Source organism: Euleptes europaea, chromosome 5, assembly GCF_029931775.1.
Source record: "Euleptes europaea isolate rEulEur1 chromosome 5, rEulEur1.hap1, whole genome shotgun sequence".
Lineage (NCBI taxonomy): Eukaryota > Metazoa > Chordata > Lepidosauria > Squamata > Sphaerodactylidae > Euleptes > Euleptes europaea.
In genome coordinates this window covers 8,356,523-8,493,687 of record NC_079316.1, presented here as the reverse complement: position 1 = coordinate 8,493,687, position 137,165 = coordinate 8,356,523, and the positions used below count along the sequence as shown (strand labels likewise).

Here is a 137,165-nt window from a genome sequence, read left to right as displayed (position 1 = left end):
TTTAACTTTTAAAAATCGAAGGAGCTGGGATGCTCAGTGCTACCTGGCACAATATGCTCAGTGCTACCTGGCACAATATGCTCAGTGCTACCTGGCACAATATGCTCAGTGCTACCTGGCACAAAGCTCTGTGCTCACCTCAAGGCCCTGCAGATTTGGGGTGGTGGACCATGAGTACGGCGGGTTTAGGGAGGCGAGGGACTTCCGCGGGGTATAGGGCCGTAGACGGCGTCCTCCAAAGCAGCCCTTTTCTCCAGGGGAACCGATCTCTATCGTCTGGAGATCAGTTATAATTCGGGGAGCTCTCCAGTCCCTACCTGGAGGTTGCCCCCCCCCCAACCGGGCAGTCAAAAAACACCGAAAACGAGATCATCGCACGCTTGCGTGCCGTGAAAACACCCTCCATACATCCAGCCAGCTTCGAAACTAGGCCACAAACGCAGCGCCCCATTGACAGGAGGTTATTAAATGCCCTCGGGAAAGAAAAGAACCGGCTTGCGACGCTGCTCCTCCCCTGAAACTGGGGGGGGGGGGGTTTGCCAGGGACCGCAGACCCATCCTGCACACACTTCCCCCCCCCCTTCTGCCGCTGACAATGCCATTGTATCGCAGAGCCCTTAATTATAGCCGCTTCTGGGGCCGATCAAAGGACCGTAATTGCAGAGGGCAGAGGGGACCGCGGCGGCTGGCACTAGCGTGGGGGCAAAGGGGAAGATGAAAGAGCCCGGCACGCTGATGCCACTTGGCTGTTGTGTCGCACGCACACGCACACTTCCAGGGGATGCCAGCTCCCCTGGAGAAAATGGATGCTCCTGAACACATGAACACATGAAGCTGCCTTCTACTGAATCAGACCCTTGGTCCATCAAAGTATTGTCTACTCAGACTGGCAGCCGCTCTCCAGGGTCTCAGGCAGGGGTCTTTCACGTCACCTACTTGCCTGGTTCCTCTAACTGGAGATGCCGGGGATTGAACCTGGGACCTTCTGCATGCCCAGCAGAGGCTCTACCACTGAGCCACAGCCCCTCCCCTCCTGAGGGTGGACTCTCTGGCATTTTGCCCCACTGAGGTTCCTGTCCTCCCCAAGCTCCATCCCCAACTCTCCAGGAGTTTCCCGAACTGGATCTGTCAATCATAACCCCCCTGGTGGCAACTGTTGCCAAGCTCCAGGTAGTAATTGGAGATCTCCCGCTATTATAGGGTTGCCAACCTCCAGGTATTACCTGGAGATCTCCTGCTATTACAACGGATCTCCACCTGATAGAGATCAGTTGCCCTGGAGAAAATGGCTGCTTTAGCAATTGGACTCCATGGCACTGAAGCACCTCCCCTCCCCAAACCCCATCCTCCTCAGGCTCCGCCCCAAAAATCTCCAGGTACTTCTCAATCCAGAGCTGGCAACCCTACCACTGGTGAGGGGACCTGGCAACCCTAATTTCCCCAGAATGCCAACTAGTGTCCAGCCTGGGATAGAGGTTGGCAACCCCAGTTACAACTGATCTCTAAGGATTCGATGGCATTATACCCCATTGGGGTCCCTCCCCTCCCCAAACCCTGCTCAAAGCATCCACCTCCCGATCTCCAAGGAATTTGCCCCCCCCCCGAGCTAACAACCCTAAAAAACTGCCCTTCTGGTCCCTCTCCATTCCCAGACCCTGCCCTGAAATCCCCCTCCCCGATTCCCTGCAGAAGACCCTTTGCAATCCCGCCTGCCGCACCCGCCACGGCGCCCCTCTCCATTCCCCTAATTGGCAAGTTTCTCAGCCTCTTTGGCCTGGGCCCTTTGGGTGAGATCATGCCGCCCGAGCGGATCCCACACCCTCTCTGTCGTGCCCGGCTGGGCCACCCCGTGTCCCGGCGGGGCTCCCGGTCACAGTTCAAGGGAGAAGGTGGGCTCCATGGGGCCCCAGCTGCGTCCCGAAGGCTGAGCTGCGTCATCGTTCATTGTCTGGTAATTGGCGTGAGCGGCAGGGCCGGGCAGTGGCCGGCCAACCCTGGGAACAGCGGCGATCAGAAGGACAATGCACACAGAGAGACAGAGACAATGGCAGCAGGTTCTGGAAAACACCAGCCCACAACAATAGGGCCTTGGGGGGCAGCCGGCGGCATCTCAGGCTTCAAAGGGGAGAAGGGGGTGGGGGGCAACTGGGACCCGAGAGGCTGAGCAGCTATCTAATCCTACATGGACCCCGGCCAGAAACGTGGAGGCTGCCAGCCAGGCTGAAGACCAGAAGGATTTAGCTGCCCCCTACTAAGGACATCCGCCCCTTACACTGTGGGCATTTACGCAGGGTCGATTCTGCTCCTCGCTCGATGCTGATTTTTAAAATCCGACCTTTAAAATGACTATTCACGGTCCCAATGCAAGAGGAGAAAGTCAAACAAATCCCACCCCCCCACACACTCGCCTGCTCCTTCGTTTGCATAGCCATTAGCAGTAGTCGTTTGCATAGCTAAGCTGCGGCTGTGATTCTCCATGCTTCCTTCAGTAAATGCTTTGATGCGGGCGTGGAGGAAATACAGAAGGTCACGTTAAAGGGGCTCTTAAGAATTGCGAAGCAGGTATGCGCCGGCTTCCCAATGACATCTGGAATGATGGTTCAGCATGAAATTAAAAAAAATATATGTGGGGCACTTCAGCCTGGAACGTGCTGCTAATTCCCAAGCATAAACAGCCTGTGTGTGTGTGTGTGTGTATGTGTGTGTGTGTGTAAAGTGTTGTCCATTCGCAGGGGACTTACTGTGACCCTGTAAGGTTTTCGAGGCAAGAGATGAAGAGAGGTGTTTTGCCATTGCCTGCCTCTGCGCAGTAACCCTGGCCTGACTGCCTTGGTGTATCTCCCATCCAAATACTAACTGGGGCTGGCCCTGCTTAGCTTCCAAGATCTGATGACATCCCACTAGCCTGGGCCTAGGGTTGCCAACCTCCAGGCACTAGTTAGAGATAATAGGCAGCACCACGGCTCACTTAATAATATGAACAAGAATAATATTAGTACAATTTTGAAGATTGATTTAAAATAAATTATATTCAAATGCAAAAAAACAATATCATACACTTATGTAATACACAGAAAAAACTCAATCAAGAACCATTGAGCAGAGTCCAAACAAGGACCATTGAGCAGAGTCCAAACATAAACAGGTTATTTTCACCAAAAAGATGAGCACAAAAGTTTTTCCAACATAAAATAAGTCCCAAAACTTAGAAGTCAGTCATGGAAAATCCAGGAAATATTGAAGAACAAAACGCCACATCCGGAGTTTGTGTACGTTTCGCAGGTATGCTTCATCAGTTGTATATTTTGAAAGCACTTTTCCTTAAATATAGGAATCTCACTAGCTGGGGATCTCCTGCTATTACAACTGATCTCCATAGGGTTGCCAACCTCCAGGTACTAGCTGGAGATCTCCTGCTATTACAACCGATCGCCAGCCAATAGAGATCAGTTCCCCTGGAGAAAATGGCAGCTCTGGCAATTGGAATCTATGGCGTTGAAGTCCCTCCCCTCCCCAAACCTCACCCTGATCAGGCTGCACCCCAAAAACCTCCTGCTGGTGGCAAAGAGGGACCTGGCAACCCTACGTGGGCCATCCAGGACAAGGCCTAATAATTGTGCACCATCAAGCTGCAGCAGACTTATGTCATCCCCATCGGGTTTTCAGGGCAAGAGACGTTCAGAGGCAGTTTGCCGTTGCCTGCCTCTGTGCAGTGACTGTGGACTTCTTCGGTGGTCTCCCATCCAAGTACTAACAAGGACCGACCCTGCTTAGTTTCCAAGATCTGACAAGATCAGGCTAGCCTGGGCCATCCAGGTCAGAGCAACATTTACGCTACCAATTCGTGATAATCATTGTGTGCTATTAACTCACAACCAACTCCTGGCGACCCGTAGAGTTGCCAACCTCCAGGTGGTAGCTGGAGATCTCCCGCTATTACAACTGATCTCCAGCTGATAGAGATCAGTTCCCCTGGATAAAAGGGCCGCTTTGGCAATTGGACTCTATGGCATTGAAGTCCCTCCCCTCCCCAAACCCTCCTCAGGCTCTGCCCCCAAAATCTACATCTCAAAAGTCGTCTGTAGTGGGGAGAGGAAGGGAAGGGGATTGTAAGCGGCTTTGAGACGCCTTAAAAGATAGAGAAACTCGGCGTATAAAAACCAACTCTTCTTCTAATTCTTGGAGATTTCCAGGCCCTGCCTGGAGGTTGGCATCCCTAAGGTTCTCATATCCACTCCATGGCTGCCCTGCAATTGTGGAACAAACTTCCTCTGTAGGCCAAAGAGTGCCCCCTGCTGTTGGCTTTTAGAAGGGCTGTGATCCCCTGCTCCCTTAAATCTCAGAAAGGATTGATCTGACTGATTTCTTCCGCAGAACAAAGGTTGCTTGAGCCGATGGTCATTTGAGTCACATTTTAGTAATACGGTTTTGATGGAATCATCCTTGGGCTCTGATGAGGAAAGATGGCTGGGGAATGTTTTAAAATATGAATACAATGCGCTGAGGTCGTTCAAAGACTCCACATGCAAGGAAAACTAATGATAGAGTTTAAGCAATTAAAAAGTATTATTAGATATGAAAATAGAAGTGGAATATAGAAGAGCGCTAGTTAGAGAAGGTAATAATTAAATTGTAATTATAAAATTAGTTCCAACATAACGTAATAATTTGTTTGTTTATGCTTGTATGTCTGTGTGTCTAGTTTGGAAAAGAAAACCGTTCTTACTCTTTCCTATGTCTGATCATTTCACCCAGAAAATTTGAACACATGAAGTTGCCTTATATTGAATCAGACCCTCGGTCCATCAAAGTCAGTATCGTCGTTTCGGACCGGCAGCGGCTCTCCAGGGTCTCAGGCAAGGGTCTTTCCCATCACCGGCTTGCCTGGTCCCTTTAACCGGAGATGCCGGGGATTGAACCTGGGACCTTCGGCATGCCAAGAAGGTGCTCTTCCACTGAGCCACAGACCCTCCCCTAAAAAATAAGTGTCACATGAACACATAAAGCTGTCTTCTACTGAATCAGACCCCGGGTCCATCAAAGTCAGTATTGTCTACTCAGACGGGCAGCGGCTCTCCAGGGTCTCAGCCAGAGGTCTTTCCCATCACCTACTTGCCCGGTCCCTTTAACCGGAGATGGCAGGGATTGAGCCTGGGACCTTCTGCATGCCAAGCAGATGCTCTTCCACTGAGCCACGGCCCTTCCCCTAAAGTCATCAGCGCTCACATGGTCACACATGAAGCTGCCTTATACTGAATCAGACCATCAAGGTCCATCAAAGTCAATATTGTCTACTCAGACCGGCAGTGGCTCTCCAGGGTCTCAGCCAGAGGTCTTTCCCATCACCGACTTGCCTAGTCCCTTTAACCGGAGATGCCAGGGATTGAACCTGGGACTTTCTGCATGCCAAGCAGATGCTCTGCCACTGAGCCATGGCCCCTTCCCAAGGGTATTTTTCTCTCAGGTGGGCATCTTGTAGTTTTTGGAACCCTGTTGAAGGAAGAAGGGTTATAAAAGGTGCAGAATAAGGAAACTATGCCGGGTATAATCAGCAGGTGGGGGAAAACTGATTCTTCCTATCCCCCTATGGTCTCATGTAAACTTTATTTATTTTTATTTATCGGACGAAGGGAGCTTCGACTCTCGACAGCTCACATGCCAAAATTCTTGTTGGTGTGTAAGGTGCTCCCGGACCCGAATCTGGCCGTTCTACAGCAGACCAACAAGGATCTGAAGTTGGGTTTATTTAATTATTTTCCTTTCAAGCCCGCTTTTCTCACGGGGACTCAGGGCGGACTGCGAGGACGAAAGAACTGTTCAGTCAATCAGTCAAGCCGATCGCAAAATAACAGCCTGTGAATTATGGCAACCTTTGAGTCTAACAGCAGAGTTTCCTATTCCGACTGCCTTCAAAAGTAATTCGCATTATGAGGCAAAGACAGGTTTGGGAATGTCTGCTTGGAAAGGTGTAATTCTGCCCTGAGCCACGAAGTGGCCTTTAGAAAATCCCCATCTACCTCACCTATCTGAGGATAAAAAAAGAGAGAGCCCCCTCCCAAAATTAATAAAACCCTCCACACGGATAAAAAGCCTCTCTATTGAATATTAGTTTGTTTTCCATGGGTCATGAAGGTGTTTGTTTGTCTTTTGAGAGAGAGCCAGCATGGTGTAGTGGTTAGGAGCAGCGTGGTGTAGTGGTTAGGAGCAGTGGACTGTAATCTGGAGAACTGGGTTCGATTCCCCACTCTTCCACATGAAACCTGCTGGGTGACCTTGGGCTAGTCACACATGAACACATGAAGCTGCCTTATACCGAATCAGACTGTTGGTCCATCAAAGTCAGTATCGTCTACTCAGACCGGCAGCATCTCTCCAGGGTCTCAGGCAGAGGTCTTTCGCATCACCTACTTGCCTAGTTCCTTTAACTGGAGATGCCGGGGATTGAACCTGGGACTTTCTGCATGCCAAGCAGATGCTCTGCCACTGAGCCACAGCCTCTCCCCATATTACAGTTCTCTCTGAACTCTCTAAGCCCCACCTACTTCACAAGGTGTCTTTTGTGGGGAGGGGAGGGGAAAGTGATTGTAAGTTAGTTTGAAACTCCTTAAAGATAGAGATAATCGGGGTATAACAAACAACTTCTTCTTGGTGGGGAGAATATTGAAATTTGTGACTAGCCCAAGGTCACCCAGCTGGCTTCATGTGCAGGAGTGGGGGAACCAACCACACGGTTCACCAAGTTACAATGTGCCGCTCACGTGGAGGAGTGGGGCATCAAACCCGGTTCTCCAGAGCAGAGCCCACCGCTCCAAACCACCGCTCTTAACCACTACACAACTCTGGCTCTCAATCTGGGTCTGATCCCGGTCAGGGCTGTTCATTACGGAGCCATCCAGCTGAACCGTAGACGTTGCACCTGGACAGGTAACAAACCCTCAAGAGCGTTTTTTGTTCAAGAAGAGGCAATGCCAAGTCAACCCCCTAGGTGGAGCCCTGTACCTGCCTTGGTCGCAGCCCTCTGTTCAGCAGGGAGAATCCACCCAGCACCCGTCTCCCACTAAGAGAGTTCTCAGCACAGTTTTGGGGTGGGGATATTACTACCCAACAGCAGTCAGCATTTTATGCTCCTGGAAGGCATCAATGAGGAGGGAGGAATAAGGCTAAAGTTGTTCCAAGAGGCATATCGCCGTAGTATGTTCTCCCAACCAAGGCTGCGTATATTCTCATAAGGACATCAGAACATAAGAAAGGCCCTGCTGGATCAGGCCAAGGCCCATCAAGTCCAGCAGTCTGTTCACACAGTGGCCAACCAGGTGCCTCTAGGAAGCCCACAAACGACTGCAGCAGCATCCTGCCTGCCTGGTGTAGTGGTTAAGAGCGGTGGTTAGGAGCGTCGGACTCTGATCCGGTGAACCGGGTTGGTTTCCCCACTGCTCTACATGGAGCCAGCTGGGTGACCTTGGGCTAGTTGCAGAGCTCTCTCAGCCTCACCTACCTCACAGGGTGTCTGTTGTGGGGAGGGGAAGGGGATTGAAAGCCGGTTTGGTTCTTCCTTAAGAGGTGGAGCAAGTCAACATATAAAAAGCAACTCTTCTTCTTTTTCTTGATTGAGCAGGCAGAAAATGTTGTGGTGGATCCAGAGGAGTGAGTGCGAGGAAGACTCCCTCCCCCTTTTTTGGCCATTACTGGTATCATCTACATTTGCAGTGCTTTTTAAACCCACTTCCAGATCTTGATGCGCAATGCCCAAGAGTCCTGGCACAGAGCCATCCTAATAAAAGCATTGCATTAAAAGGATGTCCAACTAATTACCACAATTAAATAGGTGATGTCATTGGACATTGGATGGTGATGGGGGGGTGAGTGAACTAGTTAACCATTGCATGGTCATATGCTAATTTAAAGCATCCAGAAACTAGTAGCCATGGGCTAATTTATCGAAACAGACAGGAGGTAGAGTGGTGTAGTGGTTAGAATGTTGGACTAGGATTTGGGAGACCCAGGTGCAAATCCCCACTCTGCCATGGAAATTTGCAGGGAAACCTTGGGCTAGTCAGTTACGAGAGCTAGCGTGGTGTAGTGGTTAAGAGAGGTGATCTGGAGAACTGGGTTTGATTCCCCACTCCTCCTCTCTTAATCACTACACTATGCCGGATTGGGATCATGAAGGAAAAGAAGAAAGGTAGATGACAAAGATGTCAGAATTTATCATTTAGAGACATGCCCTGCAGTGTTAGGTAGCTGGTAGAATCACAGAATCATAAAGCTGGGACCACCAAGGTCATCTAGTCCAACCTTCTGAACAATGCAGGAAATTCACAACTATCTCCCCCCAACACCCCCAGTGACCCCTACTCCATGCCCAGAAGATGGCAAAAAAAAAAAATCCTTCTAGGATCCCTCACCAATCTGGCCTGGAGGAAAATTCCTTCCTGACCCTAAAGTGGCAATCGGCGCTACACTGGGCATGTCAGAAAGGGCCACAAGAGGTAAACACTGGCGCAACCCTTCCTGCCCTCCCTCTCATGATCTGTCCAAGTTTGCTTTGTTTGGTAGTTTGAAGACTTACCCTAACATGACCTCAGTTACTTCGACAACAAGACTTTAGAGACTGCTTGAGAAGTAGAGTCATTACTCATTCTGGTAGCCTCTACTTGCGAACTCAGAAATATTACATTGGGGCTAGGTCTAGGGAGGGGGGAGGAATCCTACGCATACCTCTTCAGCAGCCAAAGCCTATGTTAGCAGAAGACAACTTCCCTGCCCACCACCACCACCTTCTCTGGTGCCCAAAATCATGCTTATGTGGGTCAGTGGCCCTGAAGAAACAGTTGGGGTGGATAGGGTTGCCAGCTACAGCTGGGGAAATACCTGGAGATTTTGGAGGTGGAGGCTGAGGAGGGCAGGGTTTGGGGAGAGGAGGGACTTCAATGCCATAGAGTCCAGTTGCCAAAGCGGCCATATTCTCCAGGGGAACTGATGTCTATCACCTGGAGATCAGTTGTGATAGCGGGACAGCTTCAGCAACCACCTGGAGGTTGAATCAACACAAAGTTAGCCTGTTGTCACATAGGTAGTGAGTAAGAAACAACAGAATGGCCAAACAACAAATGATATGCAAGGGTGAGCTTGTTATAAATATATCAAGAGAGTGTAACAAGGTGCATAAGCATATGACAAAATACAGCTTATATACAAAATACAAAAGTACAAAAATGTCCAAGAAATATAGTCCTTTTAGTTCACAATGTGAACCTAGTTAAGGTGCCTCCAAGGCAATTCATCTGTTTGCTTTATAGCATAAGTTCTTGGACATAAAGAGCTGTTGTAGAGTTCCCTTGAACTGTATCAAGAGTGTAGGAATACAGGGATCCGGTAATCTTCCTGTTTCGATGATTAATCTTCCTCAGAATAGGATGCGGACTGCTGAGCTAGCCATTGAGCAGTCCGCGTCCTATTCTGAGGAAGATTAATCATCGAAACAGGAAGATTACCGGATCCCTGTATCCCTACACCCTTGATACAGTTCAAGGGAACTCTACAACAGCTCTTTATGTCCAAGAACTTATGCTATAAAGCAAACGGATGAATTGCCTTGGAGGCACCTTAACTAGGTTCACATTGTGAACTAAAAGGACTATATTTCTTGGACAGTTTTGTACTTTTGTATTTTGTATATAAGCTGTATTTTGTCATATGCTTATGCACCTTGTTACACTCTCTTGATATACTTATAACAACGCTCACCCTTGCATATCATTTGTTGTTTGGCCATTCTGTTGTTTCTTACTCACCACCTGGAGGTTGGCAACCCTCGGGGGGGGGTAGGCAAATTGAGAGTCTGCAGCAAGAAGGGAGATTGGCAAAAAACCACCTTCCAAAAAGCTATTCTGGCCAATGATAATAACACAGTGGAGAGACCACAAAGCAAAGGGCCAAGACAGAAGGCATCAGGGATAAGAGAGTGATAGGGTTGCCACCTCCAGGTTGGGAAATTCCTTAAGATTTGGGGGTGGCCCCTGAGGAGGGCAGGGTTTGGGGAGGGCAGGGAGCTCAGCATAGCATAATGCCCCAGAGTCCGCCTTCCAAAGCAGCCATTTTCTCCAGGGGAGCTGATCTCTGTCATCTGGATATCAGTGGAAACTCCAGGGGGTCTCCAGGCCCCAACTGGAGGTTGGCAGCCCTTGCAGGGCGAACATGTTGCTGTTCCTACCCGGGAGTCACCTAGGTTCCCAATAACACGGAGGTGGGAAATGTCCTGTCTCTTTAATGGGGTCTTAATGGGATGTTATTTGCCAGCTCCCTGCCATGAAAAGATCCCACTGCCCATTTCCACACAGACAGCCTCTCTTAAAGGGGTAAGGCATTTCCCTCCAGTCCCCTGGCAATACCTACCTACCGAGAGCTCACAGTTTGAACCCTCTCTAGAACACTATTGGGTATTTCCTGGGAAAGGGTCCTTTTAGGGTTGCCAACCTCCAGGTGGGGCCTGGAGATTTCAGAGAATTTCAACTGATCTCCAGATCAGTTCCCATAGAGGGAAATGGCTGCTTTGGAAGGTGGACTCTGGGGCATCATGAACACATGAAGCTGCCTTCTACTGGATTGGACCCTTGGTCCATCAAAGTCAATATTGTCTACTCCGACGGGCAGCGGCTCTCCAGGGTCTCAGGCTGAGGTCTTTCACATCACCTACTTGCCTAGTCCCTTTAAATGGAGATGCCAGGGATTGAACTTGGGACCTTCTGCATGCCAGGCAGATGGTCTACCACTAAGCAACAGCCCCTCCCCTGAAGTCCCCTCCCCAAGCCCTCCCCATGGTTCAGATCTCCAGGAATTTCCCAACCTGGATTTGGCAACCCTACCAGCATGGCGTAGTGGCTAAGAGTGGTGGACTCTAAACTGGGGAGCTGGGTTGGTTTCCCCACTCCTACACATGAAGCCAGCTAGGGGACCTTGGGCTAGTCACAGTTCTCTCAGGACTCTCCGCTCCACCTACCTCACAAGGTGTCGGTTGTGGGGAGAGGAAAGGAAGGTGATTGTAAGCTGGTTTGAGACTCCTTAACGGCAGAGAAAAGCAGGGTATAAAAACCAACTCTTCTCCTTCTGCCTTCCCTCTCAGAGCTTTGGAGGTCAGGAATCCAGGATTGTCCTTACTGACAGACAGCCTTCCCAACTGCAGTAACTCCTCTCCAACCAGGATGGACCAGTTTAACAGAGATATAAACTCAGGGATCATTTATTAGTATTTTTATTTTATTGCAAACCTTTGCAGGCCCCGCCTGGAGGTTGGCAACCCTTTCTCTTTCCCACCCCATGCCCCACACCATTCGGCTGCTCCCTTCACCCCTCTCGTCTCCCCATCCTAGAATGCCGCTTGCTTCTCAGACTCCCCCCCCTTGAAAAGCATAGTCGATCATCCCCACACAAACGCGCACACATGTATTGCATGCCATCTGCAGAATTGCCTATTCTCACAGACAGGGATTTGTCTGAATGGGTTGCCAGGGGAAAAGATGTGCGAAAGACGTTCCCCTAATCAACCTCCTTTTTTGCAGTGATTGCAGTGATGTCATTTTAACGGATCTGAACACTTCCCCAAACAGCAACGGCTGTTGAGACACTTTAATAACTAACAGATTTACCGCGGCATAATCTTCCACAGACTAGAGAGTGCGCTTCATCAGATGCAGGAAGCGTTACCACGGCTGGCGGGGGTGTTTGTGTGTGTGCCTGGTAAGGTTGTATACCTGCACATAAGAGGAGGAGGAGGAGGAGGAGGAGGAGGAGGAGGAGGAGAAGAAGAAGAAGAAGAAGAAGAAGAAGAAGAAGAAGAAGAAGAAGAAGAGGAGGAGGAGGAGGAGGAGGAGGAGGAGGAGGAGGAGGAGGAGGAGAAGAAGAAGAAGAAGAAGAAGAAGAAGAAGAAGAGGAGGAGGAGGAGGAGGAGGAGGAGGAGGAGGAGAAGGAGGAGGAGAAGAAGAAGAAGAAGAAGAAGAAGAAGAAGAAGAGGAGGAGGAGGAGGAGGAGGAGGAGGAGAAGAAGAAGAAGAAGAAGAAGAAGAAGAAGAAGAAGAAGAGGAGGAGGAGGAGGAGGAGGAGGAGGAGGAGGAGGAGGAGGAGAAGAAGAAGAAGAAGAAGAAGAAGAAGAAGAAGAGGAGGAGGAGGAGGAGGAGAAGGAGAAGGAGAAGAAGAAGAAGAAGAAGAAGAAGAAGAAGAAGAAGAAGGAGGAGGAGGAGGAGGAGGAGGAGGAGGAAGAGGTTTTTATATGCCGACTTTCTCTACCACTTAAGGGAGACTCAAACCGGCTTACGATCGCCTTCCCTTCCCCTCTCCACAACAGACACCCTGTGAGGTAGGTGGAGCTGAGAGAGCTCTAAGAGAGCTGTGACTAGCCCAAGGTCACCCACCTGGCTTCATGTGGAGGGGTGGGGAAACCAACCTGGTTCACCAGATTAGAGTCCACCGCTCATGTGGAGGAGCGAGGAATTGAACCAGGTTTTCCAAATTAGAGTCTGCTGTTCATATGGCGGAATGGGGAATCGAACCCGGTTCTCCAGATTAGAGTCCGCTGTTCATATGGCGGAATGGGGAATCGAACCCGGTTCTCCAGATTAGAGTCCGCTGCTCATGTGGAGGAATGGGGAATAGGACTCAGGTCTCCAGATTAGAGTCCGCTGCTCCTGTGGAGGAGTGGGGAATTGAACCTGGTTCTCCAGATTAGAGTCTGCCACTCATGTGGAAGAGGGGGGAATCGAACCCGGTTCTCCAGAGTAGAGTCCACCGCTCCAAACGACCAGTCTTAACCACTACACCATGCTGGCTCTCCCTGCTTTTCTCACAGAAGGCAGATCAAAACCGTGCAGCCACAATGGACCAAGCCAACACTCAGAGAACACCACAGTAAAAAAGCAGTATAATACAAACTATAAAGCAGGATTACAAGACTGGAGAACAAGGAGTTGAAACTGTGTCTTACTGATGGGACGATAAAGCTGGTTTACAAAATGCAATAAAAACAGTATAATTATATAGTGAGCAGTGCAATGAAAACGGCCTTAAATTTCACGGAAATCTCAGTCAATTAACTGACAAATTTACCAGGGATCAGTTTACTGAATTGACTCTGCAGAAATGTGCCTGGGCTGGGAAAAGCTGTGAAGAGGAAGAGGGAGGGCTGGACATTTGGAAGGACTTCTTGACAGAGCGGTTCCTGAGTGGAACAGGCTTCCTCGGGAGGTGGTGGGCTCTCCTTCTTTGGAGGATTTTAAAGCAGAAGCTAGATGGCCATCTGTCAGCAAGGCTGATTCTGTGAACTTAGGTAGATCATGAGAGGGAGGGCAGGAAGGGTTGCGTCAGTGTTTAGCTTTTGTGGCCCTTTCTGACAGGCCCAGGGATTGGGAAATGCCCATTGCCACGTTGGGATCAGGAAGCAATTTTACACCAGGCCAGATTGGCCAGGGATCTTGGAGGTTTTTTGCAGTCCTCTGGGCATAGAATAGCGGTCACTGGGAGAGTGGGGGTGGAGGCAGTTGTGAATGCCCTGCGTTGTGCACGGGGTTGGACTAGATGACCCTTGAGATCCCTTCCAGCTCTACATTCCTATGTCTTTACACAATGTGTGCTCTTGCTGTGACAGGCACCACATTGAACAGACAGTCTCTCTGAGTTGCCAATTCTGGGTTGGGAAATGTCTGGCGATTTGGGGTTAGAATATGGGGAGGGCAGGGTTTGGGGAGGGGAGGGACCTCAGCGGGGTTTAATACCATAGCGTCCATCCTCTGAATGCTGCCATTTTCTCCAGGGAAACTAATTGTTGTCATTTGGAGATCAGTTGTAATGCCAGGGAAACTCCAGGCCCTACCTGGAGGTTGGCTACCGAAGAAGAAGAAGAAGAAGAAGAAGAAGAAGAAGAAGAAGAAGAAGAAGAAGAAGAAGAGGAGGAGGAGGAGGAGGAGGAGGAGGAGGAGGAGGAGGAGGAAGAAGTGTTGATTTTTATATGCCAACTTTCTCTGTCATTTAAGGGAGAATCAAACCGGCTTACAATCACCTTCCCTTCCCCTCTCCATAACAGACACCCTGTGAGGTAGGTGGGGCTGAGAGAGCTCTAAGAGAGCTGTGACTAGCCCAAGGTCACCCAGCTGGCTTTGTGTGTAGGAGTGGGGAAACCAACCCAGTTCACCAGATTAGCCTCCGCCGCTCATGTGGAGGAGTGGGGAATCAAACCCGGTTCTCCGGATTAGAGTCCACCGCTCCAAACCACCGCTCTTAACCACTATAACACGCTGGCTCTCACCACGCTGGCCCTAGAGGGAAACACTTTCTCTGAGACGGCGCCCCCCTCTTGAGCCCTTGGCAAACACTTATCTTATGAATAATGTACACGTTTTTACAAAGCCTGGTGCCCTTTGCTGAACTGGGAAAGCTTCCCAGTCAATCTACAGGTTTCCGGTCAGCTCATCCGTCCGATCAAGCGAGTAAACCGGCAGATCTCTGCATGCTCTCCTGACCTGGCACCGGTAGGCTGACTGGGGGCCGTCGCCAAGGACGCGCTGTCCTGTTTTGATCTCGCACCCGTCTCTGAAATTTGGAGCTCCTTTGTAAGGTACAAAGAGAACCCAGAGAAGGCTGGGCCAGGGTTTGTCCTTCTGTCGCCTTAAGGAGTATCGGAAAGAGAGAAAAAAATCCCGAATCCCTTATTTCCTGCTGGACCCAAAGAAGGATTTACAAGTCCTGAGTCTATATGGTCACAAATAATTCACCTTCTAGGGCTGGGCTACGCTCAGGCCAAGGCAATGATTAAACAGCGTATAGCTGACCCAGAACGACAAATAGACCTAGCCAAAACTCCCAACTTTATTATCAGTGAATCCAGCAGGTATTTTACTACTCCTAAGGAGTATCTGAGGAGCCCCGTGGCGCAGAGTGTTAAGCTGCAGTATTGCAGTCCAAAGCTTTGCTCACGACCTGAGTTCGATCCCGACGGAAACTGGTTTCAGGTAGCCGGCTCGAGGTTGACTCCGCCTTCCATCCTTCCCAGGTCGGTGAAATGAGTACCCAGCTTGCAGGGGGTAAAGGGAAGATGACTGGGGAAGGCACTGGCAAACCACCCCGCAAACAAAGCCTGCCTTGGAAACGTCGGGATGTGACGTCACCCCATGGGTCAGGAGTGACCCGGTGCTTGCACAGGGGACCTTTACCTTTTTTATGGAGTATCTGACCAATCTTGAAATGAGTACCCACCTTGCTGGGGGTAAAGGGAAGATGACTGGGGAAGGCACTGGCACACCACCCCGCAAACAAAGTCTGCCTTGGAAACGTCGCGATGTGACGTCCCCCCATGGGTCAGGAGTGACCCGGTGCTTGCACAGGGGACCTTTACCTTTTTTATGGAGTATCTGACCAATCTTGAAATGAGTACCCACCTTGCTGGGGGTAAAGGGAAGATGACTGGGGAAGGCACTGGCACACCACCCCGCAAACAAAGTCTGCCTTGGAAACGTCGGGTTGTGACGTCACCCCATGGGTCAGGAATGACCCGGTGCTTGCACAGGGGACCTTTACCTTTTTTATGGCGCATCTGACCAATCTTGAAATCCCAAAACACCGAAGAGCCTTTACCTTGGCCGGATGCCATGCCCTCCCCATAGCCATTCAGGAAGGCCGGTTCAGGAAGATACCATATGAGGAGAGAAAATGTCCCTGTGGTTCTGGATCCATCGAAACATTTGAACACGTTCGGCTCTACGGTCAATACGATGCAGCTCTCCGAGAAAGGCTCATCTCGCCATTAATTTACAAATTCTCTGGTCATATGGGACATCACCATATTCCGTCTCTGTTACAAGACGCAAACTCCGATACAACATATTCAGTGGCTAGATTTGGTGCTGCTGCAATTGATTTACGACGGAGGAGGGTTTGCGCTGATCAACAGTCCTGAAAAGGAGGGGCGACGGTTCTAATGATCTGTGTTCCCCTCTTTCTGGAAGTGATTTTATCTATGCCAACAAATAAGCCAGCATGTTTTATTCGGATGTGTAGTTTATTGTATACTTGTGTAAATCGGTGCTTTTTTATGTCTACCTGTGCTGGTCATTGACTGTAATAAAGATCTGATCTAATCTAATCACCTTCTAGGGCTAGAGGTAGGGTTGCCAGCCTCCAGGTGAGGCCTGGAGATGTCCTAGACTTACAACCCTTGTAAACAGCTGTTTACTGTTGAAACAGCTTGAGTACATATTTTTGTATATATTTGTACATAATTGTCACACTGTAACTGTACCTAATAGTAGTTTCTGCACTTTATGTAATGTTAAATATACACCTTTGATATTTCTGACTTCTTTGAGCTTGCCCTGTTTAGTGCTTACAATATTGTATTAACAGTGGAATTGAGTTTTTTTTGCTAGCCTCCAGGTGAGGCCTGGGGATGTCCTAGAATTACAACTGATCTCCAGACGACAGAGATCATTTCCCCTGGATAAAATGGCAGCTTTGGATGGTGGATTCGGTGGCATTATATCCTACTGAGGTCCCTCCCCTCCCCAAACCTTGCCCTCCCTAGGCTCCATCCCCAAATCTCCAGGAATTCCCCAACCTGGAGCTGGCAACCCTACCCATAGGTGTAGCCTACCATCCTGATGGGCCTTTTCATTTTGCCTGGCCTTTTGTAGTAGGGTTGCCAACCTCCAGGTACCAACTGGAGTTCTCCTGCTATTACAACCGATCTCCAGCCGATAGAGATCGGTTCACCTGGCCGCTTTGGCAATTGGACTCTATGGCATTGAAATCCCTCCCCAAACCCCGCCCTTCTCAGGCTCTGCCCCAAAAACCTCCAGATATTTCCCAACCGGGAGCTGGCAACCCTAGCCAGTTCAGCTCTAGAGGTGGAGCTAGTGTTGCCAAGCTCCAAGGGGGACCTAGAGATCACCCAGAATTACAACTCATCCCCAGATCAGAGAGGGCAGTTCTCCTGGGGAAAAGGGATGCTTTGGAGGATGAACTGTATGCCATTATAACGTACAAAGGTCCCTTCCCTTCCCAAACCCTGCTCTCCCCAGACTCCATCCCCAAATCTCCAGGACTTTCCCAAGCAAGCCTAGGTGGGGCTAGGGGGAATTGTGACACAGCGTGGTGGGGGCAGTCACAATGCCACAGAGTCCACTTGCCAAAGGGGCCATTTTCTCCAGGGGAACTGAGCTCTATCGGCTGGAGCTCAGTTGTAGTAGCAGATCTCCAGCTAGTACCTGGAGGTTGGCAACCTTAACCCTGCCCTAGATTGCTGTCACGTCCCTCACTCCTACCAGGTCTGCAGAGGGCAAGCAGTGATGCCGCCGGTAGGCCCTGGCAATGTAGCAGCCTGACCAATGAAGACAAGACTTCAAGGGGACTGGACCCTTGCAGCAGGCTGAGTTCGAGAGAAGAGCGTGGGGAACGGAGCGCAGAGATTTACAGCCCTGCCCTGCCAGCCAGCACTTTGTGTCTCACTTCTGAAGTATGTCCACGTAGAGCCCTGGAGCGGCCAAAACACCGAAGTCAGCAGAAAAAGCAATTAATGACATGCAAAGTGCAAACCAGTCTACCGAGGATTTGTGTGAAGGATGGACAGGTGGCTGAAGAGGGCGGCCTGGCTGCATTTCTGTGCCTTTAAGAACAGCCAGGCGTACAGACAGCGAATGGGCAAAAGTTCCCCATACATCGCTTTATGTCCATGCTGAATAGGGTTGCCAACCTCCAGGTAATTTGGAAATCAATTCAGAAGCAAAAAACACATATAGGTGCAAAGAATGTTTATATGCTACTGTGTCTAATATAATACGCACTCATAAATACACAAAATGAACCACACATACAAATATACCATGCACAAACATACAGAACCATCTAAAGGATGGTAGTAACCAGGAACAGTTCAATTCAAAAGTGCAATGTCTCTCAAAGTATACACATCATTCTTCTGTATTCATCTCATGCAGGTAAGTTAGCAATTATTACAGATATTAAATATTCAAGGAGGAATAACTTCATGAATTGAACTGTTCCTGGTTACTACCATCCTTTAGATCTGTGGTTCCCAACCTTTTTTTGACCAGGGACCACTAAGGACTTTTTTGTTCAGTGCAGGGTTCAGTGCAAGGTTCAAAATAAAAATTCCAAGAATTTGAAAATAAACTTTAATCATAACTGTTAGTTAAACATTAAGCTTAGAATAATATTTGAATATATATATATTTTATAATAGAGAACTTTTAATTGAAAATATTAATTTATTATGGGTTTATAACTTTGTTTCGCGGACCTTAATTTAGTTCTCGTGGACCCCTGGGGGTCCATGGACCCCTGGTTGGGAACCAGTGCTTTAGATGGTTCTATATGTTTGTGCATGGTATATTTGTATGTGTGGTTCATTTTGTGTATTTATGAGTGCGTATTATATTAGACACAGTAGCATATAAACATTCTTTGCACCTATATGTGTTTTTCACTCGTGTACTGATTTCCTAATCTCCCGATACTAGTACAGTGGTGTCTATTTTCTCCCCCAACCTCCAGGTAATAGCTGGAGGTCTCCTGCTATTACAACTGGTCTCCAGCCAATAGAGGTCAGTTCCCCTGGAGAAAAATGGTCACTTTGGCTATTGGAGTCTACGGCATTGAAGTCCCTCCCTTCTCCAAGCCCCATCCTCCTCAGGCTCCGCCCCAAAATCTCCCGCCGGGGGCTAAGAGGGACCTGGCAACCCTAATGCCAAAAGGAGGGGGGGAGTTTCACCGGCTACCCTTGCGGCTCGCTTGGCTGTTAAAAGCACAAGATCAGAGCCCGTAACCAACAAACATGAAGCTGCTTTCGGCTGAGTCAGACCATTGGTCGAACAAGGCCAAGATTGTCTACTCTGACTGGCAGCCGCTCTCCAGGTTTTTCAGATCGCCTATAATTGGATCCTTTTAACTGGAGACTGCAGGGATTGAATTTAGGACCTACTGCATGCCAAGCAGATGCTCTACCGGTGAGCCGTGGTCCAAACAAGAATTGCAGCTCTTGAGAAAAGCAGAGTATAAATGAAGTAAATAACATAAATAAAATTTAAAAACAAAAAATGACTAAATTGCCATTTTAATAAGAGAGAGAATTCATTTATTTGTTTAGCCATAGGCCGTTACAAAATATCCTTACATATGTCCATTTTAATAATGAAATGGGGCCTCTTTAACTTGCCCTTCTTTGGGGCCTCTGCATGTCTTAATTTGGCCTGAGGTCTTTTGGCGTTCCTGAAGATGTCCCACTTCCTAATTCAAAGAACCTGCTGGTGGGGAAAGCAGCATCACCCCCCCATGCCCTCCCCCAAACCCCATCCTCACATGTTCCAGCCGCAGGAACGGGAAGTGACCAAGATTGTATGTGGCCTGGCTAGGGAAATTGCATCACAACCCCACTGGGCACACTTCCATATTCCTCCTTTGGCAATTGTTTTTTGTATATTGTCGAAGGCTTTCACGGTCAGAGTTCATTGGTTCTTGTAGGTTATCCGGGCTGTGTGACCGTGGTCTTGGTATTTTCTTTCCTGACGTTTCGCCAGCAGCTGTGGCCGGCATCTTCAGAGGAGTAACACTGAAAGACAGTGTCTCTCAGTGTCAAGTGTGTAGGAAGAGTAATATATAGTCAGAAAGGGGTTGGGTTTGAGCTGAGTACTGTCCTGCAAAAGTAATGTGCTAATCATTGTCCTGTAAGTATCAAGATAATGTGCTGATGAGGGTGTGGTGTGTTCATATGGAACCATTGTATCCTGAAGTGACCTGTTAATGTGTGAAATCCAAAGCTAATCTGCATGGCTATTGTGGACTGTAGTCTTTGTTAGTCTGGAGGTTTTTCAGGGCAGGAAGCCAAGCCTTATTCATTCTTAAACTCTCCTCTTTTCTGTTAAAGTTGTGCTGATGTTTATGAATTTCAATGGCTTCTCTGTGCAATCTGACAAAATAGTTGGTAGAATTGTCCAGTCTTTCAGTGTCTTGGAATAAGACCCTGTGTCCTGTTTGGGTCAGTCCATGTTCAGCCACTGCTGATTTCTCAGGTTGGCCAAGTCTGCAGTATCTTTCATGTTCTTTTATCCTTGTTTGTATGCTGCGTTTTGTGGTCCCAATGTAAACTTCTCCATAGCTGCAAGGTATACGATATACTCCTGCAGAGGTGAGGGGGTCTCTTTTGTCTTTTGCTGATCGTAGCATTTGTTGTATTTTCTTGGTGGGTTTAAACACTGTTTGTAGGTTATGTTTTTTCAAAAGTTTCTCCATCCTATCAGTGACTCCTTTGACTGACTATATATTACTCTTCCTACACACTTAACACTGAGAGACGCTGTCCTTCAGTGTTACTCCTCTGAAGATGCCGGCCACAGTTGCTGGCGAAACGTCAGGAAAGAAAATTCCAAGACCACGGTCACACAGCCCGGATAACCTACAAGAACCAATGTTTTTTGTATTTTTTATAATTTTTAATTAATTTTTATAACATAAAACAAAACAAACAAATACAATAATAATAATATAAAATACAAAAGAGTATCTATATATACTTATTGGTACATTTGTGGTTACAAAATTATAAGATCCAAAAAAATACCCCTTCGACCCTCCACCCACCTTAAAAAAAGTGACCCATCACCTGACTTCCGAAGAAGTGTCTTAACAGTTTTAAAAATATCTATTAACAGTAAAATATAAGAATGTTAAAACTAGTTTCTATAACTCACTAATTAAAGTAGTAAAATCCATTTTTGCCAGTTTATCCCAATATGTGACGGCCTTTGCCCAAGTTTTTTTTAATTCTTCCATATCTTTCCCATGTAGGAATTCAGTTCCTCCTTTGGCAATTAGACTCTATGGCATTGAAGTCCCTCCCTTCCCCCCCTCCTCAGGCTCCGCCCCCAAAACCTCCAGAGAGCCAGCGTGGTGTAGTGGTTAACAGCGGTGGTTTACGGCGGTGGAGTTTGATCTGGAGAACCGGGTTCGATTCCCCGCTCCTCCACGTGAGCGGCGGAGGCTAATCTGGTGAACTGGATTTGTTTCCCCGCTCCTACGAAGCCAGCTGGGTGACCTTGGGCTAGACACAGCTCTCTCAGCCCCACCTACCTCACAGGGTGTCTGTTGTGTGGGGGGTAGGGAGGGTGATTGTAATCCAGTTTGATTCTCCCTTAAGTGGTAGAGAAAGTCGGCATATACAAACCAACTCTTTTTCTTCTTCTTCAGTGCCATACAGTCCAATGGCCAAAGCGGCCATTTTCTCCGGGCGAACTGATTATCGGCTGGAGATCAGTCGAAATAGCAGGAGATCTCCAGCTGCTACCTGGAGGTTGGCAACCCTATGTGCCCCCAGCCCCGGCATTCTGTGCCAGCTAGCCTGCATCACACGACCACCATAATCTGGTACTCAGTTCTTGTGTGTTTTAACCGCTGCACGGCTGGAAAGTGTCCAAAGGGGACAAACAGGCTACATTTCCCTGTTGCCAACATGGAAAAACCCGTTGAAATCCAGATGTGCAGCGGTTCAAAGTACAAAGCCCCTCTGCCAGTAGGCAGAGGCTAAAGTTTGGGGGAAGCCAAACTCCTGAAGCATAAACAATAGAAAGCCATGTGGATTTTCCTCTCAGGCAGGCTGGTGCATTTCAGGCTGCAGAGAGGAGCGGGATCGATCTCCCACCGAGGGCTGCAGAGTGAGCAGCTGTTAGTGGAGCAGTGCAAAGGTGGGCAGCCGATATCACCTGCCAGAGCACAATCGCTGTACCCAAAAACTACATTTTAGGATGCCTGCAACCCAGGGTGGATAAAAATCAATGTTTTTTTTTTTTAAATCAATTTTTAAAATTTAAATTGGATATTTTTTAAATAAAATGCTTTTTGAGGGAAAAAATCTATCTGAAGATTTATTTTGGATACATTATAGTCCAATGGTTATTCATAAAATAATGATTAGTTTTAATTAGAAGAAGAGGAGGAGTTGGTTTTTATATGCCGACTTTCTCTACCACTTAAGGGAGACTCAACCCGGCTTACAATCACCTTCCCTTCCCCTCCCCACCACAGACACCCTGAGAGGTATGTGGGACTGAGAGAGTGTGACTAGCCCAAGGTCATCCAGCTGGCGCCATGTAGAGGAGTGGGGAAACAAATCCAGTTCTCCAGATTAGCCTCCGCAGCTCATGTGGAGGAGTGGGGGAATCCAACCCGGTTCTCCAGATCAGAGCCCACCGCTCCAAACCACTGCTCTTAACCACTACACCACGCTGGCTCATGTAGCGTGAGTCTGTATATTCATGCAATGTTTAAATTTTTTGGTAAATGAAGTCCATTAATCCATTCACAATGTCATTCTCCTCCAAAGGTTTCTGTAAGATAATTTGGGGCAATTTTTCTGTCTAGAAGATATTATGCTTGGTTTTGCAGTTCTCAAAACTGTGAATTTGTGTCTCCGGAGACAACATGCCTCTTCTTCACAGGAAAAACTTTATAAAATAACCATACAGAGTTGAGAAAAAGACCTTAATCCTATTGTTGCTTTGCAAATCTATGAACACAGAATCAACCCCTTACCCCTAAAGTTTCAAAAAGTTCAATGAATAGAACATTGTTTGGAGTGGACTAGATCTGCACAAGGAGCTAAGTGTGAGGAGGGAGGGGCAAGCAGGAAAAATGAATATGAAACTTTTTGATCAGAATGCTCCACAAGTCTTTATGTAGAAAACCATTATTTAAATCTAGTCTTACTGACTAGTGATTTAAATCGATTTGATTTAAATCAAATCCACCCTGCTGCAAACTATTTTTTATTATGCAAGAACCAGAAAATGATGGGAGACTGACTTCCAGGTGATCCTCGTTGTGCTTGTACTGACACCATGGGTATAGAGAGACAGTGTGGTGTAGTGGTTAAGAGAGGTGGTTCGGAGCGGTGGACTCTGATCTGGAGAACCGGGTTCGATTCCTCTCTCCTCCACGTGAGCGGCGGAGGCTAATCTGGTGAACTGGATTTGTTTCCCCACTCCGGCACATGAAGACAGCTGGGTGACCTCGGGCTAGTCACAGCTCTCTTAGAGCTCTCTCAGCCCCACCTACCTCACCGGGTGCCTGTTGCGGGGAGGGGGAGGGAAGGCGATTGCAAGCCGGTTTGATTCTTCCTTCGGTGGTCGAGAAAGCCGGCACATAAAAACCGACTCCCTTCTTCTTCTAGGTTGGATTTAAAATGTGGCCCACTCTTCCACGCTTATATAATGAAACTTTCCTAAAAGGGCATTGTTCCAGAAGCAGAGAACTCAAGGTTGATCCCCCTTTTTTCCGGACACAATTCCTGTAATAAAGTCCATCCCCTTCTCTGTAGAAAGAAAGAAGCTTTTGATCTGGCTTTGAACTGCCCTTTCATCCCCAGCAATTAGCAGGTGATTATGTTTGAGCGCCATGTCTCAAAAAGCTTCACCTGCTGATTTCTGCATATCAAATGACTGCTGTTTTTTTTTTTTTTTTTAAAGGAGACCGCTTTTTCTTTCTTTCTGGCCAACAACCTGTTCCCATTTTACATATTTCTGCCTGTAATTCGGTACTATTCCAAGCAAGATGATATATGTTCGCTGAAGTCAATGGGCGTAGGAAAGCATAACTCTGCTTAGAAGGGTACCGATGGTTATTTTTATATATTTATGTATGTTTACCGTTTTCTCCTTAATGGGGGCCCAAAGGGGCTTACAACATCTTTCTCCCCTCTTCCATCGTATGCCTTAGCCAGGTGTGTGTTTTTTTAGTTGTTTTCTAATTCTGTAATCCTTAGGGTTGCCAACTTCCAGGTGGTAGCAAGAAGACAACAGTGCAGGCAAATGTATCAAAAACATATATTCGTGAAAAAGTGCAAGACATCAAAAAAACAAGTGTTAAATACATAAAGACCATCACAGGAATACAATTATATACAGAGCTATTCACAATGAGAAAGCAATATTGAGTAAAGCACAATGGCTTTGTATATAATTATATTCTTGTGATAGTCTTCGTGTATTTAGCACTTGTTTTTTGATGTCTTGCACTTTTTCATGAATACATGTTTTTGATACATTTGCCTGCACTGTTTTCTTCTTGCTATTATTAATTAACAGTGGAATTGAGTTGTTCTTTGGTTGTAACTTCCAGGTGGTGGCTGGAAATCTCCCACTATTACAACTGATCTCCAGCCAACATAGATCACTTTCCCTGGAGAAAATGGCTGCTTTGGCAACTGGAGCTTGGGGCTAGGTGAGGTACTCCCCACCTACCTACTCTGTGAGGTAGGTGGGGCTGAGAGAGCTCTAAGAGAACTGTGACTAGTCACAGGTCTCTTAGAACTCTCTCAGCTCCACCTACCTCACAGGGTGCCTGTTGTGGGGAAGGGAAAGGAAGGTGAGCGTAAGCTGGTTTGATTCTCAAGTGGTCGAGAAAGTAGGCATATAAAAACCAACTCTTCTTCTTTGGGGAAAGCTGCCTCAGTTTCTCCTCCTGTAAAATGGAATCACAGCGACCTTTGAGTCATCCGATTACTGTTTGAAGAAGGGGATGGTTCGGTTTTCCTTGGCCGCACAGGAAGGTCAGTAACAATAATAGGAAACTCGCCCAAACTCCCTATTGACCAAAGCCCAATGCTGGGTCCGCCTCTCCTCCGTAGGTATGCAGAGTTGTCACGAACACATTTCCCAGCTCTTAAAAGACGACTCCCTTCTGAACCAGGAAGAGCCGGCCGCCGTCTGAGTCACGCGTCCAAGCAGCTTGCCACGATTCTGCCCGTGTGCCACGCACGATGGACTGTGGGTGTTGTGCTAAGGCGCACCGTTCACACCCCGCGCGGCCTTGTTTTGTCCCTGCCCGATGACTCACAGTTTGCAGTGATGTGTAAGCTGCATTCCCTTCGCATTAGTTCCCTATCTGGGGTGTTGTTGTGAAATGGTGGAAAGTAAAAAAAAAAACACACACACACAAACTCGCACCTCTGCAGTTGGAAGAGGAAAACTGCTTGCTCTGAAAGGTGGGCCTTGCCGGTCCACATCCAGATAACTGCGGGTGGAGAGCCGCTGAAGTCATGCAAAGAACTGGGAGCTGGGAAGCAAACTGAACAGAAGTTCGTCTATTCAATAGAATAGACCACCAATGTCAGCCATACTATCTCAGGTTCATATTCCTGCTCATCCTCTAATGTGATTTATGCCATCACATGCCAGCAATGCCCTTCCACAATCACATTGGACAAACAGGTCAGTCTCTTAGACAAAGATTAAATGGACATAAGTCTGACATCAGAAACCACAATATTCAAAAACCAGTGGGAGAACATTTCAACCTTCTGTTGCAGATTTAAGAGCAGCAGTTCTCTTACAAAGGAATTTTAAAGGGAGATTGGAAAGAGAAACTGCTGAATTACAGTTGATATTCAAACTAAAGTCAATGCATTTACCTGGGCTGAATAAAGACCTTGCATTCATGGCCCATTACCAATGCTGATTTCTCCACACCCATCTCTCCCCTGGACATCACAGACTCTTCTGCATATCACACCTAATCCCATCAAGCCTGCTATTCACATTTACATACTGTTCCTCTACTTAAAGACCGATGGATTCACATTCTAGCTGTATCTGAAGAAGTGAGCTGTGGCTCACGAAAGCTCATACCCTACCAGAAAATATTTTTGTTAGTCTTTAAGGTGCTACTGGACTCTTGCCCTTTTTGACTACTGCAAACAGACTAACACGGCTACCCACTGTGAATTATATTCAATAGAAGTTCATCTACTTCATCTATTCAATAGAAGTTCGTCTATTCAACGGCTGTTCATCAGCACTGCAAAAGAGAACCTCCTGACTCAGAGGCAGTGTAGCTTTGAATACCAATTTTGGGAGGGGGGCAAAGACAGCAGGAAGGCAGTTGCCTTTGTTCCCTGCTCGGGGGTTTCCCGGGAGCATCTCCTGGGAAGAGGATCTTAGGCTAAAGATGGTAGGGTTGCCAGGTCCCTCTTCGCCACCGGCGGGAGGTTTTTGGGGCGGAGCCTGAGGAGGGCGTAGTTTGAGGAGGGGAGGGACTTCAATGCCATAGAGTCCAATTGCCAAAGCGGCCACTTTCTCCAGGGGAACTGATCTCTGACGGCTGGAGATCAGTTGTAATAGCAGGAGATCTCCAGCCACCACATGGAGGTTGGCAACCCTACTAGGGGGTCCCTCCTCTACTCTTGTGAACGGAGTTGGCAACCCTACAAAAAAGTGGGGTTTTATGCTGCCATATTCTTCCCCCACCCCAGGGATTTGAGGCTATAACATAAGCAGAGATCAGGCCTGGGGAAAGCGGCCCCGTTAGCACTGCGGCTTCCAGGAAATTTGATTGCCGGGAACAGAGATTTCTGTACGCCCCTTTTCCATTTCCTACCCCCCTCCTTGCGCTGAGAGCCTGCCAAGCCAGGCAGGCCTCCGGAGAAGGATTTACGGGGAGTGATTAAAGATCAGCAGGCGGCCTGTTCGGTTTGATTTTACCTGGGCCGCCAAAAGCCTGCGAGAAAACCCAACGGTTGTGAATTCAAAGTAATTAAACAGGTGAAAAGGAAAAGGCACAGCTTGAAGCCTGGGATCGGAGTGGAAGGTAGCCGTGGCAGCTGCAGGAGGGTAGGGGGGCTTAGATTCAATTGAAACCTCTTTCCATATGTATGTGTGTCTCCGCTTGACTTTCCCTTCCTTTGAATCAACTGGCTGGAGCAGGTTAGAACGTACAAGGACAGAAGAAAAGCCCTGCTGGATCAGACCAAGGTCCATGAGTCCAGCAGTCCGTTCCCACAGTGGCCAACCAGGTGCCTCCTGGAAGCCCACAAACAAGACAAAAGGAAGTATTTTTTTTATAGATAAAAGGAAGTATTTTTTCACCCAACACATAGTTAAATCGTGGAACTCCCTGCCCCAGGATGTGGTGATGCTGCCAGCTTGGAGGGCTTTAAGAGGGGAGTGGACATATTCATGGAGGAGAGGGGTATTCATGGCTATTAGTTAGAATGGATACTGGTCATGCTGCATACCTATTCTCTCTAGTATCCGAGGAGCACGCCTATTATCTTGGGTGCTGTGGAGCACAGGCAGGGTGGTGCTGCTGCAGTTGTCTTGTTAGTGGCTTCCTAGAGGCACCTGGTTTGGCCACTGTGTGAACAGATTGCTGGACTTGATGGGCCTGGGTCTGATCCAGCAGGGCCTTTCTTATGTTCTTAAGACGATTGCAGCAGCATTGTCCTGCCTTTGCTCCCCAGCACCTAATATAATAGGCCTGCTTAAGAACATAAGAAAAGCCCTGCTGGATCAGACCAAGGTCCATCGAGTCAAGCAGTCCGTTCCCACAGTGGCCAACCAGGTGCCTCCTGGAAGCCCACAAACAAGATAAAAGGAAGTATTTTTTAATAGATAAAAGTAAGTATTTTTTCACCCAACACATAGTTAAATTGTGGAACTCCCTGCCCCAGGATGTGGTGATGGCTGCCAGCTTGGAGGGCTTTAAGAGGGGAGTGGACATATTCATGGAGGAGAAGGGTATTCATGGCTATTAGTTAGAATGGATACTGGTCATGCTGCATACTTATTCTCTCCAGGATCAGAGGAGCATGCCTATTATATTAGGTGCTGTGGAGCACAGGTAGGTTGGTGCTGCAGCAGTCGTCTTGTTAGTGGCTTCCTAGAGGCACCTGGTTGGCCACTGTGTGTGCCTACTGCTGGACTTGATGGGCCTGGGTCTGATCCAGCAGGGCCTTTCTTATGTTCTTAAGACGATTGCAGCAGCACTGTCCTGCCTTTGCTCCCCAGCACCTAATGTAATAGGCCTGGTCATAAGAACATAAGAAAGCCCTGCTGGATCAGACCAAGGTCCATCGAGTCAAGCAGCCCGTTCCCACAGACTGCTGTGGGCCTGTGTTCCAAAGCACCGAATATAATGGGCATGCTCCTCTGATACTGGGGAGAAAAGGCATGAATGTAAGGACATAAGAAAGACCTGCTGGATCAGACGTAGGCCCATCAAGTCCAGCAGTCAGACCCAGGCAGCAGTCTGTTCCCCCAGTGGCCAACCAGGTGCCTCTAGGGCACTGGTTCCCAACCGGGGGTCTGTGGACCCCCAGGAGTTCGCGAGAACTAAATTAAGGTCTGCGAAACAAAGTTATAAACCCATAATAAATTAATATTTTCAATTAAAAGTTCTCTATTATAAAAATATATATTCAAATATTATTCTAAGTTTAATGTTTAACTAACAGTTATGATTAAAGTTTATTTTCAAATTCTCTGAATTTTTATTTTGAACCTTGGGGTCCCTGCACCGAACAAAAAGGTCCTGGTCAAAAAAAGGTTGGGAACCACTGCTCTAGGGCCATTCATGTATGGGAGGTTTTGCCTTGGATTTACCGCTCTCTAGATGCACATTTTCCCCATCAGAATTCTCAAACCTGAATATGGGGGGTTATTTTTGAGTTTTGAGAATTTGGATGGGGATAGCGTGCATCTAGAAAGTGGAGAATCCAAGGCAAAACCTCCTGTGCATAAAGGGCCCAGGAAGCCCACGAACAAGATGGCTGCAGCAGCATTGTCCTGCCTGTGCTCCACAGCACCTAATAGGACAGGCCTGCTCATAAGAACATAAGAAAGGCCCTGCTGGATCAGACCCAGGCCCATCAAGTCCAGCAGTCCGTTCCCACAGTGGCCAAGCCGGTGCCTCTAGGAAGCCCCCAAGCAAGGCGGCTGCAGCAGCACCATCCTGCCTCAGTTTAGCTTCTAGGGACTGTTGTGAGCTGCCTTCCATCCCCCCTCATCTCTCCCTCTTTTTAGATAGATGATAGATAGATAGATGATAGATAGATGATAGATAGATAGATGATAGATAGATGATAGATAGATGATAGATAGATAGATAGATAGATAGGTAGATAGGTAGATAGGTAGATAGGTAGATAGATGATAGATAGATGATAGATAGATGATAGATGATAGATGATAGATAGATGATAGATAGATGATAGATGATAGATAGATGATAGATAGATAGATGATAGATGATAGATGATAGATAGATGATAGATGATAGATGATAGATAGATGATAGATGATAGATAGATAGATGATAGATAGATAGATGATAGATAGATGATAGATAGATGATAGATAGATGATAGATAGATGATAGATAGATAGATGCTAGATAGATAGATAGATATTATATATCTTGAGCGACTGTCAGCTCAGCCTCGGTGCTCAGAGAGCAGCCATTTCCCACGCGCTGCAGGCCTCAAGCCTGAACCCAAGTTTTGAGTTGGAACAAGAGGCTACGAAGCCGCCTAGTCCAGCGTCAGACCTAAGGCCCGATGGCCGGCGCTGGCCCCTTGAGCGCTCTGATCCGGCCTGCGAGCCAGCTGGGGCCTCCGATCCCCCCACGAGCGGCGGAGGCTAATCTGGTGAACCGGGTTCGATTCCCCGCTCCTCCACACGCAGCCTGCTGGGTGACCTTGGGCTAGCGTGGGATCGTGAACCCAGGACGCATCAGCTTTGCTTCACTTAAGAAGAGTTTTGTTTAAGTGCTTTGGCCTGTCTCGCTTTCCGCTTGGCCTTCTCTCAGTCAGCCTCTCCATTAGCTGCCTCGGCCATTGTCAGGCCTTTGCCTGTTTGCTGGAGCAAAGGCTTTTGACACGAGGTCAAGTCCTTGGTTCTCATGCCTCTGAACGTCTGTGTACATTGGTTCTTGTAGGTTATCCGGGCAGTGTGACCGTGGTCTTGGTATTTTCTTTCCTGACGTTTCCCCAGCAGCCGTGGCAGGTATCTTCAGAGGAGTCACACTGTCTGTGTACAGTTTCGCTCATCCTGTTTTCTGCAGCGGTGATCATGTTTAGTCTGCCTTCCTGGGAACTGCTTACCTCGGGGACGCTCAGCAATGTCGGCCTTTTCAGTTCGTAGCGTCTTAAGCATGTATTCAGCATGACTCGCCTCCCCTGCGTGGAGGCAGTCAGTTCTTTAATCTGTCTTTTTGCTCCTAATAAAGCATTACTGCTTCAGAGCTCCCTGCCTGGATGAGTTTGCTTATGGGATGCTAGGGACAGACGCCTGATCTGGACAGCCACCCTCTAACTCAGTGGTTCCCAACCTTTTTTTGACCAGGGACCACTAGGACTTTTTTGTTCAGTGCAGGGACCCCAAGGTTCAAAATAAAAATTCTGAGAATTTGAAAATAAACTTTAATCATAACTGTTAGTTAAACATTAAACTTAGAATAATATTTGAATATATATATTTTATAATAGAGAACTTTTAATTGAAAATATTAATTTATTATGGGTTTATAACTTTGTTTCGCGGACCTTAATTTAGTTCTCGCGGACCCCTGGGGGTCCATGGACCCCTGGTTGGGAACCAGTGCTCTAACTACAGGAGCCACCCAGGGCCAAAACTCACAAACATGCAAATCAGAACTCGCCCCCCGAGAGGTTCCTTATATACATTACAACATTCTCCCCCCATTAAATTTTAACTGAACTCCCCAAACCAGACTATAACAACAACAATAGCAACGGGCAAAGAAGAACTTTATACAACATAATCTTTCTTTTTTATATATATATATTTTATTTTTATAACATAAACATATAAAACAAAACAAACAAATGCAATAATAAAAAGAAAATACAAAAGAATATCAATTCTATAATCCACTTAATACATTCAAAATGGAAAAGTTACAAAATTCAAAATATCCTTTTGACCCACCAAAAAAGTGACCCATCACCGGACTTCCGGAGAAGTGTCTGAACAGTTTAAAAATTACACTACTGATCACAGAATACAAAAAAATTAGACTTATTTCTATAACTCATTAACTAAAATAGTAAACATGAAGAACTTTATACAACATAATCTTTCAAATGAGTTGGCGTAAATCCCTGCCGTGTAGAACGACATAGTGGCAACTCTACCGGTGGTGGTGTTTAACAGCTAGTCACAGCTCTCTCAGCCCCACCTCCCTCTGTGTCTGTTGCGGAGGGGAGGGAAGGGGGTTGTAAGCCGGCTTGATCCTGAAGTGCCCTGGTTGTCTTATGGAGTCCAATGAAGACAACTAGGAGGAGGTTAAAAAGAGCAACAGTTCGTTATTTAGCTGAACACAGACCCTGGGGGTGAAATGACCCACAAATAAGATGCAGAGTTACTCACCCCAGAAACAAAGGAAAGTTTCCTTTGTTTCGCATGGGGCAGGCCCATGGCTGCTGACAAGCAGACTGATACACAAAAGCACCAATGCACATTAGGTGTCTACTCCACTCTAGTTAGCATAGCCATAGATATTGGCCATAGATATTGCACTTAGCGAGTGCCTGATCTTGTGAGCTCGGTAACCAGAAACCACATTCCTGACGATGAACGTAATTCAGAGCTCTCTACTGGTGAGAGGCCGTACCAGGCACAGAGAGCATGCTTTGTTGGTTCATGGCTCCTGGATGCCAACTTCCCCAAAGCTTCCACGTGTGTGCGTATGAATACATAGTGTTCTCAACCAGCCCTTATATCTGGGCATTACAATCCTCCGTTGAGTGGTAGAGAAGGCGGGCACGGAAAAACCCAACGCTCCTCCTTCCTCCTCTTCTTTTTTTATAACATTTTTAATTGCTTTTTTATATTACCGTAGTTTCCATCATCCATTAAGATAATTATATGATATAAACAATATTTCTCTATTCTACAAAACTAATTAATTCATATATTTATGTTGACTTCCCCTCCCTCCTTCTCTATCTTTTGATAACTTTATTGTCACCTTCGCACTTAATTTCTGCTTCAACACAACACTTCGTATATAAATCAGGTTGCGATTCTTAAAATCTAAATCCGTAATCTCAACAGTATTTTGACCTTAATCCATTGAATCAGAACAAAACACAGCCTTCAATACTTCCCAATTTAAATTCATTTTTTATTGTGTATTTTTTATTATTTCATTAACAAGTAGATATAAAAAGGGGGGGGGAAAAACAGGGAAAGGGAAAATAATATTATTGACCTATCATTTTGTTGGCATCTAACAATCTCTACCCCTCTTTACAATACCGTCTTCCATATTTCCTTAACACAGTAGTAATTTGATTGGATGAGCTCTTTTGTCTGCTGCTTTTAATACCAATTTTAAATTCACTTTGACAATCTATTGCCCATGCCTCCCCTTCGCCCACAAATTCTGTATTCTCCCGGCCTCCTCTTCTAACCATTGCTCCGCACTTCCCCTCGCCCACCGATTCGGCGAGTTTTTGGGGGGTAAGGAGGCGTGGAGAACTTATTGTGAAAACCACTTTCTGACGGATCAACTTAAAGGATAAATTTTGATTTAATCCCATGTATGTGTGTTGTATAATGGCTAACTAGGACACCATATGATTTGTATTAGATAAAACAGGAAAAGGATAAATTTCTTACATAGATGGGGATGACACCGTTAGCAAAAGCCCTTACAATTTATTTTCAGACGGGAGAAAGGGAAGGGGGAGTCATTTTTATTTGTATTAGGCATTCTATTAGACTTTAATTTACGTCGACTATTTTTTTTAAACACTCAGTAGTGATGTAGGCATGAGAAAATAATAAAATAATAATAATAATAATAATAATAAAAAACAATAATAAAAATAATAATAAAATAATAAAATAATAATAATAATAATAATAAATAATAATAATAATAAATAATAATAATAAATAATAATAATTTTTTTTGAAAAATCAATTGAATTAGAACAAAACACAGTTTTCAACACTCCCCAATTTAAATTCATTTGGGCAAGATGTTGCCCGTGCCTCCCCTTCTCCCACAAATGCTGTATGCTTCCTGCCTCCTCTTCTAACCCTCGCGCCGCACCGCCCCAAATTCGGCGGCTCTGCATGAAAACGTCGCGGCCGGCGGAACTCGCGGCGACTGGAGCCCGGCCCCGACAGAGGGCGCGCGCGCGCGGGGTGGCGCCGGGGCGGGAGGCGGGGAGCGGGGCGGCGCCTCCGCGGCTGGGACGGCCGGGCGGGGGACAGCCGTCGGGGCGGCGCGCTCTGCCTGCCTGCCAGTCCCGTCCCGTCCCGCGCGGCTTGCCCCGGGTCCGGGCGGCGCCGCGATGCCGAGCCGGCGGGGGAGAGGCGGCGTCCCGGCGTCGGAGCGCAGCCCGCTGCTGACCTACCGCCTGTGCAGCAGCGCCTCGGTGGACGGGGAGGCGGCGGCGGCGGCGGCGGGGGGGCCCGGGGCGCGCAAGCTGCCCACCTTCCTGGGCGTCGTCGTGCCCACCCTGCTGTCCATGTTCAGCGTGGTGCTCTTCCTGCGCCTGGGTGAGTGCCCCCCCCTCTCCCTCTCTCCCCCCCCCAGCGCCTAGCCCTCCCTGCGCCCCCCCCGAGCCTCCTGCTTGGAAACTTCCTCCCCCCCCCAAAAAAATCCCCCTTAAGTCATTGATACAAAAGAGTATCCATTATATACTCTAATCAATCAGTTATATGCTCTGGTTAATACATTCATTAATACACCCCCGGCCTCCTGCTTGGAAACTTCCTCCCCCCCCCCCCCAAAAAAATCCCCCTTAAGTCATTGATACAAAAAAGAATCCATTATATACTCTAATCAATCAGTTATATGCTTAAAAACTTAAGTTCGAACTCTCTTTTATATAATTTTCTCTCTTATAACATAAAACAAAACAAATACAATAATAAAAAAAATGCGAAAGAGTATCAATTATGTGCTCTAATCAATCCGTTATATGTTCTGATTAATACATTCATCAATACACCCCCGGCCTCCTGCTTGGAAACTTCCTCTCCCCCCCCAAAAAAAAATCCCCCTTAAGTCATTGATACAAAAAAGTATCCATTATATACTCTAATCAATCAGTTATATGCTCTGATTAATACATTCATTAATACACCCCCAGCCTCCTGCTTGGAAACTCCCCCCCCCCAAAAAAAAATCCCCCTTAAGTCATTGATACAAAAAAGTATCAATTATATACTCTAATCAATCAGTTATATGCTCTGATTAACACATTCATTAATATACCCCCGGCCTCCTGCTTGGAAACTTCCTCTCCCCCCCCCAAAAAAAAATCCCCCTTAAGTCATTGATACAAAAAAGTATCAATTATATACTCTAATCAATCAGTTATATGCTTAAAAACTTAAGTTCGAACTCTCTTTTTTTAATATAATTTTTTCTCTCTTTATAACAAAACAAAACAAATACAATAATAAAAAGAAAATGCGAAAGAGTATCAATTATGTGCTCTAATCAATCAGTTATATGTTCTGATTAATACATTCATTAATACACCCCCAGCCTCCTGCTTGGAAGCTTCCTCTCTCCCCTCCCCCAAAAAAAAAATTAAGTTCGAACTCTTTTTTTTATATATTTTTTTATCTTTATAATATAAAACAAAACAAATACAATAATACAAAGAAAATGCGAAAGAGTATCAATTATGTGCTCTAATCAATCAGTTATATGTTCTGATTAATACATTCATTAATACACCCCCAGCCTCCTGCTTGGAAACTTCCTCTCTCCCCCCCGCCAAAAAAAAACTTAAGTTCGAACTCTCTTTTTTTTATATAATTTTTTTCCCTTTATAACATAAAACAGAACAAATACAATAATACAAAGAAAATGCAAAAGAGTATACATTATGTGCTCTAATTAATCAGTTATATGCTCTGATTAATACATTCATAGTTACAAGGTTCTAAAGTTCAAAAAACAAAAATACCATTTCTCGAGGGGGAAATGCACTCTGGACGTGCTCAGGGGGGAAATCGGGAGAGCTAGAAGCCCCTGGGTCTCTCGGCCGTGAACTCCAGCCAACATCTCTTCGACGCTCTCTTTCTCTCTCACTGTTTCTTAAGGGGGGTGTCAATGCACTCTTGACACGCGCAGGGGGAAATTTGGAAAGTTGTAAGCTCCTTGGTGTTAGTAGCATAAGCTAACTTTTCTCTGGCATGAGCTGCAGCCAGCATCTCTCACGCGCTCTCTCTGTTTCTTAAGGGAGTAAATGCACTCTGTATATGCTCAATGGAAAGTCTGGAGAGCAAATAAGAATCCCCAGTGTTTGTGGTATAAACTGTTTCCTCTGGCTTGAGCTCCAGCCATCATTTCTCAGACTCTCTCTCTCTCTCTGTGTGTGTGTGTTTCTTAAGGGGGAAGGTGATGAATGCACTTTGGACATGCTCAGGCGAAAATCTGGAGAGCTGTAAACTCTCTTGGTGTTTGTGGCATAAGCTCAGTTTCCTATGGCATGAGCTCTGGCCAACATCTCTCAGACTCTTTCTCTTGTCTCTTTCTTAAGGGGGGAGGGGGTAAGTGCACTCTGGACATGCTCAGGGGACAATCTGGAAAGCTGTAAGCCCCTTGGTATTAGTGGCATAAGCTCAGTTTCCTCTGGCATGAGCTCCAGCCAACATCTCTCCGACTCTCTCTCTCCGTGTTTCTTAAGGGGGTAAATGCACTCTGTATATGCTCAATGGAAAGTCTGGAGAGTGATTAAGTATCCCCGGTGTTTGTGGCATAAACTCAGTTTGCTCTGGCATGAGCTCCAGCCAGTATCTTTTAGACTTTCTCTCTCTGTTTCTTAAAGGAGGAGAGGGTAAATGCACTCTGGACATGCTCGGGGGACAATCTGGAGAGCTGTAAGCCCCTCGGTGGTTGTGGCATAAGCTCCAGTTCCTCTGGCATGAGCTCCAGTCAACATCTCTCAGACTCTCTCTCCCCTCTTTCTCTCTCTCTCGCCTCCCCACCCTGGCTTGAAACGCTACTGCCGTACCTCGCAGGCTTGTTGTAAACGTTGCGGATGTGCCTTGCGAGAGCCGTATAAATACAAAGCGTGCTTGCTAATTAAGACGGCCGCACATCCGTATTCCAGTGCTGAACCCACGCACAAAGAAGGAGACACGCCTTAGGAGCCCAGTCCGTAGGCTGCGGATGTTTTCCTTAAGGCCTGCCCAGCCAGCTTCTTGCCATGCTAGTTTTCTACATGCGAGGAATGCCTTGCGCTGAGGTAGCTCCTTCAAATCTTGTGAGACCTGCAGTGTTGACTTTGGTATGGCTTAGGGGTTGTGGCTCAGTGGTAGAGCATCTGCTTGGTTCACAGAAGGTCCCCGGCAGGGTGGATAAAAATCAGTGGTTTTTTTAAATTAAAAAAAAAATCAGATTTTTAACAATTCAAATCAGATTTTTAAAAATTCAAATCAGATTTTTAAAAATTCAAATCAGATTTTTAAAAATTTAAATCGGATTTTAAACAAATGAAATGGTTTTTGAGGAAAAATCTATCCACAGATAAGTTTTCTGTTTACGATGCATTACAGTCCAAAGGTTATTCATAATGAAATAAGGGTTAGTTTTTAATTATGTAGCACGAGGCTGTGTATTCATGCATCGTTTAAATTCTTTGGTAAATGAATTCCATTAATCCATTCACAATGTCATGCTCCTCCAGCGGTTTCTGTAAGATTATTTTGGGCAGTTTTTCTATCTAGAAGATATTATCACAAATGCTTGGTTTTGCAGTTCTCAAAACTGTGAATCTGTATCTAAAGAGATAGCCAGCCTCTTCTTCACAACACAAATGTTATGAAATAAACATAGCTCTTGAGAAACTTAAGTGCTAAATTTCATTGAACTTCTTGAAACTTAGCACATATATTTTCAAAGGAACAATGGGATTAAGGTATTTTAATCCCATTGTTCCTTTGCAAATATATGTGCTATATATTTTCAAATATTTTCAAAGGAACAATGGGAGTAAGGTATTTTAATCCCATTGTTCCTTTGCAAATATATGTGCTATATATTTTCAAATATTTTCAAAGGAACAATGGGAGTAAGGTATTTTAATCCCATTGTTCCTTTGCAAATATATGTGCTATATATTTTCAGATATTTTCAAAGGAACAATGGGATTAAGGTATTTTAATCCCATTGTTCCTTTGCAAATATATGTGCTATATATTTTCAGATATTTTCAAAGGAACAATGGGATTAAGGTATTTTAATCCCATTGTTCCTTTGCAAATATATGTGCTATATATTTTCAAATATTTTCAAAGGAACAATGGGATTAAGGTATTTTAATCCCATTGTTCCTTTGCAAATATATGTGCTAAATTTCAAGATGTTCAATGAATAGAAGATTGTTTGCAGTGGACTAGATCTGCACAAGGGGCTAAGTGTGAGGAGGGAGGGGCCAGCAGTAAAAATGAAAGTGAAACCATTTGAGCAGAATATTCGACAAGTCTTTATGTTGAAAACCATGATTTAGAAGAAGAAGAGTTGGTTTTTATATGCCGACTTTCTCTACCACTTAAGGAAGACTCAAACCGGCTTACGATCACCTTCTCTTCTCCCCAACAAAACGCCCTGTGAGGTAGGTGGGGCTGAGAGAGTTCTAAGAGAGCTGGGACTAGCCGAAGGTCACCCAGCTGGCTTTGTGTGTCGGAGCGGGGAAACAAATCCAGTTCACCAGACTAGCCTCCGCTGTTCATATGGAGGAGTGGGGAATCGAACCCAGTTCTCCAGATCAGAGTCCACCGCTCCAAACCACCGCTCTTAACCACTATACCACGCTGGCTCTTACAGACCATGGTCCCAGGTTCAATCGCCAGCATCTCCAATTAAAAAGCATCAGGTACCGTAGTGGGAGATGTGAAATACCTCTACCTGGGACCCTGCAGAGCTGCTGCCAGGCAAGGTTGACCTTGGTGAACCAAGTCGCTGATTCAGTATAAGGCAGCTTCATGGTGGAGCATCTGCTTGGCAGATGGGGAAGGGCCGTGGCTCAGGGTAGAGCATCTGCTTGGCATGCAGAAGGTCCCAGGTTCAATCCCCGGCATCTCCAGTTAAAGGGACGAGGCAAGTAGGTGATGTGAAAGACCTCAGCCTGAGATCCCGGAGAGCCACTGCCTGTCTGAATAGACCATACTGACTTCGATGGTGCAAAGGTCTGATTCAGTATAAGGCAGCTTCGTGTGTTCATGTACGAGGTCCCAGGTTCAATCCCTGGCGTCTCCAGGTAAAAGGACTGGGTAGGAGATGATATCAAAGGTCTCTGCCTGAGACCCTGGAGAGCCGCTGCCAGTCTGAGTAGACAATGCTGACCTTGATGGACCAGGGGTCTGATTATGTATAAGGCAGTTTCATGTGCATTTGGGGAAGGGCTGCGCATCTGTGGTAGAGCCTCTGCTTGGCATGCAGAAGGTCCCAGGTTGAATTCCTTGCTTAAAAGGATCTGATGGTAGGTGATGTGAAAGATCTCTGCCTGAGTCATTGGAGAGCTGCTGCCTGTTTGAGTAGGACACTGGACTTTTATGGGCCAAGGTTCTGATTCAGTATAAGGCAGCTTTGTGTGGGTTGATGCAGGAATGCAACCTGTGACCTCTATCCTCAGGGCACCTTGCGCTGTAGCACGTTATAATCTGCTTGACCCATAAATATTTGGCTCACCTGGGTATACCACACATCGGCTTGCCAATAAACCTGGTACTCCGGGCATCACGATATTGGGCTTTTCATCTAGCTTGCCACGCCCCAGACCGCTCTGGCATCTTTAATAATATAGCTGGGGGGGGGGACGGGGGACTCGAGTTCCCCTGAGCCTTGCGAACGCCTTAAGGGCTTTTGACCCCAGCCAGCATTTGGTAACCCTGCAGTAGCTCTGTTTGGATGTTACAGTGAACGCATGTAAATCCTGCATGGTGTGCGCACTTGTTTGTAAGAAAGAGCCTGCAGGGGGTTAAGAACATAAGAGCATAAGAAAAGCCCTGCTGGGTCAGACCCAGGTCCATCAAGTCCAGCGGTCCGTTCACACAGTGGCCAACCAGGTGCCTCTAGGAAGCCCACAAGGAAGACGACTGCAGCTGCATCTATCCTGCCTGTGTTCCACAGCACCTAATATAATAGGCATGCTCCTCTGGTCCTGGAGAGAATAGGCATGCATCATGACTAGTATCCATTTTGACCAGTAGCCATGGTCCTCCATGAACATGTCCACTCCCCTCTGAAAGCCTTCCAAGTTGGCAGCCATCCCCACATCCTGGGGCAGGGAGTTCCACAATTTAACTATGCGTTGTGAGAAGAAATACTTCCTCTTATCAGTTTTGAATCTCTCGATGACCCTTCCAGGTCTGTGTTTTTGTTCGTGTGTTCACTTTACAAATGAAACCAGTGAGCGGTACCTGGATAAATGTGGAGTTAGTTTGTTCAGCTGTACAAGGGGAGATTGCAGTGTGAGAATTGCTCAACGCACATGTTAAAAAAAACCAACCAAGTGTATACTGCTCATGGCTTGTACGTGTGTGCAGTGTATCTTGTACACAGGGGTATTCTACCAGCTTTGTAGTGCCCCCAAAACTAAGGATGCCAGCTTCTAGGAGGGACCTGGGGAAGCCCGGACTTACATCTCATCTCCAGACTACAGAGATCATCTCCCCTGGAGGAAACGGAGGCTTTGGAGGGTGGTTGGTTGCTATATTAGATATTGTTTAGCGCAACCCCTTTGGTTTCTGTTGACTTTTAGGTTGAGTTTCTTCCCCTTTTTCTCCAGTTGTAAATCTGAAGGGACTCCAAGCAACCAGGAAGCAGGATTTTGGCGGACTTTTTCTTTCAAGCTGGTGACGTGGGGAAAATGGCTTTCTTCGGTGGTGACGGAAGGCAGGCTAGTCAAAGCCAGTTTGAGCTTATATTCCTCCGACGCCACTCCCTGGCTCTGTTGACATTTCGCTCCGCTCATGACCTGGCACCTTCCTCTGGCCACCGACGCTGGCTCGACCCCAGCTCCCTTTGCCCAGTGGCAGCTTAACCCTTTTTGGGATCTCCTGCCAAATGGTTGCCCCGAAATTGGGGCTGCCGACCCATCGTGAGGGGCCACGCACGGTTTAGACAGCCAGCATCCGCCACACCACCCGAAGGACAGCTTCGCTTGTGTCGGTGGGGGCTTCTACGGGTGCCAATCTGCAAAATCTGTATGGGCAAAATCTACAACTGTCCATACAACTGTCCATACAACTGTCTCTGTTGTGGCCCCACCATATAGAATATCCTGTCTGAGAAGATCGGGAGAAGCAGAGGCGGTTTGCCATCGCCTTCCTCTTCAGAGTCTTCCTTGGTGGTCTCCCTTCCAAGTACCAACCCTACCCAGCTTCTGAGATCGGGCTACACCATGCAGCCTTCCCTACTACCAGTCTGCAGTTACAATCTTAATTTTCATTTAATCAGTTTGGGGTGAGGATACCTGAAAGACCGTCTCCTCCCCAAACTGTCCATCTTTCAAAATAGCCAGCGTGGTGTAGTGGTTCAGAGCTGTGGTTTGGAGCGGTGGACTCTGATCTGGAGAACCGGGTTTGAGTCCCCACTCCTCCACGTGAGCGGTGGACGCTAATATGGTGAACTGGAGTTGTTTTCCCCAGTCCTACACACGAGGCCTGCTGGGTGACCTTGGGCTAATCACACTCTCTCAGCTCCACTTTCCTCACAGGGTGCCTGTTGTGGGGAGGGGAAAGTGATTGTAAGTTGGTTTGAGTCTCCCTAAAGTGTTGGAGAAAGTCGGCATATAAAAACCAACTCTTCTTCTTGGGGCCCCTCCTTTTTGCCATCAAGTTGCAACCAACTTATGGCGACCCCATAAGGTTTTCAAGGCAAGAGATGCTCACAGGTTGGTTGGTCATGGCCTGCCTCTGCGTAGCAACCCTGGACTCCCTTGGTGATCTCCCATCCAGGTACTAACCAGGGCCAACTCTGCTTAGCTTCTGAGATCTGATGGGATCAGGCTTGTTAGGCTATCCAAGTCAGGGTGTCCTAGCCTATGGAAATGAGGCAGGCAGCAACCGGAAGCAGGGCCTTCTCTGTGGTGGTGCCCTGCCTGTAGGATGCCCTCCCACTTGACGCACAGTTGGCACTTGCTTTTAGGCTCCAGGCTAAAATATGCCTGTTTGGCCAAGCTTTTAAGTAAATGATGTCCCATCTGACTTGTCGTTTTACCGGCCACCATTTATGGTTTTGCAGCTTGCTTATGTGAACATGTGAAGCTGCCATACTGAGTCAGACCCCTGGTCTCTCAAGGTCAGTATTGTCTACTCAGACCGGCAGCGGCTCTCCAGGGTCTCAAGCTGAGATCTTTCGCATCGCCAACTGCCTGGTTCTTTAATTGGAGATGCCGGGGATTGAAACTGGGACCTCTCTGTGCGTGAACACATGAAGCAGCCTTATACTGAATCAGAACCCCTTGGTCCATCAAAGTCAGTATTGTCTACTCAGACCGGCAGCAGCTCTCCAGGGTCTCAAGCTGGGGTCTTTTGCATCACCTACTTGCCTGGTCCCTTTAACTGGAGATACCGGGGATTGAACCTGGGACCTTCTGCATGCCAAGCAGATGCTCTACCACTGATCTACGTCCCCACCCCCTAAATAATTGCTCCAGTAGTTTTCCCGAGTTGCTTTTATTGATTGCTATTTTAATCTGTATATTGAAGGTTTCTTTAGCATTGCTAGATGAGTTTCATCCAATTATTTTAATTTATATCACTTAAAACCGGTATTATTGTTTCAATGTCAGCAGCATTGAGCAGCTTTTATTTATTTGTTTACTTTTTTAATGGGTTTTTGGAGAGAAGGGTTATCATACCTCAAATAAATCCATAAATATTGCTTGGGCGGCAGAAGCAAAAGGGTTAGGTGACTTGCCCCAAACCACTGAACGAACCTGTGACAGAGCCAGGCTTTGCAGCAGAGTTTTTGAACTGCGGTGGTTTTCTGCAACTTCCCCGAAGTTTACTAAAATAACTGTGAAGTTAAAACCTTCTCTTTGTCAAGTGTCCCTTCAAGTGGAAGCAAACAGGCTTCTTTTCTTTACGCCCGGTGATCAATCAAAAAGTGCTTTTCTCGCGTACGGGAAGAGGGGGAGAGCCGGTCTCCGAAATTGCGGTGGCAGGTTAGAAAATGAAGCATGTGCACGCCAGAAAGTGCTGGCAGTACCTGGCTGGGTCCGGGGTGGTGGTAATGAGAGGTTTCGGGGGTCTGTATGTTCTTTATGTCACGATTGATGTCTTGCGGGGGCTGCTGGCTGGAAGTAGGTGTTAAGGGTGGGCGGGGGGGTCCTGTGGAAAAGGCCAAATTGTTGTTAACTCTGGAGCAGAAGTGGAAATGGAATTGCACCCCCAATAAGAAGAAGAGTTGTTTTTTTATATGCCGACTTTTTCTACCACTTAAGGGAGAATCAAACTGGTTTACAATCACCTTCCCTTCCCCACAACAGGCACCCTGTGCGGTAGGTGGGGCTGAGAGAGCTCTAAGAGAGCTGTGACTAGCCCAAGGTCACCCAGCTGGCTTCATGTGGAGAAGTGGGGAAGGAGATTGTAAGCCAGTTTGATTTCTCCTTAAGTGGTAGAGAAATCCGGCATATAAAAAACCAACTCTTCTTCTAAAAATAATAAAAATCAAGTTGGGCAGGGGAGAGTTCAGCTCTGATGTTGGAGAGCCAGTGTGGTGTAGCGGATAGAGTGGCTGACCAGGACCCTGGGTGACCCGGGTTCGAATTTCCGCTTCTACCCTGGAAGCTCGCTGGGTGACCTTGGGCCCGTCACGAACGCCCAGCCTGGCCCGCCTCACAGGGCTGTTGTTGCGTGAGAATGGAAGAGGGGAGAGAGATGTTCTAAAGCCGCCTCGTTGAGTCCCGACTGGGGAGAAAAGCGGGATTTCAATAAATAAATGCATCGAAAGGCCTGTTAAGGGCCAGTTATGAATAAAATATACGCGTCATGTGTAATGCCAGGCAGGCTTGCATCGACCAGGGTGGAGCTGGCGACATCCGCTTTTATGAACCAGCAGCGCCCGCGTCGTCAGCTTGGCAAAGTTACAAAAACGGTAGATGTAATACGTTTTGATATATGCCACGTTTCCTCGCTCGCTCAAAATGCACGGAAGGATTACAGTGCAGGAAAACAGCTTCTGTTAGGCTCTTTAAAAAATAAAATAACGTATGCAAGTGATTGATTCTCTCATTTTGCAAGAAGCAGGGCGCTGCGACAAGACACGCCTTGCGCTTTGAAATGTCCCGAGTTTGAATCAGCTTTGAATCAGCTTGACTCACAGTGTTTAATGTGCCTTAGCGTTTTTGTTGGCGGAGGGTTTTTTTTGGTTTTGTTTTGCTAAAGGAAAGCCTTTCCGATTCATTTGCTGTCGATGGCTCCTGTACTGTTTTGACTCTTGCGTGGTCTTTGGGAGACCGGGGAATCTGTGCTATGGGCACAATTGAAACGGTGCGGCCGCATCGCTGGGAATCGAGGGTCTCGGGTAAATTATATAGACAGCTGCAGTCTGGCCTGACCCGGATGGCCCGGGCTAGCCCGATCTACACAGAAGCAGGCAGAGGCAAACCAGCATGGTGTAGTCGCTAAGAGCGGTGGACTCTAATCTGGAGAACCGGGTTCGGTTCCCCACTCCTCCACATGAGCAACGGCGTCTAATCTGGAGAACCGGGTTCGATTCCCCACACTTCCACATGAGCGGCGACCTCTAATCTGGAGAACCGGGTTCGATTCCCCACTCCTCCACATGAGTGGCGGACTCTGATCTGGAGAACCGGGTTCGATTCCCCACTCCTCCACATGAAGCCTGCTGGGTGACCTTGGGCTACTCACAGTTCTCTCCGAACCCTCTCCGCCCCACTTACCTCACAAGGTGTCTGTTGTGGGGAGAGGAAGGGAAGGCGATTGTAAGCCGGTTTGAGACTCCTTAAAGGTAGAGAAAATTGGGGTATAAAATCCAGCTCGTCTTCTCCAAACCACCTCTGAACGTCTCTTCCCTTGCAACCCCACGGGGCGGCCCTAAGTCAGCTCTTTCCACCACAAATCCTGTTTCTAATGCATTATTAGAGGTCTCTGCTGTCTGATGGAATAGCTTTTCACACTGCATAAATCTGCTTCGAGTCTCAGTGAGAAAGGTGGGCTATGAATGAAGTTAATAGCAATCCTCAGCACGCTCGGAGAATGCGTTTCAAGATGCTCATTCTGTAGATCTGGCCAAGGAGCCGTTCCTAGATCTAAGGATGGCTACATGTCCTAACCTGGATAGCTCAGGCTGACCTGGTCTCATCAGATCTTGGAAGCTAAGCGGCGTCGGCCCTGGTTAGTACTTGGATGGGAGACCGCCGAGGAAGTCCAGGGTTGCTGTGCAGAGGCAGCCAGCGGCAAGCCACCTCTGTTCGACGGTCCTGACCCGGATGGCCTGGGCTAGCCTGATCTCAACAGATCTTGCTAAGCTAAAGGGTCCGAGGATGTCCAGGGATGCTACGCGGAGGCAAGCAATGGCAAACCGCCTCTGTTAGTTTCTGGGCTTGGAAACCCCGAGGGGGTCGCCGTAACTTGGCTGCAGTTTGTTGGTAAAATAAGTAAATAAATAAATAACCAGTCTTCAAAAGACTGGGGGAGAGGGGGGAAGAGGAATCGTCTCTTCTTTTTGTGTGGTTCCTGTTGACCGTCTCAATTCACGGAGCAGCCTTTCTCTCCCGCTGTTTTCCTGCCCCTTCCCCTCTTCTGCCCATAATCTCCGATTTCTCCAAACTCCCCAATTCTGGAACGGCTCCAGCATCGGTTGCAGAACAAGAGCGCTCTCAGTCCGGACCTGTATTTGTAAGGGAAGAGGATTTTTTTTTCATTTGCCGTGAAGATTTTCTTTTTAGCTCGTAGGCCGGCTGCGAGCATATGACTTGGCTCGGTTGTGGGAGTCATTCGGAAGTATTCGTTCCGCAAGCGCCTGTTGAATATGTGATCCCTTTTCTGGTGTGTTACAGACCGGCTGGTTTGCACAGGCTAAATCCGAGAGAGCGCGAGGTTGTTGTTGTGATTGGATCCTCGGGGTTGGCGGTTTTGGGACTAGACGTCCTCCTTAGGATCCACCTTTGTGGTTTCGTAGCTACATTTGGTCTAGAAGGACTGCAGGAGAGAATGTTTTCCGCGCCGTAGGAATAATCCGATTATGCCTCTCGACCCTCAATGACCCTACATTTCTCTGGTTCTTTGCTACCTTCAATGTACATGTAATCTGAGATTCTGTGCAAGCACAGAGTTTTGTGCTTTGGGCTGAATTCAGGTTCCTCCGAATTGCACCACTTGTTGCAAAGAAAGCGCCTAGAACTGAATGACGGTGTGCAGAAAATGACAAGAAATCTCAGAACTGGGATGCAGGAAGACAAGGATAGGACAAGGATTGGGTTTTCAGAGCTCTGGGGGCTAAGAGTTGAATGAACCTGACCTATGAGGAAAGGCTGAAGGAGCTGGGGATGTTTAGCCTGGAGAGGAGACGACTGAGAGGGGATAGGATAACCATCTTCAAGTACTTGGAGGGCTGTCCCATAGAGGAGGGTGCGGAGTTGTTTTCTGTTGCCCCAGAAGGTCGGACCAGAATCAACGGGTTGAAATTAAATCAAAAGTGTTTCCATCTGGACATTAGGAAGAAATTTCTAACAATTAGAGCGGATCCTTGGTGGAACAGGCTTCCTCGGGAGGTGGTAAGCTCTCCTTCCTTGGAGGTTTTGAAGCAGAGGCTAGGTGGCCATCTGTCAGCAAGGATGATTCTGTGATCTTAGGCAGTTTCTGTGATGTTAGGGAGGGCAGGAAGAGGTTGCGTCAGTGTTTGGCTCTCATGGCCCTTCCTTACATGCCCAGGGAAATGCCTATCGCCATTTTGGGGTCAGGAAGCAATGTCTTTCCAGGCCAGATTGGACAGGAATCCTGGAGGGTTTTTCTCCCCATCTTCTGGGCATGGAGTAGGGGGTCACTGTGGGTGTGTGGGGCGGGAGGTAGTTGTGAATTTCCTGCATTATGCATTGGGTTGGACTAGATATGGTCCCTTCTAACTCTCTGATTCTATGAATGCCCTGTATAGCCCCTTGCTAAAGAACAGCAAATAATTCAGAATAGGCAAATTCCTGTAGACTCGCACGAATTATACCGGTTCCTGTTCTTGTTTGAGCTGGGTGTGTTTTTGGAGAAGCTTTTTAAAGCGGTATGGCTGACCTTCAGCTTTAGGTTTGTCCTTGCGAGAAACCCTCTCCAGAGCAGTGTGGTATAGTGGTTAGAGTGGGGAGGGGCAGTGTCTCAGTGGTAGAGCCTCTGCTTGGCATGCAGAAGGTCCCAGGGTCAATCCCCGGCATCTCCAGTTAAAGGGACTAGGCAGGTAGGTGATGTGAACAACCCTCGGCCTGAGACCCTGGAGAGCCGCTGCCGGTCTGAGTGGCCAGTACTGACTTGGATGGACTGAGGTTCTGATACAGTATAAGGCAGCTTCATGTGAGGGTCTGGGAGACCAAGGTACACATTTCCCACTCTGCCTTGGAAATCACCAGGTGACCTTGGTCCTTCATTCTCTCTGAGACCAGCCTACCTCGCAGGGTGGTTGCTGGAGGAGAGGAGAATGATACTGAAAGCTGCTTTGGGTCCCCGTTGGGGGAGAAAATTAGGCAATAAATATCTTATAAGCTTGACAGGTACAAACAGAAACATAGATTGGAGTCTAGTAGCTCCTTAGAGACCAACAAGATTTTTTGGATATAAGCTTTCGAGCGTCAAAGGCATACTCTCTAAAGCTTATACCCACAGAATCGTGTTGGTTTCTAATGTGCTACTGGACTCGAATCTGTTCTACTCTAGACCAACACGACTGTTCTCCTGAAACAAACAAACCATTCAACAGCTATATTGATTAAAACAATATGTTGGAAGTAGCCCTAAAAATCCTAGCCCACGACATTAAAATGTAACAGAATTTCATAGAATCATAGAGCTGGAAGAGACCACCAGGGGTCATCTAGTCCAACCCCCTGCACAATGCAGGAAATTCACCAACTACCCCCCCAGTGACCCCCTACTCCATGCCCAGAAGATGGCCAAGGTGCCCTCCCTCTCATGATTTGCCTAAGGCATAGAATCCGCATTGCTGACAGGTGGCCATCTAGCCTCTGTTTAAAAACCTCCAGGGAAGGATTTCCTTGAATCCCCCCCCCCCCAAAAAAAACCCCTATAGCTAATGAGAATAATCTTTTCCACTTTCCTGAATGCTCCAGTAGTCTTAGCTAGGGTTTTTCATCCTTGCCAAAACTAGATTTTGTGACTCAGCCTAAGGAATTTCTTGCCATTAGGAAATAGTGTAGTGTGAGTACAGGGGTTGGGCGGCCTTGGAATGAAGGTCTGCTTTAATCCCCACGTGCTCCGAGAGACATTCTCAAATATCTTGCTCCGAATGCCAAAAGACAGGCTGCAGGATCAACTTAACCCTTGGTGGGACCCCCGTTCCTGTCTTTTTAGCTGCACAGTGAGACTCACGTCCTTGCTTCCTCCTGCCCATAGGAAGACATGGTGTGGAGCAACATCAACATAACCTGGGAGATCCCCGATCATCAGTGTGTTCCTATGCAGAGTAATGCTCAGCCCGCACAGAGGGAGCTGTTATTTGCCCTGCTAGGAAAATCATGCCAGGCTTGCTGGATCTCGACAGATCTCATAGAGTTGGAAGGGACCACCAGGGTCATCTAGTCCAACCTCCTGCACAATGCAGGAAATTCACAACGACCTCCTTCCCCCACACCCCCAGTGACCCACTACTCCATGCCCAGAAGATGGCCAAGGTGCCCTCCCTCTCACGATCGGCCTAAGGTCATACAACCAGCATTGCTGACAGATGGCCATCTAGCCTCCGCTTCAAAACCTCCAGGAAGCTGAGCAGGGTCAGCCATGGTTTGTTCTTGGGTGGGGAGACCACCCAGGAAGCCCAGGGTTGCTACCCGGAGGCTGACAACGACAAGCCACCTCCGTTCCACTTTTGCCTTGAAAACTCCATGGCAGGGGTCCCCGACGTGGTGCCTGCAGGTGCCACGGCGCCTGCTGACGACCTTTTTTGGGTGCCCACCACCAGATGTTTTTAGAAGGTGGATGGGGCAGGTGGGATTCTTGCCCAGCTGGGCTTCTGATTGGCCATTGAAGATCCGATTGGTTGTGTGAGGCAGGATGCTGGACTAGATAGACCAGTGGTTCCCAACCTTTTTTTGACCAGGGACCACTAGGACTTTTTTGTTCGGTGCAGGGACCCCAAGGTTCAAAATAAAAATCCAGAGAATTTGAAAATAAACTTTGATCATAACTGTTAGTTAAACATTAAACTTAGAATAATATTTGAATATATATATTTTATAACAGAGAACTTTTAATTGAAAATATTAATTTATTATGGGTTTATAACTTTGTTTCGCAGACCTTAATTTAGTTCTCGCGGACCCCTGGGGGTCCATGGACCCCTGGTTGGGAACCAGCGAGATAGACCCTCACTGGTCTGATCCAGCCGGGCTCTTCTGATGTTCTTATGAAGGCATCAGTCTCTAAGATCTGTTGCCGGCCGTCCAAAGGAACTGGATTGTCTATTGCGTGAGAGAGGTTGACGGACTAGATTGACCACTGGTCTGATCCAGCAGGGCTCGTTTTATCTTCTCATGCCACAATGGGGTCCGGGGTCCTGGTGAAATGCACCTATCTCCTCGCCCCCCTCCCCACACAGTTAATGGAGGTCAAGTCAAGATAAGGGCATATGCGATGTAGAAGTCTTTAAAAAAGATTGGCAATAAGACCTTTGTGCACTGGACTAACTCAGCAAAGATTGACTTCACAAGGATTGTGAAAGAGTTGTAAATGAACTGTTATGAAGATGGGAAATAAAACACATATTGGATAATATAAAAACACATATTGGATATATAATATAAAACACATATTGGATAATATAAAGCTAAGGGATACTTCTCCGGAAGTCACAATGGGGGAGGGGGGTGGGCACACAATCACAGGGGGGGAGAAGGGGTCTATTAATCTTTAAGATGTATTATTATTATTATTATTATTATTATTTTCTGTGTGTATTTTTTTTTTGTTTCAATGTATGTTTTAATAATGTAACCAAAATAATGTATTAAAAAGAAACAACAATTATTTTTTTCTTTTTATTTCTTTCCCCCCCCCCTCTTCTGTATTTTGGTTGTAATTTCTTTTTTTTATCCTTTATTGTTTAAATATCACTGTTCTTTGTTTTTTTCTTTTTCACCAATTAATAAAATAAATTTTTAAAAAACGGATAAGGGCATATGGCGGAGAATTAACCCATCCCTTTTCCAGTGTTGTGACCCCAGTCTAAATTGGGTCCACGGTGGCTTAGGGTTGCCAGCTTCCTGGTGGGGCCTGGGATTACAATTGATCTCCAAGCGACGGAGGTCCATTCCACTGGAGAAAATGACTACTTTGGAGGACGGACTCTATGACATTAGTACCCCACTTAAGTCCCTCCCTCCTCAAATCCCGCCCTCCTCAGACTCCACCCCCCCAAATCTCCAGGAATTTCCCAACCTGGAGCTGGCAACCCTACCATGACTGCTTTTAACCCTTTAAAGGATGCAGCAGGGCCTAAACACAGCTCTTCCCGGTCGCGTCCCAAACGTCCTCTTTAGTTCTAGAAGAGTGCCCTTAGTTCTAACTTGAGAATAGAATTTTTTATATATATAAATTTTTATTAATTTTTATAACATAACAAAAAAAGAAAAAACAAATACAATAAAAATAGCATAAAAATACAAAAAAAAACCAGATACAAAAAACAAAAGGATATCTATATATCTTAATTGTTACATTCATGATTACTTAACTTATAAAATTCAAAAAGATACCCCTTCCCCCTCCACCCACCTAAAAAGTGACCCGTCACCCGACTTCCGAAGAAGTGTCTAGACCAGTGGTTCCCAACCTTTTTTTGACCAGGGACCACTAGGACTTTTTTGTTCGGTGCAGGGGACCCCAAGGTTCAAAATAAAAATTCCGAGAATTTGAAAATTAATCATAACTGTTAGTTAAACATTAAACTTAGAATAATATTTGAATATATTTTTATAATAGAGAACTTTTAATTGAAAATATTAATTTATTATGGGTTTATAACTTTGTTTCGCGGACCTTAATTTAGTTCTCGTGGACCCCTGGGGGTCCATGGACCCCTGGTTGGGAACCAGTGGTCTAGACAGTATTTATCTTACTTCTTAACACAAAAATATAAAATTATTAAAACTAGTTTCTATAACTCGTTAATTAATCCTGTAAAATCCATTGTTGCCAGATTATCCCAATATGAGGCGGCCTTGGACCAGGTTTTTTTTTTAATTCTTCCATATCCTTTCCACGCAGGAATTCCGTTAATTTAGCCATCCTCATATATATCCATAACTTAACTGAGAATAGAATCCACCTAGTAGAAATTTCTCTTTCCAGAACAGAACAGCTGGCTCCCTTTGTGGTACACATGTGGCGGGGGGGGCAGGGTGAATTATTATTAATTATTATTATTATTGCCAATGAATTTGCTCCGGCCCCCTTGTGACAACAAACTTCTGAACACTGGCCATTTATTCATGGAAGGTTTTGCATCGGATTTGTCACTCTATCGATGCACATTTTCCCCATCTGAAGTCTCAAAACTCTGCATGGGGGCTTATTGTTGAGTTTTGAGAATATGGATGGGGGGGAAAGTGCATCTAAAGAGTGGCAAATCCAATGCAAAACCTTCCATGAATAAATGGCCACTGTGTTTATGGCCAGGAACCTTCCCCCTTTCTGCAGCCTCCCTCCCTCTCTGCTCCTTGGACTTTCGGTTAGCCTGAAAAGCAGCCAGGAGTCAGATGGGGTCACTGCGCTTGCAAAACCTGTCCCAAACTCAGCCTTCCTGTTTCAGTCTCTCCCTGAGCAACCGTGTTTGTCTGCAGTGGAAACGAAGAGTTGGTTTGCATATGCCGACTTTCTCTACTATTTAAGGGATACTCAAACCCGCTTACAATCGCCTTCCCTTCCCCTCCCCACAACAGACACCCTGTGAGGTAGGTGGGGCTGAGAGAACTGACCAGCCCAAGGTCGCCCAGCTGGCCATGTGTAGGAGTGGGGAAACCAACCCCTACACATGAAGAAGAAGAAAAGTTGGTTTTTATATGCCGACTTTCTCTACCACTTAAGGGAGACTCAAACTGGCTTACAATCACCTTCCCTTCCCTTCCCCGCAACAGACGCCCTGGGAGGTAGGTGGGGGCTGTGAGAGCTCTAAGAGAGCTGTGACTAACCCAAGGCCATCCCGCTGGCTTCACGGGGAGGGGCGGGGAAACCAACCCGGTTCACCAGATTAGCCTCCGCTGCTCATGCAGAGGAGTGGGGAATCGAACCCGGTTCTCCAGATCAGAGTCCACCACTCCAAACCACCGCTCTGAACCGCTGCACCACGCTGGCTGGAGACTAGTAGCACCTTAAAGGCCAACATTTCCATGGTATAGGCTTTCGGCAGGGTGGTATAGTGGTTAAGGTATCAGAGTAGGACCGGAGAAACCTGGGTTCTAATCCCCACTTGCACCAAGGAAGCTTGCTGGGTTATCTTGGGCCAGCCACGCACCCTGGCTAGTAATTGGATGGGAGACCTCCAGGGAATACCAGGGCTGTGACGCAGAGTCGGGCAAGGGCAAACCACCGCCGAATGTCTCCTGCCTTGAAAACCTTCTACTGAATCAGACCCTCGGTCCATCAAGGTCAAGTGTTGTCTACTCAGGCGGGCAGCAGCTCTCCAAGGTCTCAGGCTGAGGTCTTTCCCATCACCTACTGCCTGGTCCTTTTAACTGGCGATGCCGGGGATAGAACCGGGGACCTTCTGCGTGCCAAGCAGAGGCATCTGACAAAGGGAGCTTTGACTCTCGCAACCTTATGCCCTGGGAAATCTCGTTGGCCTTTAAAGTGCTGCTGGACTCGAACCATGCTCTCCTGTGTTACTGCAATTCCCCATAAGGAATGGATATAGTATCGGTGGGGGCCTACTCTTGGCAAGGAGTTGGTGGGCTGGGGCCATGTTGATTGTGAGCCCCTTTCCCCCCCAGAAGGGAGCCTGGTCGATTTTGTGCAAGGTGCGAAACCTGGCGAAGTGAATCTTCCGAGGCTGTCCTTCGGAAGGGGCCCGGCGATCCCATAATCGCTTTATCTTAGGATCTAAGAATCTAGTTGATTGGAGGGAGAGGGAATGGCCTTGTTGGTGTTGGCCCCCCTCATGTATGTTTCAGAAGGGCTCCTTGACCCACGCACAGCATGAGCAGCAGCTCTGTAGACTTGCACTGGGAGCTTAGTCAGCTAAAGCTCGAGTTGATTGATCTGTAGGGGAAATTTTGTTCAAAGACAGGATAGCTAGTGTGGTGGCTCGGGGCAGGATGTTGGCCCTTTGCGTGTGTGCAGCCGGTATTCATTGATTTACTGCATTTGTACCCCATCCCCAAAGGGATGTCCGTTGTTGCCCTCTCCTCCGTGGTATCCTTACGACAACCCTGTAAGGTAGGCTAGACTGAGACCCTGTGACTTGACCAAAGGTCACCCAGCAGCTTCCGTGGCAGAGTGGGGATTCGAACCTGGTTCTCCCAGGCCCTAGCCCAACACTATAACCACCACACCGGCTTCTCTTTCACAGCCTCATCCGCCGCATCTGCAGCATGCGCTCAAATGGTGTGATATTCCACAGTTGGGACTTTGGGGAACACGGTGGAGAGAAAGGCAGGGCCTTTTTGGCGCTCAGCATGGTGTAGTGGTTAAGAGCGGTGGACTCTTAAGACCCGGGTTCGATTCCCTACTCCTCGTGAGCGGCAGACGCTAATCCGATGAAGCGGGTTGGTTTCCCCGCTCCTCCACATGAAGCCTGCTGGGTGACCTTGGGCTAGTCACGGTTCTGTCCGAACTCTCTCAGCCCCACCTACGTCCCAGGGTGTCTGTTGTGGGGAAGGGAAGGTGATTGTAAGCCGGTTTGAGTCTTCAGTAGTGGAGAAAGTCGGCATAGAAAAACCAACTCTTCTTCTTCAGTCCAATTGGTTGCTTCCGCTAATGCACACCCATGCTCTTCCATGCACACCCATGCACTTCCACGGGTCCCAGCCCTTTCAAGGAGGCTTTCACAGATTCTGGCCATCACCTACTCTTAACAGTGCCCCAGATTTTGGGATATCCCCTTTACCCTTCTTCAAGGCATGGCAGCTTCGGATCCAGGATAAGTGCATGGATTTGTCTCAAGCCTTTGTTTGCATGTTGAAGAAACAGCGAAAAATCCCACGATGAAGACACTACTATGGACTTCCCCCTTCTGCTTCTTGGGAAGTAGGTTTGGTTCGAAAACACTGGTTTCTTTCTCCTTTCGCTTTGCTACAAACAGCTTGCTGGGAATCCCATACGCTTCGGGGTCACTTCCCCTTGCACAATCCCTGTGGCTGTCGAGCAACCGCGCTCATTTCCTCCTCGGTTTAATGGTGCCGGCACAGCGAAGCTGTAGGGAAATGGTTTGCTTTTCACCTTTTTGCATTTCCACACACACAAAAAGTCGATGTCACTTACAGGCTTCCGGAGCATTGTGCCAAGTTTTTGGAAGAGGCAGCGTAGCAACATAGCGAGGAGTCCCGAGTTCAAATTCTGGCCTTGGCTGCAAACTAGGGCTGCCAACCACCAAGTGGTCGATGTCACCTCTGGGCTTCTGGAGAATTGTGCCAGGTTTTTGGAAGAGGCAGTGTAGCAACATAGTGAGGAGTCTGTTCTGTAAAGCGAGAAGTCCCGAGTTCAAAATCTGGCCTTGGCTGCAAAGTAGGGTTGCCAACCACCAGGTGGGGGCTGGAGATTTCCCAGAATCCCAGCTGATCTCCAGAAGACAGACATCAGCTCCCCTGGAAAAAAATAGCTGCTTTGGAGGGTGGGCTGTATGGCATTATACCCTGCCGAGGTCTCCCCTGCCCCCCAAACCCTGCTGTGCCTTCAGATCTCCAGGATTTCTCAACCCGGAGTTGGCAACCCAACTGCAAACAGAGGGGTTGCGTGTAAGAAGCGGCCTGATCCACCAGCTGGTTAAGACGGAGCTTTATGCTAAAGTGGTTGATCGAGGGACCCCCTGCGTGTGCCTGCCCGTGACACCCCCGCTAAGATCTGTAAGCCTGAACACTCAAGATGGTTTTATGCAAATCAGGTCATCTTCATATAATGATTCTTAACAGTTATAATGCTTCACATTTGTGTAGCGCGCTTTCAAGTCTTTAAAGTGCTTTGCATGCATTATCTTGTCGTGATGCCTATAATAATAACCCCGCAGGGCCAGTATTACTCTCCCCATGTCTCACAAAGGGAGCGCTGAAACCACCTCGTGAGTTCATGCAAAGGGCGAGATTTGAATCCAGAGCCGAGTAGTTCCTAGTTCTCTCTCCTGGTGCTCTCCCCTTACCTGTTGCTGAGTTTGCTTCAGGGTTTGTCGTGCATTTCCTTGGGCATTTTTACAACAGTCCTGCCATGTAGGTTGCCAGGTCCCTCTTTGCCCACGGCGGGAGGTTTTGGGGGTGGAGCCTGAGGAGGGCGGGGTTTGGGGAAGGGAGGGACTTCAATGCCATAGAGTCCAATTGCCAAAGCAGCCATTTTCTCCAGGTGAACTGATTTCTATCCGCTGGAGATAATTTGTAACAGATGGAGATCTCCAGCTACTACCTGGAGGTTAATACAAAAAAGGATTAGCACTGTATGAAAGACAAGTCAGTACAAAAGAACAGCACAAGCTCTAAATTAGCAAAAAGCGAATGCTATATTCTAGGCAAAATGCATACGATCAACACACTGCCGCAAACATAAAGAAACAAACTGTACCAAAGGCATACAAAAAACTACACTTTCAAGCACAACTAGATGAATTCAACTAGGCAAGTAATAGCCGCAAAGTTCAATCCCAGAGTTGGCAACGGCAATAGCCGGTCCCGTTGGAGCCGATCAAAATCGGGAGCTGGTGGTCATGCGCAGAGCAGCGGAGATTGAAGCGAAGTTGGTCATGTGCAGTGGAGAAATGGAAGGTAAGCAACCGCTGGAAGAAATAGACATGCGCAATACGCAAATTCGGCAGAGCAGAAGTAGCGCAACTTTCAAAATTTCTAACCATTGATAGCTGTGTGAAAAAAATTCAGACTGTAGCCTCGGTGCAGAAGACAAGATGAACGGAACGTGGTCTCTAGATTGTAAATCACGTTTCACTGGGGGCTTTGTCAGCCGGGGGGGGAAGGGGGAAGCGTGGGAAGGAGTTACTTAACGTGTCTATATCAACGTAAACAGCTTTTGTAATCACATTTTTGTAACTATATTTAAGAGTTCCATATAAATGCCAACTTGAGAAAGTAGAATTGGAATTTAAGCTTACCAGTAGAAAATATCAAACAGTCAATGCAGCAATTAAGAGATCCGCAGGTTGATGTTTCCATCAAGACATCTATAAACCAAAATGGCCAACCTTAGTTATATACTAGCTATTTAAAAGGACCAAACAATAATTAAAGAAAGCACGACAAGTCAAATTCGCTATTTAAACCAAACGGACTCATAGTTTTAAACGTATGTTATAAATTTACATTCATGTTGCAACAATATACGTTTCATATTGGTTTGATTATAAGGGTGGGGTCTGAATTGCCACAGGACAAAAAAGTTAAAATCACTGTCTCCGTGCCCCTTTTCAAGGAAATGGGATACAAGTGGCGCGTCTTTTACTCTTGCTCGGATGCGAGAGCGGTGTTCACAAATGCGGGTTCGAATGGCGCGCATCGTAGACCCGATATACATAAGACGGCAACGGCAAAGGATCGCGTAAACGGCTCCTTTGGAGGAGCAATTTGAAAATTGTCTCAGTTAAAAAGAAAAACCAGTATTAGCTGCACTAAGATTTTTAATAGGCAGTCTCAATGAGCAAACCGAGCATGATTCACATTTGTGGTTGCCCTAGCCGGCTCAAGGTGGACTCAGCCTTCCATCCTTCCGAGGTCGGTGAAATGAGTACCCAGCTTGCTGGGGGTAAAGGGAAGATGACTGGGGAAGGCACTGGCAAACCACCCCACAAACAAAGTCTGCCTTGGAAACGTCGGGATGTGACGTCACCCCATGTGTCAGGAGTGACCCGGTGCTTGCACAGAGGACCTTTACCTTTTTTATGGAGTATCTGACCAATCTTGAAATGAGTACCCACCTTGCTGGGGGTAAAGGGAAGATGACTGGGGAAGGCACTGGCAAACCAGCCCGCAAACAAAGTCTGCCTTGGAAACGTCGGGATGTGACGTCACCCCATGGGTCAGGAATGACCCGGTGCTTGCACAGGGGACCTTTACCTTGAATGGAAAAAGAGAAAACAGCCTGCAGAGTATATGGCAGAGGGGTGATTTGGAAGCGGGGATTTCCGCTTTAGGGCATATTTATAAGATGTGGGTGTCTTCCACTCCCCCCCCCCCATACATTAGACAACAATCTTAGTCTTTATGTAGTGCTTTAGATTGTTCCTGCATTTTGTGTGCATTACCAGCTCGTAATGTGTGCAAAAATCCCGTAAAGCACGCCGTGATTACCAGCATTTTTAACAGCTGCCACGATGCGGGGTGGTGGTGGGGAGATTAACCCTTTCACCCTGCACTGTTCTGTTAATTGCCTCCCCCCCATTGTTAGCCTGGGGAGGAAAAAATGTGTGTGTGGGTGGTTTCAATTAACAAAGCCGTGTGGTTGTAGAAAGGGATAACTCCAACCCCTTTCTCTCGCGCCTGTTGAGGCCCTGATCCAAATTCGGAGCTGTCGAGAACAGCTATTAAGCCTTTGGGGTGGGGGAGATCTCTGTGGGGTGAGATCTCTGAAGGTTTTCTCGTGGGCTGGTTTTGACTCTATTCGCATTGAGCGGCTGAAGACCACCTCGTGAGTAGAGATTTGTGCATTGGGGACTCCCTGCTTTGCCGCGCTGACTCCTGACCACGGTGTGATTCCTGTTCTCGTGGTTGGGGGGGAACCCAGAGGATTTGCTCGAGTTTATTTCTTCTTGCTATGGAGGCAGTTTTTTTTCCCCTGGGACCCAAAATGCAATATTTTGTGACGTGGAAATGGATTCAGCAAATGGCTGTTGGTTAGTTTTGGTCATGACTGCTATCGCCGAGTAACACAATTCCTCTTCCCGCTCTCCTTGCCCCGTTTGTGCTTTCTCCGAATGTGCATGTTCCATTTTCCAACCGTCCGGTTGGTTTCTAATCAATATTTCTGCTTTCGTACCCCAACCCCTTGAGGGGACCGGTAATGGTGGTGGTGGTGGAGAGGGGTGTCGAGTCGCAGCCGACCTATGGCGACCCCATAAGGTCTTCAATGCAAGAGAGGAGCAGAGGTGGTTTGCCGTCGCACACCTCCGTCTGGCAACCCTGGACTTCTCCGTGGATCTCCAGTAAATCTCAAAAAGGAAGTTCTGTTTTGACGTGAGTTCTAGCTCCTGAACGCTTACATGGGAATACGTTTGTTCCATCTCGAAGATGTCTACAGACACCTGCCTAATTTTGCTACTACAGACTAACAGTGGCTGCAAGCCATGGTGACTAAATGGAACCTCCACGTTCAGAGGCAGTCAACCTCTGAATAGGAGCGCCGGGAGGCAACTTCAGGGGAAGGCCTTGGCCTCTGTGCCCCGTCGTTGGACCTCCGGAGGAACTCGGTTGGCCACTGTGTGAGAGAGGATGCTGGACTAGATGGACCCTCACTGGTCTGATCCAGCAGGGCTCTTCTGAGGTTCTCATGAAGGCCTCGGCCTCTATGCCCTGTTGCTGGACCTCCAGAGGAACTGGTTGGCTGCTGTGTGAGACGGGGTGCTGGGCTGGATGGACCACTGGTCTGATCCAGCAGGGCTCCCTGCCCTCCTCGAAGTGACATGAAGCTGCCTTCTACTGTATCAGACCCTTGGTCCATCAAGGTCACTATTGCTCCTCAGACTGGCAGCTGCTTTCCAGGGTCTCAGGCGGGGGTCTTCCCTTCACCTGCCACGTGGCCCTTTCAGCTGGAGATGCCAGGGGTTGAACCTGGGGCCTTCTGCACGCAAAAGCAGATGCTCTACCACTGAGCCGCAGCCCCTCCCCAAACAGATCCCCAAACAGATCCTTGGCTACTCCAAGAATGAAATCAGCAGGGCCATTAAACCAAACAAAAATCAGAAAACTCAGGAAAAACAGTCTCCCATAGGAAAGGTATTCTTGCCATTAATTAAAGGAGTCACTGATAGGATGGAGAAACTTTTGAAAAAACATAACCTGCAAACAGTGTTTAAACCCACCAAGAAAATACAACAAATGCTACGATCAGCAAAAGACAAAAGAGACCCCCTCTCCTCTGCAGGAGTATATCGTATACCTTGCAGCTGTGGAGAACTTTACATCGGGACCACACAACGCAGCATACAAACAAGGATAAAAGAACATGAAAGATACTGCAGACTTGGCCAACCTGAGAAATCAGCAGTGGCTGAACATGGACTGACACAAACAGGACTCAGGGTCTTATTCCAAGACACTGAAAGACTGGACAATTCTACCAACTATTTTGTCAGATTGCACAGAGAAGCCATTGAAATTCATAAACATCAGCACAACTTTAACAGAAAAGAGGAGAGTTTAAGAATGAATAAGGCTTGGCTTCCTGCCCTGAAAACCTCCAGACTAACAAAGACAACATTCAACAATAGCCAGGCAGATTAGCTTTGGATTACACACATTAACAGATCACTTCAGGATACAATGGTTCCATATTAACATACCATACCCTCATTAGCACATTATCTTGATACTTACAGGACAATGATTAGCACATTACTTTTGCAGGACAATACTCAGCTCAAACCCAACCCCTTTCTGACTATGTATTACTCTTCCTACACCCTTGACACTCAGAGACACTGTCCTTCAGTGTTACTCCTCTGAAGATGCCGGCCACAGCTGCTGGCGAAACGTCAGGAAAGAAAATACAAAGACCACGGTCACACAGCCCGGATAACCTACAAGAACCAAAGATCCTTGGTCCATCAAGGTCAGCATTGTCTACTCAGACTGGCAGCAGCTCTCCAGGGTCTCAGGCAGAGGTCTTTCCCGTCACCTATAGCCTGATTCCTTTTAACTGGAAATGCCAGGGACTGAACCCAACGCAGATGCTCTGCCACTGAGCCACAGCCCCTCCCCGCCACCCTGTCAATTCCGGGGCAAGAGCGTGGGGTTGTTGGGCTGCACTGTGGCAGCTGTGCGCTTTGGAGGCCCGCTGGCAGAGGCCGTGCGTGTGGCTCGCGGCCAGCAACGTATCCCCGGCCGGCTGGCCTGCATTGTCTGCTTCCCGTCCGTCGGGTTCCCCTGCATTTTGTCGCCCGAGGTCCAGGAAGCAAAGCGCAGGGGTTGGGGGAATGCCAAGCTGTGGCGGTTGCAGGTGTCTAGGGAGCGTGATTGCTTCCTTCCCGAGACGCTTTCAACGGCTGGCGCCTGGCCAACCAGCCCGCCTCCCGCTGCTGGTTGCCGAAGCCTGCACGTCTCCTGGAAAGGACCTCAAGGGTTTTTCCCCAGGTTGCTCATAAAGGACCTTTGCTCTGTTGAGGAGCAAAGTATGGGGAAGTGCATCAAGTGGAGAAGAGTTCCCCAGGGCACAATCCCCTCCACACCTTCCTCTCACAGGAGCATGCATCCATGCGCATGCACAGATGGGGTTGCCGACCTCCAGGTGGGCCATGGTAACATGTGGACATTGCCACAGTTTGAGAAAAAATATATGTGTGTGTGTATAACAAATTGGAGATATAGAATAGAGAGTATTTAAACTGTTTGAACATTTGGTGAAAATTTATTTTATAAAAGTAAGAGTACTGTGAATAATATTGAGCTTGTGTGCTCTTTATTTCCTAACCTCCAGGTGGGGCCTGGAGGTAGGGTTGCCAGGTCCCTCTTCACCACCGGTGGGAGAGCCTGAGGAGGGCAGGGTTTGGGGAGGGGCTTCAATGCCATAAAGTCCAGATGCCAAAGCTGACATTTACTCCAGGTGAACTGATCTCTATCGGCTGGTGATCAGTTGTAATAGCAGGATATCTCCAGCTAGTGCCGGGAGGTTGGCAATCCTACCTGGAGATCTCTCACTGTTGCAGTTGATCTCCAGAAGACAAGAGATGAGTTCCCCTGGAGAAAATGGCTGCTTTTGAGGGTGGACTCAATGGCATTGCACCCTGCTGAGGTTCCTCCCTAAACTCCACCTCTAAAATATGCAATGCAGGTATTTCCCCACCCAGAGTTGGCAAGCCTACCATGGACATCCCACGACTGTAGGGTTGCCAGGTCCCCTCTTGCCACTGGCGGGAGCTTTGGTATGTGTGCGTGTGTGATTCGCGTGTTCAATAATGTCCCAGGATAAACCAGAGAGCGACAGGGATGCTCTACCCCCCCCCCCCCGCACACACACAATAAAACTGTGGAACCCATAGAATGTATGGAGAAATGTGCTAGAGCATCCCCATCACGTCCTGGTTTACCCCAGAAGTGGTGGGGACGCTCTTAACGCGTTCCTCCAAAACTTTATGATTCCCATAGGGTTTTTGAGGGACATTCCAGAGTGTCCCCATCGCTTCCTGGTTTAACTTGACATCATTGACCCGATCGCCCCTCTTTCAGCTGGCCTGCTTCCCCTGGTCGGCCAGCTGAGGGGCATCGGGGAGCCCTGTTAATTGGTGGGCAATTGGCCGCCAGTTAGCAGGCACTTGGCAACCCTACACGATAGCCTGGCCGTAGACTGTATGGTTCAAAATTATTAAAAGAATTAGTGAGGGTTCAAAGCCCTTCACAGCCCGGAGCTGAGTAATATCTACATCATCCCTGCAGGGTAGGAAGACCAGTATTACAGTTTCCATATTGTGGGAGACCGTGATTTGCCTAAAGGCAGCTAGAAAGTTGGTGCCGGAGGCAGGATTTGACTCAGGGGACGTCCTGGATCGCAGCACTCTTTCTTTGCTCGCCATGCCACGCTGTTTACGTGTCAGATGAATGAGCCCAAATACACCCTGTATGTAGGGTTGCCAACCTCCAGGTACTAAGTTTATGAAAACTTTGAACCTTGAGGGTCGGCTGGTCCTTGTGGAGGTCAGTGTACCCCCAAAAAGCATATGGAAACGGAGAAATTATTATTAAGACAAGAAGGAATCAACTGAAGAAGCAACCGGATTGCGAAACGCACACGAATCCGGAAGTGTCGTTTTGGATTGGACTTTTATGATTTTTCTCTTTTTTCTCCGGTTTGGAAAGGATTTATTTTCGGAAATGGTACTTTGAACAGTGATACACACAGGATTTGTGTTATTTTGGAATTGGTACTTTGGATGGACGTTTTTGAACAGTGATACACCTGGAATTGTGTTATTGGTGAAGCAACCCAGCTTTTGGGACGTTATAATTCTGTAACCTGTTAAAAAAGAAACGGTGAAGCAACCGGGCATTGAGACGCTGTATTTTTGTAACCTATTGGACTATTCACATATGATTGGTACCTACCTTGGTTATATCTTTAATTCTTCGGCGTGTGAGCATTTTTAAGTTGTATTACGTTTATTAAGTTTATGAGGCTTGGTGCTGCTCGTCTTGTTAACCTCCAGGTACTAGCTGGAGATCTTCAGCTATGACAACTGATCTTCAGCCGAAAGAGATCAGTTCCCCTGGAGAAAACGGCCGCTTTGGCTATTGGGCTCTATGGCATTGAAGTCCCTCCCCAAACCCCGCCCTCCCCAGGCTCCGCCTCCAAACATCCAGGTATTTTCCAACCTGGAGCTGGCAAGCCTACCTGTATGGTAGAATCAGGTTCAAATATCCACACAACCCGGATGCTTCCTGGAGGGCCATGCGGTGTTTAGGTGCATATCGTGATGATGCCAGGGTATAGACGATCCCGTGCATACCTATTCTCTCTAGTATCAGAGGAGCATGCCTATTATTTTGGAACTGTGCTAGGGTTGCCAGATTCTCCCTCTCCTCCGGCAGGAGATTTTTGGGGCTAAGCGGAGGCGACGATCCCGTGCGCAACGCAGTTACGTCACTTCTGGGTTTACCCTGGAAGCGCCGCATCACGACAGGAGGCTTTAGCGTTTGGGGGGTTTGAGTGCTAAAGCCTCCCGTTATGATGCGGCGCTTCCAGGGGTAAACCCAGATGTGATGTGGCCGCTTTGCATACGGGGGTGCGCATGTGCAATCCCCACTTCAAGCCAGCAGGTGGATTAGCAGTAGGGTTGCCAACCTCCAGGTGGTTAGCAAATACAAAATAGCAGAAAAACAAGCATTCAATAAATGCAAAGTATGTCTTTGTTCAGTTTAGGCATATAGTTAACGTACAATTATATAATCATTGTCTGTGCAATATTATGCAGGATAAATCATAAACAACTTGTAATTACAAATGTCTGAATCCCATTCAAAGAGTCTTTGTGCGAATATCTCGCCAAACTTGCGCCAAGGAGACGTGGATATATTCTCAATAATGTCCAAACTTGGTAGTAGAAATAGCAGGTATCTTCTGTTGCTGCTGTTTGGAGTATATTGACTCCTAAGTAGAACGAGTGGCAATAGTAGATCACATATATATAATACAGGGTGCCGGATATTCCCTGTTTCGACCACTCGGGGTGGAGGTCTTCTTCAGCTGCCAACTCGGGCTGTATAATAACACGCTCCTCTGTTGGGTGGGGTCAATTGTCCTTACTGCTCAACACAAAGCTTGGTTGAGTTAAAACCTCCAGGTGGTGGCTGGAGATCTCCTGCTATTACAACAACTGATCTCCAGCCGATAGAGACCAGTTCCCCTGGAGAAAATGGCCACTTTGGCAATCGGACTCCGTGGCATTGAAGTCCCTCCCCAAACGCCGCCCTCCTCAGGCGCCGTCCCAAAAACCTCCCGCCGGTGGCAAAGAGGGACCTGGCAACCCTAACTGGCAGGCCGTTGCAACGTGGCCACCCGGTGTCGATATTCCAAAGGTGGCCCCCATGCTCAGAAATGTTGGGGGGCCTTGCCATAGAGGGTCACTCTATAGTCAGATAGTACCTCCTAAAATAAAACATTGCAACATAGATTATAAACATATAATCTTTTAAATAAGTTTGACATAAGTAGGTGATAACTCACCGGGAAACGGTCCTCCAAAACCATTTCAACCCAACTAACGTACAAAAATAAACATAGGGGATGGAACATGCAAAATCCGCTTGTATAACAGTGTATGAAATAATTTTACAAGTATATATTCAGCAGGTGGTACTATTCAGTATGAGTTCAAATGGTTGGTTCAACGGGTAGTGTTCACCAGGTAGTGTTCCAACAGGTCTTGTTAGCAGGTCGATTGGTATAAATTTAGAATTAACAAATGGCGTAGTCCTATTGGAGAAAATCGTTGGTTCGCCAGGCATCAGCCTGCAATAGGGGGTAGAGTTAAGGGGAAGGGGTCACTTGTGGGGACGGGGTTGCTTGCGAGGATGGACTTCTTCATAAACAGCTTCATAAAAATCCCCAGTATGCTAAGGTGGTTTTTGGTGTTTTTTTTTTAATTTGCAGTGAGGTCCCCCCCGCTGCATGAAATACTCTAGAAATGGTAGCCTGAAGTAGGCACAGCTCGGTTTTACCCTCTGTTTAAACCGGGTCTCGTGTCTCAAAACGGTCGCCAACCGGGTGCCTTTGCACGCTCGTAGGCAGGGCGGGATGGAAACCGCGCCTTCCTCTGCAGAGCCTGCCGATCGGTGTGTACTGCTCCTGAACATGGAGGTTTCGTCTGCCCTGCCGAGATGGCTATCATTGCCTGAACCCGTCTCGTTCTGTTTGGGAGCCGCCCTGCCTAGTCACCGTCACAACATCCGGTGGCGATGAATTCCACCGGACAATTATGCACAGGGCGAGGGAAGCGCTTCCCGCAACTCGCCGTGACCATGCTGCCGATCTGGTTCGCCGCGCAACTTCAGTTTAAAGTCCGACAGCTACCTCTCGCTATTTGCGCTCTCCCGCCTTCGATCACAGTAATAGTCTCTCTACCCTTGCAGGCTCGTGTGAGCATGGACGCGCCCCGTGCTGCTTGAGTCATATTTTTTCCCCCCGCAACATCTTCCTTTTTGATGCGAGCATCAAAATCGCCGAGATGTTTCTGTAAATCATCCGGATTAACTCGGATTAACAGAAAAGTGTAAAAATGGGGCACTTAAAACCTCCCCAGACTATCCGTTTTTATCCATCCTTTCCTCCAAGTTTCCTATGCATTGTTTCCCCCATCCTCCATATTATCCTCAAAGCAATCCTGTAAGGTAGGCGAGGCTGGCCCAAGGTCACCCAGTGAGTTTTGTGGCACAGGGGGGGATTTCATCCCAGATTTCCCAGCCCAAGGCTGTAACCACTGTGCTACACTGCCAGAATTTTATTTTTGGTTGTCAAACGTTCAGCCCAGACTTGTTACGATGGCGGACGTGGGGTGGGGCGATCTGTCCATTATCTCAAGCAGAGCAGTAGATTATTTTATAACTTGCAAACAGAAGAGGGCAACCAAAATGGTTAGGGGGTTGGGAGCGCCGGCCCTATGAGGAAAGGCTGAGGGATCCGGGACTTTTGAGTTTAGAAAAGAGACAACCGCTCATATTGGGATAAGATGGCAAAAATGGACTTTACGACATTATTTAGTGAGATATAGAAAAATAATGTTTAAATGACTTTAATTTTAGATAATAGATAAGTAAAACTATCCAGACACTTCTTCGGAAGTCGGGTGAAGGGTCACTTTTGGTGGGTGTTTGGGTAGAAGGGTATTTTTGGATATTTTTGGATATCTTGATTGATGACGATTGTACTATATATGATGTAAAAATACCCTTTTATTTTATTTTCTTTTTCTTTTTTTTCTTTTTCTTTTTTTTCTATTTTGTGAATTAACTTTTTTGTTATTAATTTTTTCCCTGTCTTCTTATATTGTATGTTTTGTTAAAATTCAATAAAAATTTATTTAAAAAAAGAAAAGAGACAACCGCGAGGGGAAAAGGATAGAGGTTTCTAAAATTAAGCACGGGGTGGAGAGAGTTGACCAAAGAGAACTTTTTCTCCCTCTCCCAAAATACTAAAACTCGAGGGCATCACATGACGTTGATGGGAAGTAGATTCAGGACGGACAAAAGGAAATATTTCTTTACGCAACAAGTGATTAAAAAGTGGAGTTCGCTGCCGGAGGATGTAGTGATGGCCACAGGCTTTAAAAGGGAAATGGACAGATTCATGGACGAGAGGTCTGTCCGCGGCTACTAGCCACGGTGACTAAAGGGAACCTCCACGTTGAGAGGCAGTCAACCTCTGAATTCCCAGTGGCGGGAGGCAACATCACGGGAAGGCCTCGCTCTCTGTACCCTGTTGCTGGACCTCCCAGAGGAACTGGTTGGCCACTGTGGGAGACAGGAGGCTGGACTTGATGGACCCTCACTGGTCTGATCCAGCAGGGCTCTTCTTAGTAATTATGAAGGCCTCGGCATCTCTGCCCACTGGTTGGACCTCCAGAAGAATTGGTTGGCCATGGTGTGAGACAGGATGCTGGAGTAGATGGACCACTGGTCTGATGCAGCAGGCGTCCTCGGGAGGTGGTGAGCTCTCCTTCCCTGGAGGTTTTTAAGCAGAGGCCAGATGGCCATCTGTCAGCAGTGCTGATTCTATGACCTTCGGCAGATCATCAGAGGGAGGGCACCTTGGCCATCTTCTGGGAACTGGGTGTGTGTTTGTGGGAGGTAGTGGTGAATTTCCTGCATTGTGCAGGGGGTTGGACTAGATGACCCCGGTGGTCCCTTCCAACTCTATGATTCTGTGATTCTTCTAACGTTTCTGTGAAGGCCTGGGCTTCTATGCCCTGTTGTTGGACCTCCAGAGGAACTGGGTGGGCCACTCTATGGGAGAGGATGCTGGACTAGGTGGACCCTCACTGGTCTGATCCAGCAGGGCCCTTCGGATGTTCTTAACATTCAGCACTGTGCTGTTTTCTTTTTCCCCCTCCCCATTTTTTGTCTCTAATCCTTTTCAGCAACCAGGCCTGGATGGATCCCCCACCGCGATTGCCTGCGTGGCTAAGAGAGCCTCCTGAAGAAAGCCGTGGGACCCTTGGTGGCATCTTCAAGTGACTCCCTGTCTTTCTCTTTCTTGGCAGGATTTGTGGTGGGCCAGGCTGGATTGTATCAGTCTCTGGGCATGTTCCTGGTGGCCTATTTCATCATCGGCATGACGGTCCTCTCGGTGTGTGCCATCTCTACCAACGGGGCCTTGGATGCTGGCGGTGCTTATTGTATCCTTCCTATCAGTGTTTGTTTTGTTAAAAAAATTAAAATAAAATAAAAGATGCATGACACCCCACCCTGCATGCCGGAGATTTCCCCCTTTAATTTTTGCTATTCCCTCGCCCTGAGCCAAAGCCTTGATTTTTCCCCGAATTGCTGCAAGCCCCCCATCCCCCCACCTCTCCCAGAAACTGGATCTGTGCTGGCAGCAACAGACCAAGAAAGGGATCTTGGGGTGGTAGTGGATAGCTCAGTGAAGATGTCAACCCAGTGTGCGGCTGCTGTACAAAAGGCAAACTCCATGCTGGCCATAATTAGACAAGAATAGAGAATAAAACTGCTGATATCATACTGCCCTTGTACAAATCTATGGTGAGACCACACTTGGAATACTGTGTACAGTTCTGGTCCCCACACCTAAAAAAGGATATTACAGAGCTTGAGAAGGTGCAGAAAAGAGCAACCAAAATGATTAGGGGACTAGAGCAACTGTCCTATGGGGAGCGGTTAAGACGCTTAGGGCTGTTTAGCTTGGAAAGAAGGTGGCTAAGGGGAGACATGATAGAGGTCTATAAAATTATGCATGGTTTGGGGAGAGTGGACAGGGAGAAGTTTTTCTCCCTCTCCCATAATACTAGAACACGGGTTCATCTGCTAAAGCTGGAGGGTGAGAGATTCAAAACAGATAAAAGGAAGTATTTTTTCACACAACGCATAGTTAAATTGTGGAACTCCCTGCCCCAGGATGTGGTGATGGCTGCCAGCTTGGAGGGCTTTAAGAGGGGAGTGGACATATTCGTGGAGGAGAGGGGTATTCATGGCTGTTAGTTAGAATGGATACTAGTTATGCTGCATACCTATTCTCTCTAGTATCAGAGGAGCATGCCTATTATTTTGGTGCGCTGGAAAACAGGCAGGATGGTGCTGCTGCAGTCGTCTTGTTTGTGGGCTTCCTAGAGGCACCTGGTTGGCCGCTGTGTGAACAGATTGCTGGACTTGATGGGCCTTGGTCTGATCCAGCAGGGCCTTTCTTACGTTCTTATGGAATGTAGCCATGGCTGAACAAGACAGGTCCTCTCCTTCCTGGCCTTGCGGGGTAGGAAGAGAAGGAATTGTTTTTTATACCCCCTTTTCTCTGCCTTTAAGGATCCTCAAACCAGCTTACAATCTCCTTCCCTTCTCCTCCCCACAACAGACACCTTGTGAGGTAGGTGGGGCTGAGGGAGTTCGAAGGGAACTGTGACTGGCCCAAGGTCACCCAGCTGACTTCATGTGGAGGAGCGGGGAATTGAACCCTGTTCTCCCGATTAGGGTCCACCGCTCTTTATGGCTAATGGAGGGAATGGAAAGAATTCCACCTTCATCCCCAACGTTTGATTTACTTCATTTACACCCACTTTTCTTCACCATAGGGGCCCAGAGCGACTCACACTTCTCCATTTTATCCTCTCAACAACCCTGTGAGGAAGGTTAGCCTGAGAGTGGTGGGGGGAAAGGAGAGGGAGGAGGAGGAGGAAGAAGCGTTGGTTTTTGTACCCCGCTTTTTCTCTACCTTTAATGAGTCTCAAAGCGGCATACAATCTCCTTCTCTTCCCCTCCCCACAACTGATGCCTTGTGAGGTAAGTGGGGCTGAGAGAGTTCAGAGAGAACTGTGAATACCCCAAGGTTACCCAGCAGGCCTCATTTGGAGGAGTGGGGAATCGAACCCGGTTCTCCAGATTGGAGTCCGCCGCTCTTCACCACTGCCCCACGCTGGCTCTAGGTTGTTCCTTCTCACCTTGCCCTGTGGTCTCTGTGGCTCCTTGACCCCCCGTGGCGCAGACATGATCAGCCGGGCCCTGGGACCCGAGTTCGGGGGCAGCATCGGGATCATGTTCTTCTTGGCCAACGTTTGCGGCAGTGCCCTCTACACCCTGGGGCTGGTGGAAGCCGTCGTGGATGACTTCGGAGTCCCGGAAGGTGAGTGCGACGCGAGGGGTCCCCCCTCCCCAAGGTCACCCAACCCTCCCTAAACCCTGTTTCCCCCCCAAAAAAAAATCTCCAGGTATTGCCCAACTCAGAGCTGGCAGTCCTAGTCACTGTAGAGCAGTGATTCCCAACCTTTTTTTGACCAGGGACCACTAGGACTTTTTTGTTCGGTGCAGGGACCCCAAGGTTCAAAATAAAAATTCCAAAAATTTGAAAATAAACTTTAATCATAACTGTTAAACATTAAACATTAAACAGAATAATATATTTTTATAATAGAGAACTTTTAATTGAAAATATTAATTTATTATGGGTTTATAACTGTTTCGCAGACCTTAATTTAGTTCTCGCGGACCCCTGGGGGTCCGCGGACCCCCGGTTGGGAACCAGTGCTGTAGAGTCATTCTGACAGGCACTCAAGGAGGTGTGGAATAAGACTTCGGGTAAAGGTAATCTTTCCTCATATTGTTATTGTTATCAAAACATTTATATCCCACCTTTCCTTGTGGGTCAAAGCAGCTTACAATAAAAGTTAAAAACATTTCCCGTTTCAAACCAAAACTAAAAAGGCAAACCCCAAATCCTCCCTCCCCCTTTAAAGATAAGAACATAAGAAAGGCCCTGCTGGATCAGACCAAGGCCCATCAAGTCCAGCAGGCCAACCAGGTGCCTCCAGGAAGCCACAAACAAGACGACTGCAGCAGCACCATCCTGTTGTCTGTCACTTAACACACACCCCTGCAAAAGCCCTAACAAACCACCAGACCTTGCAGTGGCTGTGCACAGTTCTGGTCACCACACCTAAAAAAGGATATTGCGGAGCTTGAGAAGGTGCAGAAAAGAGCGTCCAAAATGATCAGGGGGCTACAGCAACTGCCGTATGAGGAGCAGTTAAAACGCTTAGGGCTGTTTGGCTTGGAAAGAAGGCGGTTAAGGGGAGACATGATAGAGGTCTATAAAATTATGCACGGTATGGGGAGAGTGGACAGGGAGAAGCTTTTCTCCCTCTCGCTTAATACCAGAATGCGGGGTCATCTGCTGAAAATGGAGGGTTGAGAGATTCCAAACAGATAAAAGGACTATCCGGACTGTGTGACCGTGGGTCTTGGCATTTTCTTTCCTGACGTTTCGCCAGCAGCTGTGGCAGGCATCTTCAGAGGAGTAACACTTGAGGGAGTAACACTTGTTACTCCTCTGAAGATGCCTGCCACAGCTGCTGGCGAAACGGCAGGAAAGAAAATGCCAAGACCCACGGTCACACAGCCCGGATAACCTACAAGAACCGATGAACTCTGACCCTGAAAGCCTTCGACAATAGATAAAAGAACGTATTTCTTCACACAACGCATAGTTAAATTGTGGAACTCCCTGCCCCGGGATATGGTGATGGCTGCCACCCTGGGAGGCTTTAAGAGGGGAGTGGACATGTTCATGGAGGAAAGGGGTATTCACGGCTACTAGTAAAAATGGATGCTAGTCATGATGCACACCTATTCCCTCCAGGATTAGAGGAGCAGGCCTGTTATATGAGGTGCTTTGGAACACAGGCAGGATAGATGCTGTTGCAGTCGTCTTGTTTGTGGGCTTCCTAGAGGCACCTGGTTGGCCACTGTGGGAACAGACTATGGGACTTGGTCTGATCCAGCAGGGCCTTTCTTATGATGCAGACCTATTCTCTCCAGGACCAGAGGAGCATGCCTATTACATTAGCTGCTTTGGAGCACAGATAGGAGAATGCTGCCGTGGTCTTGTTTGGGGGCTTCCTAGAGGCACCTGGTTGGCCACTGTGTGAACAGACTGCTGGACCTGATGGGCCTGGGTCTGATCCAGCAGGGCCTTTCTTATGTTCTTAAGATCTGCAAGAAGGGGTCTTCTCCGGCTCATCCCGGAGTTGTCAACCCTATGCCCCTCCTGCCAGAGTCCTGCCCCACACTTTGATAACACCAGGGGCAGACCAGCCCTCCCTAGGAACGGGGGGAGGGGGGCACGTAGAAGGTTGGCCGTTTGACTGGCAACGTTAACCCTCCATTGGTTCTCCTGACAGAGGGCAACATGGGTAGCGGCGTCCACGTCCTGCAGAGAGGATACTGGTTCGAGCTGCTGTACGGGACGGTTCTGCTCCTCCTCTGCCTCCTCGTATGCCTGGTGGGCGCCGGCATCTACGCCAAGGCCACCTTCCTCATCTTCGTCATCGTCATGGGCGTCCTGGGCACCGTCGTCCTCAGTTTCTTCGTGGTGGGTCCTCACACGGTGCAACTGCCGGGTGGCGGCGGTAACGGCACGGGCCTCGGCAACGCCTCCTTCACCGGCTTCAGCCTCCACACCCTTCGGTCCAACCTCGCAGGTGAGTCGCACGGCTTTCCAATTCTTGGGGGAGGAGCTGTGGCTCAGTGGAAGAGCCTCTACTTGGCATGCAGAATGTCCCAGGTTCAATCTCCGGCATCTTCAGTTAAAAGGACCAGGCAAGCAGGTGATGCAAAAGGCCCGAGACCCTGGAGAGCCGCTGCCAGTCTGAGTGCACAATGCTGACTTTGATGGACCAAGGGTCTGATTCAGTAGAAGGCAGCTTCGTGTGTATGTGCATGCATGTTTGGGGAGGGGCCGTGCCCTAGTAGTAGAGCATCTGCTTGGCATGCAGAAGGTCCCAGGTTCAGTCCCAGGCATCTCCAGTTAAAAGGACCAGGCAGTAGGTGATGTGAAAGACCTCCGCCTGAGACCCTGGAGAGCCGCTGCCAGTCTGAGTAGACAATACTGGCTGTGGACTGAAGGTCTTGACTCCGTATAAGACAGCTTCATGTGTTCAAGGCTGTCAGGGAAGGGGCTGTGGCTCAGTGGTAGAGCATCTGCTTGGTATGCAGAAGGTCCCAGGTTCAATCCCCGGCATCTCTAGTTAAAAGGACCAGGCATAAGGTGACGTGAAAGCCCTGTGCCTGAGACCCTGGAGAGCCATTGCGAGTCTGATCAGGCTGGGACTTTGGAGGGACAATACCCCAGGGCTGGCGTAACAGCTGCGAGGCTGATCAGCTGCAGCAGTCGATGCGGCCCCTGTACCTTCAATAGGTGCATGGAAGAAATGGGAAGTCTTAGCAGGTGCTGCTTTTTCTCCCCTTTGCATCCCTGATGGGAGAAGGAGCACTGGATGAAAATTCCCTCTGTCTTCTGTGTGTGTGTTATGTGCCGTCAAGTCACTTCCGACTCATGGCAACCCTATGCATCAAAGTCCTCCCAAATGTCCTATGTTTGATAGCCTTGTCCAGATCTTGCAAATTGTCTTCTATGGAACTGTTAATGGAATGGGGCCTGGCTGCCGGTCGTGGCAGGGGGCTCCCTTTGTTGCGGAGGAGGGGGCTTTCACCCCCCTCCCCAGCTCTGCCTTCAGCGTGACCTCTGTTCTTCCCCATCCCCTGCAGCCGGCTACAGCGTGGATTACACCACTGGGCGCCTGATGAGCTTCAGCACCGTCTTTGCCGTCATGTTCAACGGCTGCACGGGCATCATGGCCGGCTCCAATATGTCTGGTGAGTGTGGTGTTGTGGGTCCCGCCAGGGAAGCCCAGGAGGGGGAGTATGCACCAGGGGACATGCTGTGGGCATGCGCATGGGGGGTGGAATTCTCTCTGGGCTTGGGGTGTCCTGATCTCTCTCATCCCACAGGGGACCTGAAGCGGCCAAGCTACTCCATCCCCCGGGGAACCATCATCGCTGTCATCTTCACCTACGTCATCTACAATTTGATGGCCGTCCTGTTGAGCTGCACCTGTGACAGGTACGTGCCAGGCTGGCCACCGGGGGGAGCTCCCGCCCCAGTTTATTTTGCAAATACTTCTCTCCCTTTCATCATTCCGGCCAGCTTATTCATCCTGGGTTGAGGGCGAATTGCAGCTATTCCCATTTTGCAGGCTGGGAAACTGAGGCGCTTCATCCAAGGCCTTTTCCTGGGGGGAGGGCGCCTCAACGGAGCCATCCTCTTAGCTTCAAGGGAGGGGCCGAGGCTCAGTGGCAGAGTAACTGCTTGGCATGGAGAAGGTCCCAGGTTCAATCCCCGCCATCTCCAGTTAAGGGGACCAGGCAAGTAGGCGATGTGAAAGACCTCTACCTGAAGAAGAAGAGTCGGTTTTTATATGCCGACTTTCTCTACCACTTAAGGGAGAATCGAACTGACTTACAATCCCCTTCCCTCCCCACAACAGGCACCCTGTAAGGAAGGTGGGGCTGAGAGAGCTCTGTGGCTAGCCCAAGGTCACCCAGCTGGCTTCATGTGGAGGAGTGGGGAATCAAACCCAGTTCTCCAGATTAGAATCCTCCGCTCCAAACCACCGCTCTTAACCACTACACCACTCTCGCTCTGAGACCCTAGAGAGCCGCTGCCAGTCCGATTAGACAATACTGGCTTTGATGGACCAAGGGTCTGAGTCAGTATAAGGCAGCTTCATGTGTTCATGTGTGAGTTGACTATCGCCTCCTCCGTGGCTTTCAGACAGAAGCCAAGAAGCGCCGAAGGCAGTTTCTACGTATAGGCAGGAGAATGAATGGCAAAGCTCTTTCCGGACTGCACCAGTTCAGGTTGTGGGTGGGGGTTTCCATATTTGAATGATTTCCCGTGGGATATCAAAAAGTCATATCAAAAATATAACTTCCCTGGATATCAAAAATTGATATCAGATGGAGAGAGACTCTAATTGAGGTTGCCATCCTCCAGGTGGGGCCTGGATGTCTCCTAGAATCTCAACAGATCTCCAGACTGCAGAGATCAGTTCCCCTGAAGAAAATAGCTGCTTTGGAGGGTGGACTTTATAGCACAGTTCTCCAGTAAGGGCCCTCCTGTCCCCAAACCTTGCCCTACCCAGGTTCCACCACCAACTCGCAAGGAATTTCCCAACTTGGAGTTGGTAGCCCTAATTCTAGCTCACCGTTCTCCCTGACCTGTTGGTTTTGTGCGCAAATTAGGGTTTGTAAAGTGGGTGGGGGAGCGTGGAAACATCCAGACCCCCCCTCCCCCAAATCTTGCCGTCTAAAAAGGCCCAGTCCGAGATGAATTCGACGTGGGTTTTTGTGACTGTTCTCTGTGGGCACACCGGATGCTTGGTGCCATTCTGACAGTAGTTGGCAGCGGCGAAAAAGAATCAGTAATTTGAGCTGGGGCTGCCGGATGCTCTGATCAGATTTTGCATGCCTTTGTTCCCTCTGCTTGCTGAAGTTTTTAGTGATGCTTTCGTTTACCAAGTTGGCTGGGGACCTGGAGGTTGGGAGGGTAGTTTAAATGGTGGTGGTTGTGGGGTGGATTTGCTTTCCCTCTGGGGTTTTTTTCTTCCGTCCGTGAAGATTTAAGCCTTCTTTCAGACAGCTTGTTAGTACAAAACCTGTGTGCGTATTAAGTGCTGTCAAGTTGCTTCTGAATTATGGTGACCCTATGAATTAATGACTTACAAAACGGCTTTCCTGCCCCTTTCTTATATCCCCAGGGTAATGTCAATTGCCACTTTAGGATCAGGAAGGGATTTTCCTCCAGGACAGATCAGTCGGGGATCCTGGAGGTTTTTTCCCCTTCCTCTGGGCAAAGAGGAGGGGTCACCAGGGGATTGGGGGGGGAGGTAGTTGTAGCCAACTTATGGGAACCCCGTAAGGTTTTCAAGGCAAGAGATAATTAGAAGTGGTTGTGGTTTGCCATTGCCTGCCTCTTTGGGGAGGGGCCGTGGCTCAGTGGCAGAGCCTCTGCTTGGCATTCGGAAGGTCCCGGGTTCGATCCCTGGCATCTCCAGTTAAAGGGACTAGGCAAGTAGGTGATGTGAAAGACCTCTGCCAGAGACCCTGGAGCGCCATGGAGAGGGGCCGTGGCTGAGTGGTAGAGCCTCTGCTTGGCATGCAGAAGGTTCCAGGTTCGATCCCCGGCATCTCCAGTTAAAGAGACTAGGTGATGTGGAAGACCTCTGCCTGAGACCCTGGACAGCCGCTGCCAGTCTGAGTGGACAATACTGGCTTTGATGGACCGAGGGCCTGATTCAGTATATGGCAGCTTCGTGTGTTCGTGTATCCCTCAAGGTCAGAACTGTCTACTCAGATTGGCAGTGGCTCTCTGTGGTTTCAGGTAAAAGGCCTTTCACATCACCTGATCTCTTTAACTGGAGATGCCGGGGATCGAACCTGGGACCTTCTGATTGTAATATAAAAAATTAGGAATCTTTGTTCCTGCTTGTATCTGACGAAGGGAGCTTTGACTCTCGAAAGCTCATACCCCCCAAAATCTTGTTGGCCTCCAAGGTGCTCATGGATTCAAATCTTGCAGGCACAAACAAGCCACCAGGGAACCCTGGCCTGTGCCTGGTTGTGATGTTTACTTTGTTAGAGATTCCCCCCCTACACACACACACACACACACACACACACACACACACACGTTGGTTACTGCGTCGTTATTGGAAACCTGGACTTTTTGCCCTCTGCAAGCTGGTGGAGCATTCAGCGCGGCTCAGATTGCATTGACCTGCCCTTACAGCCAATTCCGAGATGTTTTCCAGGCGGGCAGCCTGGGTCAGGCGCACATGGAAGGGGCCTCAAATCAGAACTGACATGCCAGAAACACCGGCCCACTAAAAAAACCTGTAGTGGCTTCCCCCTCTTTCGTCCTGCCCTCAATTCCGCCTCCCCACTACACACACACAACACCCAATTTGCTAAAAATGCAGGATTCCATCCCCAGGTGAAAATCCAATTCCGTCGCATGTGTGCGGGTTGATTGTTCTTTTGCACCTGTTCGACCTTCCCTATGCTTCACACTCTACCTCTGGCTACAGAAGGACTCTTCTGCCTCTTTCGTGTGTGGACGCTTTTCCGCCGCTCCTGTTTAGAAGAAGAAGAGGAGTTGGTTTTTATATCCCGACTTTCACTACCACTTAAGGCAGAAACAAAGCGGCTTACAATCGCCTTCTCCTCCCCACAACAGGCATCCTGTGAGACAGGTGGGGCGGAGAGAGCTGTGACTAGCCCGAGGTCACCCCAGCTGGCTTCGTGTGGAGGAGTGGGGAAACAAATCCAGTTCACCAGATCAGCCTCCGCCGCTCCGACATTCTCCTGTTTCGTAGGCAGGATCTGTGCAAAGGGGGGAGCTCAAGCTGAGAAAACCCAAGAGGGTCTCCCATCCAGGCAGACTGGACAAGATCCTGCAAGGAGCTGCTGACCTTCCAGCCCTTCTCTGGTCTCCCCGTTTTAAGATCCACACCCTGCAGCCTCCCCGTCCATTCCATTCATGCAGGGCACCCCTGTGCATTTGCGTCTGTCCATTTATTTATTTCTGCCCCTCTTTTCTCCCTGTTTTGGACTCAAAGCAGCTTCTAGAACATTGTTGTCCACCTCCTCTATTCCTCCACACCGCCCTGTGAGGTAGGCCAGGCTGGGAGCTTGTGACAGGCCCGGGGTGACCCTGTGTGCTTTCCTGGTAGATGTGGGGATTTGAACCCGAGTCTCCCACTAGTTTGCCGCTCTGTCCACTCCATCGCACCGGCAAGCTCGGTGGATCCTGGATCTGGGCCAGTGTGTCGATGGGAGTAAAGGCTGCAGATTAATCTGTGCCTCTGCCACCACGCTGTGGGAGCCAGCTTGGTGTAGTGGTTAAGAGTGGCAGTTTGGAGCCGTGGACTCTGATCTGGAGAACTGGGTTCGATTCCCCACTCCTCCACATGAGCGGCGGAGGCTAATCTGGGGAATTGGATTTGTTTCCCTACTCCTCCACATGAAGTCAGCTGGGTGACCTTGGGCTAGTCTCAGTTCTCTTCGAGCTCTGTCAGCCCCACCTACCTCACAGGATGTCTGTTGTGGGGAGGGGAAGGGAAAGTGATTGTGAGCCGGTTTGATTCTTCCATAAGTGGTAGAGAAGGTCTGCATATAAAAACCAACTTGTCTCCTCCTTCCACCCAGCTGTGTTTAACTTTTAAAAATGGAAGGAGGGCAGCAAAGAAGGTCCCAGGTTATGATGCTGCTCTTCTGGCTTTTCTGGGTCTCCCCTCGTGTCAGTGTGGGGTCCGCCAGCCGATTGCAAGATGGGCGGAACCTCTTTGCCCAGCGAGGATGACCTTGGGCTAGTCACAGCTCTCTCAGCCCCACGTACCTCACCGGGTGTCTGTGGTGGGGAGGGGAAGGGGATTGTAAGCCGGTTCGATTCTCCCATTAGAGGTAGAGAAAATCGGTGCATAAAAACCAACTCTTCTGCTGCTGCTTCGACCGGCGATCCTCAAGGTGGGGGCTGGGTGCGGTTGCCGTCAGTGGGTGCTCGCAAGAGAGAGAGAGAGCGACTTGTTCTGGGAGAGCACACGCTTAGTTAATTTTCTGCTCAGGAAAGTGCTGCCATAAATCGCTACCCTGTCGGGGCAGGCGGCAGGAGTGGGTTAGAATTATAGCTGTCATGTTCTAATACCTTAATGCACGGCCGTTGCTCATAACGACAGGGGACGGGGGCATCGGGGAAGGGCCGTGCCTGCCACGGCGCTGGCCACTCCGCCCCCCTCCTCTGCACAGAGGCTGCGCTGAACGGGGAAGGGGCCTGACACCGGATCAGACCCTCAGTCCATCAAGGTCGGTATTGTCTGCTCAGACGGGCATATCACCTACTACTGCGTCGGGTTCTGGTCACCCCACCTAAAAAAGGACATTGCAGAGCTTGAGACGGTGCAGAAAAGAGCAACCAAAATGATCAGGGGACAAGAGCAACGGCCCTATGAGGAGCGGTTAAGACGCTTAGGGCTGCTTGGAAAGAAGGCAGTTAAGGGGAGACATGATAGAGGTCTATAAAAGTATGCCTGGTATGGTGAGAGTGGACAGGGAGAAGCTTTTCTCCCTCTCCCATAATACTAGAACGTGGGGTCATCTGCTGAAGCGGGAGGGGGAGAGATTCAAAACAGATAAAAGGAAGTCTTTCTTCACACCACGCATAGTTAAATGGTGGAACTCCCTGCCCCAGGAGGTGGTGATGGCTGCCAATTTGGAAGGCTTTACGAGAGGAGCAGACCTGTTCATGGAGAAGAGGGCTATCCATAGCTACTAGTCAAAATGGATACTAATCATGATTGACCTTGGGCCAGTTGCATGCTCTCAGCCTAACCTCCCTCGTAGGGTTGTTGTGAAGATAAAATGGAGGAGAAGGGAACAATGTAATCTGATTTGGGTCCCCATTGGGGAGAAAGGTGGGGTATAAATGAGAGCCAGCGGGGTGTGGTGGTTAAGAGCGGTGGACTCTAATCTGGAGAACTGGGTTTGATTCCCCACTCCTCCACACGAATCCTGCTGGGTGACCTTGGGCTAGTCACAGCTCTCTCAGAGCTCTCTCAGCCCCACCTACCTTGTAGGGTGCTTGTTGTGAGGAGGGGAAGGCGATTGTAAACTGCTTTGAGACTCCTTAAAGGTAGAGAAAGAGCGGGGTATAAAAACTAACTCTTCTTCTTCTGAATAATAATAAACAAACAAATTGTCGCTGGTGGTCTGCCATGCTGCAGATCTGTGGGGGTTCCCCCCTCCCAAGACCTCTAATTGTGAGAGCAATTGCGCATGGGAACTAGAGATCGTAAGTAGTGATTGGCACTAAAGGTTCATCTACATTTTACATTTAGCAGGTAGCTAATTTCCATATTGCTTTTATTTTTAGTCTGGTAAATTGCCCGTCTCTCCCAAGCCTCGCTGCTGTGACTACGCACAGATATTACTCGATAACCATATCCAGTGGTACTTCTAGTACTACCAGTGGTACTGCTAGTACTTCTGTTAAAACAGCTCTTCAGCATGACATTGCCAATGACCTCACCAGGCCCCATCCAGTCAGGGTTTAGGGTGGCAGGGACCTAACATAAGAAAGGCCCTGCTGGATCAGACCCAGGCCCATCAAGTCCAGCAGTCTGTTCCCACAGGGGCCAACCAGGTGCCTCCAGGAAGCCCCCAAACAAGACAGCTGCAGCAGCATCTATCCTGCCTGTGTTCCACAGCACCTAATATAATTATATATAATATAATTATAATAAGAACATAAGAAAAGCCCTGCTGGATCAGACCCAGGCCCGTCAAGTCCAGCAGTCTGCTCACACAGTGGCTAACCAGGTGCCTCTAGGAAGCCCACAATCAAGATGGCTGCAGCAGCATTATCCTGCCTGTGTTCCACAGCACCTAATATAATAGGCCTGCTCCTCTGATCATGGAGGGAATAGGTCTGCATCATGACTAGTATCTGTTTTCACTAGTAGCCAAGGATAGCCCTCTCCTCCATGAACATGTCCACTCCCCTCTTCAAGCCTTCCAAGTCAGCAGCCATCACCACAACTTGGGGCAGGGAGCTCCACAATTCAACTGTGTGTTGTGTGCCTTCCTTTTTCTCTCTCTGACACAGACGCTGGATTGCAAATGGAGCAGGAGCTGGGGTGGGGGGCATTGCCGAGGGACCTTGCCTCTCCAGGAAGCCCACAAACAAAGACGACTGCAGCAGTATTATCCTGTCCGTGTTCCACAGCACCCAATATCATAGGCCTGCTCCTCTGATCCTGGAGAGAATAGGTCTGCATCATAACAACATAAGAAAAGCCCTGCTGGGTCAGACCAGGGCCCATCTAGTCCAGCAGACGGTTCCCACAGTGGCCATCCAGGTGCCTCTAGGAAGCCCACAAACAGGACAGCTGCAGCAGTATTGTCTTACCTGTCTTCCACAGCACCTAATATAATAGTTATGCTCCTCTGATCCTGGAGAGAATAGGTCTGCATCATGACTAGTATCCATTTTGACTAGTAGCCATGGATAGCCCTCTCCTCCAGGAACATGTCCACTCCCCTCTCAAAGCCTCCCAAGTTGGCAGCCATCCCCACATCCTGGGGCAGGGAGTGCCACAATTTCACTATGTGTTGTGTGAAGAAATACTTTTATCAGTTTTGAATCCCTCACCCTCCATCTTCAGCAGATGACCCCGCGTTCTGGTATTATGAGAGAGGGAGAAAAGCTTCTCCCTGTCCACTCTCTCCACACCAGGCACCATTTGGCAACCCTAGCCCCATGCCCCTCCATGTATTCTTGCCCCCGAGCATGAAAGTTCTGTTTATGGGCCTGGATAGGTCCTCTGGCAGATCAGAGTCTGTGCTACGGCCAAGTTGGGGGAAAGCCCGGTAGGGAGGGCGGTGGGCGCAGCTCCAAAATGGCTGCCACCGAAGGCAGGGCCGGCTGCCCCAAGAGACGGAGCCAACTGCAAAATGTCAGGGAGCTCTCCTGCGCATAACTCTAATAGTGACTCTTTGACGTTTCAGGCAGAGGCTCTGTGTAGCACAGTGGTTCCCAACCATTTTTTGACCAGGGACCACTAGGACTTTTTTGTTCGGTGCAGGGACCCCAAGGTTCAAAATAAAAATGCCGAGAATTTGAAAATAATCTTTAATCATAACTGTTAGTTAAACATTAAACAGAATAATATTTGAATATATATTTTTATAACAGAGAACTTTTAATTGAAAATATTAATTTATTATGGGTTTATAACTTTGTTTCGCGGACCTTAATTTACTTCTCAGGGACCCCTGGGGGTCCACGGACCCCTGGTTGGGAACCAGTGGTGTAGCAGGATGCCTTTCAAAATGGGCATATTGTTATTTTCTTGCATATTTGCAGCTTGCCTTCAGTAACGCGGGGAAGATTTTTGGGCTGTAGTGACAGCTGCTGCCAAAGCAACTTTTTAAAAATATATATATGTTGGTGACCTTTGTTTTAGTCACTCAAAATGTATTGCATGCAGTTCTTCACGCAAGACAATCTGCATCATGAGATGATGGTAATTCTGCCGTACCGTAGACATACACAGCATATTTCCAAGGATATGTTTATTGTTTAACTGTGACTGGTTTGTGTGTGTGTTAAGTGCCATCAAGTCGCTTCCGACTCAAAACAGATATAAGGAAGTATTTCTTCACACAACGGATAGTTAAATTGTGGAACTCCCTGCCCCAGGATGTGGGGATGGCTGCCAACTTGGAAGGCTTTGAGAGGGGAGTGGACATGTTCATGGAGGAGAGGGCTATCCATGGCTACTAGTAAAAACGGATACTAGTCATGATGCAGACCTATTCTCTCCAGGATCAGAGGAGCAGGCCTATCATCTTGGGTGCTGTGGAACACAGGCAGGATGGTGCTGCTGCAGCCGTCTTGCTTGTGGGCTTCCTAGAGGCACCTGGTTGGCCATTGTGGGAACCGACTGCTGGACTTGATGGGCCTTGGCCTGATCCAGCATGGCTTTTCTTATGTTCATGCCTATTCTCTCCAGGATCAGTGGAGCAGGCCTATTATATTAGTTGCTGTTGAACACAGGCAGGATAGATCCTGCTGAAGTGGTCTTGCTTGTGGGCTTCCTAGAGGCACCTGCTTGGCCACTGTGCAAACAGACTGCTGGACTTGATGGGCCCGGGTCTGATCCAGCATGGCCTTTCTTATGTCCTTATGTTCTCAATTGGTCCCTCTGCTCTGGTGGTGCTAAGGCGTGGGAAATGCGCTGCTCCCATGCGGTCCCTTAATCAGCATGACTGAGCCGCCCCCTCAAACCAACGTAGGGCAGTATATCACAGGTGGGACCCCTCCACTGGGCCTGCGCGCTGATTAGCCAGGCGATCAATTTGGAGGAGTAATTGGGCATTAATTGCCCAAAGACACTGGCGTTGATAGCCCATGCTAATTTATCGCCCACCTGCTTGGTGCCTCCTGTTAAAATCCAATTAAGGCCTGGCCATTTGTATGCTTTAATATGTTAGCAAAAGTTCTGTGTGCCCCCTCCCATCTTCCTTTTATCGAATTTTGGCCAGTTGGCTCTTTGCACAAGCCGAAAGCTTCGTCCGTCGCTGCCTCTTAAAACGGGGGCTCGTGGCTTTGAAACGGGTCGACCATGTTCCGTGCCACAGTGGGTAGCGGTCATCCCCTCTGCCCCCCAAAATCCCTCATAGCTCAGCAAATGCAGAAAATACCATCTGTATCTCCACCCACCTCAATTCGCAGGGCAGGGGAGCAGAGAAGAGGGTTTGAAAGGCTCCCCTCTTAAAGCCTTCCAAGTTGGCAGCCATCACCACATCCTGGGGCAGGGAGTTCCACCATTTAATGATGTGTTGTGTGAAGAAAGACTTCCTTTTATCTGTTTTGAATTTCTCACCCTCCAGATTCAGCAGATGACCCCGTGGTCTAGTATTATGAGAGAGGGAGAGGATTCTGCCACTCGCGTTGAGGAGTGGGGAATCAAACTCGGCTGGACAAGCCTTAAGGGTTCTGCCCCTTTCTTGCCCTCTTCGCAGGCGATCTGATCCTACTACCTTGACCCCTGTTAAGAGCAGTGGTTTGGAGCGGTGGACTCTGATCTGGAGAACCAGGTTGGTTTCCCCACTCCTCTACATGAAGCCAGCTGGGTGACTTTGGGCTAGTCACAGCTCTCTTAGAGCTCTCTCAGCCCCACCCACCTCACAAGGTGTCTGCTGTGGAGAAGAGAAGGTGATTGTAAAATGGTTTGGGTCTTCCTTAAGTGGTAGAGAAAGCCAGCATATAAAAACTAACTGTTCTTCTTCATTTACACCCCACTTTTCTCTGCTGTGGGGTGTCATAGTGGCTTACACTGTTCCTCTGTCCTCCATTTTACCCTTGCATCTGATAAAGATTTGCTTTCCCCATCCAGGACCAAGCCCCTATCCAGGACCAAGCATGCAACAAAACACAATTAAGAGTTAAAAATCAGACCCAGCAGGGTTTGAACCATTTTGTAACTTGTACTTTTAGTACAGATATACCGGTAAAAGAATACAAGAAAACGTAGTGATTTGGGTATATGCCCCCTCTCGTTCTCTTCCCAGGCTCCTCCTCCAGCGAGACTACGGCTTCCTGAAGGACATCAACATCTGGTCCCCCTTGGTCACCATTGGCATCTACTGCTCCACCCTGTCGGCGGCCATGAGCAACCTCATTGGCGCTTCTCGGATCCTCTACGCTTTGGCCAAGGATGACCTCTTCGGTGAGTGTTCCCCTGGGCTCCCTGTTGCATTCCCGCCTAGAAAGAATGGGGGTCCTGGGTGCGGTTCTGGGGGTCCTCACTTCAAAAAAAATGGGGACAGAATGGAGTGGGTGCAGAGGAGAGCGACGAGGCTGATCCTGCATTGAACAGGGGGTTGGACTAGATGTGTGTGAACAAGATCTATGGATATGTGTGGACTGTAAGCTGAATATGAGGAATCAGTGTGATGCAGCAGCAAAAAAGGCGAATGCGATCTTGGGGTGTCTAGTGCCACTGTATACTGCATTGGTCAGGCTGCACTTGGAGTACTGTGGGCTGTTCTGGAGGACTCACTTCAAAAAAGATGTGGACAGAATGGAACTGGTTCAGAGGAGAGCTACGAGGATGATCAGGGGCCTGGCGACCAAGCCCTACGAGGAAAGGCTGAGGGAGTTGGGAATGTTCAGTCTGCAGGAGAGGAGGTTGAGGAGGGGACATGATTGCTCTCATGAAGTATTGGAAGGGCTGTCTCTTAGAGGAGGGCAGGGAGCTGTTCCTGTTGGCAGCAGAGGAGAGGACTCGCAATAATGGGTTTAAATTACGGGCAGAAATGTACCGGCTGGATTTTAGGGAAAGGTTTTCTACAGTGAGTAGTTCAGCAGCAGAATAGGCTGCCTAAGGAGGTGGTGAGCTCCCCCTCACTGGCAGTCTTCAAGCAGCGGCTGGACAAGAACTTGTCAGGGATGCTCGAGGCTGATCCTGCATTGAACAGGGGGTTGGACTAGGTGGCCTGTATGGCCCCTTCCAACACTATGATTGTATGATGCTCTTCTGGAGGACAGACAGTCTTCTCTAAGAAAGAATGGTTTAGGAGCCAGCTAAAAACTTTATCCTTTTCTGGCCCCTCCACTGTAAAATACCTGGAATGAATCTGGGGAAGGACCGTGCTGGGACAAGTTTGGGGAGGGGGTCACAGGGTCAGTTTTGTCCAGCAGAGGACAGTGACAAACTCTATGCTTGTATGCTACTTTTTAATTTATTCACTTGACCTATTACACTGCTTGATGTACACACATCCTCAAGAGCCCGGCATGTAACAGAAGGTGAGACATGGAAGTCATGTTCTGGTATATAAGGAATAAATAAACTTACAGGTAGCTTCACTATACTAGAAGGGCTTTTATACATTTTTTTACTGTTTATTATGACACAATTATATTATTAGGATGTGTGCTAGATTATAACTCTATGGCTGAATTGCACAACTATTAATTAAGACACCCAATTGTGAATTGCACACCCAAGACAAAGGACCTGCAGAGCATGCGAAGGATGTGGCTCCCAGAGATTGCAGCCGTATTTGGGCAACTGGCCTTTGTTTGCCCACAGTGGATACTGATCTTCTCCCCACTGTCCCCTCTTCTGCCCCCAATCCCCCCTCCTGCGTCTTGTGGCTTCCTAGAGGCACCTGGTTGGCCACTGTGTGAACAGACTTCTGGACTTGATGGGCCTTGGTCTGATCCAGCAGGACCTTTCTTATGTTCTTATGCTTTTTCCCTTAGAGTCATAGAGTTGGAAGGGACCACCAGGGCCATCTAGTCTGACCCCCTGCAAAATGCAGGACATTCACAACTACCTCCCCCCCACACACCCAATGACCCCTACTCCATGTGCAGAAGATGCCCAAGATGCCCTCCCTCTCAATGGTCTGCCTAAGGTCATAGAATCAGCATTGCTGACAGATGGCCATCTAGCTTCTTCTTTAAAACCTCCAGGGAAGGAGAGCTGACCACCTCCCGAGGAAGCCCTGTTCCGCTGAGGAACCGCTCTGACTGTCAGAAAATTCTTCCTATCATCTAGACGGCTGCAATCTCTGGGAGCCACATCCTTTGCATGCTCTGCAGGTCCTTTGTCTTGGGTGTCTTAATTAATAGTTGTGCAATTCACAATTGTGCACACTCGCGCATGATATACCTGCAAAGCAAACTGCCTTTGGAAACTCCAGAGGTTCTTGCGACTTGGCTCCCCATCTGAGTCTCTCTCCGGTGGCTTTCCCCGTTACAGCGCTTGGCTGTCCTTTCAAAGTCCTCTCTCCCACTGGCAGACTGCCCAGGCAACCTGGCGTTCTGTCGGAAGCTCCCCGGGTTGCCCGCACCATCGCTTGGCAGGTGCTGACGGGGCTCTTGGAGGCACTGGGAGTCCTCTGCTCCAGGCAACTCTGGGGAACGGCGGACGAGAACGTGGCGTGGTTTTTGTTACCGCCTGGGATCATCCTGCCAGTAGGGTAAAAAAAATTAAAGTTCCTCTTGCCTGCCTGGAGGGCCTGCTCCCCCAGTCACGGGATCAATTCCCCACTCCTGGGTTTGATTCCCCATTCCTCCATATGAGCTGCGGACACTAACCTGGTGAACCGGGTTGGTTTCCCCACTCCTCCGCATGAAGCCAGCTGGGTGACCTTGGGCTAGTCACAGCTCTCTTCGAGGTCTCTCAGCCAGCTGGGTGACCTTGGGCTAGTCACAGCTCTCTTCAAGGTCTCTCAGCCCTACCTACCTCCCAGGGTGTCTGTTGTGGGGAGGGGAGGGGAGGGGAAGGTGATTGTAAGCCGGTTTGATTCTTCCTTAAGTGGTAGAGAAAGTCGGCATATAAAAACATATATTCTTCGCTTTTCCAGGTGGCCTGCCAGCTGAATCCTCTTTAGGAGAAATGGAAGGCCAGGACTCTTGGGTGCTTCTAGCCCCAGCAGAAGGCTAGAAATCAATCTTCTCCCATATGGCTTAGCTGCAGCCAGCCCTCCATAGATGTTCTGTTCTGTGCCCACTCTGCCACGAGAGGTCCAGTGGATGACCCAACGGCACCGGATGTTCTTAGCGTTATGCACGGGGTGCAGAGAGTTGACAGAGAGAGCTTTTTCTTTTTCTCCCAAAATACTAGAACTCGGCATCCAATGAAGTTCATGGGGCAGTAGATTCAGGACGGACAAAAGGAAATACTTCTTTACTCAGCAAGGGATTCGCTGCCGGAGGATGTAGTGATGGCAACAGGCATAGACGGCTTTGTAAGGGGGTGGGACAGATTCATGGAGGAGAGGTCTATCAGTGGCTGCTAGCCATGGGGACTAAAGGGAGCTTCCACCTTCAGAGGCAGTCAACCTTTGAATCCCAATGCCAGGAGACGACCTCAGGGGAAGGCCTCGTCCTCTATGCCCTGTTGTGGGCCCTCCAGAGGAACTGGTTGGCCACTGTGTGAGACGGGATGCTGGACTAGACGGACCCTCACTGGTCTGATCCAGCAGTGCTCTTCTTATGAACGCCTCGGCCTCTATGCCCTGTTGTTGGCTCTTCAGAGGAACTGGTTGGTCACTGTGTGAGACAGGATGCTGGACTAGATGGACCCTCACTGGTCTGATCCAGTGGAACTCTTCCTGTGTTCTCAAAAAGGCCTTGGCCTCTGTACCCTGTTATTGGACCTCCAGAGGAGCCAGTTGGCCATTGTGTGAGACAGGATACTGGACTGGATGGATAGCCTGTTCTCTATTGCTCCAGAGACTAGGACACGGAGTAATGGATTTAAACTAAGAGAAAAGCGATTCCACCCAAACGTTAGGAAGAACTTTCTTACGGTGAGGGCTGTTCGATGGTGGAATGCACTGCCTCAGAGGGTGGTGGAGTCCCCCTCTTTGGAGGTCTTTAAGCAGAGGCTAGATGGCCATCTGTCAGGAGTGCTTTGATTGTGGGATCCTGCATGGCAGGGGGTTTGACTGGATGGCCCTTGTGGTCTCTTCCAACTTTGTGAACTTGTGTGTGACCACCGGTCTGATCCAGCAGGGCTCTTCTGATATTCTTAAGAAGTCCTGGGCCTCTATGCCCTGTCTGTTGGATTTCCAGAGAGACTGGTTGGCCACTGTGTGGAACAGGATGGTGGACTGGATGGACCCTCACTGGTCCGATACAGCAGGGCTCTTCCTATGTTCTTATTAGGGGAAGGCCTTGGCCTCTCTTAGTGGGTACCATGGTGCTCCCGGGTACCGTGTTAGGGACACCTGGTGTACATAGTTTTATAAGGGAAAACGTAAATGCCTGGACTATCTGTCTGCCTGTTATCACTAAGGTACAGCCCAGGGAATGGCTGTGTGGAACCAAGCGTTGAAACTCGGTGGGGGCACTGCTCCACCCTCCCCAAAATATGCTATTTTGGACTTTTGAAAGAAGCGTCGGCCCTTGGTTAAGTATCAGTGGTGAAATGTCAAGCAGCCCTCCGCTGGGACCCCCCACGCGGTTCTAGGAGAGCCCTGCCCGCTCCTCGTGCATTGTGGGAAACATCCCTTTAAAAGGAGATTTAAGAAGGATGTAGACAAGCTGGAACGTGTCCAGAGGAGGGCCACAAAGATGGTGAGGGGTCTGGAGACCAAGTCCTATGAGGGATGGTTGAAGGAGTTGGGTATGTTTAGCCTGAAGAGGAGAAGACTGAGAGGGGATATGAGAACCATCTTCAAGTATTTGAAGGACTGTCATAGAGAGGATTAAAATTAAATCAGAAGAGTTTCCATCTAGACATTAGGAAGAATTTTCTAACAGTCAGAGCGGTTCCTCTGGAACAGGCTTCCTCGGGAGGTGGTAAGCTCTCCTTCCCTGGAGGTTTTGAAGCAGAGGCTAGATGGCCACCTGTCAGCAATGCTGATTCTATGACCTTAGGCAGTTCATGAGAGGAGGGCATCTTGGCCATCTTCTGGGCGTGGAGTAGGGGTCACTGGGGGAGTGGCAGGGAGGTAGTTGTGAATGTCCTGCATTTTGCAGGGGGTTGGACTAGATGACCCTGGTGGTCCCTTCCAACTCTGTGATTCTATGAGATTCCACTTTAACACATCCTCTTTTTTCCTTCTGCCCCCTACAAAGGCAAAGCTCTAGTCCCTGCAAAGAAGACCTCCTCTGGCGGAAACCCGTGGGTAGCTGTGGTGATGTCCTGGCTACTGGTGCAGGTGAGTGAGGGTGTCTGCAGGGGCCACGATGTTTTGTCGGGGCTGCTCCTGTTGTCAATGTTTATTGCCTGCTTTTCTTAGCGGGGTGTGTATCTGTGGTCTTTTATGCATGCACACACACACCCCCAACAACTTTGGGACTTCGTTTTCATTATGCATATTTTTTCCGACCTTTAGAAGTTGCTTTGCTCTTTCCCCTCTTTCCCCCCCGCGTTTTTTGGATGCTGCCAGAAACAGCATCCAGAAAACGCAGGGAGAGAGCGAAGTGACTTCTAAAGTTTGGGGAAGATGTGCGTAATGAAAGCAAAGCCCTAAAGTAGTCAGTGGAGAGGGGGGATCACCATGGAAATAACCCGTGCATAAAAGGCCTGTGTCCCTGTCAGTGCTGGGGCCTGGGTAGGGTTGCCAGCTCTGGGTTGGGAAATACCTGGAGATTTTTGGGGCTGAGCCTGAGGAGGTTGGGGTTTGGGGAAGGGAGGGCTTTCAATGCCATAGAGTCCAACTGCCAAAGCGGCCATTTCCTCCAGGTGAACTGATCTCTATCGGCTGGAGGTCAGCTGTAATAGCGGAAGATCTTCCACTAGTACTTGGAGGTTGGCAACCTTAGCAAAGGGGAAGCCCTAGAAGAGATTTTTTTTAAAAAATGCCCTGTCGGCAATGCTGATTCTATGACCTTAGGCAAATAATGAGAGGGGGAGGGCATCTTGGTCATCTTCTGGGCATGGAGTAGGGGTCACTGGGTGTGTGTGGGGGAGGAGGTACTTGTGCATTTCCTGCATTGTGCAGGGGGTTGGACTAGATGACCCTTGTGGTCCCTTCCAGATCTATGATTCTGTGATTCAAAAAGTTTGATTAATTCGTCCTGGGCTAACTGTTGTATGGAGAAGTGACCCAAAGTCAGCATGCTTTAGAGCAGGGGTGTCACACATAAGGCCCACGGGCCAGATCCGGCCCCGTGAGAGCTCTTGTCCAACCCGTGAGCCAACCGAGGCAGCCATGATCTGGGCTGGTGAGGCACGGCAAGTGACGTTTTATGTCATCTCCAGCCCTCGTAACAATTGCGTTTGACACCCCGCCTTTAGAGTTTACAGTATCCAAACTAGAATTTGGAAGATCTGGGTTCAAAGCTCTTGGGCCATTTATGCATGGGAAGTTTTGCCCTTCTCTATATGCACATTTTCCCCATCCGAATTCTCAAAACTCAACAATAAGCCCCCATGCAGAGTTTTGAGAATTCGGATGGGGAAAATGTGCATCTAGAGAGCGGCAAATCCAAGGCAAAACATCCCGTGCATAAATGGCCTCGGTCTGCCATGGAAGCTCTCTGGGAGCCAGCGTGGTGTAGTGGTTAAGAACGGTGGTTTGGAGCCGTGGACTCTGATCTGGAGAACTGGGATTGATTCCCCACTCCTACACATGTGGCAGAGGCTAATTTGGGGAACTGGATTTGTTTCCCCACTTCTACACTCCTCCACATGAAGCCAGCTGGGTGACCTTGGGCTAGTCACAGCTCTCTTAGAGCTCTCTGCCCCACCTACCTCACGGTGTCTGTTGTGGGGAGGGGAAGGGAGGGCGATTGTAAGCCGGTTTGATACTCCCTTAAGTGGTAGAGAAAGTTGGCATATAAAAACCAACTCTTCTTCTTTTTAGGCTATCCTACTTTGTGGGGTTGTTGTGAGGATAAAGGAGGGGGGGAACTGCTTTCCGCCCCAAGCTCCTTAAAAAAACGGGCAGGATAAAAATGCATTCGATAGATTGAAACCCAGAGTCTACAGAGGTCTTAGGGGAGTCATTCCTACATAATTTGGTTTTTTTTAATCTGCTTTTTTCCCAGCCACGTTTTAATATGTTTAATTATATCTGCTCCTTTAATATTGCTGTTATATTTAAGAAGGCGACTGGGGTTTGTTGGAGTGTTGTTTAATGTCTTGGTTTCTACATTTTATGTTTGTCGTGAGCTGCCTGCAGGGCCCCATTCTCTCCAAGCAGGATAGATTTTTTTTTTTTAGTAAAAGCACATAAATGAATAAATGCATTAGATGGGAAAGATGGGAAATCTGTGCATGAGAAGATGAATAGCCAGAGAGGTGGGGAGGGGATAGGAGAGCGGCGGTTGTGCCTGGAGGGGGAGATGGAAGCCCCCCTAATTAGGGTTGCCAACCTCCAGGTGGGGCCTGGAGATCCCCCGGAATTACAACTGACCACCAGATTATGGAGATCAGTTGCCCTGGTGAAAACGGCTGCCCTGGAGGGTGGAGTATGCTGGGTTCCCTCCTCTCCTCAAACCCTGCCCTCCCCAGTCTGCAGCTTGTATCCCGCTCAGGAACGTGGTAATTGTGAACCTGTCCGTGCAACCATAATAAATGGATATCCTACTGTTGGAATTATGAATATAAATGGTTGCTACTTTGATCCCTTAAGGGGAGTGATTAAGAATTCTATGAAAGATTATTGAAGCTACAGAAGCTTATGCTGAAAAAGTACTTATTTTGACACCAATAATTAAATGGGACTGAGGAAGAATTGAAACGATTGTATCCCTTTTTATCTTTCTTCAATTGAAGACATCGACCTTGGATTGATTGTTTCGGTACTAGGACTATATAATTCTTTATGTACAATCATTTGGCTGTGTAGCACCTTGTTACATTCAATGCATCATTGTTATTATGCATAGTCATTAGCTTGTTTCTGTACTTATTTTCTAACCCTAGGTATTGGTACAGAGGTGTTAATTTGGATTGCTAACCTCCAGGAAATATTGTAGCAAACAAACGTTAGCATGCTGTATAGTTACTTAAGCAAACCCAAACCAGCAACATATTGCAAAAACAATGAATAATTCAAAATTAAGTACTTGTAATAGTGTTATTCAAAATATCATATACACTATATACAATGAACTTGGTTTACAAACTGAACCATATATTCCAAAGAACACAAAATTAAAGTACAGAACATAGGTACAATGTCCATTTTTTGCAGTCCTTTTAGCTGTATAGAACGTCTTGTCGTTCAAGAGGTAAGAAGGTCAGTTCTTCATTTAAACAGAAGCCCTGTTGTCTTTCTGTTTCGGCTTAACAAAAAAGCCTTCCTCAGCGACCAACGCGAAAGCCAGTTAGTAACAGCTCGAAACAGAAAGACAACTGGGCTTCTGTTTAAATGAAGAACTGACCTTCTTACCTCTTGAACGACAAGACGTTCTATACAGCTAAAAGGACTGCAAAAAATGGACATTGTACCTATGTTCTGTACTTTAATTTTGTGTTTTTTGGAATATATGGTTCAGTTTGTAAACCAAGTTCATTGTATATAGTGTATATGATATTTTGAATAACACTATTACAAGTACTTAATTTTGAATTATTCATTGTTTTTGCAATACGTTGCTGGTTTGGGTTTGCTTAACCTCCAGGAAATAGCAGAACATCTCCTGCTATTACAACTGATCTCCAGCCGATAGAGATCAGATCAGCTGGAGAAAATATCCGTCTTGGCCATTGGACTCTATGGCATTGAAGTCCCTGCCCTCCCCAAACCCCACTCTCCTCAGGCTCCGCCCCAAAAATCTCCCGCCGGTGGTGAAGAGGGACCTGGCAACCCTAATTGGGCACTGTGCTCCCTCTGTGGCTCAAAGCAGAAGCCAGATCAACAAATCCAGTTTCTTTCCGCTTCTGGGTATGGGGGGTGCAGGGCTGTTTTCTGTTGCCCCAGAAGGCTGGACCAGAACCAACGGGTTGAAATTAAATCAAAAGAGTTTCCAGCTAAACATTAGGAAGGACTTCCTGACAGAGCAGTTCCTCAGTGGAACAGGCTTCCTCGGGAGGTGGTGAGCTCTCCTTCCCTGGAGGTTTTTAAGCAGAGGCTAGATGGCCATCTGTCAGCAATGCTGATTCTGTGAACTTAGGTAGATCATGAGGAGAGCAGGAAGGGTTGCACCAGTGTTTGGCTCTCGTGGCCCTTTCTGACATGCCCAGGGTAATGCCGATCGCCGCTTTGGGGTCAGGAAGGAATTTTCCTCCAGGCCAGATTGGCCAAGGATCCTGGAGGGTTGGTTTGTTTGTTTTGCCATCTTCTGGGCATGGAGTGGGGGGTCACTGGGGGAGTAGGAGAGGAAGTAGTTGTACATTTCCTGCATTGTGCAGGGGGTTGGACTAGATGACCCTGGTGGTCCCTTCCAACTCTGAGATTCCATGACTAAGCCAGGAATGCTTTGGCTTTTTGATCTGGACTTACCCGTCGGCCTGAGAGGTGTCAACAGGAGTAAAGACGATGGTCCGCGAGCACGTGCAGAGTGCTTTTCTCACAGCGCCGTCTGAAGTCACCGTACAGTCCTGTGCTTTTGAGATTAGGGAGCCGGTCGCTTGGCCAGGTCAAGCTAACTGGAAGACAAAGCCCCGTATAAATGCCGAGACCATCAAGTAAGTCTTAAAACCATTGACTCTCAATCACCACCACCGCCGATGGAGGGGCCAAACAGTCACGGGCCATATCAGGAGTGCAAAGTGACAACAGAGGGCATCTGAGAAATCAGTTTTGATGGCACAAGAAAATACTCAGGGCTTTGCCGGGCATCTGAATGCCAGCCAGCACAGTGCCAGTTAGGAGTCGGGGTGGGGGTAGAAGAAGAAGAGTTGGTTTGTATATGCCGACTTTCTCTACCGCTTAAGGGAGACTCAAACCGGCCTACAATCACCTTCCCTTCCCCTCCCCACAACAGACACCCTGTGAGGTAGGTGGGGCTGAGAGAGGTGTGACTAGCCCAAGGTCACCCAGCTGGCTTCGTGGGGAGGAGTGGGGAAACAAATCTAGTTCAACAGATTAGCCTCTGCTTACGACGACGGAAAGTTGGAAAAGGGGACTGAACACAGTGTGGAAAATGTTCAAACCCACAAACCAAAGGGGTTCGCAGCTGCCTTTCAAAACCTTACATCCAGTTACTGAATTCCTGCTTCCCATTTTGTTGTATGGGAAAATACTAGGCTGGGCAGGGCAAACGGAACAGTCCTTTTGGCGTTTTTAAGAAGAAGAGTTGGTTTTTATATGCCGACTTTCTCTACCACTTAAGGAAGAATCAAACCGGCTTACAATTACCTTCCCTTCCCCTCCCCACAACAGACACCCTGTGAGGTAAGGTGGGGCTGAGAGAGCTCTAAGAGGGCTGTGACTAGCCCAAGGTCAACCAGCTGGCTTCATGTGGAGGAGTGGGGAATCAAACCCGGTTCTCCAGATTAGAGTCCACCGCTCCAAACCACTGCTCTTAACCACTACACCATGCTGGCTGTCAAAACCAACACCTTGAATTGGGCATGGGACTGAATCAGCGGCCAGTATAATCGCTGTAGTATCAGGGTCGCATGCTCACAATCGCTAGCCTCGACCAGCAGTCTAGCCTCCGCATTCTTCACTAGCTGCAGTCTCCGAACACTCTCCAAGGGCAGCCCCAGGCAGAGTGCACGACCCCAGCGTATGACCCCTCCTCGCTCCGGAGAAAGTTAGGACCACCCTGCCTTTTTCCGGAGCTCCGGACAGCCTTTGCGATTGTTGCGTTCGGACAAGGCTGGAAGGAGACAGGATCCGCCCGGAAGGCCCCAGCCCGACGTGAGATCTGTATCAAGCACGCCGCCGGCGTCCCAGGTGCATTAAACAATTGGTCCGACGACACCGGCAAATGTATCAAAGCGAGATGCGCCGCTCTGCCTCGGAGACGGATCTGCAGCGAGGCACCCCGGGAGACTCCCCGTCAAGCTAATCTGCGCAGGCCGCCGTCCCCTCGGCTCTCTCTCAATCGTGCGCGCCGCTCCGCCAAATTGGACAAATACATGTAATGCAAAAAAAATTGCCCCATTAGCCGGCAAGGAACATTGCGGCGCGATTGCAAAAGGGAGGGGAGAGGGAGGGGGAGAATCATTAGGTGCTTCAGTCCCAATTGAAGCCACCATGGATCAAAATGAGCTCCTGACACTGGAGAAGTCGCTCATGGTGCGGAAGACCGAGGGGAATGGAAGGAGACGGTTCCCAGCTGGCTTGTGGTACGTTTGTCTCATGAAGAAGAAGAAGAAGAAGAGTTGGTTTTTATATGCCGACTTTTCTCTGCCTTTAAGGAGTCTCAAAGCGGCTTACAATCTCCTTCCCCTCCCCACAACAGATGCCCTGGGAGGTAGGTGGGGCTGAGAGAGTTCGGAGAGAACTTTGACTGTCCCAAGGTCACCCAGCAGGCTTCATGTGGAGGAGTGGGGAATCGAACCCGGTTCACCAGATTAGAGTCCACCACTCACATGGAGGAGCGAGGAACCAAACCCGGTTCTCCGGATTAGAGTCCGCCTCTCTTGACCACGACGCCACGCTGGCTCACAGCGCAAATCTCTGCACCCATTAGCTTATCCTGCTGTCTCTTTTGCGATTTTTGCGAGTTGCGTCCCTTTGCACGCACCATCGTCTCCCCCCTCCATGCCTCCCCCCAACTCGGTAAGCATCGCTGGCACCTGGACCTCTCATTTCTGCCATCTGCTGCGATTCGACATGCCCGTCGATACCAGCCCAAGTCCCCGTTGGCTGGCCCGTGGAGGCTTCCCTGAACGGTGCCAATCCAGTCTGCCTCGCCTGGCTCATTGCTTTCCACCCCCTCCCTACCCCCTGCAAGTACCTGCCCTTGGTCTCCGTGCCCCCCCCCTTGGCGCAGAGGGCATGGTACCTTTCAGCAGCGCCTCCTTTTACCTTGACGAGCAGCTAAATGAATTATAAATCAAAGGCAAGCGTCTGGGGCGGGGGAGAGACTCCATTAGAGGGGCCGGGCACGATCTCTGCTTGGCGCACACTATTAACTCGCAACCGGCTCGAAATCCCCAATTGCCTAAATGGGTCTGAATAATCTGCTCCCCTCTTTTCCCCCCGCCCTGAGCAATTACGCCGGGTCGGGCTGCGCTGGAGGGAGGAGGAGGAGGAGGAAGAAGAAGAGTTGGTTTTTATATTTTGACTTTCTCTACCCCTTAAGGGAGAATCAAACCGGCTGACAATCCCCCTCTCCTCCCCACAACAGACGCCCTGTGAGGTAGGTGGGGCTGAGAGCGCTCTAAGAGAGCTGTGACTAGCCCAGGGCCACCCATCTGGCTTCATGTGGAGGCGTGGGGGAACAAAACCAGCTCACCAGATTAGCCTCCGCCGCTCATGTGGAAGAGAGGGGAATCAAACCTGCTTCCCCAGATCAGAGTCCACCACTCCAAACCACCGCTCTTAACCACTACGGCACGCTGGCTCTCACACTGGAAGATGTAGACGTGACCAAACTCATTTTCTCCGGGACAGGAGGGGGGTAGCAGGGAAGGTTTGTGTGGCTAGCTCCATGCTAGGGGCATGGCCCCCTGGGAAGGGACACAGACTGGTCACAGAGCGCATGATGCGCAGGAGGAAGGGAGAGTGCCATTGTCAAAGTAGACCGTGATGGGGCAGGTGGTTCTTGGTGGTCTGATTCGATGCATGGGAGATGCCCTATTCTTATGAGAATGTGAAAAACTTCCTTTTCTGAATATACATGAATTGGTGAAAATGCATTCTTCCAGAGGGGTGCGCGCGCGCTGGGTCTGTGGCGACAGGATGTGCAAATAGAGAATTCTGCCTCTGATAAAGAGGTCTTTTGGCCTCGATTTAGAAAGCTGGGAGATGGATTTTGACTCAGTGCTCAGATGAGAATATGTTGGCCTTAAGGGAGCCAGTGTTGTCTAGTGGTTAAGAGCGGTGGTTTGGAGCGGTGGGCTCTGATCGGGAAAACCGGGCTTGTTTCCCCACTCCTCCACATGAAGCCAGCTGGGCGACCCTGGGCTAGTCACCGTTCTCTTAACGCTCTCTCAGCCCCACCTACCTCACAGGGTGTCTGTCGCGGGGAAGGGGATTGTAAGCCGGTTTGATTCTTCCTTAAGTGGTAGAGAAAGTCGGCATGTAAAAACCAGCTCTTCTTAAAAACCCCACAAGGACTGTCCCGTTTCCCCCAACCAGCTCAGTTTTTTTCCTTTGAAGGAACAACTAAATGGGAAGCAGGAATTCAGTAACTGGGCATATTTCTAAGGTTTTGAAAGGCAGCTGGGACCCCCTTTGGTTGGTGGGTTTGAACATTTTTCGCACTGTGTTCAGTCCCCTTCCCCAACTTTCTGTTGTGGTTAACCTCAAGTGGAGGTGGGTGGGTGGAAATACCTGTCCTTTTCCCTCCTGCTAGCGTTAATAGCAGCCGGGGGGGGGGGAGCCCCATCCATCTTGGGGGGGGGTTCCCTGAGATCTAGGGTTGCCCGGTCCCTCTTCGCCACCAGCGGGAGGTTTTGGGGGTGGAGCCTGAGGAGAGTGGCATTTGGGGAGGGGAGGGACTTCCAACGGCAGGTGAACTGATCTCTATCAGCTGGAGATCAGTTGTCATAGCAGGCGATCTCCAGCCGCTACCTTTTGTAAGCTGCATGTACTCGCACTTTGGCTTTACTGTAAATGATTTTCTGGCTATAACATTATTTAGGTTAATGAAACACTGTGGGATCGCCATTGTGCACTCAAATCCTCAATTTCTCCAGCAAGGAACCTGGAAATATAAAGAAGAGGATTAAATGATTATATGAACTTATACTTACCAGCTGAATACTTACCAACTGATGAAAATATTTATATGAAACAGGACAGTTACCGGAAGCCTGTCTTGATATCAGTTGATATTGATATTATGTTTTGATTTCATTTGTTATTGTAACAATATCCAAGTTTGGAAAAATATTATTTTGTGCAGAAACAAAGCACTAATAAGAAATTTATTTTGTGTAATTTGGTCTCAATGGTTTTTGTAAATAGCCATAGTGATTGCTCTTTTTGCCTAACTTCAACTGTGCAATCCAAGTATTTTTATAAATTGCTACCTGGAGGCTGGCAACCTTAATAGTATGGAGCGAGTGGACAGGGAGAAGCTTTTCTCCCTCTCTCATAATACTGGAACGTGAGAGATTCCATACAGAGAAAAGGAAGTATTTCTCCACACAACGCATAGTGAAATTGTGGAACTCCCTGCCCCAGGATGTGGTGATGGCCCCCAACTTGGTAGTCCTCAAGAGGAGAGTGGACATGTTCATGGAAGATAGGTCTACTCATGGCTACTAGTCAAAGTGAATACTAGTCATGATGCAGACCTATTCTCCCCAGGATCAGAGGAGCATGCCCATTATATTAGGTGCTGGATGGTGCTGCTGCAGTCGTCGGGTTTGTGGGCTTCCCAGAGGCACCTGGTTGCCCACTGTGTGAACAGACTGTTGGATTTAATGGGCCTTGGTCTGATCCAGCAAGGCTGTTCTTATGTTGCTGAGGGAAAGGCACTTGGTACATGCTCAGAGGCCTTTATGAAATTGCACTGCTTCATAGCTGTGGCAAGGAGTCAGGCTCCTTGGCATGGAATGCCTTTCACTGTTGTTTGTAACCCGTGCCCGTCGCTGTCTTCTCCCCTACGCCAGCTGGTGCTGTTCTCCGGGAAGCTGAACACCATCGCCGCCATTGTGACCATCTTCTTCCTCTTGGTGTACGCCACTGTGGATTTGGCCTGCCTGGCGCTGGAATGGGCGTCCGCTCCAAACTTCAGGTGTGTGTGTGGGGGGGCGTTCGTGCAGGGGGTGGTGATGGGGAACCGGAAAAGGATTCCTGGAGAGGAGAACAGGCCCTGCGCCACACAGGCCGAGGACGAGCAAGGCAGTTGACAAAATCTCGTGGCGTGGGAGACGGAGGCGAGAAACTGGTGTGGCAAAATGGGGGGGAAGAAAATGAGCTGAAATTTGGGAGATTCTCCCAGTCCCCTCTTAGTCATATTCACTTGCTGGCGTTAAATAATCTGCTCTTCTCCTGACCCGCCCAACCGCAGTCTGTAATATCTGGAGAAGGAGGAGGCTGGTCTAACTTGCAAGGTTGTTGTAAGGTTGATAACAAAATAATGCGGGAGAAGCACTTTGGAACCCTGAAAGCGCGATGCATTATCTGGGCAGAAAGGAGCAGGGATATCCTGTGGCATAGTGTCCAATGACTTTTATGCGAGTTCATGAATTAATTACAGGATGTGCGGGCGCTTTCACACATGCCTAACCATGCACTTTCAATCCACATTCAAGGCGCTTTCACGATCACTTGCGCACATGGATTTTGCTGTTTCACTCAGTAAAATTGAGCTGCAAAGAGCATTGGAGGTGCATTATTAGGCATGTGTGAAGGAACCCAGGTACTTACGAGGGCTGCAGGGGAAGGGAATAGGTTTCTCTTTCCCTCTCTTTCCCCCTCTTTTCCTTTTCTTTCCAACATCTGTCAATGTACAGACATTGCAAGTTAAAGACATTTTAGGGGGGTTAACCCTTAGGTTTTTGGTTAACGTTCCATATTTTTGTGGTAACCCCAGGCGTTTGGAAAGAAGTGTCCAAGTCCTCCCATCCCCAATTCCCCCCGCCCCAGGCCTTGTAGGGTTTTTAACGTGAAAGGGAGGACCAACTATCCCCTGTTTGAATGCCTTCCCGGAGTGCTTAATACTTCGCGGAATAAAACCCAAGAGACAGGAACCTGCCTCGATAAGCTTACAAGCTATACTTCTTCGTGTCAGGACCGAGAGGCAGGGGTACATCCTTAAGGGGCTTAGTTTCACACTGGGACAAGGACAGTGGGTTTTGTTGAAACGGGGGTCCCCCATGTGGCACCTACGGGCACCCTGGTGCCCGCTGACAACTTTCATGACACCCGGGGCCCAGGTGGGGGTTTTGCCCAGCAGGGTTGGAGATCTGATCGGCTGGGCAGATTTTTTTCTTAAAAGTTGCTTTGACAGCAGCTGCCGCCACAGCGCAAGGATCTTCACTTTAAGGTAAGGAGTATATACAAGCAAATAATTTTTAAATGATAGATTCGGGGTTTTTTTTTAAAGCAGCCTGTTAAACAGAGCTGCTGCCTGAAGTGTTGAAGAGCGACTATTAGAGTTATGCACAACCTCGCTCAGTGAGAATTTGTGGCTGACTTCGCCTCCTGTGGCATCCATTTTGGAGTTGGCTTCGCTTCCTGCGGCAGTAGGGTTGCCAACCCCCAGGTACCAGCTGGAGATCTCCCGGTTTTATAACTGACTTCCTGCCAATGGAGATCAGTTCCCCTGGAGAAAATGGCCGCTTTGGCAATTGGACTCTATGGCATTGAAGCCCCTCCCCTCCCCAAACCCCGCTCTCCTCAGGCTCCACCCCCCAAAATTCTCCAGGTATTTCCCAACCCGGAGCTGGCAACCCTATGCGTAGGGTTGCCAGGTTCCTCTTCGCCACCAGTGGGAGGTTTTTGGGACATAGAGTCCAATGGCCATAGAGTCCAATGGCCAAAGCAGCCATTTTCTCCTGGTGATTTAATCTCTATTGGCTGGAGATCAGTTGTAATAGCAGAAGATCTCCAGCTAGCACCTGAAGGTTGGCAACCCTACCTATGCGGCAGCCATTTTGTAGTTGGCTTTGCCTCCTGAGGCAGCCATTTTGTGGCTGACTTTGCCTCCTGCGGCAGCCATTTTGTAGTTGGCTTTGCCTCCTGAGGCAGCCATTTTGTGGCTGACTTTGCCTCCTGCGGCAGCCATTTTGTAGTTGGGTTTGCCTCCTGCGTAGGGTTGCCCACCTCCAGGTAGTAGCTGGAGATCTCCTGCTGTTACAGCTGATCTACTGCCAATAGAGATCCGTTCCCCTGGAGAAAATGGCCTCTTGGGCAATTGGACTCTATGGCATTGAAGTCCCCCCCCCAAACCTCACCCTACTCAGGCTCCACCCCAAAAACCTCCCACCGGTGGCGAAGAGGGACTCGGCAGCCCTACTCCTGCGGCAGCCGTTTTGCAGTTGGCTCCGCCTCCTGCGGCAGCCATGTTATAGCTGGCTCCGCCTGCTGTGGCAGCCATTTTGTGGTTGCTTCCTCTACCATGTATCAGGATTCCTAAGGAGCCTGCAGGCTCAAAAAGGTTGGGGACCCTTTGTACAGTCTTTGCAGGTCAAGTGTTTTGAGGAGACGTTTGAAGCCAGAGAGAAGGAGCTTTGGGGGAGGCATGAGGGGAATCGCAGGGGGAAAGGCCGGGGGAGCGAGAAACCTTTCTGACTGTTCCTGATTATATTCTCCAAGTTCCAGTCCTGCCTCCTGGCTCCCGCTTGCGAACGCTATCGTGGCGGCCTTCCAGGCAGTAAAAAGACAAATTACGACGCCCCAAAAATAAAACCCTCGAACGCCGTCTGAAAAACGCACAGCAGCCGATCATAAAATAATCTGGGCTCTGAAAAAAAATCGTTCACCCATCTGTCTCCTCGAAAGCCTTCCTAAACAAAAAGGTTTTTTGAAAAAAAATACAGAGGCAGGACGTTGATGTAGGGTTCCCAAGCAGTCAGGGACGGGAAAATCCCTGAAGAAAGTTCTGGGAGACGTCAATTCACCCAGCGATCCAGCTGTTTTTGAAGCCCTCCCACGACACCGGAGCCCCACGGTTTCTTTTGAACACATGAACACATGTGGAGGAGTGGGGAATCACATGAACACATGAAGCTGCCTTATACTGAATCAAACCTTCGGTCCATCAAAGTCAATATTGTCTACTCAGACCGGCAGCGGCTCTCCAGGGTCTCAGGCAGAGGTGTTTCCCATCACCTACTTGACTAATCCCTTTAACTGGAGATGCCGGGGATTGAACCGGGGACCTTCTGCATGCCAAGCAGTTGCTCTGCCACTGAGCCACAGGGCTTGGACAATTGACCATAGGTTTGCACGCAAACGCAGAGCACACCCCAGAATGAGATTGGGGCACAGTTTTAAATCTCAGCAGAGACCTCCTAACTCTGCTAAACCCTGGCGTAGTGGTTAAAGCATCAGACCAGGATCTGGGAAACCCAGGTTCAAATCCCCACTCTGCCATGGAAGTTCGCTGGGTCACCCCGGGCCAGTCACACACTCTCAGCCTAACCTACCTCACAAGGTTGTTGTCAAGATAACACGGAGGAGAGGGGAACGATGCAAGCGACCTTGAGTCCCCCATAGGGAGAAAGGCAGGATATAAATAAAATAAATCATAGAATTACAGAGTTGGAAGGGCCATAGAGGCCATCTAGTCCAGCCCTCTGCTCAATGCAGGATCAGCCTAGAGCATCCCTGACAAGGGTTTGTCCAGCCGCTGATTGAAGACTGCCAGTGAGGGGGTGCTCACCACCTCCCCAGGTGATTCCACCATCAAACAACTCTTACTGTAAATAAGTTTTTTCCTAATATCCAGCCGGTACCTTTCCGCCCCCAATTTAAACCCATTATTGCAAGTCCTATCCTCTGTTGCCAACAGGAACAGCTCCCTGCCCTCCTCTAAGTGACAGCCCTTCCAATACTTAAATACTTAATGGTTAAATAAACAAAGAAACCAGGTAAATAAACCTTGAGCTGGCCATCATTCTTCTGTCCCTGCCTTTCCCTTGCATTTCCCCACCCCAAGCCCTTCCCCTCCCTGAAATGTGGATGTGAGGCCGGTTCCAGGTTTTGGGAGAGTGTGCTCAGGGGCCCCCTATTCTCAGTACTAGGCCCCCATTCTTGCCCACCCACCCACGTGTTCCCACGTACCTTTTCTCTGCCTACTAGCAATGTCTCCCACCACCTGCGGTCACAGCTGCCCACACGGCCTGCATGCCCTTTCCCCGATGGCACTGGGGGTGGGTGCAGCTATGAGTGCCACAGCCTTGGCCACAATGAACGCTGATGCATTGTGCACCACTAGGGTTGCTAGCTCCCTCTTCACCACCAGCGAGAGGTTTTGGGGTAGAGCCTGAGGAGGGCAGGGTTTGGGGGAGGGGAGGGGCTTCAATGCCATAGAGTCCAATTGCCAAAGCGGCCATTTTCTCCAGGTGAAATGATCTCTACCGGCTGGACGTCAATTGTAATAGCAGGAGATCTCCAGGTACTACCTGGAGGTTGGCAACCCTATGATCACCTACGTGCACTTCTCCAGCAGCTCTGGGAGGCACATGCAGTTGGGACCAGAGGTGACAAAGCATGCACAAGCAGGCGGTGGAAGGGAGGGGCTGCGGCTCAGTGGTAGAGCCTCTGCTTGACATGCATAAGGTCCCAAGTTCAATCCCCAGCATCTCCAGTTAAAGGGAACTGGGCAAGTAGGTGATATGAAAGACCTCAGCCTGAGACCCTGGAGAGCTGCTGCCAGTCTGAGTAGGCAATACTGACTTTGATGGACCCAGGGTCTGATTCAGTATAAGGCAGCTTCATGTGTTCACGTACAAGGTCCCAGGTTCAATCCCCGGCATCTCCAGTTAAAAGGACTAGGCCAGTAGGTGATGTGAAAGACCTCTGCCTGAGACCCTGGAGAGCTGCTGCTGGTCTGAGAAGACAATACTGACCTTGATGGACCTCGTTGGTCCGATTCAGTATAAGGCAACTTCATGTGTTCGTGTGTTGAAGGATGTGAGAACAGGCATCAGAAGGGATGCATGAGTAGGGAATCAGCAGCGGAGGGCCCCACCAGAAGCCATGGGCCCTGGCCACCGCCCCACCCCGGGGCAAGCTGGCCCAGCCCTGCATGGTTCCCATGAGCACCGTTGGTGGAAAGGTTCCCAGCTCTTGTAAATGCGCACCTCCAGATGGGGAGGGGGGAACCTCTCCTCCACCCTCCCCTCCTGTGCTTGCAGAAAATGCCCCCCCCAACAAGCTGACTCGGGGATCCCCTCCCCCTCCAGGCAAGCGCTCTCCTGCTCCAATAAGGGGGGGGCAGGGCCCGGTGATCAATTTCTCCCCCTTGCTAATCCCATCAAGCCGAGCACATCGCCCGTGTAATAAGCATTTATGATCCTGTTTAAAAAGCTTTTGCCCTTGAGCAAATACCGGTTTTAGCCAAGAAGGAAGAAGGGGAAGGCGGGCTGGAGGGGGGGGGGGGAACACTGTCGAGAGACGAGAAAAGACCCAGAGAGTGCATTCGGCTCTTTGCAGTGAATTTATGGGACTTGTCCTGCTCAGCTTCTCAAGGCGGTGCGCCAGCGGTTTTATGGAGCACAGTTTACATTAGTGGTAATTAAACGGAGGGGAGCAGGAGACGGTTGGGACTGGGGGGGGCGGCAGACAGCATTCCTGGAACGGCTCCCCCCCCCTTTTAGTGTTCTCGGTTTCCAGCACTTGCCGGCATGCAGGGCTGAAGGGTGAAGACAGACACAGCATTGGAAATACAGCCTGTAAGGCCAATGTACCATTCTGTATCCCAGATGATCTCTGGGGGGGGAAACCCAGTTCTCCATATTTTTTTGCACAGTTTGATCGTGGGTTAAAGCCACCTGTGGAAAGCACCTACTGGCTAGCAACCATTACCACCACAACTCCACAGCCCCCTTAACGGAGCTTCCTAGATACCTTGCCACTTTTTTCTTCATAGGACATTCTGATTTTGACAAGCTCCAAATCAGACAGCCTGCCTGAAGGGTGAGTCAAGGGAGCAATACTGACAGCGGAACCAAGTCTTCAGCTCACAAGTCTCAAATTCTGAATTCTCAAGCCCCGAGTGTCATTCCAGCATATTCAGTTCCGCGCTCCGCCACAGATTTCCTTTTGCAGCCTTGGCAAGTCATTGGTATGGAGAGAGGACAGGGTATCTTGCCACTGGGAGTTCTTGAGAGCCAGCGTGGCATCGTGGTTAAGAGCGGCAGACTCTAATCTGGAGAACCGGGTTTGTTTCCCCACTCCTCCACATGAGCAGCGGACTCTGATCTGGAGAACCGGGTTCGATTCCCCACTCCTCCACATGAGCAGTGGACTCTGATCTGGCCAACTGGGTTGGTTTCCCCACTCCTACACGTGAGGCCAGCTGGGTGACCTTGGGCCAGTCACAGTTCTCGCCGAACTCTCTCAACCCCACCTACCTCACAAGGTGCCTGTTGTGGGGAGGGGGAGGGAAGGCGATTGTAAGCCGCTTTGTGACCCCTTAAAGGTAGAGAAAAGCAGAGTATAAAAACCGACTCTTCTTCTTCCTGCTGCTTATCTCTTGCTGTCTGTGAAGCTTAAGATGGACTGTAATCCTGCCCTGATAATTGAGGTCACAAGATCTTGATCTCTCTCTTTCGCTTATTAGTTACCCTGGGAAAACATTTCCCTTTCCACAATCCATTGGCATTGCTTTGAACATATTTGCTTCATATGTTCTACTAAGCTTCTTACTCTCATCTATCAGGGTTTTTTAAAAGGTGAGACAAGAGAATTCTTGCGGAGGGGTGCTATAGACATGAGACTTGAAGGCATGGTGGGGCTACAAGACCCAGAGGAGCAATGCCAATAAAAAGAGATGTCTTTGGCCCCCCAGGAACACACATAGAGGCAGGCGCAATCAACATAATACTTTTTGGCAGGTATGGAAAGATGCCATCAAGTCACAGCTGGCTTGGAGAGCCAGTGTGGTGTAATGGTTAAGAGTGGTGGTTTGGAGCGATGGACTCTTAGCTCGACAACCGGGTTTGAATCCCCGCTCCTCCACATGAGCGGTGGAGTCTGATCTGGAGAACTGGGTTTGATTCCCTACTCCTCCACATGAGCGGCGGAGGCTAATCTGGAGAACCGGGTTTGAATCCCTACTCCTCCACATGAGCGGCGGAGGCTGATCTAGTGAACTGGATTTCTTTCCCCGCTCCGCCACATGAAGCCAGCTGGGTGACCTTGGGCTAGTCACAGCTCTCTCCGAACTCTCTCAGCCTCACCTACCTCACAGGTGTCTGTTGTGGGGAGGGGAAGAGAAGGTGATTGTAAGCCTGTTTGCTTCTTCCTTAAGTGGTAGAGAAAGTCGGCATATAAAAACCAACTCCTCCTTCTCCTCCGCCTCCTCCTCCTTCCTCCTCCCACTCCTCATCCTACTTATGGATTTTCAAGGCCAGAGACAAACCGAGGTGGTTTGCCAATCCCTGCCTCTGTGTAGCAACCCTGGACTTCCTTGGTGGGTCTGCTTAGCTTCTGAGATATTTTGCATCTTATACCCCCGAAAATCTTGTTGGCCTGTAAGATGCTACTGGGCTCGAATCCAGCTGAGCGGAGCCAGGTGGGGGCCTTTGCCCAGCAGGGCTTCTGATTGGCCATTGGAGATACGAGTTCATATCCGACCAAGGGAGCTGTGACTCTAGAAAGCTTATACCCCTGAAAATCTTGTTGACTCCGAAGGTGCTACTGGACTCGAATCCAGTTGTTCTTCTGCAGACCAGCACGGCTACCCTCTGAAACTGGTTCTGCCCACTTTTTGTAGACACTTGACAGACACAGAGAGAGGTGTTGGCGGGCTCTGTGGTGCTCAGGGGTGCCCAGTTGGGATCCCTGTTATAAAATACAGGAAAAGCAGGTTTGTCGGCAAGTTGGTTTTCCTCCGTTTTGCAAGTTGGAGGTGAGGGATGGGTGGGGCAGCTGAGTGAAGCCAGCCTAGGAGGTACCTTTAGAGGCATCTGGGTTGATCTGAGTTGGATTCTTAGGACTGGCGGTACAGGTTGGGTTTATATGATCTGAAGAAGAAGAGTTGGTTTTTATATGCCAACTTTCTCTGCCACTTAAGGAAGAATCAAACCGGCTTACAATCTCCTTCCCTTCCCCTCCCCATGACACCTGTTAGGTAGGTGGGGCTGGGAGACCTCTAAGAGAGCTGTGACTAGCCCAAGGTCACCCAGCTGGCTTCATGTGGAGGAGGAGGGAAACCAACCCAGTTCACCCAATTAGAGTCCGCTGCTCATGTAGAGGAGTGGGGAATCAAGCCCGGTTCTCCAGATTAGAGCCTGCCACTCATGTGGAGGATGGGGGAAACCAACCCGGTTCTCCAGATTAGAGTCTGTCGTTCACGTGGAGGAGTAGGGAATCAAACCTGGGTCTCCAGATAAGAGTCCACCGCTCTTAACCACTACACCATGCTGGAGAAACCAGAGTATAGGACTGGCAGTACAGATTGGTGGGCAACCCAGGATAAGCCATGGTCAGGTTGGCAGCTGAACCTGAGTTTTGAATCTTTCTCTTCCGTTACCAGCTTTTTTGCCTTAGCAGCCATATAGGTACACCACAAGAGTAGGATGTGGTGTAATTTGGATGGGGGGCAATGTCTTGTTGTTGGCACTCAGGCAAGAAGTCCCGGGTTCAATCCCCGGCCCCTCCAGCCGAAAAGATCTTGTGGGCGAGAGGGCGGGGAAGATCCCTTTCCATCTGTGACCTTGGAGAGCTGCCGCCAGTCGGAGGAGGTCTTCTGCAGCTGGGTGTGCCGACAGCCTGACGCGGTACAATTACTCCGAGAGGCCCGTTGTTGATTTGTTGGCGTGTCAGATTAATATTAAACGAAAAACGATGCATTTGCATCCTTGCCGTAGAAGCGGAATCTTTATTTCGGGAGAAAGACTCGGGCTCTTAAGTTTAATGGGAAAAGTTTATTATCTCTGTAAAGCAGCTGAATTGATTGTAATATTTGGATGCGATCGCTTGTGTACCTCCTGAGCAATTGCAATAAAAGGCACCCAAAGCATGCAAGGCTGAGGAGCTGTAGGTTCCTTTGCATGCCGAGGGTCCTGAATTCTGCGGCTTGGGTCTGGGCCCCTGCCTCAACTGGAGAGCCGCTTCCAGGCAGGATAGACAGCGCCAGGGCGGGTCTCACCACTGGGCAAACCAAGGCTATCGCTTAGAGCTCCAGATTTTGAGGAGCGCCAAAAACTCAAGAGGAGCTGCCCCTCCTTAGCTCATAGTGAAGCTTGGTATTAACTGGCGTCTGGGATATCCACATGTAGCACCTCCGTTCTTCTATGGCTGCCGTGATGGAACAAGGGGGGCTTTGGAAGCTTATCTGTTTTCATTATTTACATTGTTCATTTTGAATGCCCAGTAAATAGAAGAAGAAGAATTGGTTTTTATATGCCGACTTTCTCTACCACTTAAGGGAGAATCAAAGCGGCTTACAATCCCTTTCCCTTCCCCTCCCCACAACAGACACTCTGTGAGGTAGGTGGGGCTGAGAGAGTTCTAAGAGAGCTGTGACTGGCCCAAGGTCACCCAGCTGGCTTTGTGTGGAGGAGTGGGGAAACCGACCCGGTTCACCAGATTAGCCTCCGCAGCTCCTGAGGTGGAGAAGGGAATCAAACCTGGGTCTCCAGATCAGACTCCACCGCTCCGAACTACCGCTTTTAACTACTACACCACGCTGGCTCTAGTCAAAATAGAACAAGACTCCAGGAGCACCTTAAGGACTAACATAATTTCTGGCAAGGTATGAGCTTTTGTGAGCCACAGCTCACTTCTTCAGAGACCTGTTATCTGAAGAAGTGAGCAGTGGCTCACGAAAGCTCATACCCTGCTAGAAATGTTGTTAGTCTTTAAGGTTCTACTGGAGTCTTGTTCTATTCTTCTGCTATTGACAGACTAACATGGCGACCTGTCGTGATCTATCAGTAAGTACATAAGGAAGACCCTGCTGGATCAGACCCAAGCCCATAAAGGCCAGCAATCTGTTCACACAGGGGCCAACCAGGTGTCTCTTCATCATCTTCATCATCTTCTTGTTCATCATCATCTCGTCCCCATCACTGTCACCCTCTCCCCCACGCCCAACTTTGCAATGGCAGTTCTGTCCCTCCATCTCTCTCTCCCTCTCCATCCCCCTCTTTTCTCTCGCAGCCGGCGTTGAGGTCTCCGGCGCACATGAAATAAAAAGGGATTTTAATTACCTTTCAGCAAAAACAACAATTAGCGAAAATCACAGCTTGTGGGCTCCCCGCCCCCGGGCTGGGTAATCACACTCCCGCGTTGAGTGCAGCCTAGAGAGAGGGGGTGGGATGAAGGGGGGCAGAGAGGCCACCCCCCCTCCCCGCATTTCCCAGTCTGGTCTGCTGCCCACAGCTTGGCCAATCGATTCCTCGCGCATGCGTGCGCACCCACCCACGCCCAGGATGTTGTTCTGGCTTCTCCCCCTTGGCAGCCGGGGCAGGTGCCGAATCGCGGTATCTTCTGCCCCACGCCCCCTCTTTTCCTCACCCCGCCCTTTATCTGTTCTGCCACCTCAGCTCCAGAAGCGCAAAGGCGTAAGTGGCAGCCGTGCGGCAGGAAGGAAGCCGGGCACGCTCCGAGGCTATCTTAATTCTCCCAAGTGCCAGGACTGGTCTGTTGCCATCCCGATAGTTTGTAAGGGAACTGGGCTCCCTATTGAGAGCCAGCGTGATATAGTGGTTAAGAGCAGTGGTTTGGAACCGTGTAGTCTGATCTGGAGAATCGGGTTGGACTCCCCACTCCTCCACATGAGCGGTGGACGTTAATCTGGTGAACCAGGTTGGTTTCCCCACTCCTACACATGAAGCCAGCTGGGTGACCTTGGGCTAGTCACAGCTTTCTCAGCCCCACCTACCTCACAGGGTGTCTGTTGTGGGCAGGGGAAGGGAAGGTGATTATAAGTTGGTTTGAGTCTTCCTTAAGTGGTAGAGAAAGTCAGCATATAAAAACCAACTCTTCTTCTTCTACTCTCCTTCTTTCTAGGGCTGTAGGCTGATTCTGCACTGGGCAGGGGGTTGGACTAGATGGCCTCTATGGCCACTTCCAACTCTATGATTCTATGAGTCAAAAAGGGCAAGAGTCCAGTAGCACCTTAAAGACTAACAAAAATATTTTCTGGTAGGGTATGAGCTTTCGTGAGCCACAGCTCACTTCTTCAGATACTCTTGCCCTTTTTGACTAATGCAAACAGACTAACACGGCTACCCACTGTGAATTATGATTCTATGAGTTCCAGAACATGCGCAGCAGGATCCAAATGCCCCAGTGTGTCCCAGTAAAGACAACTCACCTACCAGATACTGCTGGCACCTTTGCCAAAACACCTTTCCTACTGTCACAGACACGCAGATCAACCCTAGGAAATACCATTGTGCTATTTTAATGTTTTTAAATATTTTTAACCTTTACTTGGCGTTTCTACTACATTATATTTTTAGTCTCTCTCTATATTTCTTTCTTTCTTTCTTTCTTTCTTTCTTTCTTTCTTTCTTTCTTTCTTTCTTTCTTTCTTTCTTTCTTTCTTTCTTTCTTTCTTTCTTTCTTTCTTTCTTTCTTTCTTTCTTTCTTTCTTTCTTCCCAACCTTGGGTACCCAGCTTCTGTTTTCAGGTTGGGTTTTATTCCCCTCTTTTTTCTTCCACTATTGTACTCGGGATTTAGTCCTATTGTCGCAATGGCAAACAGGGATTTCCAAGTTTTCAGTTATTCTGATCATATAGCATCTCTATTAGACCAGCCCCAATTTTCTCCTTTTCTTTCTCCACCTCCTTTTCCCTGACCTGTCTACCTTCCCATCAGGCTGAGCAAGGGATGATCTCAGGTTGAGGGGATTTTGCCTCTCTGTGCTGTGCCCCATTTCCTTTATTCCATAGGGCCCACCCAGGGGCATTTATGTCACCCGCACAAATTGCACAACGTTTCTCTTCTCAGCGGCTTTGACCTTAGTGTTGTGGGGATGAAAGAGTAAGTGAATCTAATGTCATGTGTGGGTGAAAACCCACAAATTCAGTCGGGGAGGGAGGGAGAAGATTGGCCGGTAACAGGGTCTGACCCTGGCTCTGAGCTAACAAGTCTTCATGTTAGTCTAGCCTGGTTTTTTGGGGGGTGGGGGGGATTCGATCAATCTTTCTGACTGGTTAAATTGTAAGGCTCAGCTAACAAGTCTCAAATCCGTCTTCCAACTCTTGGGACTTGAAGCCAATCTTGAGATTGAAACACATATGGGGCTTTTTTTGTTTGTTCTGGGGTGTTTGTGTGTTGTGTTATGTTTCGGGTTTTTTGGGCTGTGGTTCACAGTTGATCAGCCTTGACCAGAACGGGTGCAGGGGAGAAGGGCGGCGAATCCATCTGAGGTTACCAAAATGAAAACCTTTCACCAATAAAATCTGAAAACTGTTACAAGGGTTAATATCTAAAACTTGTACTTCGACATTCAAGTCTACTGTTATAAGAAGGGCAACTTAAATAAGATCTCGATAGCGGCCTGGCAATTAAAGCTCCTGTCTTAGAACATTGGGGGTTGAAGGAATAAACTCCACGATTCGGATTTTTTTAACTTTCTTGCAAGAGCATGACATTTTGTTCTTACAGGAAACCTGGTCTTTGGAGCATGACTTCCCTGATATTCAGGGTTGCAGGGCCTTTTCTGTGCCCGCAAGTAAAACCCAGGTTGCGGAGGTTGCTAGAGCATCTGCGTCGCTTCCGAGTAAACTCAGAAGTGACATGGGTGCGTCGCGCGTGTGCGAGTTGCCCGCCGGCCCTCAGCTGGTTGGCGGGCAGCCCGGTGGATTGGTGGGATTTTACCTGCCACCACCGGGCACTTGGCAACCCTAATATTAACCCTTATAACAATTTTCAGATTTTATTGGTGAAAGGTTTTCATTTTGGTAACCACTTCATGTATAAATGAATATATGCCACCTAAATGTTCTAGGTACCAAGAATCAGGGATGTTGTGGAATGTACTGGCGGAAAATCCATCTGGGGCCTGTCGCAGTAGGCGCAAAACCCCGCACATGCTCCGGGCAGGTCTTGCTTGTTGCTCAAACGCCCAGAATGGACATGGGGCGGAGGGGGGGAAGAGGCTGTGGGGGCCCCCTCCGTGTTGCCAAGGAAGCTGGGAGCCATTATCCCAGCTGGATGCATTAGTGCCAGGGAAAGAGGGGGAGCTCTGCCATCGGAGATAGTAGTAATTGTAGCCGTTCGGCCCAGCTAATGGCTGTTATGATTAAGTCCTATTATGGAGCCCGAGTAGGGGAGCGGGTGGGTGGTGGGGTTTTTTTTGTCGGGGGACGCAGCGGGGAAGGTGGGGGGGACTGACAGCTTTTCAGATGGAGCGACGGAGCCCGTTGCTCCTCGGCCATGCCACGCCTACCCCGGGAAGGAGCCGAGTAGCAGCCCACGTAAAAACCCATGAGCGGTAACGGAGAGCATTTGATGGCGAAGGTGGGGGGGGAGCTTGCAAGACGGTGTCTTTCCCTCCCTCTCTGCAAGGAGACGCTCAGCTCTTCACAGGTTCGGTATGTGGGTGTGTGTCCGCGCGCACACAGGCGCAGGCTATGCACCCTCTGGCTGCATCTGTTTCGTTCTTCTCTTGGCTGTCGTGGCCCTTCTTACATGCCCAGGGAAATGCTGATCACCGCTTTGGGGGTCAGGAAGTGATTTTCCTCCAGGCCAGATTGGCCAGGGATCCTGGAGGGTTGTTGTTGTTGCCATCTTATGAGCATGGAGTAGAGGTCACTAGGGGTGAGGTGGGGCAGGGAGGAAGTTGTGAATTTCCTGCATTGTCCATACCTCTTCTCTCTAGGATCAGAGGAGCGTGCTTATCCTATTAGGTGCTGTGGAACACAGGCAGGATGGTGCTGCTGCAGCCGTCTTGTTTGGGGGCTTCCTAGAGGCACCTGGTTGGCTGCTGTGTGAACAGACTGCTGGACTTGATGGGCCTGGGTCCGATCCAGCAGGGCTTTGCGTATGTTCTTATGGGGTTGGACTAGATCAGGGCTTCTTAAACTTTTCCCACTTGCGACCCCTTTTCACCTGAGGAATTTTCACGTGACCCCGGGTATATAAAATAGGTATACAAATCAAACATTTACTGATAATAAATCATAAAGAAATTTATTTTAAAACAATTCTTTGGTATAGGTTCAGAAACCTTTTAGTGTTGCCAATTTTTTTTGCGACCCCCACATTTAGTTACGCAACCCCATATGGGGTTGCGACCCACAGTTTAAGAAGCTTTGGACTAGATGACCCTGGAGGTTCCTTCCATCTCTATTTTCTATGATTCTCCTCTCGCCTCTCTCTCTCATATTCCATGAATGGAGGTCTATCTACCTTCTTGCTGAAAGTCTGAAGAGGTTTCTCAGTCAATGAGGCCTAGCACTGGAAGGCAGTGTTGTACAGTGGGCTCAGAGCCCCCGTGGCTCTTTAAAGACCAGCTTTCTTGCCGTTGAGAGATCAGCGGACAAGGAGAAGCTTTTCTCCCTCTCTCGTAATACCAGAACGCGGGGTCATCTGATGAAGCTGGAAGGTGAGAGATTCAAAACAGATAAAAGGAAGCATTTCTTCACTCAACGCATAGTTAAATTGTGGGAGACAGGGAGGTGAAAGGACTTGGGGGAAACAACCTGGAAGCTACTGTGCCAGGGTCCTGTGGGCAATCTGGTTATGTAAATGAGATGACACTCTGCACATGTTTAAATAACATCTTTTTCCAGCTTACCTGCGGGTATAGAGCAACGTGAAGTCTAATCTACCCAGATTCCAGGCCCAGCACTATCTTCTGGAACAGGTTCTGGGGCTCTGCAACCTGCCCAACATGTTAGAGGAGGAAACTCTAGGCACGAGAAGCCTTCTGAACACATGAAGCTGCCTTATACTGAATAAGCAATTGGTTCATCAGGGTGGGTGTTGCCTGCTCATACTGGCAGTGACTCTCCAGGGTTTCAGGCAGAGGTCCTTCACATCACCAGGGTGGGATAGTGGTTAAGAGCGGTAGACTCTGATCTGGAGAACCGGGTTTGATTCCCCACTCCTCCAGATGAAACCTGCTGGGTGACCTTGGGCTAGTCACAGTTCTGTCTGAACTCTCTTAGCCCCACCTACCTCACAAGGGGTCTGTTGTGGGGAGGGGAAAGGAAGGCGATTGTAAGCTGGTTTGAGACTCCTTAAAGGTAGAGAAAATCGGGGTATAAAAAACAACTCTTCTTCTTCTACTACTACCTGATCCTTTCAACTGGAGCTGCCGGGATTTGAACATGGATCCTTCTGCATGCCAAACAGAGGTTCTTCCACTGAGCCACGGCCCCTCCTCATTTTTAGAGTTTAGGTCAGTTCTCATCTGTGTGTCTCAGGGCAGTAGGAATGGTGTTTTGGCAAAGGTGTCGGCAGTATCTGGTAGGTGAGTTGTCTTTACTGGGACACACTGGGGCATTTGGATCCTGCTGTGCATGTTCTGGAACTCATAGAATAGTAGAGTTGGAAGTGGCCATAGAGGCCATCTAGTCCAACCCCCTGCCCAGTGCAGCATCAGCCTAGAGCCCTAGAAAGAAGGAGAGTAGAAAAAGAAGAAGAGTTGGTTTTTATATGCCGACTTTCTCTACCTCTTAAGGAAGACTCAAACCGGCTTACAATCACCTTCCCCTCCCCACAACAGACACCCTGTGAGTTAGGTGGGGCTGAGAGTGTGTGACTGGACCAAGGTCATCCAGCTGGCTTCGTGTGTAGGAGTGGGGAAACCAGCCCGGTTCACCAGATTAGCCTCCGCCGTTCGTGTGAAGGAGTGGGGAATCAAACCCCGGCTCTCCAGATCAGAGTCCACCACTCCAAACTACCGCTCTTAACCACTACACCACGCTGGCTCTCCATTGGAGTAACAATTGGAGAGTGGGAGGTAGGCAGGGCGGAAAGGGTGGGGACCTGGTGTCGAGTGGGCAGAGAGTAACAGGGATCCCCCAACATGTGGGAATTCTCCTTCTCTGGAATTATTTGCGACAGTTTCCACCTCTCCGCCACCCGCCCTTCCTGCTGATCGCTCTTGGCGTCGCCTGATTCACGACGGGCCTCGGCCTGCCCGTTTATTGGCAACATGGTGGATAATGAATTGTTTACGACCCGCAGTTCTGTTTTTCAATGAGCTGAAACGTGTCGGATAATAAGTTGTTTATAAGCCGTAAATCTCGGCTTCCATAAACCCAAAGCGCATCACTTAATGGTGAATTGCAGGCTCTTGGCCTCCTTCGGGGCCACGAGCCTCCAGCCCGCCGTCTCATTGGGCGGCGGATCGATGGGAAGCGGGCCGCTGTTCCCCCATTGGGCGGCGCGCGGATGATGAAGCCCCAAGCCGCGGTCCCGTTGGACGGGGAGCCGGAGATGAGTTGTGAGGTCCGTCCCCATTGGTTAGTAGATGGATGATGAGTTGCGAGCCGGGCATACCCGTCGGGTAATGAATTACTCAGAGACATATTTGCTCAGGAGAAGTAAATCTGTTTGGTACATTGTTGCCGAGTTGTGATTATATTGTACCATGCTCTGTAAATCACGAAGAAGGGCTGTGATATACTGCTCCGGGAGTTGCCTGCAGTGGGAAGCAGCCGCGGGAACCGCCGACTGTCTGCCGCGGCACCCGCAGGCTGGGGCCGACCGGGGGGCCGTTGGGCCACTCCAAGCACACTTGGGTGGCTTGGAGCTCCCCGTCTCCTCTGGCTTGAACGATGCCAACCTGGGTGGGTGCCCGTGGGGTTGGTTGTCCATCGGCTGCATGCTGGTACCCAGCTGAGCCATGGCGAAGCCCCCGCCAGCGACTGTATCCAGGGAAGAGCCACTGAGACAGTTTGCGTGATAAGCAGGGCATGTTTATACCCTGCTGTAAAGCAAAGTCTGTTTTCTGCACCGAGACAATCTGGGCTTTGTGACTACAGCAAATTAAGTATATTTACATGTGGTTTGCATATATTTGGCATCGTTTATTTGGTCCCCCAGCCAAAGGCAGGGCGGAAGTGCATCATGCTGCAGCAGCAGCAGAAGAGGAGTTAGTTTTTATATGCCAACTTTCTCTACCAGTTAAGGGAGACTCAAACTGGCTTACAATCACCTTCCCTTCCCCTCCCCACAACAGACACCCTGTGAGGTAGGTGGGGCTGAGAGAGTGTGACTTGCCCAAGGTCACCCAGCTGGCTTCGTGTGTAGGAGTGGGGAAACGAATCCAGTTCACCAGACTAGAGTCTGCCACTCATGTGAACGAGTGGGGAATCAAACCCCGGTTCTCCAGATCAGACTCCACTGCTCTTAACTACTGCACCATGCTGGCTGAGGAGGGGCTGTGGCTCAGTGGAAGAACCTCTGCTTTGCAGGCAGAAGGTGCCACCACTAAAAAAGCCCTGTCCCTGGATGCTATCCATCTTACCTACACAGGCATGAGCATGCATAATTTGAGTCATCTTCACACAGTTATTTTGGGAATGAACCACTCTGGTACATTTGGGAATGCACCTCTGGCTTAAATAGCTTCGAAACTGAGATTGATTAATTAATGGGTGTTGGGTCTGCGAGAGCTTTACAGAGCCCCCATGTGCAGAAGCAGTTTTACCTTTGAATACCAAGGGTGATGGAGCGCATGTGTGAACTTAGGGGAGGGGCTTGTGGCTCAGTTTGTAGAGCATCTGCTCGGCATGTAGAAGGTCCCAGGTTCAATCCCCGGCATCTCCAGTTAAAGGGACTGGGCAACTAGGTGATGTGAAAGACCTCTGCCTGAGACCCTGGAGAGCTCCTGCCGGTCTGAGTAGACAATACTGACTTAGATGGACTGAGAGTCTGATAAGGCAGCTTCATGTGGCTTCAGGCCCCGCTTGGCATTTTGACAACCCTCCTTGGAAACAGAAAGTGGCTAGGGTTCAACGCGGGCTGTTTGCTGCTTGTTCTGTTTTGGGGCTAGCGGGGCTTGTCTCCTTGCCGTCGCCGGTCCGTGGGCTATGATCAAAAGCCAGGCCCCGCGGCAGAACATGCTAATGAGGTTTTTGAAGAATTTCTTTTTGGAGAAAGCGAGTCGGGAGTTGTCTGAGTGGTTTTGCCACAAGGGGGAAACACGCTAATGGCCTCGATACCTGCACGAAGACGGGACAAGACAGCTCAAATTGGAAACTGAGTTTTTGATACGGCCTTTAAATAGGATTGGCTTCGAGGAGAATGGAGGGGTTCGGGCTGTGAAAAAGATCCTGGAAGTTGTGAATGACCTGCGCTCCTCTTAGCGCCTCTCTTCCCCGCGTATTGCGCTGGTTGACTGCAAAGCTTGTCGAGCTCTCCGGCTTCTGTGTTGGAGTGCAAGTAGAAACCGTTCTTTTTCTGCCCCTTTATTTGTTTGTTGGCATCATTTCTACTCTGCCTTTCTCCAAAGCTGCTTACATCGTTCTCCTCTCCTCCATTTTATCCTCACAACAACCCTGTGAGGTGGGTTAGGCTGAGAGTGTGTGACTGGCCCAAGGTCACCTGGCAAGCTGCCGTGGCAGAGTGGGGATTCGAACCTGGTTCGCCCAGATCCCAGTCTGACACTCTAGGACGGTGGACTCTGATCTGGAGAACCCGGTTGGTTTCCCCACTCCTCCACAGGAAGCCAGCTGGGTGACCTTGGGCCAGTCACAGCTCTCTTAGAGCTCTCTCAGCCCCACCTACCTCACAGTGTGTCTCTAGTGGGGAGGGGAAGGGAAGGTGACTGTAAGCCGCTTTGATTCTTCCTTAGAGAAAGTCGGCATATAAAAACCAACTTTTCCTCTTCCTCCTCCTCCTCCATCCTGGCTGTCTTGGAGCTGGCTTTTGATTTCACCCAACAGTGACAGCCCTGCTTCATCGCAGCTCACAGTCCTTCTAGATCTTCTGCTGCCACTCTTGAATCTAGGAATCAGCACATCACACAACAGGTGGTTGACTTGTGGAACTCACAGCCACGAGATGTGGTGATGACCGGTGTCTTGGTGGTGGAAAGAGCCATCAAGTCGCAGTCAACTACCAACAGAGGTGGTTTGCCATTGCCTGCCTCCGCGTAGCAACCCTGGGCTTCCTGCTGGATCAGGCCAAGGCCCATCAAGTCCAGCAGTCTGTTGGCCAACCAAGTGCCTCTAGAAAGCCCACAAACATGGCGACTGCAGCAGCATTATTCTCCCTGTGTTCCACAGCACCTAATATAATAGGAATGCTCCTCTGATCCTGGAAAGAATAGGTATGCATCATGACTAGTATCCCTTTGGACTAGTAGCCATGGATAGTCCTCTCCTCCATGAACATGTCCGCTCCCCTCTTCAAGCCTTGCAAGTTGGCGGCCATCACCACATCCCGGGGCAGGGAGTTCCACCATTTAACTATGTGTTGGGTGAAGAAATACTCCCTTTGATCTGTTTTGAATCTGTCACCCTCCAGCTTCAGCAGGTGACCGCGCGTTCTGGCATTATGTGAGAGGGAGAAAAATACAAGAGGGTTCTGGCCAAGGCAGATTTTAATTTGTATTACAAAGGTGGAGTGGGGGAAATGTAGAATGTCCTTTTAGCACGGTGTGAGGGATCAGCCTCTGAGTAGAGAAATAGCTCTCTGGAGCTTCCCTCGTCTCCGAGTTCTTCCGTGGGCCACCCAGACAGAGGTTTGGGAGTACTGATTTCTGAGTGCATCAGAACTAGAAATTTGCAAGAACTGGCCCCATTTGCAAGCCCTTGTGACTAACGGGGGGGGGGAGGTCTTGGGGAGAAGAGAGAACTGAACTGTTGGCCATGCTTGGGGATGAGAAGGGAGCAGCTTGCAAAGTGGGGAGCGTTTGCCACGAAAGCCGGCTCAGTGCCGTATAGCCAGGGCCTCCTTGGAAAAAAATAAGCAACAAATACAATTCTGTACCCAGGCAATCTCCACCAAGCAAAGCGCCGGCGCTCCAGGAGAGGCGCGGATTTGTGTAAACTGTTTGCATAATTGTATACATTATGCAAATAGAGCGACTGCGCGTGATTAGCTTATGCATAATTTAGTCATGAGGAGGGGGCAAGGGAGCTGTTTGAAAGCCTCCCGTCCGCCTGGAAACCGTTTTCAGTCCCCTCTTTTGGGATTCAGCAGGTAATTCCCATGCGCTTTTAAGTGCACCTTTGCAACCGAGATAGTAGAAACTGTTTTTTAAAAGAAAATAAACAGAGATTCTTGAATTTCACGCCCAGTGCTGTATTCTCAGCTCCCACAGATTCACAACGTGCATGCAGCCATGAATAGGGTTTGGCTTCGGAGGTGCAAAGAGCCTTTGGTTTGCCCAATGGGGGAAAGACTGTGCTACCCGAAAGAGCAATCCTGACGTAGGCTGGCTGTCCCCTTCCTAAGACGCACAGTAATGGGACATAAACCAGCCATAACCCAGTAGGCTGGACGTTAGGTGTTTGCAACCTCAGGCTCTAATATTTATTTCCTTCTTTTTCCCAAGACTGCCAAGCTGTATGCCGGCATTATGTCTGAATAACACTTACAACAGCCCTGTAAGGCAGGCCGGTGGTAGTCGTCCCATATTGGCAGATGCAGGGCTGAGGTGGTTTGCGTCTCCGGATAGGTTAGGTACTTCCTAGAGCAAAGTTTCTTAAAGTGTGGGTCGCGACCCGTTTGTTCATCCAGTCCTCTGTGCCCGTGTTGCCGCTTAGATGCTCCACTCCTACAAGGACAATCAATCGTACTTTCGCAGTTTCGAGCTATCGCACCCAAGGAATACAATGCTTACCTGCTGCCTCTCCCCCTTACTTCATTTCATATAGCAAGGCCAAAGAGTCATAGTGTGTTTATAGAGATCAGGCTTCAAGCTTTCAAAAGATAAGGAAGTTTAATAAAAATAAAAAAGAGGATGCATATTCTGTTCACGCATCAGGAAGAGCAAGGATAGAAAGAAAAGGTGAAAATACACAATCCTCTCACCCAACACTCAGTGTTTAATCCTAAGCAATGTTTAATTAGGACAGACTACTATTACTTAAAGTTGCAGTAATTTAAAATTCAATGTTACCTAAATTCTGTTGCTTGGGATTTCTCTCCATTGTCCCTTGCCATGTTGGACAAGATAGACTCCATAGGTGAAAATCTAGACCTTCATAGCTTGTCCCTGGCCAGCTAGTTTCCGAGAGTAGGCATGTTGGTCTGCAGCTAGATTTGAGCCCAGTAGCCCCGTAGAGACCAGCAAGATTTTCAGGTGTAAGCTTTTGAGAGTCAAAGGCATCTGACAAAGGGCGTTCTGACTCTTGAAAGCTTATATTCCGAAAATCTTGTTGGTCGCTATGGTGCTACTGGACTCAGACCTAGCTGTTCCTCCCTGGTCAGAAACTGTAAGATAATAGACCTTCTTTTCCATGTCCTGGGAATTTATAATCTCCCCTTGAAGAGCCCCCCCCCCAGTTGGAGTCTTCCAGCGTGGTGTAGTGGAGCGGTGGACTCTGATCTGGAGAACCGGGTTTGATTCCCCCACTCCTCCACACGAGCAGCGAAGGCTAATCTGGTGAACTGGATTTGTTTCCCCACTCCTACACATGAAGCCAGCTGGGTGACCTTGGGCTAGTCACATTCTCTCATCCCCACCTACCTCACAGGGTGTCTGTTGTGGGGAGGGGAAGGCAAGGTGATTGTAAGCCGTTTTGATTCTGCCTTAAGTTGTAAAGAAAGTCAGCATATAAAAACCAACCTTCTTCCTCTTCACAGCTGACTTATGGAGACCCTGTAGGGTTTTCAAGGCAAGAGACATTGTCATTGCCTGCCTCCACATCACAGCCCTGGTATTCCTTGGAGGTTTCCCATCCAAATACTTGCCAGGGTCGAGGCTGAGAGCGTGTGACTGGCCCAAGGTCACCCTGCAAGTTTACCATGGCAAAGTAGGGATTCGAACCTGGGTTTCCCAGATCTTAGTCCAACACCTAAACTACTACACCACACTGGCTCTCATTCCCCTTTCTTTAATTGCCGTATTTAACATTCCCCGTCAACTCTAGACACCTTCCTCCTTTAAAACCAAAGAAAAGTAATATTTTAGGACCTCTGAGCATGTGTAGAGTCCCGTTCCTGTAGCACTAAGCAACTTCAGCACACAGGAAGACCCCTTTTCAGGGCAACTGCACAGACTAGAGGCCAAGAGATCTAAAACAGCCCCTGCCACGCCCCCCAGCGTGTTGAAGGTGCAGTCCAAAACCGTTATCGAGTAGCATAGTGTCACCCAGCAAGTTTTATGGTTGAGATGGGATTTGAACCCGGGTCTCCCCAATCCGACTGCCTAACTGTTACACCACGCCAGCTTTCAGGCAATTGTGTACCGGACCAGGAGGACCAGTCTTGGCCAAAAGACCGAACACCGACACACGCCCTTTTACACAACCGGGTGGGGGTCTGAGAATACGCGACCAGCACCACGGAGGGGACGGAAGGGAGCATAGCTGAGCCACAGCTTTGGGCTCTCTAACCACTGGGCAGTCCTGCCCTCTTTTTAACCTCTGGAATCAGAGGCTGGGGCTCTTTGGGAAAGCCGGCTGCCAGCTACCCCCCACGAGGGGGTTAAAATCCGCACGCTTTGGAGCGGCGATAATGTCAGCTCCAGCCCTCTGTCGCGTGTCCCAGGAGAACGCCACGTTTATGCCCATCGATTACACACTTAACCACAATTTGCGTTTTCGCCTTCACCTGTTCTCCTCTCCGAAGATGCGCCTCCTTCCCGGCCTCGCCATCTTTCTCGTTTGCGTTCTTCTCGTCTGCGGGGTTTGGTTATGCAAGACTGGCGAGGAAGGGGGTGTCGGACAGCAGGAATGATTAGCATTCCACTGCTTTTTTAAATCTTCCCAAGCAATATAGATAAGACAGCGGGTTAGATGAGAACAATTTAATTAAGCCGTATTCACGCGCGCTGGGAAGAAAAAGGCCCTTGGCTGGCGCCCTGGCCAGCCGATTGCCCGCTCGCTGCCAAGTTCTCCTGCTTGCAGAGCGGAGACCTGCCTGGCTCAAGTGCCAGGGCCTGCCCGCGGCCCCCTCTGCGCGGGATTGATCGCCCCTCCGGCCCATTCTCCCTCCTCCCCGCCACGAGCTGAAATTAAAAACCGAAACTGGAATTAAAAACAATCAAACACCTCGTTGGGGCCGGCCAGCCGGCGCGAGGCATACCGACAGTGTTTCGTGGGCTGTGCCGGCCGCGGCTGGCTTTTATTACGGCAGGAGGTTTGCGCCCCCTTCTCCCAGGGGCCGGATAAATAACTCTGGGGGTCCCGGGTCCATAAAACCTATTTCGTTAGAAAGGTTTACGGCATTGGTATTCTGCTCGTTGCCCGAGGACGTTGTGCTAGAGGGGTTACCTAGGGTTGCCAACCTCCAGGTACTATCTGGAGATCTCCTCCTATTACAGCCGTTAGAGAGCAGTTCACCTGGAGAAAACAGTTTTCTAACAGTTAAAGCGGTTCCTTTTCTAACAGAGCGGTTCCTCAGTGGAACAGGCTTCCTCGGGAGGTGGTAAGCTCTCCTGGAGGTTTTTAAGCAGAGGCTAGGTGGCCATCTGTCAGCAATGCTGATTCTATGCCCTTAAGCCAGGGGTGGGGAACGTCAGGCCCGGGGGCCATATAAGGCCCCAAAATCATTTGGTCTGGCCCTTCATGGGTCCTGGTAGATCTCTAGCTCGAAGGATGCTGCCCTGCCTGAATCTCTTGGGCCCAGCTGGGGACAGCAGAGCTCAAAAGCGAGTCGCTGTATGTGGCAGACACTCAGAGCCGTCTCCGGTCGTGCCTCTTGGCTAAATGTTTGACCAAATACAGCAGGCTAATTTTTAAGTTGATAATTTTGTATGGCCCCCGAATGATGTTATAAATATCCAAATGGCCCTTGGCAGAAAAAAGGTTCCCCGCCCCTGCCTTAAGCAGATGATGAGAGGGAGGGCATCTTGGCCATCTTCTGGGCATGGAGTAGGGGTCACTAGGGGGGTGTGGGGGGGGAGGTCATTGTGAATTTCCTGCATTGTGCAGGGGTTTGGGCTAGATGACCCTGGTGGTCTCTTTCAACTCCTAATGATTCTTTGATAAAATGGCTGCTTTGGCAATTGGACTCTATGGCATTGAAGCCCCTTTATGCTGGGGTGATCTGCACCTGTTGAATTTATATGGGGGAATGCCCTTCGGGCTGCAGCGGATGATCCTAATCAGATGCATGTGTGTCCCTGCGGCCCCGTATAAACCTTGGGCTGGCTCAGCCAGTCTTGGGAGGGTATTGCCAGGCTACTTATCCAGGCCAGCTTTTTGCGGTTGGAGATGAATGCTGGATTCTCGTAACGATACCTTTGGGACAGAAGTATTTTTATTACTTATTCATTGCCTTTAAATGTTGCTAACCAGCCGTGAGACTCCAGAGACGGGGAAGGTTAAAATCGTATAAGGAGATTAATATAACCCTGATGGGAGTTGCATCTTGAAGCGTTCTTGGCGTTCACACAGATGGTTACCAGCCCTTCCAATATGCTGTGAGGCCTCCGTTAATTACCATTGATCTTGATCCCCACTGGTGTCTGGGGCATGAGCGGGAGCATTGGAGAGGGGGAAGACCTAGCTTCCCACTGGAGCCCCCGTGCACCCACGTTACTTCCGGGTTAAGCCAGAAGGACACTCTAGCATTCTGCAAAACTCTATGATAAAACCATAGTGAGGGTTTTTTTGCAGAATGCTAGAAAGTCCCTGACGATGCACTGATATCACTTCTGGGCGCACGGGCGAGTGACGTCACCACGTTGGAGAGCCAGGGTGGTGTCGTGGTTCAGAGCGGTGGACTCTAAACTGGTGAACTGGGTTGGTTTCCCCCACTCCTCCACATGAAGCCTTCTGGGCGACCTTGGGCCAGTCACAGTTCTCTCCAAACTCTCTCAGTCCCTCCTACCTCACAAGGTGCCTGTTGTGGGGAGAGGAAGGGGATGTGATTGTAAGCCACTTTGAGACTCCTTAAGGTAGAGAAAAGCGGGGTATAAAAACCTGCTCTTCTTGTTCCTCACATTGCAAGCGGTGTCCTTTCATCACCCCTCCCCCCCATAATATTAGGTGTAGAAAAGAAATTAAATACAAAATTGACAGAGAAAACTAAATGGGTGGTACGACCTAGTGGTTGGCGCAAATTGGTAGTAGATTTTAAATGCATGTTTAGAGTTTTATTGAATGCATTTTATTTTACATAAGATATGTATATTTTGATGGATGTGAGACACTGAGCCTGGTTTAGGCTGGAATAGAGAGCGGGGTAAAAATCTAATAACTAATAAGTCTCCCAGTGGTTGCCAGGCCATGCCTAGCAACCCTATACTTCGCGTACTCATTCACACAATCCCAGCTGGGCCAGAGAGGTTCTCGGGGGCCCTTCGCAGTCTGGGAAGCCCTGGGGGAATGCAAGGCTGGCCTCTAACCCTGCTCTCCTCCCTCCCCAGGCCCACCTTCCGGTACTTCACCTGGCACACCTGTGTGTTGGGCATCGCGGGCTGCACGGTCATGGTCTTCCTCATCAGCCCCATCTACGCCTCGGCCAGCATCGCCTTCATGATCGTCCTCCTCCTGGCCCTCCATTACCTCTCGCCCAGCAGCAGCTGGGGCTACATCAGCCAGGCGCTCATTTTTCACCAGGTAAGCTCATTGCTGGTGGCGGCTGTGGATAAAAGAGAAGGAAGGAAGGAATTTGGTACCTTTTTAACTAATGGAGTGACCCCTGGGTCAATCCAGTTGCTGACCACTGAGGCAAGGAGCTGCCAGGAACGTACAGGAGAAGAGAGGGAAGGGGCTGGGTGTGGAACGAGACTGTCTCTGCCCTTCTGTGACATCAGGGTAGCTCAGCCAGTCATTTCCAGAGCTTCACTTCCCTGGCAACTATGTCATGCAGCGTGGATCCCGCCTGTTTTGGAGACCTATTAGGCCTTACCTTAGGATCGGTGTGGGCTGACGGTTCTTTTTTTGTTCGGTTTATTGGATGCCCCCAACACAGATAGGACCCTCTTTAAGGGGAAAGTCAACCCAACGTGGCTGGATTGGGGACGAATCTTCTCTGTCCCAGGAACTTTCTCTTGCCCACCCCTCCTGGGGGGGCTGCCCTCTGCTTTGAGAATCTAGGCTCATTTTGCAGAGGAGAGAATCAGGTCGCTGTGTCTGTTTAGTCCAGATCAATTTTTCCGGCGTGGTAATTAATTTTTGCAGTCTGCCCGTGCCTTCTCCGCGGGGAGGACTTGTCCTTTTGCGTCTCGCTTTAACAGCCGGGTTGTCCTTCTCGCTGGCACCGTCCCTGTGCCTCCCCTGCCCCGCCGTGCCTCCTTTCCCTGGGACTCATTCCCAGCCTCAGCACATTGGGCCCGCTGCCCATCCCGGCCTGTTAATTTTGGTGTCATAAAACCAGCGCTTAAAAACTCCAGTTAGTGCTTAATGGAATATTCTTATTACACAGCTGGTGTGTTGCTGGCCCAGGCCTTGAAACCCAAGTCCTGCCAGGCCGGGCCACGTTCTGACCTCAGGGGCTGGGGCTGGAACTCTTCTCACGACTCGGCCCTACGCAACATGGCGCACTTTCCATGCTCTTAGGCATGCGTTATTGCAGGGGTCTCTGACATGGAGCCATAGAGTCCAAGGCTTTCCCCCGATGTTGCCTCCTGGCACTGGGTTTCAGGGGTTGACAGCCTCTCAAGATGGAGGTTCCCTTTAGTCACCATGGCAAGAGCCAGTGTGGTGTAGTGGTTAAGAGCAGTGGTTTGGAGCGGTGGACTCTGATCTGGAGAACCGGGTTTGATTCCCCACTCCTCCACACGAAGCCAGCTGGGTGACCTTGGGCTAGTCACAGCTCTCTTAGAGCTCTCTCAGCCCCACCTACCTCACAGGGTGTCTGTTGTGGGGAAGGGAAGGTGATTGTGAGCGGATGTGAGTCTCCCTTAAGTGGTAGAGAAAATAGGCATATAAAAACCAACTCCTCTTCTTCTTTTTCCCTATACAACAGAGCACCCTTTCCATGCTCTTGGGCATGCGTTATTGCACGGGTCCCTGACATGGTGCCTTGGAGACTGAGGCCTTCCCCCGATGTTGCCTGCTGACACTGGGTTTCAGGGGTTGACTGCCTCTGAAGGTGGAGGTTCCCTTTAGTCACCATGGCTAGTAGCCACTGATAGACTTCTCCACGATTCTATCTAATTCCCTTTTAAAAACCACTCATGCCCGTGGCCATCGCTACATCCTCTGGCAGCGAATTCTACATTTCAATCACTTGTTGCATAAAGAAGTATTTCCTTTTGTTCGTCCTGAATCTACTGCCTGTCAGCTTCGTTGCATGTTCTTGAGTATTTGGGGAGAGGGAGATCCAGCGTTCTGTAGTGGTTAGGAGCGGTGGACTCCAATCGGGAGAACCAGGTTGGTTTCCCCACTCCTACACACGAAGCCAGCTGGGTGACCTCGGGCTAGTCACAGTTCTCTCCGAACTCTCTCAGCCCCACCTACCTCACAAGGTGCCTGTTGTGGGGAAGGAAGAAGAGTTGGTTTTTATATGTCGCCTTTCTCTACCACTTAAGGAAGAATCGAACCAGCTTACAATCACCATCCCTTCCCCACAACAGGCACCCTGTGAGGTAGGTGGTGCTGAGAGAGCTCTAAGACAGCTGTGACTAGCCCAGGGTCACCCAGCTGGTTTCATGTGGAGGAGTGGGGACACCGACCCGGTTCACCAGATTAGCCTGTGCCGCTCATGTGGAAGAGAGGGTAATCAAACCAAGTTCTCCAGATTAGAGTCCACCGCTCCAAATCATTGTTCCTAATCACTACACTACAATGGCAGGTGTAGTGAAGAGAAGGTGATTGTAAGCCGGTTTGATTCTCCTTAGAAGGTAGAGAAAGTCGGCATACAAAAACCAACTCTTCTCCTCCTTCTCCTCCTCCTCCTCCTCTCAGATTGGACCTGTTTTGATTCGCATAGTACAATGAGTTGTTCTTCTTCCATTTCAGCCACCAAAACATCCTGGAACAAGTAGCATAATGTAGGGGTTAAGGATGCTAGACAGAGAAAGATCTGGGAGACCTGAGTTCAAATCCTCACAAGTCCTTAGGAGATTGCTGGGTGGCCTTGGTTCAGCCACTCTCTCTCTCATCCTGACCTTCCTTACAGAGCTGTTGTGAGCATACAACAGAGGAGCAAAGATCTATGCATATAGCCTCTTGGGCTCCGTGGGGGAAGACAGGTAAACCAACCTTGTCAGAAAAGACAGATTAGGTTGCCAACTCTCGGATGGGAGAATTCTGGAGATTTGGGGTCGGAGCATGGGAAGGGCAGGGTTTGGGGAAGGACTTCAGCGGGGTATAGAATCCACCCTCCAAAGCAGCCATTTTCTCCAAGGGAACTGATCTCCCATTTTCTCCAAAAGAATTGAACCAAAGCAGCCATTTTCTCCATGACGTTAAGCAGATCATGAGAGGGAGGGCATCTTGGCCATCTTCTGGACATGGAGTAGGGGTCACTGGGTGTGTGTGGGGGGGAGATAGTTGTGAATTTCCTGCATTGTGCAGGGGGTTGGACTAGATGACCCTGGGGGTCCCTTCCAACTCTATGATTCTATGATCTCTGTTGTCTGGAGATCAGTTATAATTCTGGGAGATCTCCAGGCCCCACCTGGAAGCTGGCAACCCAGAGAAAGGTACCCCTCTCTCTCTCTCTCTCTCTCTCTCTCTCTCTCTCTCTCTCTCTCTCTCTCTCTCTCTCTCTCTCTCTCTCTCCCTCTCTCCCCACACACACTCCACCACCACCAGTTTTCCTGTTCAGCAGGGGTTGCAAAGGTGACCGCAACCATCAGTCCAGCTCAATTCCTTTTGGCAGCTTAGCCTTGGAAAAAAAGAGGCCCAAAGCAGGTGGATAATAAAAGCAGGCATCGAAACCACCGTTTGGGGATTTTCCCTTTTCAACCTCTCGTTCGCGGCCCCGAGGAGCCGGGATTTTTGGCCAGAAGCCAGTGACAGATTGGATGTTTGGGAGGGGGGAGCTGAGAAGGGGAGAGAAAGAATGAGTTTCTCTGCTGCGCGTCTGGGGTAATAACATTTATTCACCGGGGTGATGTTACCCCGACGGACGCTGATCAAATGCACATGTCCTCGGTAGTGAAGACAAATGCCGGCAGCTGAGAACATAAACGCATTAGCCTGCCCCGAGCTCTGGTTTGTTTGAGTGACGTGCGTGCGCATACGCACACACACACACAGAGGCAGGCAGGCAGCGGCTGGCGCACAAGGCTGAAGAAAAGAAGGTGGCCAGTTTCTTTCTCACTTCACGGCCTGGGAGCCATTTTGAGCCGGAAGGGCCCAACGGCCGGGGCTGTGGCAAACTTTCGTACTGCGTTTTCTCAGGAGGACTGGTTTACTTGTGGCCCCTTAAAGACTAAAGCGTTGGATTGGGACACGGGCTTTTTTGGAGTAGAGTGTGTTGTGTCCAATGCATGAAGGAGCACATGAACACATGAAGCTGCCTTATACTGAATCAGACCCTTGGTCCATCAAAGTCAGTATTGTCTACTCAGACCGGCCAGCGGCTCTCCTGGGTCTCAGGCAGAGGAGGTCTTTCACATCACCGACTTGCCTAGTCCCTTTAACTGGAGATGCTGGGGATTGAACCTGGGACCTCTGCATGCCAAGCAGAGGCTCTACCACTGAGCCACGCCCCCTCCCCAAAGCAGTTGTCCTTGGCTGGGATGGCCTGCTTTTCCATTCTCTCCCCAGCATGCTCGCCCAGGGAGATGCTGTTCTTTAACGTTTGTGAATAAAGCGCCATTGGTGAGCACATCTTGCCTTACAGAGCAGAATAAGCAGAAGGGGACAGGTCTCTGCCCCAGGGAACTTACGGGCTAAGTCAGGGGTCCCCGACGGCATGTCCCGACACCTTTCCTGGTGCCCACCAAGTGTTTGAGAGCCAGCGTGGCATAGTGGTCAAGAGCAGCAGACTCTAATTTGGAGAACCAGGTTCAGAGCGGTGGACTCTAATCTGGTGAACCGGGTTGGTTTCCCCCACTCCTCCACATGAAGTCTGCTGGGCGACCTTGGGCCCGTCAGAGTATTCTCCAAACAGTAGCCATTTCTACTGTGATATAACATAAGAACATAAGACCCAGGCCCATCAAATCCAGCAGTCCGTTCCCACAGTGGCCAACCAGGTGCCTCTAGGAGGGCCACAAACAAGACCACTGCAGCAGCCTCTATCCTGCCTGTGTCCCACAGCACTTAATATAACAGGCATGCTCCTCTGATCCTGGAGAGAATAGGGATGCATCATGACTAGTATCCATTTGTACTAGGAGACATGGATGGCCCTCTCCTCCATGAACATGTCCAGTCTCCTCTTCAAGCCTTCCAAGTTGGCAGCCATCACCACATCCCGGGGCAGGGAGTTCCACCATTTAACTATGCGTTTTGTGTAGAAATACTTCCTTTTATCGATTTCGAATCTCTCACCCTCCAGATTTTGCAGATGACCCCATGTTCTCGTATTCTGAGAGAGGGAGAAAAGCTTCTCCTGGTCCACTCTCTCCACACCATGCGCAATGTTATAGATCCTCTATCGTGTCTCCCCTTAACCGCCTTGTATCCAAGCTAAACACGCCGCGCGGTTGGCCTTGGGTCTGTTTGTGAAACGCGCGTGAACAAAATATACGTGTGCACAGACTTGCCCTGCAGCGCTCTACCTGAACGGGACCATCTGGGCCCTTGGCGGGCACGTCCTTGTGCCTGGGCCCACCCAGCGTTCCTCACGCCCACTGAGGCAGTAACAGGTTGGCGCAAACTGGGAGTCGGGAACGAGTGGAGCCGCGCCCGTCCGTCAAGGCAGAACCACCGGCATATGGTCCTGTCAGTGGCTGCCAGCCCTCGTTATCCCCTCAGCGCCAGCACGGGCAGTGGGGCGCTCAGGCAGAACCGTCCCTCTGCCAATCCCGGGGCTGACAGGCAGGCGCCACGTCTCTCTCGCGCACCCCATCTGCCTCTTCTCACGCTTCCCTTTCAAGCGTGGCTGGCTGCGGCAGAACAGGGGTGGGGGAGCTCCCATCCATGGGGGCAGAACGAGGGAAAGTTGGCGGCCGCGGGACAGAGAGAATCGATGGGTAGAGTTTTGGCCCCCGGCAAATTTTTGAGCCAAATTTTGCCTGTCCCGCAGCTAAAATGTCTGTGGGATTTCAAGAGTTGCTAAGATGGTTTTGAGGGGATTCGAGTCCAGTAGCACTGTAAAGACTGACAGGATTTCTAGTGTATAAGGTTTTGAGAGTCAGAGCTCTGGTCGCCACACATAAAAAAGGATATTGCAGAGCTTGGGAAGGTGCAGAAAAGGGCAACCAAAAGGATCAGGGGGCTACAGCAACTGCCCTATGAGGAAAGGTTAAAACACTTAAGGCTGCTTGGAAAGAAGGCGGCTAAGGTGAGGCATGATAGAGGTCTATAAAATTATGCATGGTATGGAAAGAGTGGACAGGGAGACGCTTTTCTCCCTCTCTCATAATACTAGAACGCGGGGTCATCTGCTGAAGCGGGTGAGGGATTCAAAACAGATGAAGTATTTCTTCACACAGCGCATAGTTAAATTGTGGAACTCCCTGCCCCAGGATGTAGTGATGGCCACCAACTTGGAAGGCTTTAAGAGGGGAGTGGACATGTTCATGAAGGAGAGGGCTATTCATGGCTGCTAGCAAAAATGGATACTAGTCATGATGTATACCTATTCTCTCCAGGATCAGAGGAGCATGCCTCTATTATATTGGGGTCTTTGGAGCACAGGCAGGATAATGCTGCAGTCGTCTTGCTTGTGGGCTTCCTAGAGGCACCTGGTTGGCCACTTAAGCAGACTGCTGGACTTGATGGACCTTGGTCTGATCCAGCAGGGCCTTTCTTAAAGCTCCCTTCGTCAGATTGAGGATGTTTGTGAAACTTCTTCTGGAAGCTGCCTGCGTTTTCCTAGCAAGCCCTAGACTTTTGATAGAAGGGAGCGTGAAACAGATTGTGGGGTTCTTCTTGAGCCGAGCTTCTGAGGAATTTTCGTGGGAGAGAAAAGGGGTTTCAAGAAGCACAATTTCTCAGGGAGTTTCCGGACGTATCAAATTAATCCACAAGACGGATGCAGAATACCGCTCGACTCTACCTTCCAGTGTCGTTTTTATCTCACTCCTCCTCCAAGGATCTTGGGATCTGGTACGTGATTCCTACCTCCTCCATGGTAACCTTACAGCGGCATCGTAAAGTAGATTGGGCGGTAGGGCCACCCATCTCAAGGTGGGCCCAGATTTACAACTGATCTCCAGCCGAGAAGAAGAGTTGGTTTTTATATGCCGATTTTCTCTACCTTTGAAGGGAGAGTGAGAGATTCAAAACATAAAAGGAAGTATTTCTTCCCACAACACATAGTTAGCAGCGGAGTCTAATCTGGTGAACCGGGTTGGTTTCCCTACTCTTCCACGTGAAGCCAGCTGGGTGACCTTGGGCTAGTCACAGCTCTCTCAGCCCCACCTACCTCAAAGGGTGTGTGTTGTGGGGAGGGGAAGGGAAGGTGATTGTAAGCCAGGTTAATTCTTAAGTGTTAGAGAAAGTCGACATATAAAAGCCAACCTTCTTCTGCTACTGTGGTCTCAGGGCTAAGCTGCTTCTCACAGTGATTTCCTCCGATTTGCTAGCAGTGACGAACCTCGAGCCCCCTCTCCACCTTCTAAGCTGTGGAAACGGGGTTTTGAGGACTGGGTTCTCCCCTCTTCCCCTGCGCTGCGCTGCGCTGTCCGGTCGGCTGGCATCACTTCCCTTACACTTCCCTCCCTCCCTCCCTCCCAGGTCCGCAAATACCTGCTGATGCTGGACGTCCGCAAAGAGCACGTCAAGTTCTGGCGCCCGCAAGTGCTGCTGATGGTGCGGAACCCCCGGACTTCTCTGCAACTCATCAGCTTCATTAATGACCTGAAGAAGAGCGGCTTGTACGTGCTCGGTCATGTGGAGCTGAATGATTTAGGTAAGGGGGGAAAGAGGGAGGGAGAGTGTGCTGTTCATTATTGTATTTGTTTATTAACCTGCAACAGTTGAACTCCTGCCTTTCTGCCCTTGTCAGGAGCCGTGAGCTGGGGCAAGTGTTCAGGGACCCAAGTAACAATACCCTTTCCTGAGTTTTGAACACATAAAGCTGCCTTCTGCCGAATCAGACCCTTGGTCCGTCAAAATCAGTATTGTCTACTCAGACTGGCAGCGGCTCTCCAGAGGTCTTTCCCATCACCTACTTGCCTGGTCCCTTTTAGCTGGAGATGCCGGGGATTGAACCTGGGACCTTCTGCATGCCAGGCAGATGCTTTACCACTGAGCCACGGCCCCTCTCCAAAAGTTAACATGGGAAGCTGCCTTATACTGAATCAGACTTTCGGTCCAGCAATGTCAGTATTCTTTAGGGAGGGGCAGTGGCTCAGTGGTAGAGCATCTGCCTGGCAGGCAAAAGGTCCCAGGTTCAATCCCTGGCATCTCCAGGTAAAGGGGCCAGGCAGTAGGTAATGTGAAAGACCCCTGCCTGAGACCCTGGAGAGCCGCTGCCGGTCTGAGTAGACAATACTGAGGTGCTACTGGACTGAGATCTTGATACTGGACTGAGATCTTGATATTGGACTGAGATCTGGACTCTTGATAGACCAAGGGTCTGATGCAGTAGAAGGCAGCTCATGGTCAACGTTGGCTCCATAACTTCATCACAACTGTGCACCCATCTCTGTTGTACTACCTATCAGAAGCAGTTGATGTCTGGGGGAAGGATGTGTTGGTGCTGTTGGAGGCCCAACGAGTACACAAAACATAGGAAGTGCCTTGCCGTCCAGGTTTCAAATTCTGTGTTGGCAGATTCATCATAATCTCTGGCAACTTTCTGGATACGAATATTACACGTCAGTTCGGGACAAGTTTTTTGAGCGACTCAGCTGTGACCTCCGGGATGTCTGGCAGCTTCGGACATTGGCCAGTCAGTCCTGAGCCTGGCCATCGTTTGCTCACGTCCAGTCGCACTTAGACCTTCCAGAGTAAACACACTCAAATAGGCATCAGTTCCAGTGCGCGCGCTCCAGCCGAATGCATCCATGGGCACACAGGGGTGCGCGCCACTTGCACAGTTGCTCCCTTTTGCCTAACTCCTGTCCTTTGTACTCCAAATTGATTTCTTAGCAGCTTTTGTGAAGGCCGCAAACGGGGGCCTCTCCTGGAGCTGTTCTGGTTTCCATGGTGACTAATGGATTTTTTTTTCCGAAAGGGGGAGAAGTACGGGAGGGGGATTGTTAATTTCATTTTTCAACCACACCAAAAAGAGAGAGAAAGAGGGAGAGAGAGAGAGATCAAATCTAAATGATTGTGCAGATCGGAGAGTGTCGGCTCTGCAGGTTAGTCCCAAGGAATGTGCCCGTGGGAGACAAGATCTGAACCTTTTGCACAGAGGAGGAGTGACTCGGAACCAGTCGCGAACCCTCTCTGCAAACGGGCCATTGACCACAGAGCCCAGTTCTGGATGCCGCCGGTCAGCCCTTGTTGGGAAAATCAGTGTCGAAGTTTTCAGGGATATAACAAAGCAGGTGGCCGGTACCATAGCGCAGAACTCTCCACTCCGATCTTTAAATAGGCCTGCGGAAAAATAAATGGTTTTGCCAATCAGATAAATGCAACAAAAAGAATGAAAAACCCTGACGCAAGGACATGCCGCAGTCTGAGTTGTCAAGGGCTGATGTCTGTGCAAGACAGTAGATGGAATTGAGCCCTGCCTGGTCGTTGACTCTGCCCCTGAGGCTATTTAATGCTTACAAACATTCCAACAGGTGATGCTGTCAGTAGGGGAGAGGACGGAGCCGAGAAGTAAAATAGCAGCAATACCAACCTGTCAGTCAGCTCATATCTTTTGTGAATGTGTAAGCAGTTTGGCTGAAAAGTGTTGTATTGGGGTTTTAAAGATATGTGTATGAATACACTCGTGCACAAGTGGGAGAGGGGCGGGGCCATGGATGAATGGCGGAGCATCTGCTTGGCATGCAGACGGTCCCAGGTTCAATCCCCTGGCATCTCCAGTTAAAAGGACCCAGGTAGCAAGTGATGTGAAAGAGACCCTGGAGAGCCACTGCCAGTCTGAGGAGGCAATACTCACCTTGATGGACCGAAGGGTCTGATTCAGTGTAAGGCACCTTCATGTGTTTTAGGGGAGGGGGCTGTGGCTCAGTGGTAGAGCATCTGTTTGGCTTGCAGAAGGTCCCAGGTTCAATCCCTGGCATCTCCAGTCAAAGGGACTAGGCAAGTAGGTGACATGAAAGACCTCTGCCTGAGACCTTGGAGAGCCGCTGCCGGTCAGAGTAGACAATACTGACTTTGATGGACCAAGGTTCTGCTTCAGTAGAAGGCAGCTTCATGTTCATGAAGCCCTGCCCTATTTATTAGCCTAATTTATACTGCACATGTCTCCCCATCGGGGACCCAGCGTCACTTAGAACCATCTACCCTTCTTCAGTTCATCCTCACAACAACCTTGTGAAGTAGGTTGGGTTGAGAGAAGGGGACTGGCCCAAGGTCAGCCAGCGAGCTTCCCTGGCAGAGCGGGCATTCGAACCTGACTTTAGTATCCTGGACTCTAGTCTGACATTCTAACCCATACACCAGGGGTGTGAAACTCAATTGTTACGAGGGCCAGATATGACATAAATGTCACTTGGTTGGGGCGGGGCGGGCCTCACCAGCCCAGATCGAGAGTGGGGGGGGGGGCTGGCTCGCAGGCCGGATAAGAGCTTTCAAGGGGCCAAACCCAGCCCTGGGGCCTTATATTTGATACCCCTGCCCTACACCATACTGGTGCTCCTGCTCGTTGCTTCTTCCTCCCCAATAGACTCACCCCCAATGGATAGTCGGCCCCAGTTCCGACGGGGCAGCCGAGATTCCACCAAGTCCCCACTTTTCCCAAGCTTCCTGCATTTGTTTTCTTTGCCGCTGAGCCTTGAGAGGCAATGCCCAACGGCTGACCCATCCACCCATGCTCTCAGGCTCCCTGCCCGCGGATCCCCTGCCAGCCCAGTACGACTCGTGGCTGCAACTCGTGGACAGGCTGAACATCAAGGCGTTCGTCAACTTGACCCTGTCCGACTCTGTCCGGCACGGCACACAACAGCTGCTCTTCATCTCCGGCCTGGGTGAGTAGTCCTTCTGTCTGTAGCCTAGAAGAAGAAGAAGAGTTGGTTTTTATACCCCACTTTTCTCTACCGAAAGGTGTCTCAAAGTGGCTTACACTTGCCCCCCCCCCCACAATAGGCACTTCTGAGGTAGGTGGGGCTGAGAAAGTTCAGAGAGAGCTGTGACTGGCCCAAGGTCACCCAGCAGGCTTCATGTGGAGAAGCAGGGACTAAAACCCGGTTCTCCAGATTAGAATCTGCCGCTCATGCGTAGGAGCAGAGAATCAAACCCGGTTCTCCAGATTAGAGTCCACTGCTCATGTGGAGGAGCAGGGAATCAAACCCGGTTCTCCATATTAGAGTCCACCGCTCTTAACCACTATACCCTAGAGATTGGGGGGTTTGGGGCATCTGCACCCCAGCTGTTGTCTTCTAGTTGCAGCAGTGCAAACTCGTAAAGACCTCGGTCAGATATCCTGTCCCATTCTTCCTTGGAGAAGAGAGGATCTGCAGCTCTGCCGGCTGTCCCAGTTTTCCTCCCCGGCCTCTCCAGTTTAAAAGAGGGTCTCGCTAAGCAGAACTGACAAGAGTTCTCTGCTGGAGATCTTGCTGAGCAGCTGCCAATTGGAGTGAACAGGACTAGATGTATATACAGTTTGGGGCCAGCACGCCTGACCTACTCGTCCGCTCTGGTCATCTTCAGGGGGCCCTTTCAGGTACCCTTGCCTTCTGAGACTAGGCAGTTGGCAACCCAAGAAAACGTTTTCTCAGTCATGGTGCCGAAACTTTGGAACTCTCTCCTGAGAGCGATTCGTCCGTCTCCCTTTATCGTTGTCTTCCACCAGCACGTGAAGACTTCTTTGATTCCTTTGGCACATTCCCGTAACGGTTATTGGACCTCCTCCCTCGTTTTGGTGTTCCGTTTATATGTTTTTTGGTGAATTATTTTGCATGTACTTTATTTAAAACACCGCTTTAATGCTGAAATGTTTTGATGTTTGCTGCCTTGAGGGGAACCCTATTTGGACGGAAAGGTGGCATGAAAACGTTTTAAGCAAATAAATAAAATCGTAGGTGGATCGGGGGAGGTGACTCGGTATAAGGCAACTTCACACTTTTGTAGCAGACCATTAGGACCTTGGGGTGGGGACACATCTCGGTGGTAGAGCGTCTGCATCCTGGATCAATCTCCGGTTAAAAGGATCATGTAGTAAGTGATGTGAAAGAACCTCTGCCCAAGACCCTGGAGAGATGCTGCCGGTCAGAGTAGACCGTGCTGACTTTCGTAGACCCATGGTCTGACTCGGTGTGCGGCCGCTTTCATGTATTCTGAAAAGGGCAGTCTGATCTGGAGAAATGGGTTCGATTCCCCACTCCACCTCAACATGCCTGCTGGGTGACCTTGGGCCAGTCACAGTTCTCTCCGAACTCTCTCAGCCACACAAGGCACCTGTTGTGGGGAGAAGAAGGGATTGTAATTGTAAGCCACTTTAAGACTCCCTAAGGTAGAGAAAAGCGGGGTATTTATGGAACTCTTCTTCTTCTTCCTATTCTTCTTCCTATTCTTCTTCTTTCTATTCTTCTTCCTATTCTTCCTCTTCAACTCCAGGTAAAAGGACATCTTCTTCCTCCTCCTCCTCCTCCTCCTCCTCCTCCTCTTCTTCTTCCTCTTCTTCAACTCCAGGTAGTTCATTCTCCTCCTCCTCCTTCTCCCCCCCCCCCATGAAACTGCAGGTGGAAGGTTCACCTGCTGCCTTGCCTGGCTAATGTTAGTTATCAGGCTTAAAACATTTCTTTCCACCCAAGCTGTTAATGGGTTTTGGTTTTTGTTTTTTTTTGCATCGTTGTGGGTGGTGTATGTGTGCGTTTATTATTTACTTAAAATGTTTCTGTGCTGCCTTTCCATTCAAAGAGGGTCCCCAGGGCAGCGAGCACCCAAGCATTAGAACATTTAAAACATTAAAACAGCATTTAAAATGTATATTTAAAATACCTAAGAACGCAGTAAAAACATGTGGACGTTCAGACAACAATACTAGGGAGGGAGGGGCCATAAAAGTTAACGGGGGGGGTATGCCAAGCATATTTTGATTCATTTATAATTGTGAGCTGTCTCATGACCCCAGGAGGGTAGAAAGCAAGAGAGAGAACAATTTATAGGTAAGTGAAAGTTACTCCAGTCTAGTCCATTCATTTCGATGGGCTTAGACTGGAGTTAACTCTGAATAGGATTGTAATAAATGTTTGTGCGATCTGGAGAGGTGGGGGAGTCGGGTCAGAGGAGCCTCCCAAGGGGAAAGGAAATTCGCCAGGTTCCCAGTTTTTTGGTTCTGGCCAATGGGGGGGGGGCGCTGCTGGTGAATGTAAACCGAGGACGCTGGCCAGTCAAAGCACGCCAACGTTGCCACTTGTTGTGGCAGCCATTTTGGGAGGCACTAAATCTATTAAACGTAGTTGTGTGACAGTTTCAGGGGGTAGCTGTGTTGGTCTATGGTAGAAGAGCTAGATTCGAGTCCCATTGCACCTTAGAGACTAACAAGATTTTCGGGGTATAAGCTTTCGAGAGTTAGAATCATAGAGTTGGAAGGGACCACCGGGTCATCTAGTCCAACCCACTGCACAATGCAGGAAATTCACAACTACCTCCCCCACACACACACCCCTAGTGACCAGAAGATGGCCAAGATGCCCCACCTCTCATGATCTGCATAAGCTCATAGAATCAGCATTGCTGACAGATGGCCATCTAACCTCTTCTTAAAAACCTCCAGGGAAGGAGAGCTTACCACCTCCCAAGGAAGCCTGTTCCACTGAGGAACCGCTCTGTTAGAAAATTCTTCCTAATGTCTAGACGGAAACTTTTGATTTAATTTCAACCTGTTGGTTTGGGTCCAACCTTCTGGGGCAACAGAAAACCACTCGGCACCCTCCTCTATATGACAGCCCTTCAAGTACTTGAAAATGGTTATCCTATTCCCGCTCAGTCTTCTCTCCAGGCTAAACATGCCCAGCTCCTTCAACCTTTAAAGCTCCCTGCGTCAGCTTTGAAGCTTTTGACTCACGAAAACCATGTTAGTCTCTAAGGTCTACTAAACTCGAATCTAGCTGTAGTTGTGGAAGAAATCTAGTCAGCTGCCTCAGTTTTGGGGGGAAGTAGTAAGTCTGTGTGGGGCAACTATCTGCCTGACAAGAGTCCGTGCGGGTGGTGCTGACCGACCCTCCTATTTTAACACCCAAATTTAGTTCCACTCAGCAATTCTCCCTCGTCTGTCTGTTCCTCTCTCACAGGTGGCATGAGGCCCAACACCATAGCGCTGGGTTTCTATGACAACAGGCCATCGCAGGACTGCCTGTCCCAACACCCCGCCTTTAGCAACAGTGAGGCGACGGCGTGGCTCAATTTCCCGCCCGTGTGGGACTCGGCGAGCCGCAAGCCCCTGTCCGCTTGCGAGTACGTGGCCGTCGTTGCGGACGCTGTGAAGATGCAACGCAACGTGCTGCTGGCGCGCTCCTTCGACGACCTGAAGCTGCCCCAGGAGCTGGGGTGGCGGGCGCAGCCCCTCATCGACGTCTGGCCCATCAACCTGCTGCGGCCGGACAGCGGCCGCTACGTGGACACCTGCAGCCTCTTCCTGCTGCAGATGGCCTGCGTCCTGGCCATGACGCGGGCCTGGCGCCGGGCCCGCCTGCGGCTCTTCCTCTGCGTGGAGAGCGGCACCCGCCCCCGCAGCCAGGAGGACAAGCTGCGGCAGCTCCTGAAAGACCTGCGCATCCTGGCGGACATCCACACAGTGCCATGGGACAACGTGGTGGCCCTCCACTGGCACAGCCGGAAGGAGGCGGCGAGCGATACCGCCGTCAACTTCCCCGGCAACGTCGCTTGCGTCTCGGATGACTACCTGAGGGCGGTCAACCAGCTCGTCCTCCAGCAAAGCTCGGCCCCCACCGTCCGCTTTCTCTATCTTCCCCGGCCCCCTGCGGACACCAGCCTGTACCTGCAGTACTTGGAACAATTGGAGGTGCTCACCTGTGGACTGGGCCCCACCCTCTTGGTGCACGGCGTGAGTGCAGTCACCAGCACAGAGCTGTAGGCATGAACTCGGAACTGCATGAACTCAGTGTGCACGAGTGGACTGTGGTGACTGACTCGCTCGTCACCCGTTGCGACCTAAGGTTGGTAAGTAGCCGCTGGACTAGCCTGGCATGTCAGGGAGCAAAGCCTGGACGAGCTGGAAACATCCAGTCCGGGCTCCCTTGTTGGCTTTGCCCAAGCACAGTCTTTTTCCTGGCGCAGCCGACTTCGCTCGGGAGCGGTCTCGCGCGCGGCAGAGCCGTCACAGCAAAGGGTGTTTATCATGAAGTGTCTTCGCCTCG

At 49.3% G+C, this 137,165-nt stretch overlaps 1 protein-coding gene across 1 annotated transcript; it reads left to right on the top strand.

Annotated features, from left to right (window-relative positions):
* Positions 1-33,245: 33,245 nt before the first annotated feature.
* LOC130478431 (solute carrier family 12 member 9-like) lies at positions 33,246-136,882 on the top strand. The gene is made up of 13 exons (XM_056850571.1): positions 33,246-33,355; positions 66,108-66,242; positions 68,057-68,194; positions 70,248-70,547; positions 71,614-71,721; positions 71,857-71,968; positions 82,036-82,193; positions 87,065-87,147; positions 96,621-96,745; positions 122,082-122,274; positions 129,460-129,634; positions 132,666-132,812; positions 136,080-136,882. Exons 1-13 carry the CDS (start codon positions 33,325-33,327, stop codon positions 136,880-136,882), a joined length of 2,508 nt encoding a protein of 835 aa, XP_056706549.1. The 5' UTR covers positions 33,246-33,324.
* Positions 136,883-137,165: the final 283 nt, after the last annotated feature.

Excerpts from the sequence above, each read along its gene's own strand:
- LOC130478431 (XM_056850571.1), top strand. The coding sequence starts at position 33,325 with ATGTTCAGCGTGGTGCTCTTCCTGCGCCTGG. Across the intron at positions 33,356-66,107 it reads GGTGCTCTTCCTGCGCCTGG|GATTTGTGGTGGGCCAGGCT; the intron begins GTGAGTGCCCCC and ends CTTTCTTGGCAG. Across the intron at positions 132,813-136,079 it reads GCTCTTCATCTCCGGCCTGG|GTGGCATGAGGCCCAACACC; the intron begins GTGAGTAGTCCT and ends CCTCTCTCACAG.